Raw genomic sequence first — 144,179 nt, 5'->3', positions numbered from 1 at the left:
ATGCTTGCTCTTCCAGATAAATTTTAATTTTATTTTTTTCTAGTTATTTGAAAGAATTCTTTGGTAGATTTAGGAAAGGTCCCATTGATCACTATGCTTTCTAGAGTTTTTAATAGGAATGGGTGTTGCATATTGTCAAAAAGCTTTAGTGTAATCATATAATCTTTAATTTTTTTATTGATATTGTCAATTATGCTGAAATTTTTCCTAATATTGAACCAATTTTGCATTCCTAGTATAAATCCCATCTATTATAGCATATATTTATGATATATTTCTCTAATGTCCTTGCTAATATTTTATTAAAAATTTTGCATAGGAAATTACCCTATAGTTTTCTGTGTATTTGCTTTTTCTGCATTTATGTGTCAAATACATATTGAGTCATAAAAAGAATTTGGTATGACTCTTTCTTTACCTATTTTTAAAAAAAATTTATAAAGTATTAGGATTAATTGTTCCCTAAATGTTTTGTAGAATTTACTTGTAAATCCATCTGAAAGTGGTGATTTTTTTATTAGAGAACTTATTGATGACATTTTCAGTTTTATTCTATTTCTCTTTCTATTAATCTAAGCAATTTATATTTTTTGTAAATATTTATCCAGTTCAAATAGGCCATAAGATTTATTGATAGAGAACAGGGTAAAATGAGTTCTTAAAATTGCTTCAAACCTCATGGGTGGTGAATTCACCATTTTAATTTTTGACACATAACTTAATTTTCTTCTTTTTAAAATAAAATTAACTTATGTTTTTTTTTACTGTTTTATTCTTTTTTTTAAATTTAAGTTAATTTATTTAGTCAATTTAGAACATTATTCCTTGGTTAAGAGAATTATATTATTTCCCTCCCTCACCCCCCCCCCCAACCTTCCCACAGCCGACGTGCAATTTCATTGAATATTACATGTGTCCTTGATCAAAACCTATTTCCATGTTGTTGGTATTTGCATTAGGATGTTCATTTAGAGTCTACGTCCCTAACCATATCCCTTCAACCCATGTATTGAAGCAGGTTTTTTTCTTCTGTGTTCCTACTCCCACAGTTTTTCCTCTGAATGTGGATAATGATTTTTTCTCGTAGATCATTCCAAGTTCTTCAGATCACTGCATTGCCGCTAATGGAGAAATCCATGACATTCGATTGTACCACAGTGTATCTGTCTCTGTGTACAATGTTCTCCTGGTTCTGCTCCTTTCACTCTGCATCAATTCCTAGAGGTCATTCCAGTTCACATGGAATTCCTCCACATTATTAATCCTTTGAGCACAATAGTATTCCATCACCAACATATACTACAATTTCTTCAGCCATTCCCCAATTGAAGGGGATTCCCTCATTTTCCAATTTTTGCCACCACAAAGAGTGCAGCTATGATTATTCTTCTACATGACTTTTTCCTTATTATCTCTTTGGGGTACAGTTCTATGTCTGGATCAAAGGGTATGGAGTCTTTTAGTGCCCTTTGGGCATAGTTCCAAATTGCCCCCCAGAATGGTTGGATTAATTCACAACTCCACCAGCAATGCATTAATTTCCCAACTCTGAGGTATCATCTCACACCTAGCAGATTGGCTAATGTGACAGCAAAGAAAAGTAATGAATGCTGGAGGGGATGTGGCAAAGTTGGGAAATTAATGCAAAGGTAATGAATGCTGTCATGTTAGCCAATCTGCTAGGTGTGACATGATACCTCAGAGTTGTTTTGATTTGCATTTCTCTGATTATAAGAGATTTTGAACACTTTTTCATGTGCTTATTAATAGTTTTGATTTCTTTAACTGAAAATTGCCTATTCATGTTCCTTGTCCATTTATCAATTGGAGAATGGCTTGATTTTTTGTAGAATTGGTTTAGCCTTCCCAATAAACCTCTGACAAAGTTCTAATTACTCAAATTTATAAAGAACTAAATCGTACATGTCTTTTTCTTTCTTATCTCTTTGGGGTATAAACCCAGCAGTGCTATGGCTGGATCAAAGGAAAGACAGTCTTTTATCACCCTTTGGGCATAGTTCCAAATTGCCCTCCAGAATGGTTGGATCAATTCACAACTCTACCAGCAATGAATTAATGTCCCAACTTTGCCATATCCCTTCCACTATACATTACCTTCTTTATATTCAGGTCATTCACCAATTATGAGTTTATCTTGGTGTAGGGTGTGAGATATTGATCCAAACCTAATCTCTCCCATACTGTCTTCCAATTTTCCCAGCAGGTTTTATAAATTGTGGATTTTCATCTCCAAAACTGGGATCTTTGGACTTATAGACTGTCTTTGCTGAGGTCACTTACCCTAAGTCTATTCCACTGGTCCTCCTCTCTGTCTCTTAGCCAGTACCAAATTGTTTTAATGACCATTGCTTTATAGTAGAGTTTGAGATCTGGGACTGCAAGTCCTCCTTCCTTTGCTTTGCTACAGCTAGTGTTTCTAGTACATTGTTAAATAATAGAGGTGATAATGGGCATCATTGTTTCACTCCTGATCTTATTGGGAAGGCTTCTAGTTTATCCCCATTGCAGATGATGTTTGCTGATGGTTTTAGTTATATACTGTTTATAATTTTTAGGAAAGGCCCTTCTATTCCTATGCTTTCTAGTTGTTTTTAATAGGAATGGGTGTTGTATTTTGTTAAAGCCTTTTTCTGCCACTATTGATATAACCATGTGAATTTTTTTTGTTTTACTTGTTAATATGGTCAATTATGTGGATGGTTTTCCTAATATTGAATGATTATTGAATTCCTGGTATGAATCCTACATGGTCATAGTGAATAACCCTCGTGATAACTTGCTGGAACCTTTTTTGCTAATATTCTATTTAAGATTTTTGCATCTATATTCATTAAGGAGATTGGTCTATAGTTTTCTTTCTGTGTTTTTGACTTGCCTGACTTTGGAATCAGTACCATATTTGTGTCATAAAAGGAATTTGGTTTAACTCCTTCTTTGCTTATTATGTCAAATAGTTTGTATAATACTGGGATTAGTTGTTCTTTGAATGTTTGAAAAATTCATTTGTGCATCCATCTGGACCTGGGGATTTTTTCTTAGGGAGTTCTTTGATGGCTGTTCAATTTCTTTTTCTGATATGGGGTGGTTTATGTAATCTATTTCTTCCTCTGTTAGTCTAGGCAATTTATATTTATTCATCCATGTCACCTAGATTGTCATATTTGTTGCTATATAATTGGGCAAAATAATTTTTAAATATTGCCTTAATTTCCTCTTCTTTAGAGGTGAGGTCTCCCTTTTTAATCTGGCTACTATCAATTTGGTTTTCTTCTTTCCTTTTTTTAAATTAGATTGACCAGTACTTTGTCTATTTTATTTGTTTTTTTTTTCAGAGTACCAGCTTCTAGTCTTATTTATTAAATCAATAGTTTTTTGATTTTCAATTTTATTAATTTCTCCTTTGATTTTTAGGATTTCTAATTTAATCTTCATCTGAGGATTTTTAATTTGTTCACTTTCTAGAGTTTGAGTGCCCAATTCATTGGACCTCTACCCTCTCTAGTTTGTTAATATATGAACTCAAGCATATAAATTTCCCCCTGAGTACTGCTTTGGCTACATCCCATAGGTTTTGAAAGGATGTCTCATCATTGTCATTTTCTTCAATGAAATTACCATTTCTATGATTTGTTCTTTAACTAATCGATTTTGGAGAATCGTATAGTTTAATTTCCAATTAACTTTTGATTTGCCTCTCCATGTACCCTTACTAATTATAATTTTTCATTTCATTGTGATCTGAGAATGTTGCACATATTATTTCTGCTCTTTTGTGCTTGTTTGCAATTTTTTTTGCCCTAATACATGGTCAATTTTTGTGAATGTACCATGTTCTGCTGAGAAGGTGTGTTCCTTTTTGTCCCTATTTTTCTCCACATATCTACTAACTCTAATTTTTCTAAGATTTCATTAACTTCTCTTACTTCTTTCATATTTATTTTTTGGTTTGATTCATCTAGTTCTGATAGAGGAAGGTTCAGGTCTACCACTATATATTTTTTCTATTTCATCCTTGAGCTCCACTAGTTTCTCCTTTAGAAATTTGGATGCTATGCCATTTGGTGCATACATATTGAGTACGGATATTTCCTCATTGCCTGTACTGCCTATTATCAGGATGTAAATACCTTCCCTATCCCTTTTAATCAAATCTATTTTTGCTTTGTCTTTGTCAGATATGATTGCGACTCTTGCCTTCTTTTTATCAGTTGATGCCCAATAGATTTGGCTCCATCCTCTTACTTTCACCCTATGCGTATCTAACTTCCTCATGTGTGTTTCTTGTAGACAGCATATGGTAGGGTTTTGGATTCTAACCAACTCTGCTATCTGCTTGGGTTTTATGGGTGAGTTCATTCCATTTACATTCAGAATTATGATTGCCAGCTGTGCATTTCCCAGCATTTTGATTTCTATTCCAAGTTCTGCCTTCTCTTCTTTCACTATTTCCTTCTACACAAATGTTTTCTTTTTTTAATCATTTCCCCTAATTCCCATCCTTATTTTACTTCCCTTTCTACACCCTTCCCTTCTTATTACCCCCTTATTTTCTTTATAGTCCTTTTAAATTACACCCCAACCCTCTCCCTCCCTTGTACTGCTTCCCTCCCCACCAGTCACCAGTCAATTTGTTACCCTTCTTCTTCCCTATAGAGTGCACATCAATTCTCTTCCCTAATGGATTGGATTGATCTTCTCTCTTTGGGTCAATTTCAATGCATTTAAGAGTTGAGTATTTCCTATCTCCAAACTCTTTACTCTTCCAATGTATTGACATTCTCCCCCCTCCCGCCATGTGCTTCTTTGTGACATAAATTTATGCTCTTCAGTTTCGTTTCCCATTTCTTTTAGTATTTACCACTTTTTTAGCTCTATTTTTAATATATACACATATATGCATTTATGCATACATATATCTATATACATATTTATGTCTTGTCATTTCATCCTATACAGTTTGTCACTGTTCCCTCTAAGTGTACTTCTTCTAACTGCCCAGGTAATAATAACAATTTTTTAAGAGTTACTAATGACCTCTTTTCTTATAGGGATACATATCATTTTAAGTTATTGGGTCTCTTAAAAAAAAGGTTTTTTTGTTTTGTTTTTCTTTTTCCCCTCTTTTTAAATGACCTTTTGATGATTCTCTTGAATTCTGTGCTTAGGCATCAAATTTTCTGTTCAGGTCTGGTATTTTACAATTTACAAATTAAAATTTACAAAATTTACAATTTTACAAATGCTTGGAATTGTACTATTTTGTTAAATGACCATACTTTCCCCAGAAGAATATAGTCAGTTTTTCTGGGTAGTTGATTCTTGGTTGTAGACCTAGTTCCCTTGCTTTCTGGAATATCCTATCCCATGCCTTTCAGTCCTTCAGTGTAGATGCAGCCAGATCCTGTGTTATTCTCAATATAGTTCCATGGTATCTGAATGACTTCTTTTTAGCAGCTTGTAATATTTTTTCCTTGGTCTGATAGTTCTTGAATTTGGCCATAACATTCCTGGGTGTTGTCAGTTGAGGATTAAGTACAGGAAGTGATCAATGGATTCTTTCACTCTCCACTTTTCCCTCTTGTTCTAGAATATCAGGGAAGTTTTCTTGGATAATTTCCTGTAGTATTATGTCCAGGCATTTTCTTTTGTCATGGTCTTCTGGTAGACCAATGATTCTTAAGTTGTCTCTCTTGGAAAGATTTTCTGAATCTTATGTTTTGTGAATGAGATGCTTCATATTATCCACAATTTCTTCATTCTTTATATTTTGTTTTATAGTGTCCTGCTGCCTTGTGAAGTCACTTGATTCTAGTTGTTGTATTCTGGTTCTTAAAGACTAGATTTCATCCCTGGCTTTTTGGTCATCTTTCTCCTTCTGGTCTGATTTTCTTTGGAGGTCATCTTTCATCCTCTTTACCTCATCTTTCATCTCCTTTGCCTCATCTTTCATCTTCTCTGCCTCATCTTTCATCTCCTTTGCCTCATTTTCAAGTTGGTTGATTTTAGCTTTCAAGACACTATTTTCTCATTTTATTTTAAGTTCATTGTTTCCAGATGACTCATTTCAGTTTTTAAGTTCTTGTCTAAATTGTCTTCAGCCTCTCTTAATTGTGTTTTGAATTGTATTTTGAGTTCTTCCAAAGCCAGTGTCAAATTTGCTGGGTTTTCTGTTTTATTGCCTGGTCTTCCCTCCTCAGTACCATTTGCTCTTCATTCATTGCCTGTACAGAAGTTTGTTGATTGTTTCTTTTTTCTTTTTCTTTTTTCTGTTGTTTGCTCATATTTATCCCTTCTTTACTCCCTGCAGTTGTCTGTGCTCTTGCTTCTCTCATTTTTGCTTTTGTTTTTGTTTGCTTTTCTGTCAGTCTTCCCTCTTGGAGTTTTGTCATCAAGTCTCTCAGTGCAGTCTATAGTGGAAGGGTATTTATTGGAGCTTTTGCTTCCCTGCCCTTTGAAGGCTTTGATTGGATTAACATCCAGCAGCCTATGGGAGATGGTGTTGGAGCTTGAGCTTCCCTGCCCTCTGAAGACTGTTGATGGGATTAAGTCCAGCTGGGTTGGGCTGCTTGTGCCCTGAGGCCAAAACCTCCTGGAAGAGGGGGAGCAATATGGAGGGTCTCTGCTGCTGCAACTAGAATGCCTGCTCTGCGCTCCTTCTCTAACTCCTTCCCCACTGCATGTGTTCAACACTGTGAGCCTGGGACAGCTTTGTCCACAAGGTATTCCCTCCAGACCAGTGTCTTTGCCTGCCCAGAGCATCCAGTTGCCACTGGGGGGTCTTGGAACCTTCCTTCCCCCTTCCCATTAAACCTGAGTGTTCTCGAATTCTGGCTTTTGGAGGGGGTGTATCTTTTAAATTGAGTCCAGCAGGAGGGTTTCTTTGCTCTGTCTTGTTGTTAGATTTGATTTTCAGTCCTCTTACAAGCATTTAGTTTGTAATTGGTAAGGAAGGGTTTTCAGAGGTCTGAACTTTCGCTGCCTCTACACTGCCATCTTAACTCCGCCTCCCCAAAATCCTTACTGTTTTATTCTAGAAGTCTACTCTTGGTTTTATTTAGTAGTTCAGTTTTTTAAACTTTAAATTTAATTTTTCTTTCCTTTAATTTTTGAGATTTAATTTTGATGTTTAATTGGGGTTTTAAATTTGTTCTTTTATTAGTTGTATGCCCAGTTCGGTGCCCCCCCCCTTTTTTTTTATTATGGATGTATTTGTCTAGAGATATCAATTTTCCTCTAAGTACTGCTTTTGCTGTATCCCATTTTCACATGTTGTATTATTGTCATTTCCTTAAATTTAATCATTGTTTTCATGATCTGTCCTTTGACCCATTAATTCTTTAAGGATTAGACTATTTAGTTTCCAAATAATTTTTGTTTAAGCCTCCATAGCCACTTATGCAATGTATTATGCTCTGATGCTTTTCAGCATTTGTTTGTGGTTTATGGGATGTGAAGGAAGGACTAGCACCTTTGGTGTGAAGCCTTATTAACCCCTCTTCATGGCTACTCATTTATATTTGGTGTCTCCCAACTCAAACCTTTGACTCCAAGTCATAGTATGAGCAGTGTTCATTCCCCAGTATAACCTTCTTTGTGGATGGACTGAATAAGGATGAGGGTAACTGAGAGCCTTCAAACTTTTTTGTGATGCAGGTGGGTGTCTATCTCAAACATATTAAGACTTGCTCTAGTAACATGAGCAGATGAGACAATTTTGTTCTAAGTATTATGAAGGCAGTTGAAGCAGTCACTTTGGAGATCATAGATCTTGGTCAGACCTCAAAGCTGCCAAGGTCATCTACTGTATCCAAGTCTATCACCAGTCTATCTGACTTTTGTCTTATCAATGGTCTTTGATGACTCTGGAAGAGAATGAAGCTGACAACTTTATGTAACCCTGCCTCAGTTAAATATAATTCATGTTCAACTCAATATATCAGTTTCATGATTTCATTGCTCCCCTTTTAAATGAAAGATGATCAATAACAATATATTTATCCCCTAATACATCATTTTTTTTGGAAAAGGTCACATACAGCTATGAAAAAGGTATACTCTTTTCTATTCCCATTTAGTTTTCTTCAGAGATGTTAAATATTTAACTTTTCTAAAGATCTGTTCTCCTTAATTTCTTTCTTCTTTATTGTATGGTTAGATTTACCCTGTTCTGAAAGGAAAAAGTTGAGGTTCTCCACTAGTATAGTTTTACTGTGTATTTCTGCCTATACGTTATTTAATCTTTTAATTTAATTCCATTTAGAATTTGGATGACATGTTGTTTGATTCATATATGATTAGTATTGATATAATTTCATTGCCTATTGTGCCTTTTAGCAAAATGCACTTTCTCTGCTTATCTCTCTCTTTTTTTAATCAACAAGCATTCATTATGTACTATTTCCTGACCACTGCGGTATGCCATGATAATACAACAGATCTCACAGTCAGTGGGAATGGAGCTGAGTCTTGAAGGAAGTATGGAAAACCAGAATATGGGGGTAAGGAGTAAGGGCACTCCAGGATAGGTATTCTAAGCATGAGATTTAGTCTTTTTATGCTTATTTCAAGGGTCAAATTTTCTCATCGAGTTTTCTTTTTAACTCTGATCATCTCTTGAGGAATTCCTGAAATTCCTCTATTTCATTAAATATCCATTTCTTCCCTTAGAGTGTTATGATCATTTTGGGGAGCGGTAGGTCATTTTGGGTTGTAGCAGGCCAAGAGCATTTGCCTTATGGAATTCAATGATTTCTAATTCTATAATGTAAAAGCTTCTACATTCTGTGTAATATTGACTGTAATTCCACAATATGTGAGTTGCTGCTATTTTTCTGGCTTCTTATAGTAGTTTTTTTTGTTTGGGATTTCTGGGATTTGGCTATAATAGGTGTGGCATTTAAATTTTGTGATTTGTTTTAGGAGTTGATTGGTAGGTTCTTTCAATTTTTACATTCTCCTCTTGTTCAAGAACATCAAGGCAGTTTTCCTGTTAATTTCTTGCAATATGGTATCCAGTTTCTTTTATTGATCATGCCTTTCAGGCAATCAAATTATTCTTATTTTATCTCTCCTTGATCTATTATCCAGGTCAGTTGTTTCTCTAGTGAGAGGGATCAGATTTTATTCTACTATTTTTTCATTCTTTTGAAGAGGTTTCCTGCTTTCTTATGAAATCATTAGCTTCTATTCATCCAGCTCTAATTTTTAGGGAGCCATTTTATTCTGTGATGCTTTGTCCTTTCTTGGGGAATTATTTTCTTTTTCATTGTATTACATTTTATTCAGTAGGGGATTTTTTCATCAGTAAATTATTTTTCCAAGCTATTTATTTTTAAATCTTTTATATCTCTCCCCCTTGTTGTTTCTTCTACATATCTATTGTTATCCTTTTTTTTTCTTTTTTTCTTTTTTAGCTATTCCAGTAGTTCATTTTGGGCTTGACATACTTTCATACATTCCTTTTTTTTTTTTAACCCTTACCTTCCATCTTGGAGTCAATACTGTGTATTGGCTCCAAGGTAGAAGAGTGGTAAGGGCTAGGCAATGGGGGCCAAGTGACTTGCCCAGGGTCACACAGCTGGGAAGTGTCTGAGGCCAGATTTGAACCTAGGACCTCCCATCTCTAGGCCTGACTGTCAATCCACTGAGCTACCCAGCTGACCCCCATACATTCTTTTGAGTTGTCATATATTTTCATTTTTGTACTTCTGTCCTCTTCTGGGCTCTCATTTTGATCATGTCACTTGAAATATATTTCTAACATCAGGCTTTTTCTCTGTCTTTTGCTCATTTTGGGGTTATTTTCTACCTTGATTTTTTTTATATGCTGAAGCTTAGCTCAACTCCTGAGATGTACAGAATACTGTCCCACACTTATACTATGCCTGGGGTGAGCTTAGCTATCTCAGTCCAAAACTGAACACTCTGTAGAGGAGCCTGGTTGGCTAGCTGTGGAGGTTTGAAGTTTTTTTTCCAGTTTAACCTCATCAAGTGGAATTCTATATACTTATGCTGAGGCTGAACCTTGTTGGGCTACATACTTCTACTACTTACCACTCTATATTGTGCCTAGTCTCAGACCTAGATGGACTATGGGAGATCACTTTCCTCCTTCTGCTGCCTGTTCTGTATTGCTTCTTCTTTTTCCTTGTTGAGTCTGGACTAAGTAATCTTTGCCCTTTTCCCTACTGCTTGGGCATGATCATATCTCAGTTCAACTGAGGCTTATTCAGTGTTCTCTCCTTGTTCTTCAGTGAGATTAGTCCTCTTAATGTCTTTCCATGTTCATCTGGGCCTGGAACACTGTTTTATCACTTTTTCTGTTGGTTCTGCAGCTGCAATATTCATTTAAATATATTTTTGTACTTCTGTGGTTGTTTGAAGGGTTTCTTATTCTGCATCCGTGGCACCTAGAAGTCACCCAATTTTGTAAACCCTAACTTTTTTCATTGGGTCCACTTTTGCTTTTACTTTGTCTGAGATCATGATTGTTACCTCTGCCTTTCTTACTTTACTTGAAGCACAATATATTCTAATGCAGCCCTTTATTTTAATCCTATGTCAGTCTCTCTATTTAAATTTGTTTCTTTTAAACAACATATTTTTGGATTCTGGTTTCTAATCCATACTGATATCCACTTAATATTTTATGGGTGAATTCATCTCATTCACATTCACAATAATGACTACCAGTTGTGCCTTCCTCTCCATTTTATTTTCTTCTATTTATTCTTCCCTCACATTTATTTACCCTGTCTCTCCTCAAAAGTCTGTTTTGCTTTTTAACATTGCCTCCCTTAATCCACTCTTCCTTTAATCATCTGCCTCCTTTCTCTTATGCTGTTCCATCCTACTTCTGTGTTGAGAAAGATAGATTTCTATCCTCAAATTAATGTGACTGTGTGTGCCCATAGGTACATTCCTATAGCAACTGTTAGTATCAGTACCAATAGATGGACAGTCACAAGCCTCTAGGAATTGAGAGTGGACCCTTTCTTTACTCTTCCTTTATTCTATTCCAACTCTGAATAGCCCTTCTGAATGGAGCTAGAAAAAAAAAAAAAAACTCATATGTTTATTTGATAAAACTTTTGGTGTAGCTAAGTGCTAATGACAACCTTTCCCCCCAATCTCCCTATTGAAACTCAATTACTTTAAAGGAAGAGTACTAATTTTTTAAAAATATATTATGTTGTAGTTATGTATATATTTTATAGTCTTTAAGAGTGCAATATGATAATATGGCCTTACTAGGTATCTTTATACTTAATCCACATTGTAAATAAAAATGCTTACTAGCAAGTTAAAGCTATTATACAAAAAATTCAGAAGTTGAATTCTGTCCATTTAAAATTTGTGGAGAGAATTCCGATTTTAAAATGTGAAGTATTCAGATCTATGCATTGAAAATAGCATATTGTTATCTGTGGAATGCTGAGTGGAGGACACCAACTACTGTATGCATGCATGCATGTATGTATGTATGTATTTTGGGTGTTTTTTAAAAGTCCAACTCATTCTACTCAGGATATTTGAAACTTTGAAGAATTTACATTTTTCCATTTTTTCCTTTTTGAAACAGAAGATGTAAGAAACAAGTACCAGTTTTAGAGATATAGCTGAGCTATTTCTTTTCTTGCTCCTTTCATTAAATAATTTGATTTTGTATATATGCATGAATATGAAACCCTGTTTGCCTCATGTTTTTTAATCTATAAAATGATCTAGAGAAAGAAATGGCAAACCACTCCAATATTTTGTCAAGAAAACTCCAAAGCAGATCACAGAGTTGTATATGACTGAAAAAATGACTGAATGACACTCTCTCCATATATAGTTAAATATGTTTGTAACCATGTAAATATATTCAACATAAACAGATACACAGTATTTAGATACAAAGTAGTTTGGGAAAAAGTATATTAGAAGTTGGGAGACCAAGAATAGCTTTGAGTAGAAGGTGGTATTTAAGCTGTTTCTTAATGGAAGATAGGACTCTGAGGTAGAGATGAGGAGGGAATTCATTGCATGCATGTGAAAAAACAACAAAAAAGAATCAGTGGAAGACTTGGAGATTGGAGATAGAATGTCATGTGTGGAACAGAGAAGGCCAATTTGTCTGTATTCCAGGAAGAGAATAATACTCAATGAAAGCAAATTATGCAGGTATTTAAAAACTAAACAGAGGAATTTATATTTTTACAATAAAGTCAATAGGAAGACAGAGAGCTGATTGTGTCAAAAAGGTAGAGAGGAATGGACTAAATATACAAAATGTGATATATTTATTTTGGATATAACCAATGTGGAATTTTTCTTTGAGTCCCATTTTTTACAAGGGTGTTATTTTCCTTCTTCATTCCCCCAGTTCAATTAAGTATTGAGGAAAAAAAAAATTATGTTTGTTCTTAAAAAAAAATAAATGTAGAATTCAATTGTTTCCTTCAAATTTCAGAAATTTAAAATGACCAGGGAGGAAGCCTGTATCATATTGTTTGGACACTTTTTGATAGAGCTATAGAAGACTAAAATCAGACTCATATGTGATAATGGATCATGGAGAGGTTAAAATTTGTATTAACTGAAGGAACAATCCTTTTAGTGAGAGAATAAATCATTCAAATAATGAAGAACCCCATATTTAATTACATGATCATAGAGTTGGAATTTAAAATACCCATAGTAATCACCTGGTGCCATGGAATTAACTCATATGAGGTAGCTGAGCCTCAAGGATTAAGTGACATTTCCAAGCCTATATAGTTACTAGGTAGCAAAGGGGCAAATCAAATTAAAGCCCTGTCAATTCAGTATCCTTTTTTAAGGAATATTTTCTAAGATATAATATGCTTACTATTTATAGGACCTACTGGATAAAATTAATATGGTTAATAAAGACAGCATCTATGGGAGAGCTTAGTAAAATGCACGCTATTCTAGTAGCCTTGAAGCACCAAAATAGTTCCTATGATTATCCTATACTCTGATATTTCTTGCTTCAAAGAAAATTTAAATGTTAGAATGGTTTACTTATTCAAGCAAGACTTTGAATGGTAGGATATTTTTGACCACTGCATATTAGTTGAGACCATCAAGCATGCTTAATTATCCATATCATTATCCAAATTGTCATAGCTTCAAATATTAATAGTTATGGGATTATCCAAAGTTCATTTTCAAAGCTTCATTTTACTCTGCCTGAATCTTCTGGAGCAGAGAAACCTCAAGCCTGAAGTCATTTCTTTTATTGGTCATAAGAAATTAAAAAATCATTGCACTAATTTTTCAAGCATTTTCTCTATAGGATTTCCAAAAGAAAGAATTGTGCTTCCCTTCTTTGCACCTAAAATTCCACTGTTCTAACCTCTATTGTTGCAACTCCAGTTCCAAATCAGAGAAGACAGATTTAGGGATATATTATCTTCAGGGTTACTCTTCATTTATCTTTTACCTTAAATGATGGACAGGCTCTCTTTAGGTAGAAAAACAACAACAACAACAACAACAACAAAAACCCTCAATAATACATATAATACAATCCAGGCCTCCCTCTTCCAATTTCTTCAAAGCATCAGAAATCCCCAAAATATATTGGAACCTGTGCTTTCACTATAAAAAGTGTTTTAATTAGAGACAGCTTGGGTCTATCATGTTTCTTAAAAATGAAATTAGTATTTCCTAAATATAAGCTTCAAATTTAGGACTTCCTTAAAAGACAGAAAAGTGTGGGACATGTATGTCTTTCATTTATTAATCAAATAATGACACTGCTAAGGTTGGTATCTAGAAAATATGAATGAAAAACCTTGTGATCATGCCATATAATAACTGTTTGAAGGTATAGTAAAAAACCTTAGAGGGAGGAGAGGTGTGCTTTATAACTGTCTTTAAATATTGGAAGGGCTATCATACAGAAAATGGAATATGCTTATTCTGTTTTGTAGCAGGGTATAGATCTAGGAGGATTACTAAGCTTCATATGAGGAAAATTTTATCCAGTCTATAGAACTTTCCAGAAGTAGAATTGCCTTCTTTGGGAAGTAGCTGTTTTCCCTTCACTTCAGTCTTCAAACAAAGGCTTGATGATCACTTAACTGCATTTTTTTTCTTTTTTGTTGTTTTAAAACAAAGACGTATTCATTAACTAAGGAGAGGAAGAAAAATGTGAGTGAATGAGTGTGTGAGAGGGGAGACAGAGCCACAAACCCAGGCAGGGAAAGAACAGAAATGAGAAAGACAGAGAGAAGGAGAACATAATTATAGGGATAATTTGCCAGAAGAAATGGAATCAAGGATATATGAAGAGCAAAGTCCTTTAACATGGTTAGAAGAGTTACCTTTTTATCAGAGATATAGTTTCAAGGAAATCATATCCAAAGAATTTGAAATGTAGATAAGAACTTGCAGTTATTATCCTCTCTTTTTTTCAATAAAATATTGAGGGAACTTTTCAGTTGATGGATGATGGGGGGTGGAGGGTAGATGTTTCATTGAGAAAATAAAAATTAGAAGAGCTGCTATAAGAAATGCATTAGGTATGCATTGTGGAAAGGGAAAAATAATTGTCTTGCTTCAATGAGGAAAATAGTGAAGAGAATTGAATGGATCATTAATAGAGAATTTTTTTAAAAAACAAACTTTACATAGAGATGTAGTAAAAATAATGAAAGACAAGAGTCATTAGCTAACTTCTGTTATTCTGCAAAAAAAATCCATGTATTAGAGTATATATGACAAATATGGGGGCTTCATATTTTAAGTTGGGCAAGAATATATTTTAGAGTCGTGGTAAGACCAACAAAGATGGGGAAATAAGTTAAAGTTATACACTCTGAAGAACTTTAGACATAACAACCATTTAACTGTTTTCATGTATTTAAGAGAAAATATTACAAAATGTGGGATGACCAGGTGTTCTTAATAAATATAAATATAAAGTGGGATCTAGAGTTCAGTTTGAGATTTTTAGACCAGAAAAAAGGGAGACTTGCATATAGTAAAGGACATATTTTTATATGTACTAATGCCTCTTTTCCAGTCTAGAGGGCAGAATTATCTTTCATGGACAAATTATATCTTTCCCAGTGCTCTGTACACAGTAGACTTTAAAAGAAATTTAATTTGAATTATAATTATTTGGGGTTGAGTAAACAATTAGTTAGTAAGGACATATAGTAAAAACAAAATATTTCATACCATAGATGAAATGTAGTCTTGTATTAATGGTATTGAATTAGGAACGAGAAGAATTAAGTTCATATCTTAGTTCTACTATATTATCTATGTTACTTGGGGAAGTCAATCCTTCTCTCTACTCCCTCTCAGACACTAATCCTGAGATTTCTCTTGATCTGGAGATTCTGTTCTGTTCGGTAGCATTTATCCTGTTTCTCAGTGTAGGTATTAGTGGTGTTCTTGATCAGACTAGAAGTTTGAGCCATAGTCACCCTGAAGTCAGGATTCCAGGTGGGAATTTGCAATTAGCCAGCTCATCAAAGAGGAAAGTCCTAAGAAACCAAGATATCTGGGACAACAGGGGAGGGGAGAGGTCAAAGGTTAGGGGGTAGGGAGGAGTGTCAGTCTTTCACTGGAACCAAACTCTAAAGAAACTGAGTTAAATGATGAAACTAATCTCTTTCCCCTCCTCAGAAACTCAGTACAAGTCAGGGAGGGAGATTATGCCTCCTATATATTGGGAAAATAAGTAAGTATATTTGTGATTATATTTTTGAAGTAAATATTGCTTTTTACAAACCAATCCAACTATTAATGATTAAATGTTACTAGAATACAGATGACATCTCCTACACTTGAAAGAACCCATTGGTGGGGACTAGAGACATTGGAAGAAAGCCAAATCCTCTTACATGTACCTGAGAACCCTGGGGTAAGAGTGAAATACAATATATTTGACCTTGTCAGTAGGAACCAGGTAGTCAGTGTTTCTTTAGTAATAGAAAAATTGGAAAGAGAGAAAGATTTTGGGAAAAAGAAAATGAGTTTGTTTTTGACATGTTGAGTTTGAAGTACCTACAGAATATACCTTTTAAAAAGCATAAAAGGCAGTTGGTAAATTTGAGACAAGCTTAGAAGAAAGATTTGGGTTAGATAATAGATCAATTTGGGAATCTTTTACATAGAAATGATTACTAAACCCATCAAAATTAATAAGATCATTAAATATTAAATCCTACAATACACATATAGCTTTTAAATTATAGTAATGACATGCAGTCATTACTATATATACATAGTGAGCTGGTCTTAGAGTTAGGAGGACTGGATTCAAATCCTGCCTCTGGCTCATAACTGACTTTGTGAACTGATCTTGGGTGTATAATTTGAATCTGTTACTCTAAAAACTACAATTCCCAAGAACACTACGATTCCAGCACCCTACTAACTTCCTGTCATTATGTGCTGATGTAGACAGGACAAATACATGGATCAACTCAGGATACATTAATTTTAACTAAGAAAACAGCTTGATTTAAAAAAAAAAACAGTAGTATAGCAGCTAATTCAAGAAAACATTTTGGGTCTTAAATATCACCAAGTATATAGATCATTCTGGTGGAGGGGTAGAGTAAGCTGAAGAGTTACAAATAGAAAAAAAAAACCATCGAGAAGCCACTAGGCTACCTGGATAATGCTCCCTTCTCGAGAGCCATCCAGAGGTGCCATGCCCCCTAGTTTCCTACCACCTCCTGGATGAGACTTGAACAGCTATTTTTGGCATGTCTTTATATTTCTCATCCATTACATTTTTTAAATGGGGAGGTGGGGATTATAATAGTGCTCTAGCACTTTACTTCAGCTACTAAATGGATCCTTACCTCTTGTTACAAACATCTCAAAGATACTTGCACAATGGTATTTTTTCCAGTCCAGTCATATGGGGAGGTACAAATAAAGACAATGTAGCAGTACATATAGCTAATTATCAAAACACAATAACTTAAAGTGACATAGTGTAACAGAACTTAAAAAACAAAATAAAATCTTAAAGCAAGCAATCAGCAAATACAATATGTGACAGGATACAGGTACTGACTTCGAGTCGTTTTTAAAATTCTGCTACAGAGACATTCATAAAAAAAAAATGGAGTCTGAAAAGGCTTAAAAATTTTGCCTCAAGACTCTAAAGTTCCTTCCCCTCCCCAGTATGATGATATCCATCTAGATTCCTTTGGTCATATCTCTTGGATCTCTCATAGTGAGGGAGAATTCCACATTGAGCATACTATGTAGGGATTCCATATTTGATGTATTATAGAGACTGGGCAGGCCAGAATGGCAAGGGAATGTAGGGAGACTGATTATACAAAAACCCTATTTATTATAACTATAAGATGCAGAGAAAGGAAAGGAAAAGAAGGTACGAAATATATTGAATTTTATATATATTTCCCTAAAGTAAGAATAAAAAAACAACAACTAAAAACTCCATGAGGACTGCCTTCTGCTTGGAAATCATGCCCACTCTAAAACTCCTTAATCTATCTAAAATACATTTCTAACTAAGTAATCTCTGTATTATAAATATTCTTATATTATATCTTCAGATAATCAATTTAGCCTTCTCTGTCTTTCTCGTCTTCAAGCTCCAGCTTTTCAGACACTGCAGATTCCACAGAAATGATGTTCTCTTCTGCCCCCTCTGTAAGACGTAAATTAATGTGCAGTACTTTAAGTATAATTTTTATTGTTTATCATCTGACAAAATAGAATCTCCTCAGGGGAGATTGCATAATTGTCATAATATCTAGTTTTATAAAAGTTAAGAGACTTGCTACCTCCCAGAATCCAGGAAGTGAACTGCTTGGAGAAGATGTCATGGAGATGCCTGCAGAAACCTCACAATGCAGAGGAAGATCTAGAATGAACTCTGGGATGTAGTGAAATTGAACTGGGAGGGGTTGAACAGATTTATTTTGTATGTATACTCTTATATCAAAGGTGACTGCCCCCTAGTTGGTATTTTGTCAATGTGCCTAGCAATCATTGGTTTTATTCTCTTTCCCTTTTATCCCCAAATTATTGTAATTTATAAGTAGGTTATGTTTACATGATCCACTGGGGAGACTAGTCTCCCAAAGGATCCTGGGGAGTTGTGTAAGTTGAATCTAATACCCTAAAAACTACAATCCTCAGCAAAATTACCATCCCTAGCAAAACTACGATTCCCAACACCCCACTCACTTCCTGTTGTTATGTGCTGACATAGACAGGATATAAATTGGGGGAGTTCTGGCTTTTGCTCTCTTTCCTTCCTGTCATGGCTTTGGTGGAGTGGGCTTTTTGAGCAGGTAGAAAAACTTAGTCACATGATTCTATTTTTTTAAATAATAAACTTTATAACACTTGAAGTATTGGACATTGATTTAAATCCTACATGGGCAAGTCACTAAAGTCTTCAAGGTTCCTGGCAAATCTCTAAGAGTATTAGGTTTCATAATGAGTGATTTTTTCATTGATATAGAAAGGTCCTAGTATTAAATATCCTTATATTAATGACATTTTAGATTAAGTAAAGAAATGGTATTAGAGGACACAAGATTGTTATAGGATTATCTCACAGAAGAGTTAAAAAAAGAAGAGAATAGAAAATGAACCTGGAAAAAGTTTGATATGAGACAAAAAATCTGAACTGATAGTGAGGGTAACAAATCAACATTAATCTTATTGAGTTAATCTATCATTGCATGGATCTTCAACATGAAATACTGATAGACAATGAGTTTGGCCAAGAATGGAAGAAGTATTCAGATTAAATCAAAATGAGAAATTACAATTCAATGAAAAAAAAAGAATTAAGTGATTTCCCAGTAGCTCACTGGCAAGGAAGACCACTTTTTAAACATTAACATTCCTCAAGTGATTCTATACATACATTTGTGTGTATGTATATATGTATATTTCATGTATGTGTGTATATATGTATGTGTATATACTTATATTGCACATACATAAAAACAAGCAATTATTATGGTGCTTTATTTAATAGCCTGAAATATTTAATATTAGATTAATGACTAGAAAATGAGGTGGATAGGAAAGAGAAATAACAGATGAAACAACATTATCTACACAGTATTAAAGGAACCAGAGGAAGTCCTTCACTATTGTGACTAGATTTTCTATGAAGGATTTATAGAAAGATATATCTAACAATTATGTCAAATGAGAGGGCATGGTTGGGACTGTGATTTATGCAAGAAATTAAAATATTCTATGATGATGAAATTATAGGCTACTTGAAGTTTCAGAAAGTAAAAGTTTCAAAAACTACTATGTAATTCCCACTGTTTTAAGAGCAAACTAATCTCTAAATCACAATATTCTATCAAAAAGAACTACTGCTACTTTAGTTTAGCTTTGCATAATCACTATTCCTTTAGAAATTTAAAACAAGGATAAATTAAATACTTTTCATATTACTACTTGTTATTTTGATAAAGAAAAGGAGATCAACATCATCTTGAGGTCCAAATTACTTAGGATTATGGTCACCAGTCAAGAATGCCTAGAATTTAGTACTAATAAGCCCAAGTATAGAGGTTTACAAACCTTATGGCTCAGTAATTTTCACTCTGTTCAATGGTAACAGAACACATCTGTATTACCCAGGTGTTTTTTGGTTATAAGGGATAAAAGTCAAGTCAATGTGGGCAAAAAAAAATTATATATATATATATATATATATATATATATATATATATATATATATATATATATATATATATAAACAAACCCTTCAACTACACTGGGAAAATATGTATTTTCAGGGTCACAGTGTTATTTCCATATGAAACTGATGAAACTGATGCCTTTGAGAAAATATACTATGTTCCCCAAATAAACTTAAAATTTTTTTTAATTTTAGATTCATTAAATGTGGGACAAGGGGGATAAGTTAAAAGGATGTCTATTTACATGTACATGTGTATTCATCTTTCAATTGTCCTTGTTAATGTGGAAAGTCTCAGCTTATATAAATAACAAAAATGGACAATATATTTTTAAAAATTTCATGAGGCTATATTGGATTTTTCTTGTAGCAAATTTATCTTCTTAAGTATTTTCTTATCTTAGGTCAATGTTGAAATGTATTTACATTTTTTTGACCTGAGAGAGAGACCATATTGAGAGAGCAGAAAGTGAACTAGAAAATCTAGATGACAAAGAAAGATAGCCCATAGTCAATATGTTCTTTTGGTAGATTGCTACATGTTGATAACACGGTTGATCGTAGCCCCCTCTTTTTTTTAAGTCAATTTATTTTATCAATTTATTTTACTTCAGTCAACACTTTTAAGTATTTCTCTTTTTAACACTTCTAATTTCCTATTTGAAGAAAGGCTACTATATTTCATATATGTACTTACCTTCTGACAGCATGATCTCTTTTTATTCTAAAGGAAAGAATGCTAATACTGGGGAAAGATCTGGATTCACATTCTGTATTGGAGATTTATTGGTTGAATGATCACTAGCAAATCATTTACTTTTTTAGCTTCAGTTTTAGAACCACAGGGTTACTGTGTAGAAAAATGAGAATATTTTTTAAGGCTCTTTACAGATCTAATTATGTATGAACCAAAATTATGTCATGGTCTTAAAGATGGGCTGCTTTTGAAAATACAAATGATATATAAAGACCATGATATGAAAAAGAGAAAAGCCTTCAATATAGTATATTGATTTAATACTTTGTTTTGGCTTTCATTTAGGTTTTGTTTGCAGGCTTAATTTTAGGGCTAAGCTACTCTACCCATAAAATACACAAGATTATTATTATAATTATTTACTTATCAACAAAGCAGCAGGGGATTCATATAACATTCATTAAGGGATCAAGGAAAATATGAGGAACCAGTGAATTATATGCTCAGCTTGACTGAAACTCTACTAAACTTTTGAGGAACTCAATAATAGAAAACACCTAAATTTCAAAGAGGGATTATATGGCTCACCAGTTTTCTTTTCTCTTTTCTTTTCTTTTCTTTTCTTTTCTTTTCTTTTCTTTTCTTTTTTTCTTTTCTTTTCTTTTCTTTTCTTTTCTTTTTTTTTTCCCTTACCTTCAGTCTTGGAGTCAATACTGTGTATTGGCTTCAAGACAGAAGAGTGGTAAGGACTAGGCAATGGGGGTCAAGTGACTTGCCCAGAGCCACACAGCTGGGAAATGTCTGAGGCCAGATTTGAACCTAGGACCTCCCATCTCTAGGTCAGACACTCAATCCACTGAGCTCCCCAGATGCCCCCTCACCAGTTTTCTTAAAGAAAAATGAAACTGCAAATAAATACTCTATGTCTATTCTTTAAAACTTAATATGAGCATTGTGTTATAGCAATCCTATTTTACTTGATGTTGATTTATGATTCCATATATGTTAGGAATCTCTCTAAAAGTGAAGATCACAGCTCAATTTATCTCCATCCTCTTGTAATCTTACTGGGAGCAGGTCAGGAAGAGAAAGGCAAAGAGAGAATTCTATCTAATCTGTTGATTGTCTTTGTCTAGACAAGTGGTCTCCAAAGTGGCTTGTGAAGAAAATCTCACAAATTGGATTTATTTTTAAACCTCCCCCTTATAAGGATTGACAGAACATAATGTCTTTATTAAATAGCTCCATACTTTATGTAGCTAAATTACTAGTAGTACTAGTGAAAATCATTACTAATTTTCATATACTAATTATCTTGTTATGATTAAAATCCTCTGAAGACTGTATCTTAATAAAAAGCAGGCCAGGGAAAGAGAAAGTACCAGCTATATGTGGCCTGTCACCTCCCCTTCAGAGAGCTGGGCCAACATCATGCACATTCATTTTACATTTCAAGGGGAAATCCCCCACTTCTACCTGATATTCCAATTTATACTCTTGCTGACATCCCTTTCCAAAAGCCTTTCTTATTGCAGGACTCTGACCTCTCTCTGGACAAGAAGTGGGTCTTCCCGATGCCAGAAATCAGGAAATCTTGAGAATGGCTACACAATTGGCATGTCCACTTTTCTTTACCTCACTCTCTTAAGAGGCTTGTTCATAGATAAACAAAAAGCTGTGTCTCCTCCCTTATCCAACTAGAGAATGGGGGAAGAAACAAATTAAAGATTCATTTTTAAGATTAAACTTCATTTTTCTTTTAAAATCCATAGGTTGCCTTGTGGTAACAAAGAAAGACTAGAGTTAACTTTCTATAAATATTACCATTAATTATAAGTAGACTATATATATATATATATGAATATATATATGTGTGTGTGAGTGTGTGTGTGTGTATGTGTGCGTGTATGTAAACACTCTAAGATTTACAAAGTACTTTACAAATATTTCCTCATTTTCCCTCCCTGGAATAACCCTGTGATGTGGGGGTTATTATTATCTCCATTCTATAGGTAAGGAAACTGAGGGAAACCAAATGACTTTCTTAGGATCGTAGAGCTAAAAAGTGTATTCCTGAGTTCAATGCTTTATCTACAACACCACTTTCCTGCCTCAATTTTGTTTTATTAATTTTTAATATGATAAGCAAAGTATTCTGAGAGAACAGTTTGAGTCTCAGAACATGGGGGAATTTGACACTAATACCTCATGAAGTCATTCATTTTCAGTGTCCCTCAATATACTGCATTTTACCTGTGAGTGATTAAGAAGATTTACAGGTTACATTATTTAGTTTGAACTAAACTTACCTTCTTAAAATCAACAAATCCCTTAAAAGGATTACTGCAAAGGAATCATGGATTAAGGATAATAGGAATTATTCAATAAAGCAAACAGCAAAAAATGGCAGAAGTTATGATTGTTTTAGCAATAGAGATCTCCATTAGCCATGATAATCTAATGAGATAATGATAATCTAATTAGATGAATAAGAATAAAACATATAACAATTTCCATCTAATATTAATGATGAAATGTCCTTTAAGGGTATATTGGGCCTTGAGATATTAGTTAAGAAGAATACAAATCTTTTGCTATCAGTAAAGCAGTTAAAAACTAAGGTTTTGGTGCCTTTGTGTGTTGTCTTCTATAAAAATTGTCTGCATGTAAACTTAGAAATTGTATCTTCTCATCTATTCCAAAATCTTCCTAATGAATAGTTTCAATGGGATTTGAACACTTTATAAAATTTATCTGTAATATCTTCTGTTTAGTATTTTTTTTAACATTATTTTATTTGGTCATTTCCAAACATTATTCACTGGAAACAAAGATCATTTTCTTTTCCTCCACCCCCCTCCCACCCCCCTTCCCTCTCCCATAGCCGACGCACGATTCCACTGGTTATCACATGTGTTTCTAACCCATTTCCATGTTGTTGGTATTGGCATTAGAGTGTTCATTTAGAGTCTCTCCTCAGTCCTATCACCTCCACCCCTGTAGTCAGGCAGTTGCTTTTCCTTGTTGTTTTTACTCCCATGGTTTATCCTCTGCTTGTGGATAGTGTTTTTTAGATCCCTGCAGATTGTTCAGGGACATTGCATTGTCCCTAATGGAGAAGTCCATTACCTTCGATTGTACCACAGTGTATCAGTCTCTGTGTATAATGATTTCCTGGTTCTGCTCCTTTCGCTCTGCATCACTTCTTGGAGGTTATTCCAGTCTCCATGGAATTCCTCTACTTTATTATTCCTTTTAGCACAATAGTATTCCATCACCAACATATACCACAATTTGTTCAGCCATTCCCCAATTGATGAGCATCTCCTCGTTTTCCAATTTTTGGCCACCACAAAGAGTGCAGCTATGAATATTCTTGTACATGTCTTTTTCTCCATTATCTCTTTGGGGTACAAACCCAGCAGTGCTATGGCTAGATCAAAGGGCAGACATCTTTTATCACCCTTTGGGCATAGTTCCAAATTGCCCTCCAGAATGGTTGGATCAATTCACAACTCCACCAGCAATGAATTAGTGTCCCTACTTTGCCACATCCCCTCCAGCATTCATTACTTTCCATAGCTGTCATGTTAGCCAATCTGCTAGGTGTGAGGTGATACCTCAGAGTTGTTTTGATTTGCATCTCTCTGATTATAAGAGATGTAGAGGACTTTTTCATGTGCTTATTAATAGTTTCGATTTCTTTGACTGAGAACTGCCTGTTCATGTCCCTTGCCCATTTATCAATTGGAGAATGGCTTGATTTTTTGTACAATTGATTTAGTTCCTTGTAAATTTGAGTAATTAAACCTTTGTCAGAGGTTTTTATGAAGATTGTTTCCCAATTTGTTGCTTCCCTTCTGATTTTAGTTACATTGGTTTTGTTTGTACAAAAACTTTTTAATTTGATGTATTCCAGATTATTTATTTTGCATTTTGTAACTCTTTCTAAGTCTTGCTTGGTTTTGAAGTCTTTCCCTTCCTAAAGGTCTGACGTGTACTATTCTGTGTTTGCCTAATTTTCTTATAGTTTCCTTCTTTATGTTCAAGTCATTCACCCATTTTGAATTTATCTTGGTGTAGGGTGTGAGGTATTGATCTAAACCTAATCTTTCCCACACTGTCCTCTAATTTTCCCAGCAGTTTTTATGAAATAGTGGATTTTTGTCCCAAAAGCTGGGATTTTGGGGTTTGTCATATACTGTCTTGCTGAGGTCACTTATCCCAAGTCTATTCCACTGATCCTCCTTTCTGTCTCTTAGCCAGTACCAGATTGTTTTGGTGACCCCTGCTTTATAATAAAGTCTGAGATCGGGGACTGCAAGGCCCCCTTCCTTTGTATTTTTTTTTCATTATTTCCCTGGATATCCTTGATTCTTTGTTCTTCCAAATGAACTTTGTTATGTTTTTTTTTCTAAATCAGTAAAAAAAAAATTTTGGAAGTTCCATGGGTATGGCACTAAATAGATAGATGAGTTTGGGTATGATGGTCATTTTAATTATATTGGCTCGTCCTACCCATGAGCAGTTAATATTTTTCCAATTGTTCAAGTCTAGTTTTAGTTGTGTGGAGAGTGTTTTGTAGTTGTGTTCATATAGTTCCTGTGTTTGACTCAGGAGATAGATTCCTAAGTATTTTATTTTGTCTAAGGTAATTTTAAATGGGATTTCTCTTTCTAGTTCTTGCTGCTGAACTCTTTTGGAATTATATAGAAATGCTGATGACTTATGTGGGTTTATTTTGTATCTGCAACTTTGCTAAAGTTGTTGATTATTTTGATTAGCTTTTTGGTTGAATCTCTAGCATTCTTTAGGTAGACCATTATATCATCTACAAAGAGTGATAATTTGGTCTCCTCCTTGCCTATTTTAATGCCTTCAATTTCTTTTTATTCTCTAATTGCTACTGCTAGTGTTTCTAATATAATGTCAAATAATAAAGGTGATAATGGGCATCCTTATTTCACTCCTGATCTTAATGGGAATGAATTTAGTTCATCCCCATTGCAGATGATATTAGTTGATGGTTTTAGATATATACGGTTTATTATTTTTAGGAACGGCCCTTCTATTCCTATGCTTTCCAGTGTTTTTAATAGGAATGGGTGTTGTATTTTATCAAAGACTTTTTCTGCATCTATTGAAATAATTATGTGATTTTTGTTGGTTTGCTTGTTGATGTGGTCAATTATGTGGATGGTTTTCCTAATATTGAACCAGCCCTGCATCCCTGGTATGAATCCTACTTGATCATGGTGAATGATTCTTATGATCACTTGCTGGAGTCTTTTTGCTAGTATCCTATTTAAGATTTTTGCATCAATATTCATTAGGGAGATTGGTCTATAATTTTCTTTCTCTGTTTTTGGCCTGCCTGGCTTTGGAATTAGTACCATGTTTGTGTCATAAAAGGAATTTGGTAGAACTCCCTCTTTGCTTATCATGTCAAATAGTTTGTATAGTATTGGAGTTAGCTGTTCTTTGAATGTTTGATAGAATTCACTGGTGAATCCATCAGGCCCTGGGGATTTTTTCTTAGGAAGTTCTTTGATGGCCTGTTGGATTTCTTTTTCTGCTATGGGATTATTTAAGAAATCTATTTCTTCTTCTGTTAGTCTAGGCAATTTATATTTTTGTAAATATTCATCCATATCACCTATGTTGGTATATTTATTGCCATATAGTTGGGCAAAGTAGTTTTTAATGATTGCCTTAATTTCCTCTTGATTCTCCAATCCCCTTTTCATCCTTGATGCTATTAATTTGCCTTTCTTCTTTCCTTTTTTAAATTAGATTGACCAGTATTTTGTCTATTTTGTCTGTTTTTTCAAGGTACCAGCTTCTAGTCTTGTTTATTAGCTCAATAGTTCTATCACTTTCAATTTTATTAATTTCTCTCTTAATTTTTAGGATCTCTAGTTTGCTTTCCTTCTGGGGGTTTTTAATTTGTTCGTTCTCAAGTTTTTTGATTGCATTTCCAATTCCTTAATCTTTGTCCTCCCTAATTTGTTAATATATGCACTCAGAGATATGAATTTTCCTCTAAGTACTGCCTTGGCTGCATCCCATATAGTTTGAAAGGATGTCTCACCATTGTCATTTTCCTCAATGAAATTATTGTTTCTATGACTTCTTCTCTAACTAACAGATTTTGGAGTATCATATTATTTAATTTTCAATTAATTTTTGATTTGGCTCTCCATGTACCCTTACCGATCAATATTTTTATTGCCTTGTGATCTGAAAAGGCTGCATTTATTATTTCTGCTTTTCTGCATTTGAGTGCCATGTTTCTGTGACCTAGTGTATGATCTATTTTTGTGAATGTGCCATGTGGTGCTGAAAAGGTGTATTCCTTTTTGTTCGTATTTATTTTTAATAAATTTTTCTCCATATGTCTATTAACTCTAATTTTTCTAAAATTTCATTCTCCTCTTTTACTTCTTTCTTGTTTATTTTTTGGTTTGATTTATCTAAATTTGATAGTTGTTTGTTCAAGTATCCCACTAATATGGTTTTACTGTCTATTTCCTCCTTCAATTCTCCTAGTTTCTCTATTAAAAATTTTTATACTATACTATTTGGTGCATACATGTTGATTAATGATATTTCCTCATTGTCTATACTCCCTTTTAACAGAATATATTTACCTTCCCTGTCCCTTTTGATCAGGTCTATTTGTGCTTTGGCTTTGTCAGATATCATGATTGCAACTCCTGCCTTCTTTCTATCAGTTAAGGCCCAAAAGGTCTTACTCCAACCTTTAATTCTAACCTTGTGAGTATCGACCCGCCTCATAGTGTTTTTTGAAGACAACAGATGGTAGGGTTTTGGGTTCTAATCCAATTTGCTATTTGTCTACATTTTATGGGTGAGTTCATCCCATTCACGTTCAAAGTTATGATTGTCATTTGTGGATTTGCTGGCATTCAATTTTTCAATAGTCACCTTTTTCCCTTTCTTCCTGGAGGCTTGATTTTGGGCCATGTGAGCCATCCCTTTGGTGGTTTTATTCCCCTTTCCTTTTTGGTCTGGGGTCTGGGTGATATGGGCGGGTTTTCTGTGAATTTAGGTTGCCTCAGATTAGTTCTTCCCAGCTTCCAAGGTTTCTTACAGTGCTGGGGACCTGATCATAGCCAAACTGCCCAGGTGTTCAGCTCCACCCAGGTAATCAGCACGTGGTCCGCCCCTGGTGTTTAGCTATGCTCAGAGACTCAGCGCAACCACTCCGAGTACAGCTCTGCGGCCCATGTGCTCAGCGCAGGATTCTCCTGTGAAACTGCCCTGAGATGTTGTTTCCTGGCAGCCCCCAGATCCCAAGGTCCCTGGAGTGCCTCCCCAGACAGAGACGTTCCCCACTCACTCGCTGTCCCAGTGAGCGTTCCGGTAGCTCACTCTGGTTTGGTGGGGGAGGTGTGTGTGGGGGGAAGGGCGGCTCAGTTCATGTTTCTGTGCAAGCTTTACCTCCTTCTTATTATAGTGTGGAAATGTTCAAGCCCCACGTACCTTTGCCTCTGTGGAGTACTGGGAGTACTGGGGAGTCCTTCTGTTTCTCCAAAGGTGATTTTTATGCTTCTTTGATGTAGTCTATTTCGTTCGGTGCCGGGGAGAGGAAGTGTGTGGTGTCTAGATTGAAGCCATGTTTACCCAGAAGTCCTCTCTTTAGTATTTTTTAAAAACTATGAAAAAATATTGCATAATTGTTGCTAAGATTGAAAAATGTGTGACACAATTTGCTTCAAGGTGAATAAAACTCAAGCTTAGAGTTTTAACTTAGTGATCCTGAAAATCTTTTCACTATGATCCTCAAGATATTCCCCTTGGATATCTTAAAGAGATTTTTCTTTATCTCCCCCTCTGTCTCCTTAAGAGTCTAGAGAACAGGATTTCTAAGTAGATCAGAACTGACAGGTTCAGCAAGTGAGTGAGTCAGAAATGAAGAATCTGTTACCAGGGAGAACAGGTCTGAGGAGAGGAAGTAGCAGACCCTCCGACAAGAAGTTAGGGGGGACAGTTGGTGAGTCAGGGGAAAGGAAGCAGCCACTGACAGTTGGGGTCTCTTGCCTCTGGAATCTCTAAGGAGCAGGTCTGTCTCAGAGGCAAGAATATGCTGACAGTTGGCTACTGATAGTTGGGCTGCTATAGAAAACTGATTGAAGGAGTGTGTGGGTGGGAGCTGTCTATTATTTTAGGGAGTTAGGTAGTTAGGGAATAATTTCTAGATAGAGTAGATTAGGCCTAGTGTGCCAGGCAGAAGAACCTGTCCTGAGAAGACAGAGTTAGTTTTAGGAAATTTTAGGTAGTTATTAGGAATTTTAGGTATATTTATAGAGTATAAGATTAATAATTTCTCTTTCCTCTTTTCTGTATTTATATCTGTATTTCCTTCTTAGATTAAACAAAGTTTCTGTTAAACTGCTCTCCTCACTTTGTCAAATTCCTTAATTTAACCCTTATAGATATGGTATAATTTTTCTGCCTGCTTTCCTTGAATCTGCTATTCATCAATACAAATGTATTCTCTGCTCCTGGTGCAGTCACTGCCATCAGTGCCTGCTGTACTGGCTACATTGTTAGGATACCAATGGAAAAAATCCAAAACTTCTAATCCTTTGAATTTCATTGCCAAAGGTGGGGAGGGACAGAGAGGCCATATCTGATCTGGGATTCTTCTCTAACCCCTAAGTGACTCCTTAGCACAGAACTGACTTGAACCTTCTACCACTAACATTTCAGATATTCTAAATGCTCAATTCCAAATTACCTTTTTTGGTTTCACTATCCCTGCAGAGGATAGCCAAGTCCCTCAATGAATCCAAAGAGAATTAATTACACATCTTGCTGAAATACCATAATTAAATAGACATCCCTTCCCTTATTCATAATAATCATTGATTCAAATGGAATTAGTTTTCACCTGACAAATATATAAGGGTAGCATTTTGTCAGTTAAAGTGGAATAGGGGTGATTTGATTAACTCAACTAACACTCGTTCTTATCCATTGATAGACTAACCATATCTAATGTTTTCCATCTAAATTCATTGCCTGGAAAAGGCATTCTTCAACCATTCATTTTCCTGTATGGGCAATTTGTAAAAATTCTTTTTCATTTCATTGCAGAATCTTTGAAGGGTTCTTATAGTTTGTAAATCACTAAAAGAAAAAAAATTGGAACTTATCACTTGTAGGAGAGACCTCTTCCATTTGGACTTCATGTTAGACACTCTCTAAGATAGTAGCAAACACTTTTGGCAAGCATACATCTTCCTATTTTATGCAATGCCTTGATAGTTCTTATGAAAGATTCATTAAGCAAAGGAATCTTTATTTTTGCATCCTTTAAATACTTGTATGATTTTTACATTCACATGGACAACACTTTATAGACAGAGAGCTTTTAAGATAGCATTTTTCTTTAATGAACCAAATATTTTTGCTTCTTACTCTAGAACAATATATTACAACATATATGTACATGAAAATAAGTGCACATAAGGGCATGATACAAATATGTATATATTTATCTTTAATCAGTATATGTATTAACACAACTTTATCTCATTATTTCTGTGCCTATTAGTGTATATTGATTGAAACTAGAAAGCAAAACTCATTTGTTAAATTTCTTTATCTGAAACAGATGTCATGTATACCACAATTTTATTTAATATGACATTTTTCCCAGTACTTATCATAAACACTGCAATACCAAATGACTAAATATTACATGGAACATTGCTTTGAACACAAAATAAAATTCCATTGATACCTGTATTTGCTTTTCCTATAAGAGGAGCCATCCTTCCATAACTTCCTTTCATCTTCTTGTTTCATTCATAGCTGTTACTCAGTTCTTCTAGTACTATTTGTAAAAATTGGTCATTGGACAAAATATTAATTATCAATATTAAAATTGCATCAATTATTTAGGAAATATTTAGAGATAATCTAAAGACTAGGTGACTCTCAGAATGTTCTTGCTCCTTTCCTGCCACTCTGATACTGTCTTTGAAGAAGCAAGAAGTAATCACATTTGTTTGAGGACATGAGTCTTTAGTATTTAGTTTATCAGGTGCTGAGGCTAAAGAATTCATCACTTAGGGGAAAGCTAGGTATCACAGTGGATAGGGTCCCAGACTTAGAGGGAACACTTAGGTTCAAATATTGACTCAGATATTTCCTAGCTCTGTGATCCTGAGCAAGTCACTTAACACCAATGGCCTAGCCCTTAGTGCTCTTCTGACTTAAAATCAATATTTAGTATAGATTATAGGTTTCAAAAAAACATAAAAAGGATTAATGGGGAGGCGACTGGAATTAAATCAGTCCACACTTATTTAGGTCAGTTTTTAGAAATTGGATGCAGTCTTTTTTTTTAGAACATTTGTAAATAGAACTTTCCAGTTCCATTAGCATACACTTAAGGAAACCAGAAATTCCACGTCACAATGAAGTATTGGTGTTGAACATTGTATAAAGTAATGGTCATCTTAGAATAAAGAAAGTTAATGTAACCCTCCTCCTCCTCAGCCAGAGATATAATTTCTAAACTCATTTGGTTGCTTTGTAAATGTATATTATTTGTTCTGTGAAGCATATAGCTTGACTATAAACTATTTGTATTCTCTATCATAATTCAGAGTATATAATATATTGAGAGTAGATCAGTAGCATAATTTTCCATTTAAAACTCTACTTTCTATGTAGGTCATTGTTTTAATCTTTTACTTTCTTTGTCTCATTTTTGAGCTGCTCAATTCTGGCTTTAAAGACACTATTTTGTTGTTTTAGTTTATGTGCCTCTATTTCCAAATGATCTATTTTGATTTTTAAGCTCCTTTCCCAATTTTTTTAATCTCTCTTAATTGTTTTAAAAGTTATGTTTTGAGTTCTTCCAAAGCCTGAGTTCAATTCATGGGAGTTTCTGAGTTTTTGCCTGGTGTTGTCCTTCTCTTTCACTTGTTCTTTGTTCATTACCTAATTAGAAACTATCCATTGTAATTTCCTTTTTTCTTTTTCTCTTTTTTTCATATTTTTTTTCCTTCTTTCCCTCTTCTTTTTAACTACATTCTTGCTCCTCTGTTTATTTGAGATCAGTGAGTTTAGTTTTTTTCTGCCCTAAAAGGGGCTTCTTCTCTGTTCTGCTGATTAACTGGATTAGGCTGCAGAAAATGACCTGATGTATTAATGTGACCCAAGGCCAGATCTTTCCCAGCTGCCCTTGGTCCTCCTCTCTACTTCTGTCTGTCAGTCCTCTCCATGCCAGTTGCTCCCAGTCAGAGCCCTGAGCTTCCCATGGTGGGACCAAGGTACTCCATTGGGGTTGCAAACTTTGCCCTGGGATCCCAATCAACTGAATTCTTATTGAGGGTTTCAGAGCAGTAGATGGGGGAGGAGTATTGGAGCTTTCACTTACACCTGTGAATTAGACTTTATCTGTGTACCTTTCAGGTTGAATCAAGTAGGAGAGACCTATCTGGTTTTTGACTTTGGCGTTGTCTTTTTTGTACACTTGCTCTTCTGGTTATTAGCTTTATAGTATTGAGCTTTTCTGCTCTCTGGAGGCTTCTCTCTGCATTATTGATAAACTGGATTAAACCAGTTGAACTGATCTGCAGAGGCAAATGTGCCTTGAGGTCAAAACTTCCAAAGGCAGAGGACTAAAATGGAGGTATGGTAGGTAAAGGCTGAGATCAGCCTTCCATTTTCTCTGCTTCTCTCCTCCAGGTGCCTCCTTGCCAGCTGTGGTCAGAGCTCCGAGCTTCAGAAAGTTGTGGTAGCTAGGTAGTCTGTCTTAGTTGGAGTCCTTGCTGGGAGATTCCACCAACCACCCTAATCTCAGCATGGTAGGTGGAGGAGGGGCACTGGGACTTCCTTTTTTCTTTTCCTTAAACCTGAGAATTCAACCATCTCTGCATATCTTTAAGTTGAATCCAGCAGGAGAGTCCCCCAGTTCTGTCTTATTGTTGGATTTGATTTTCTGTCCCCCTTGAAGAGCTTTGTTTTTTGACTCTGGTGGAAGGGTTTTCACAGAGCAATCAACTTTTGCTGCTTCTAAGCCACCATCTTGACTCTGCCCCTCAAAACTCTATTTTCTAAACATCAGCTAACTGCTAAGGTGTCATTTAGAAGGGCACTGTTAGTTGAACAAACTATAGGCCTAGAGATCAAAGAAAAAGATAACATGCCAAAAGAAAATTCATTTAGTTTTTGGTTACTACTTATTTTGAATAGTAAATCAAAAAGCATTTAAGTAAAACTGCTTATTCATGAGTAAGGACTTGTAATCATTTTTAATATAACTTTTAATGGATATCAAGAGGAAAAGGCAACAAGATGCCATATATTTGTTACAAAATTTGGTTTTATAAAGGCTCCTGCAAAATACATATGGTTTTGGAGGAAGAGCCAAGCAGTATCTCAAGTTCTTCTCTATAAATTCCTCTTAACTGGTCTAAAAAAATGTACCAGACCAAATCCTGTAGGATAAATCCAGAGTCTTTTGTGTAGTCCAGGTCAGCATGGGGGAACAGATGGAGTCTGGGATGGACTAGGAGGAAGTCGCACAGAGGACTACAACACCAGGGGAAGGTTGTGCACCAAGAAAAGAGATTTCAGACTCATCCTGGAATATTTGCAGTTCATAGGGACTGATGCCAAATGGAAGGTTGTTTTTTTACACACTACCCTATCTAAAGTAGAAGAAAGCATTAATTCATGTGCTGAGGACTCCTAGTCAAGATCATATACAAATTCCTGTCACCACTATACAGGTACAAACAACTTGAAATATGATATTCCAGAAACCAAAGTACATGGGATTACAGCCAAGAATAATTTACTCAACAAAACTAAGTATAATGCTACTATGTGAAAAAAAAATTTAATCTATAATGAAACAGAGGACTTTCAATTGTTCTTGATGAAAAACCCAGGGCTATGAAGAAACTCTGAAGTACAAAAAAGTAAATAGGAATGAACAATGATAAAATGCCAAATGATGATAAACTTCTTATATATGATACATTTGTCACTTCTCATCCCTATCAATATCAATATACATAGGAGGAGTCCAAATAAATAAGGCCTGGGAGTGGTTGTGTTATCTTAATTTTGAGGATGGAGAAAGAGAAGGGAAGAGCATATCAAGGGGCCAAGAAAGGAATGTTAAGGAAAATTATCCCACATGGAGTGCATAAGTAGACATTTATACAAATAAGTAGGAAGGGGTGGGCAGAAATATCTGACACACTTGAACCTCATTGTCATCTGATCTGATAAAAAAAATAGAAAAGAAGACATAAACACACACATGGAGTTGATACTACAGAAATGAATTTCACTCAATAATGAAATTTCCTACTTAGCTATACTAATTTTGGACTTCCTTGAATTCTTCACCATGCCCCCAGTTAATTTATCATAGAAAAATCTCATCATCTTGCAAGATCTAACCTCTCTCATTATTCATATTTCATTGGTACCTTCTGCCCCTGGATTAGAGGATGAAGAAATAAACTCCAATATTTAAGGCGAAGGGACAGGAAAGACATTTTTTCACATATATTCTAATTTCTTACTCAGTTTCAATAATTTTGTAATTCTTTTTTTTTGTTTTATTTATTTTTTGTTTTTAATTCTTTAATTTCTCTATCATGTCTCCTATAACTGTAAGCCTCTCCCAGCTGTTTCACTTTCTTTTTTTTTTAATATGGTCTTCCTACATTAGACTGTAAACTCTTTGAGGGAAGGAACTTCTATATCTTCCATGCTTAGTGCAGTGCCTAGCAAATAGTGGATGCTTAGTAAATATTTACTGATTTTATTGAGGAAGGAGGAGAAATTAGAGAACGAATAGATTAAAAGAGGGGTTAATCCTAAACAAAACAAAAACATTTATAATTCTTTTTGAATTGGCAAAGAGTAAGAATCTCAGGGAGTACTCATATATTGTGGGAATTGATGAAAAAATTATGATATATAAATGTGATACGACAGCTCTCTCAACAGTATAATGACCAAACCGGATTTTGGAAAACTAATAATGAAACATATTACCTGCCTCCTGACAGTGAGGTAAAGGACTCAGAATTGAGAGAGGAAAAAAATTGAAGACACAGGCAATGTTGAAATTTGTTTTGATCAATTATACTTGTTTAATGGGTTTTTATTTTCCATGTATATTCAAAGAGAAAGAAGGGTTTTGGTGGAAGGATAAGAAGGCAAATATTGACTGATTAAAAGAAAATATTTTTGAAAAAAAAATAAAGAAAAAGAAAACTTGGAAACTCTCTTCAACAAAATGGCCAACCGTAATTCCTAAGGTCTCATGAAGAAACATGGTGTTTCCAGACAAAGAGGTGATGAACTCAGAGCACAGATTCACATTCACACTTGCACGTGTACACATACACATGCAAACATACACACAAGTTCATCCTCATCCTCAGGCTGAATATTTGTGAATTTGCCTATTCACTAAAATTTATTTTTAAACTCCAAATTGATATTTGGCTTGTCTTACTGGTCATTCTTTGATGTTTGTAGAGCAGCAAAATTTTTGAGGACAGATGAGACTGAAGAAGGTGAGGCTTGCCCTGATTATTTCAGTACTGTAGGTTTTGGAGATCCCACACTCTTTTTCCTCTTACTATGTGACTGACCTCTCCTTCTTTGCCACCTTTGAAGGATTCTCCTCCCATAATATCCCTCAGGGTTCTGTCCTGGATCCTCTTCTCTTCTCTTGCTATATTACTTCACTTAATGATCTCATCAGTTCCCATGGATTTAATTGTCATTTGTATGAAACTTGTTAAATGCAGGGATCACAAGAGGCTATTTTGTTTTCACTGACTTCATGACTGGAACAGATCATGTGACATCTCTGGAAACTTACCACTTGAGATGCATTGTAGGAAGATGGCAGAGTAGATTTTGAGGCTTCCTCATCCTCTTAGTACCTCCACAAACAACTCAAAATAACTTCACAAAATCAAATGCAAAAATAGAAAGGCACCTGGGAGTGAAATTGAACAGTCAGGAATAACTAGGAAGAAAGATTTCTGACTTTGATAGCCTCAGTCACATCACCATAGTGGGTAGGAACAAAGCCAAGAAGAATGAGATCAACAGCCAGCAAACACACCTTGTTTACTGAACCTTGGTGCTTCCATTCTGGAGGTGTATAAATGGACATTTTGAACCCTAGACTTCATTCCCCAGAAATCCTTGGTATTTCCCCGAATTCCCTATAATCTCTCCTGAGTCTCCACGTTGGCGAGATCACAATTGGTATGTAACTGGCAGTAATGGCTCCCAGGCTCTCTTCCTCTGCAAAGATGTAGCAAGTATAGTGGTAAGCTAAGTGCCAGGATTTTAAATGGGCTAATCAGCCATGGGCACGTGGTTTTTTATTTGTATCTTCTTTATTCCTTGATTTCTAATGATCCTTAATAGACCTCATAAAATATAATATTTTTATTATTAGAGATATAATTTAATTTTTACAGAGGATACAATTGGAATCCATGGCCACAGGACCAATGTGCCTGCTGTAGCCTTGACTCCAGAGACTCTGGCTGGCCCACAGCAGAAGACTGAAGGATGGGATTCTATAGTGGCTATAGGCACCAAGCCTTAGGGCAGGAACTCAAACCTTGGTGCTAACAAACAAGGAACGTTGGAAGCACAAGGAATTTGGACTAGATACCTGCTATATCCTGGGCTATAACAATAGAAGATTAGTGAGGGAGGTGCACACACTGGTGATTGTGGTTAATGAGGGTCAGGTGCAGTCACTCCCAGGTGAGTAGAGTTCCTGGTTTAGCCACAGGAATAGTATGCTTGAAGCTGCAGTAGCAGAACTAGGCTCTTGTTGGGGTTCCTGAGATCAGTCACAGAACTGGGGCTTTAGCAGGAGGTGGGAAGTGCATCTGACCCTGAACTATAAAAAAATAAAATAACTAAGGAAAAAAAAACATACAATCCTAAAACCTAAGATAACATACCTCCCTACATCAGAAACCATGGCCTCAAGTAAAAAGCCAATAATTAAGTCTACTGGCCTTGTGACCAAACTTAAAACAAATGAATAAAAATGGGTAAGTAAAGGAGAAAGAACCTGTGAAGATTAAATTTAACTCTCCCCTGATTGTGAAAATGAAATTAATGAACTCTCCCCTGATTGTGAAAATAAAATTAAATCTCTTGCCCAGTTTTAGATTTAATCACCAAAAGTATAAACACCCTACTTAAAAGTTGAGTGGGGAGATCTGTCTATTTTTAGATTTAATCACCAAAGATGTAAACACCCCATTCACACTTGAGTGGGGGAGGTCTGTGACCCATGTGTGCAATAGTGGGTGATGAACCAGAGTTAAACTGCCTCTGAGCAGTCCTAAAGCAAAGTTTCAACTGTGATTGGTAGACATAAAATTAGGGGAAGGCACAGGAAATGATGCAAAAGAAAGTGTCTTTAAAAGGGAGTTACAACTTCCTGTGGAGAGAGAATCATCTGAGAGTTGTGAGAGAATTGTCTGAGATCTTCAGCTGAAGAAGAATCTGCTGACTGGACCTGAGACCCTGTTCCTAATGAGACTGTTCTTAAATCTCTTCCTTTGGACTGACATGTGGTGAGTGAAAAGGCTGACTCCTTTCCTGGATTTACTGAAAAAACCTCAGGAGAGAGCTACCTCTTGAGAGAGTTTTCCTCAGGTCCTCGGCTTTGCTGAGGCTGGTTGAAAGTAACTCTCCCTGCCCAGGTTGAGCCAGGGGCCAGGAGTAAATTACTTAGTTCTTCAGCTAGATATCTTACCCTATCCTCTCTCTGATTTTCTTACTTCCCTCTTTCTATATATTGTAAATAAATTATAAATGTATATAAATGTATATGAATTATAAATAAATCTCTTTGAAATAAATTATATTCCTGGCAACCTATTTTAAATATAATCCAGTCCAATCTTTTTTTTTTAATAATTAACCTTTTTTCCCCCCTTACAAACCCAACTATTGATTAGATATTATGGTTGACAGAGGAGACTTTGGCTCAAGCTCAAAGGATAGTGACGTAAAAATACCTATTTTTAAAATAGCAAAGAAATAAAATAAATGTCCACAAGTTCAAAAAGAGCTTTTGGAAGAACCTAAAAAGACCTAAATCAAATTGGGAGAGAATGAGGAAAAAATAGGGAAGAAATAAGGATGATGCAAAAAATCAAGAAAATTAATGAAATATCACCCAAATGATAAAAAAAAGATCAGACATTCACAGAAGAAAATGGAGGGATATCATTGCTATGTTCCATAGCCCTCAGGTTAAGGAGAAAATACTATGAGCGATGACAACAATGAAAATTAAATGCTGTGAAGCTATAGTCAGTCTAACACAAAACTTAGCAGCTGAAATATTAAAGAATGCAGGACATAGAGCACAGCATTTTGTAGAGCAAAAGACTTGGGTTTACAACCAAGAGAAACATATCCAGCAAAGATGAACATAATCATGAAAGGCAAAAAATGGATATATAATAACTAAAGAGTTTCAACTATTTCTAGGGAAAAACCCAGAACTCAGCAGAAAATGTGATCTATAAGAAATATACCATGGTAATGAGAGACTAATCATAAACAACCCAAAATTTCAAATTGTTTGAGTTCTACAGGGGAAAATGCCATATATGGCCCCTAGGAATGGCATCATTGTGTTGTGAAAGGACATATAAGGATAGTAGACTTGAGTTTGAGGTGAATGTAATGGAATGAGTCAAAATGAGAGTGGAATAGAAAAGGAGGAAGTAGGGTGGCTATCTCATATGGAGGAGGAAAGAAAGGGGCAACTGCCATGAAGAAGGGAAGAGAGGATGAAGAACTATTAGTACCAGAACTCTACTCTTGTCAGACCTGAGATAAAGAGATAATGATATACAGAATTATAAGGGTACAGAGAAACATGAGGGAAGGGCTGGGGATGAGATGAGGGAGAGGATGGGAGTTCTCTTGGATGACTAAAAAAAGAAAAGAAGAAAGAGTAGATTAAGAGAAAGGAGCATTGAGGGATAAGAAAGGGGAAGGAAGAAAGGGTTACCTAGAGAGGAATACCTATTAAGAGTTAGGGGAGTAATGTGAGGGAATATGAAGGGACTGTAGGACAAGATAGAGGAGGGATTTTTAGATTAGAATAGAACTCCTGTCAAGAAATAGGAGGGCATGGTTAATGGGAGCAGGAAGTAATTTTTGGAAAGATGGATAGAATAAGAATTAAAAGGAAAGAGGAAAGGAACAAGTGAGGGACCTTTGGAAAGGTGGGATAATTTGGAACTAGGAGGGTAAGGAGAGAGATTAAGAGAGGATTTGGGGGATGGGATGTGAATTGGAGAGATATTCCTCAAAGGAAATTGGATCTAAGGAGGTATACAGCAGAAAGAAAGGAAGGGGGAGGATAAAAAGTGAAGTGGAAGTGAGTTGATGGAAATGCACAGCTAGTAACTATGATTTTGAGAGTAAATGGGATGAATTTACCTGTGGAAAGAAAATGGAAACTAGAAAGGATAAAAAACCAGGACCTCACAATGGGTTGCTTATAAGAAATACATTGAAAATGAGATGCACACATAGTGTGAAGGTGAGAGGCTGGAGCAGAATATACTATGCCTCAACAGACCCAGAGAAGGCAGGGATAGTAGTCATGATCTCTGTCAGAGATATAATCAGATAGAGATGAACAGGGTAACTATATTATATTGATGGGTATTATGGATAATGAAGCATTACCAACATTGGACTTGTATGCCCTAAGAGTTATAGTATGCATATTTTAAAGGAAAAAACTAAATGTACCCACAGAAATAGATAACAAAATAATAATAATAGGTGATTTTAATTTTTTCCTCTCAAAACTAAATAAATCTAAGCAAAAGATAAAGAAAGAAATTGAGATAAATAGAAACTTAGCTAATTTATATATGATAAATATCTGGAGAAACCCCACCCCCTCATACCTGCATGAAACTATTAGAAGATCTTAGATCTATTAGTCTTTGTACTGAAAAAAATGTTTGTCATGCCTCCTCATTGTGCTCCTTCCTAATTACTCCTCCTTGTTGAAATGAACACCTCCCTGCCTCAGAGTGGACTCTCCTGCATTTCCATGTTGTCTAATGATCCAGAACTGCAATTCCTCTGCACTGGTCAAAGACCCTAGTTGTTGCTACTTTGTTAGTTCTCTTCACTTCAAGTTGACAAGCTGATTCCCAAATCCCCAATCTTTCTGCTGACCTTCAATCTCACATCTCCGACTTTTCAGACATCTCAAACTGGATGTCCAACAGACAGCTTAAACTAAAAGTTCAAAATAGAACTTTTATCTTTTCATTTAAATCCCTCCCCCACACACACATACACACATGCCTCTACTTTCCCTATTACTATAGAAAGCAACACTTTTCCTCCCAGTACCTCAGGCTAACAATTTAGTAGTCGTCCTTGATTACTCATTATTTATCACCCCCTCCCATCCAAACTGATGTCAAGGGTTGCCACTTTAGCCTTTACATCATCTCCCAAATATGTCCTCTTTTCTCCTTTGACACTATCTCCACTCTAGTACAGGCTCTCATCATCTCTCACTTTGATTCTACAATAACCTAAAATAGTGTCTGGCTGTCTTAAGTCTCTACCCACTCCAAATTACTATAACCAGCCAATAAAGAGACTTTCCTAAAATACAAATCTGATCATATCAACCTTCTCCACTGGCTTCCAATATTCTCCAGATACAAATACAAAAATAAACAGTTTGGCATTCAAAGGCCTTTATAATATAATTCCATCCTACCTTTCCAGTCTTCTTGCATCTTATTCCCCAATACAAATCCAGTGACACTGGGCTCCTGGCTGTTGCATAAACAATATATTCTATCTCTTAGCTCCTAGCATTTTCTCTGGCTCTGCCCTTTATCTGGAATTTTTCTCTCCTCTTCTCTGAATACTGACCTACCTGGATTCCTTTAAGAGCCAGCTAAAAAATTCTACTTTCTAAAACCCTTCCCCAATCCCTTCTAATTCCAGTGTTTTCTCTCTGTTAATTATTTCCTATTTATCCTGTATATAGCATACTTTGTACATATTTGTTTGCATATTGTGCTTCTCATTAGATTGTAAGCTCCTCAAAGGCAGGGACTATCTTTTGCCTCTTTTTGAAAATCAATTGTTAGTCCATTGCCTTGAACATAGTAAGGTAAGTACTTAATAAATATTTCTTAAATGAATAAATGAATGAATAAACATATGTCTTTTTCATGTTTTATTTCATTACCTTTGGGAGCATTTGTATGCTTTTTGTAGGTGATTTCACTGTTTAAAATATTCCCAAAGGATATGCTGATGTGCTGCTAAGAGCAAGGAGGCTGTGATGGACCTTAGAAAGAAACTAGTGAGTTAGATAAGCTTCATTCAACATGAGTTATAGAGCTGTTGGCTGTGAGTTCAATGTTAATGAATCATGTAGATATGGCACATCTAGAAAAAGGACAAGGAAATTTGATAATCTGTAGGTAAAGCCACTTTGAAAAGTGCTGAAGTAAATGTGAGCAGGGCTTCATAGGAAGCTTACTCTGTATTTCTCCTTCAAGCAATGGTTTATAATCTGTTAATTCAGTGTTCCTTGGAGACTTTATACAACATAATTACAGTAAATCAGAAGATCAACTCTCCCTCTCTCTGTGTCTCTGTGTGTCTCTCTGTGTGTCTCTCTCTGTCTCTGTCTCTCTGTCTCTGTCTCTCTCTCTCTCTCTCTCTCTCTCTCTCTCTCTCTCTCTCTCTCTCTCTGCCCATGTCTGATAAATTTTGTTTTGCTTGACTATAAATTCTTCTAACATATGTTTTGATTTTTAAAATTTCTCAATGAGAGGAAGAAAGAAACAGAGAGTGAGCTGATATATTAAATTAAAAAACAAACTATATGTGCTTTTTCACATTTGCAAGCTAATTCCAGTTTTATTATTTAGCAATATTGACCAAATTTCTAACAGAAAAAAAGATGTTGTAAGTGGTTCACCATCAACTGTTTACCACTCAAGATTTGAGGAAGGTACTTGAAAAAAACTGAAATATTAAGAAAATTGCTACATATTTTATTAGGAAAGTATGTACTGTATATTTTCTCCATCCCAGTCCCTAAATAATACTGCAGTCTATGCTGCCTATGTATAGATGGAGTGGGGAGGGGGGGAAGCTTTAAATAATATATGTACCTTAACATAAATAAATGAATACATTTATATTAAGGATATAGCCTAAAATTCATTCCTACTAGTATCACAGCTGGGAAAGTCATTAGGAGGCAGCTGGTGGCTGAAAAGAAAGCCAACATGAATATTTCACTCTTAGTTTTTGCTACATTCATAGGGAATACTAGTTTTAGACATATAGATTTTCAAATAACACCTAAGCACGGAAAACTTCTTGACCTTTTATAAATTGGCAACCTCTTGTCATATTTAGCTTCTAATGATCTGAGTCAACTATAGTTTTAAAGCTTATTATGTGTAAATGTCTCATAAGATTGACACCAATAAAATGGGTTGATTGGATTACAATTAACTTGCTAATTAGGCTAGAAAAGTATAAATCCCAAAATAAAAATGGACTTTTAAAACTTTTTAAATTATTCAAACTATTATGTGAATTATTTTTTAAATTGATAAGCTTTTAGGAGAATATAGAATAACTGAAATCTAAAAGAAAATAATATTTCATTTATTAAAATGTATTTTAAAAATAAAATATTATTTTGATATGGCTTAACTGTAAAGTGAGAAATTCATGTATATAGAGAAGATAATGTTGCTGCACAAGAAACATATTTATTTCTGATTCTATAAAAGAGTGAACCATTTATACTTAACAATGTATTATTATCATATTATATTCACAATAATATGCACATATTGATTTAAAACTGTATAATCAAGATGATGATAATTAAAACTACATAAACTATTAATAATGTCTTTGACTTTTTTTTTAAGTCATATCTGACTCTTATTCCCCCATTTGGGATTTTCTTGGCAGGAATAACTAGAATGATTTGCAATTTAATTCTCTAGTTCATTGTATGGATGATGAACTGAGGCAATTAAAGGTAAGTGACTTGTCCAGAGTCACACAGTTAGTACACGATTAAGGCAAGATTTAAACCAGGGAAGATGAGTCTTCCTATGTCCAGACCTTGAATTCTATCAACTGGGCCACCTAGGTGGTCCATTAATAAGGCAGCATCACAAAATTCATCTTGGTATTTTAACTAAGTATAAAGATTCAAGTTATTTCCAACTCTTACTTAACATGTCAAACAACAACAAAGGTAGTCATGTCTACATAGGACCAGATAAACAATTTATCGACTTGACTTTCCACAAAACAGCTTAGGTCAAGATTCTTTTTGTGTGTGTGATGGACCCATTTAAGAGTCTGGAGGATACTACAGCACACTTCCCACATTGTTTCCTATATTCTTTTTTTTTTTACACCCTTACCTTCTGACTTGGAATTAATACTGTGTATTGGCTCCAAGGCAGAAGAGTGGTAAGGGCTAGGCAATGGGTGTCAAGTGACTTGCCCAGGGTCACATAGCTAGGAAGTGTCTGAGGCCAGATTTGAACCTGGAACCTCCCATCTCTAGGCCTGGCTTTCAATCCACTGAACTACCCCAGATGCCCCCGTTTCCTATATTCTTAATTAAAAGAGATACCAAATTTCAGTTAGAGGGGATTTGTTCATTAACCTCTAACTGAAATTTGGTATCTCTTTTAATTAAGAATACATATATATATGCTTTCTCCATCCCTCGACCAGCCAAGTTTACCTTATAATCTCTCCTAGATTTCTTAAGAAGTCCATGCATTCACAGGGTAATATCCCTTTGCCTACATAAAATTTCAATGAGAGTATAATCTTCTTGACAAAAATTTATGACAGCATGATATGGAAGTCTTGATTTCATTTTTTATTTTTACAGTAAGATCTTAAAGAGGGATCATATTGCAGAAAATAGTAAAAATGAATAAACCAATAAGGGTTTCATTAACTAAGGAAACTTGCTCATTCAGTGGTATTCCATCCCTTCTCTGCAACCATAGCCTTAGAGGATTACCTGCAGATCCTAAGAAATTAAATTCTTTTTCAAAAATCACTCATCCAGTATTTGTTATAAGCAGATTTTGAACTCATGTCTTTTTGATTCTCCATCTACTAAGGTTCCATTCTAAGTATATATCATCAGAAAATATAAACATTGATTAATTAACTAGTTCCTTATCAGTTCCCATTCAACTGCACACACCCAGAAGAATAATATCTCTCTCTATTCATTGTTCTTTCTCAGATTATTGGTGAACACTTAAAAAGAGACTAGTTTAAATATCAAAGTCATCCTCTAAGGCTATGGTTGCAGAGAAGGGATGGAATACCACTGAATGAGCAAGTTTCCTAAGTGGCAGTTCTTTAAACCAATGAAATCAGAGGTTTACACCAAAAAAAAAAATATATATATATATATATATATCCTTTGTGATTTTAGGGATGCTGTGATATATGGCTAATGAATATTTGAGTAATGTAGAATTCTTCTGCTGAATATATGTACTGCATTCAGTCTTTACATTCTTTCTCATAAATTTTAGTATTTTTAATGAGTTAGACATTCAAGTCTATGGACAAATATCCATGGCTCATAGATTAGGATCATTGATCTAGGAAAAAAAAATCTTTCTGCATATGATATTTACAAAAGGATTCACTGCAAATTCATTTAATGTAAACAAATACATCATAATTTTATCTGTTTTGTAAGCTTAGAACTTCATACATGTGGTTTTCTTAAAGCACTGCATTCTTTTATGGAACTATTTCTTTCTATGTGTATGTGTGTTTTAGCTGTGATAAGCTTAACTGCTTCTGTCATCTTAATGAGCTGCTTCTGTTATCTTAATGAGGCTCACTTCAAGATTGCAATATTTTTTCATTTTTTGTTTCAGTCTATGAGCATAAGACTTGGCACACAATGAATATTTATTCCCACTTTCTAGTTGTAAATATGGGCCAAATGAGGATTTAGAGCTATGCTAACAAATAGTTTGTTTTGGATCTCTAAAGAAGCACAGGCTGAATTTTATAATCCTTCTTTCATTCAACAACTATTAAGTATCTACATTAGGTAAAAATGTTGTGCTAACTAGTAGGGGAGACACAAAGTAGTAATAAAATATATTCATGAACCATATGATAGTACAGAAACAAGATACAAAGACACAAAGGAAAATGATTATAATAAACAATAATATATGGTAAGTGAACTTGGGAGCTGAAGTACCATTTGCTAAATTAAAAAGTAAACTATGAGTAAAGAAGGAAGAGACACTGAAGGAAGATATTAGGCAAGTGAGATGCATTCTCTGTGAAGTATTTCAATAGTCAAGATATACTCATTCTCTTTGACTGTGAGTAATTTGGGTTCATGACTTCAGATGAGGTTGTAGAATGAAAAGAATAACCAAGATGAAAAAAAGCAATAATATCCTGTCTGACATTTCAGGAAAATGGTCCATTGCTGGTCTGGGCCAATTACTCCTTTTTTTTTGAGGGGTGGAGGACATACATATGCATTATTACACCTAGCGCTGCTACTGCTACCAATACACCTTAAAATGTTCTTCTCTTCTCAACCTACATATATGCTTAATGGTTATGCTTGCAGTTTTGTTCCTGGTTCAAATTTTCAATTAAAAAACAAAAGTAAGCACCAAGTACTGCCTTAGTGGATTTGGAGACAGAGTTTGAATTAATTAATTTAATTAATATTTATTATTATGTATATACAATATGTAATAATTAATAAACATCTAGAAATTAATTTATCATTTCCAACAGTTACCAAAAGTGTGACCTTGGAAAAGTCACTTAAATCTTCTAGGCCTCAGTTATTCAACTGAAAATTATCAAGTTTAGAATAGATAATCTCTAAGGTCTCTCTGAATTCTATATCAATGTTCCTGTATGCTTATGGAAATAATATATAACCAAAAAATGTGACTGAAATTTCAGAAATGTCAAAAGCTAAAAGCCTGTAGAGAATTCAGAATCTCCTTGATTATTGCTACAGATAGACTTTTAAAGAGTTGGCAAGTTCTTAAAAAGTTGAGAACCAAGCTATATAAAAAAGAAAGGAAAACAGAAAGAGAAATCAGTTGTATCTGGAGACAGAACCTACCAAGGTCCTGATGGGGAAGTCATATCCAAATCAGCATTCTGTGCAATCAGATCATTGAGTACTTAAAGCAAAAATGAAAGCCAACATGAGATTTAAAAAGGGTTAAATATATAGACACTTCCTACAATTGAAGAAGTTGAGATATCTATAACAAATGAGACATGAATGCTGAAGGATGGGTAATAGAAAAAAAAAAGCAAGTACAACAGCATAGTATATTACTATGCTCTGAAAATTTATAACTGACATGAAGCAACAGACACAACAGGGAGTTCAAAGAGTCACAAAACCACCTCAGTCAATATCTTGATCTTCTTGTCAAGTGGAGAGACAGTATCCAAGGACCAAGCCAGTTAGAATATAGCTTTCATTTGTAAAACACTGCAGGAGAGATTGGCAAATGATTAGGAACAGTGCTACCTTGCAAAACTTGAAGAAGAAGGAAATGAAAAGAAAACCTATACAAACTCTACACGAGATATTTTTAGATCTCAGAGACTTGTATATCATCCAAAGTCCATTTATAGATGAAACTGGCAGGTTGATTGGCAATAGGAAAAAGGAACATCTTTGTCAGAATTTTCTTTGGTGTCTTATTTTTGTCATCGAGAGGGAACTACCATATTTGGATGCTAACTTCTTTATTTCTGTGTTATGTTTAAGAACACAAAGTCAGAAGAATAAAAAAGCTGGAGCAGACCAAATAAGACAGGAGAATATGCTTTGTAATCTTCAAACCATTGAGTGATTAATTTGCAAGATATTGTGCTATGGAGAAGATATCAAAATTAATTTGAGGAAAAGTAAACACCATCATTGCCTCTCAAAAGAAATCTATATAAAATCTATCACATTTACTCCATATCTACAAAAATAACAAGATGAAGCATGAATTTTTTCTAATGTAAGCAATATGTGTCTTGTTTCATAACATAATAGACATGGAAATATGTACTATTTGATTATATGTATATATATAAAACCTATATGATATTACTTGCCTTACTAGGGAGGACAGAGGGTGAGAGGGAGGGAAAAACATGGATTGCAAAATATCAGAAATGAATATTAAAATTGTATTGACATACAATTTGGAAAAAATTAAAATTTGTTATAAAATTTAAAAATGTGATCAAAGAAGAGGTAGGTAGGCATTTAAAAACATTTTCATATCAAGTTATTTTTTTTAGTCATCTAATTTAAAAGACATACAAAATAAAAGATTCTTCTGCACTATTTATGGACTAGCAGAAATTAGTCAACTCAACAGAAAGCTAGAGATCTTTAAAGGATCTTCTCCATCAATTATTCTGTCATGCATATGTTGTGATTATAAAAATTTCCTAAGAAAGGTAATTACAGAGGAAAGTGTTCAATGACTAACATTAACAACAAAGAAGGCATAAAATAGGACAGATATATTCTTGCCAAAGGTGTCCACCTCTGTCATAGAGGACGTTTTGTCTAAGACCCAAATAGAGTAGGTGAATTTTTTTAGCAAGTGAGATTATTCAGATGCTATTTTTGAATATTATACTGATTTCATCAAGCTCTGAAATGTAATAGAGCGTCCTTATGGAGATATATAGTTATTTAAAGGAAAAATGGCCAATAATTGATACAAAAACAACTGAAAAGATGAAAAACTCCCGTTATTAGAATATTGTAGGAAGTGAGATGATCATTCCATTATGTGAGCATATTAGTACATGTACCTTGCACAAATAGTACTAAAGGGCAATGAATAGGGACCAGAAGTAAATAGCAAACTGGGTGGTATTTAGGAAAATCGCTCTGTTCTTTTAATGATCCTAAAATGCTCTTCTATTCATCTACTCATTAAAAAAAAAAAAAACATGTTCTTCTGTCAGAGTGCTTTGGTGTAAATATGGGAACACAATGATATCTAAGAAATTAGAATTATGGATGGAAAAAAAGTGAAAAGAAGAAACGCTTGGTAGGCATAAGTAGTATATAACTTGCATCTGCTAAAATATGCACACACACAGTTGTAATAATTTGTGAATATGCAAAAGATCAGCAATTTTACTATCACACAAAACTGTACCGATTCTTATTTTGAGAATCCCTAATTTTCAATCTCAAAAAAAGTCTAATGCTATGCTGTATTTGCATCATTTAACTCTCTTCACCATAATTTTATCACCTAGAAAATATGGGCTCAAATGCCAAAGTTACATTTCTTTTGGGAAAATGACACAAAAAAACAGGAGAAAACTTTTCCCAAACTTAATACAATATGCACTACAAAGTGTAACATGTAGGACAATCTACTATTACTCTAGTTTCAGAAGTCCAATGTTGTCAGCCATGACTATACATTATAGAATATATACATAATCTTTTAAATGGTTAGTATTGTCATTAGAGGGGATAGCAGTTGTCATTAGGGGTAGCTAGGTGGCTCAGAGGATAGAGTTCTGGGCCTGGAATCATGAATAATCAAATCTGGCTTCTGATGCCTACTAGCTGTGTAATGCAGAACAAGATTTTTATGAACTTGTTTGCCTCAGTTTCCTCATCTATAAAATGAGCTGAAGAACATAGCAAACCACTCCAGTATCTGTGCCAATAAAACACCAAATGAGATCATTAAGAGCTGGACATGACTGAAAACAACTGAAAAACAACATTGTCTTTAGAGAATCCCTTACAAGGCAGAATATTTTAAACATGAAATTAGCATACATCGTTCATATTTGCAAATGAAGTATATTCTATAATGTAGACCCCATTAGTTTTACTCAATTAGCCACTTAACCTATTTGCAAATAAAGAATTCCTCTTTGCACCACCTCTTATCACTAAATGAGATTTTACTACTTATTTCACTTTTCTTCTTTTTAGAACTGACCAGGATATTAAACACATACACACACACACACACTTAAATAGAAAGCCTCAATAAAAACATGATTAACAAGAAAGCAATCCAATGTTTCTATACTTATTTTCCCCTGCCTGTAGCTAAGTACCTTTTCTTATTAAGAAGCTAGTAGCATTACAAGAATCTCATTCCCCTTTCAAATGAAGAACATTTATCTCAGGGTAAGTTGTAGAGTATTACCATTACAATTTCACAGGAAAGAATGAAAAGAAAGCACAGCTTATCAAAATGATCAAATGGGGCCAATGCTCACCATAAATTCCATTTTCCAGTTAAAATGATCTAAAGAATAAAGGAATGAAAACTGAAAAATATACAGCAGAGAGCAAGGAAGTTCCTGCCTCATTTAAGGGTTGTTTAAAATATGGTTTTATTGAATACATTTTAACTGAACAAAAGTCCCTGTCTTCAGTCATAACAGTCAAGTGTTTGCATGGATTACTCTCTAATTAGACAATGAGGATTCCTACAAATCCTAGTTATTTCAATCACTCAGTTGATCAGTAAATATTTAATAAGCACCTACTATGTGCTAGACAAATTTCTCCACAATTGATTTGCTGGGCAAACTTGTGCAAATAACCAGTTTCTATTACCCCCTTCCATGCCTCAACTCAATTAGAATTTTGCCTTCTCCAACTGGGAACTATTCCTCTCCATGTAGACTCCTTTCAATGCCTACAGAGAGTATCTTTTTCTGTGTTCACTTTCTGTGGTAAAATATAAACTTTTCAAACCAGGATCAGTTGTATTATATGTATATATATATAATACTTTAAATATATATAAACATATACTATAAATATATATATATGCATATATATATAATACTTTAAAAATTAACTGCCCATCTAACTACCCATTTCTCAATACTTACTAACTTGGCTGAAGAACTTTTAAGGTAAATAGCTCTTTTTAGAAGCCTTGGACCATGAAAAGCTTGGGGGGAAAGAGTGGCTCCAACTTAAATGGAGGTAATTAGAAAAACAATAAAATTGATGTAGCTCATTTATTTAAAAACAAACTAATATAAATTTGATTTTCAATATGTCAAACTTCAAAAATTCCATGAAGTAAGAGTTATGGCTTGTAAATATTTATAGCATTTGGCATACTATATTCTAGTAACTATTTCAGGAAAAGTTCACAAATAAATCAGAAGATGGCCTAGGGCTAAACTTTAAGGAGTTTCCAGAGGTTTCCTGAATGATTTACAAAAATAACTCCATCTAATTTCCAATATTGTGGTCCAAAATCTTCCAAATCTCTTCTACTCCAATTCCATGGGATTAATATACCAAAGATAATTAATTGTACAATAGTTTAAAAATAATCTGTTTTAACTGGATTTGGTAAACTAAAATTTTTTTCCTGAAATAACTGTAAAATAAAGCTTTAAAACAACATGATTAAAACTTCACGTAAGCTAAAGTATTTTTACATGCATTCCTTTTAGCATCAAAAATGTAAATATCTATTTCAATGTAATATAGAATAGATGTTATTCTCCATTAAATTGATTAGTCTTATTATCAATGATTTTTGATAGAAATAATGGAATGAGAAATGGCAGTGTTATAGGGTCAGGGACACATTGCAAGAGAGATGCCTGGTATGGTCAGATTCTATCAGAGCACCATTCTCTTTACAATCCTCCATTTGGATTATATATTTGGGTGTGAGCTCAGTTATGCCCATTATTTCAGTAGTCTCTTAATTCTTACCACATTCCACATCTGTTGCCTTTCTATGACTCATAAGATGATTCTTCACATGGTCTAATAAGATGATGGCTCTTTAATGCATTTGGGAATCTACATTATTAAGTGTTTACATGGAGTGGCTCTTATAGAAATCTAAGTCAAGTATAGAATAATGAGGCCTATAGAGGAAAAAGAAAACAAAAAAGATATGGGCTAATTTTTAGAATGACATGATAGGGAATGCCTAAAAAGCAACATTATAGTCATGCCCATCTATACATGGTTAAAGAGAAGGGTTTAAAAAATGTTTTTTTTTTTGTTTTTTGTATTTTTTTTGGAAGGAAGAATTTGTATTTGTAATTTTACTGATTTTAGGGACCTCTCTACCAATGCAGAATGCTAACTGTTCTTTAAATTAGAGTCTTAAAGGTTAAGTGGCACTGAAAAATAAACACCTTATCAAGAATCAGATCATGAGTAGGTAAGGAAAACAAATTTAGAACCTGGGTCTTCCTGAAATCAACACAGGTTCTCAACTCTAACTCTATTACAAAGTGAATTTGAAATTTTACTATAAAGAAGTTAAATTTCATCTCAGTGAAATCCAATAGGACAATGGGATCATAAATTTAGAGAAAGAAGAGATTCAGAGCACCTCTGATCTATGAACTGTAATTGAAAGAGAAGGAAATTGAGAAAAGCGACTTGTCCAAGGTCTCAGAAGTATTGAGGGGAGAGGTAGCATTTGAGTCCAGATCCTCAGATGTCGTTAATGGAAGACAAGGGAAGAATAATCCTTCAAAATAAGAAGCCTAAGATATTATGCAGACTTAAGTAAAATTAAAGAAGAGTAAATCTTAAGTCCTTAATAAATACAATCCATTAATAAATACATAATTTTTAAATAACAATTTTTAACATATTTTTAATCTAGGTAATGTGAGAGAAGTGTGGTTAATCAATAGTTCACATAAAAATGGTGAAATTTTAGTAGATTTATAAGTTTAATATGTGTATAGTGACAGCCACAAAAAGTAATTTGATAAAAGGTTCTTTATGAAAGAGGCACAGTGTCAAAATTTAGAGTAGATTAGGGATCTTTGTTCCCAACTAGATTACAATCTAAATTTCTGGGCATAACATTTTTAGAAATATCTTGATAAACAGCACATATCTAGAAGAGTAGTTCTAGGAACATAAATGGAATAGATTCTATCCATTTGAGAATAAGTTAAGGTGGAAAAGACAAAAGTTACAGAAGGCAGATTTCTGCTCAATGTAAGGGGAAAAAAACACTTCTAAAGAATTAGAGTAACCCCAAAATAGAATGTGTTTCATTAGGATGTAGTGTTTTCTGTCACTGAGAAACTATAAGAGTGAGTCAGATGACTGTCAGATGCACACACACACACATGCACACACACACACACAGAGGGACAGAGGGACATACACACATGTGCACAGAGTGATATATATATAGACACAAAGAGATACAACTCTACAGAAAGAACTCATTTTATGAGAATTCAACACCTGTGAATTCATGATTGGCAATAGGAGAAAGTAAAGGCAGAAAAATACACAAAATAAAAAAATCTAATTATCCACTAAATCCTCACCATTTCTCAAGCAGGGCAGTCTCCCAGCAGCATACACCAATCATGCTCCTTATCACTTTGAGGAGTGTTAATATAAGTCATTACCTTGTTCTGCGCCAAACATTAGCCCTGCATTAGTCTTTGTCTGGAGTTCTCACTTGTAACAAATCTTCTCTGGGTCAGAGCAGTGCTTCTCTTGTTTCATTAATGCTATTTAGTTATTAATAATGACCTCAAAGTACAAAAGTAGTGATGCTGGTAGCTCTGATAAGTCTAAAAATAATTGTATAGTTCCCGGGCATGTTCCCATAAGACATACTTATTAAATATACTCAATTATTATATATATTATCTAAAATAAAATATATTAAATATTAAAATATTAAATAATGGGATTTGCTATTATACATAGTTTTCAATTTATGCAAAAGATTTTGGAATGTCACATAAACTGAGGTCCTACTATATAAAAAGACAGACAGACACACTAAGGGCAGCTTGGTGCTGCAGCATTTAGAGTATCAGACCCAGAGCCAAGAAGACCTGAGTTAAAATACAACCTCAGATACTAATTATGTGACACTAGGAAAGTCAATTAATGTCTCAGTTTTCTAATCTGGAAAATGAAAATAACAATAACACCTATCTCAAAGTTATTTTGTCGATCAAATGAAATAAAATGTTACTTCACTTAGCATGGTGCCTGGCACATAGTAAGCATTAAATATGACAATAGATATGGTAATATTATATTAATATGCAAATATTTTAATTATTATCCATAGAATTAATGTTATAATGTTCTATTTATATGATATGTTTAAAATATATTATTAACATGATAATAAATATAATGAATAAATTCAGTCAAGCAATGAATGAAAAAAGCATTTATTTAGAGTCTACTATATTACAAGCTAGACTCTGTCCTAGATAAAAATATTGCAATGTATGAAACAATAGCTACTTTAAAAAACCTTGGGTTAGATTACCTTAAATTAGATCACTTCAAAGACTTCCTCCAACCTGATGATTCTGTGAATCAGTCACCTTTTCAAAAACAAATTTAGACTTAACCTCTGGTTTTATTGGCATTCAAAATTCCTAGAGGAGGCATTTCTTTAATGTCTGTCAGCACCCTCTCTGCAAACTATAGTCTTAAAGTTGTCAAGTGCACTAGAAAGGTTAAGTGACTTTCTGATTGTTATATAAGCAGTATGTGCCAGAAGCAAGACTCAAAAATGTCTTTTTGACTTCAAGGTTGGTTCACCATCCTCTACCTCATCCTGTGGGGTGTAGGGGGTGCTCAGGGAGGGGTAATATCTCTGGTATGGAGGGCTTGTCGTGCCCTTCTAGGGCAGCTCGCCAGCCTCTGACCCTCACCTGACACCCAGCTCTCACTTGTGGCTCCCAGTAGCTGCTAGCATGCGGCAGCGGCCACACCCCGGGCAACGGCTTCGACAGGCCGGCTAAACCTTGTGAGGGTAGCCATCGGGTCGACATCAACCCCTGGTGAACCAGGGCTTTGCTCACCCAGCATGTGAAGACTTTCAGCGGAGCAGGCGGAAGAAACCAATAAGAAGGTTCAACGGCTGAGATGGCGATGCAGCAAGGCACTGTGGAGTGCTTAGGGCGTGATGGAGCACAAAAGACAACACGGCCATCCAATGCAGCTGTGGAAGTCTCCAGATATAACGACTTCATGCCACTGGACTCAGGCTTCCAACGCCGAGAGAGTGGGACTGTCTGTGTGCATCGGCTTTTCCACTTAAATCTTCACGCACAGGTATTCACGCACATATTCACGCACAAAAATGCACAAAGACAATCGTCATCCTCGGTTACCAAGAGACTACTACTACTACTTCATCCTATCTCTTACACACACACACACACACACACACACACACACACACACACACACACACATGCATAAATATATAGGTATATGTGTGTTTGAAGTATATGCCTGCAAAAATAGTGTAAGAAATATGTGTATTATATCTGAAAAAATTCTGTTCATCTAATCCAATCTATGCCTAACCTTCAAACTGTAAAATTTGGTCACTTTTATTTTTTGGTCAATCAGAAGTTTTTGTAGCTATAAATCCAGCATGGAGACAAGGAAACTACAAAGCAATTAATTCTGTGGGAGTTTTTTTTTTTGGACAAAGATATAAATTTAAAACAACCCTGATACAAGACAGATGACTAGATACATAACTGGGGTTGAATAAAATGAGAAGAAAGTGCCTTCAAAAAGAGTCAGAATATTAGTATCTAATATAAACTAAGACTACTAATGCTAACAACAACAAAAAGGTTCTTTAAAAGTAACATATAATTATATATGTGAGTAAAGGTGACAAAAACATTGATAACTCTCTAAAACACTACAAAATATATTTTGCAAAAATTTTTGCTACATAGTATAGGTATATCTTAATTTTATTTCTGGGGAAACAAAGGCACAGAATGGTTAAGTGACTTATTTACCTGCAGTTATATAAGCAATTTCTCAACTGGAACTTCAATCCTAGTTTCCTAATTCCAAATCTCATACTTGTTCCATAGGGAATAGGATAAATTATTAAGTATATGAATGGTGAATAAGTAGAAAAGAAAAAAAATGTGAGTAGGAACTGGGTTATGTTTCTTTGAAACCATTGATTCTAATGTAAACTCCTAGAAATGAATCTCTAATATTAGAATTTCAGTAATCACAGATGGGTAATATAGATTAATATTTTGGGGGTTTGTAGACCTTCAAAAGTATCTCAAAATTATATGTACACCTAAAGCGGACACTGTTTTGGAGTTGTCAAGAGAAACAACTTGGCATCTACTATATAACAAGACAATCATTTTAGAATAACTAGTGTAATGCCACATTATTCCCAGTATTATCAGCATATTTGATATTTTAATTTTGAAATCTAATTATGGTATGCCACAGACAATTTACATCTTAAATTAAATAAATTATATTATTAAACCTTTCAGGATTACCCCATGTAAAAGATGGACATATATAGGCTATCAGATGATTTTGTGATGAATTCATAACAGCATCATCAGTAAGAAATTTCACTTTAACTAATATAACAACAGAGTCAGCTATGGAACACAGTAGATAAAGCATAGGGACTGAAGTTAGGAAGATGCAGCTTCCTGAGTTCAAATCTGGACTCAGATATTTACTAGCTGTCTGGTCCTGTGCAGGTCACTTTTCCACAGTTTTCTCATCTGTAAAATGCACAGGAGAAGGAAATGGCAAACCATTACAGTATCTCTGCCAAGAACACTGTATATGGAGTCATGAAGACTCAGACTCAACTTAAAAATAACTGAACACTAAAGGCTTCTTTGAGGCACAATGTATCGGGATGTTTTGAGGTGCTATCCTACTCCTTATCTCAGTAAATATCTTCAGCTTTTGGTAGGTTTATCAGATCTGCTAGTGATCCAACACTGAGAATAATAATTCACACAATGAAAGAATAAGGATCAAAAAGTGATTTTAAAAGCTTGGAGTAGTCCTAACTTCAGGTTTTATATTGATACATTTTTATTTTACTACTCTTATTAAAACTTGTATTTTACTTCCAAAAGACATAGGCTGATTTTTTTTTTTATACATGTAAAGAAGTAGGAAAAAAAGAGGGAATGAAGATGGATTTCAGAATATAGCTTCACATATTCTGAGGCAGCTAGGCAGGAGAAGGAATTAAGCATTAAACCTGGAGTTTACTCAGATACTGACTAGCTATGTGATCCTGGGCAAGTCATTTAGCCTCTATTTCAGTTTTCTCATCTATAAAATGGGGATAGTAATGACACATCCTTCCCAGAATTGTTTGAACATAAAATGAACTAATTATTTGAGGATTCTCTGAAACTTTAAAGTATTACATAAATGAAGCTGCTATTAACTATCACAGAAAAATGTCTTCTAGTTCAAGACATAAAAATAAGAACTCCCTTTGATTTTCTTTTTTCTTTTCATTATATTTTTATTTTAATTAAAAATTTCCCACAGAACTCTTCTGAAGTTATATAATCCATATTATATCCCTCTTTTTTTCTCTCCCCATTCCAGGAGCTGACAAGCAATTCAATTTTGATTATGCATGAATTATCACACAAAAATATTTCCATATTATTCATTTTTGTTAGTAAATAATCTTATAAAACCACCCCCCAAAAACATATACCCAAACAAGTGATCACATGTTTTCATCTGCATTCCTACTCCAACAGTTCTTTCTCTGGTGATAGATAGCATTCTTTTTCATAAGTCCCTCACAATTGTCCTGGATCATAGTATTGCTGTTAGTAGCAAAGTCTATCATATTTGATCGTCAAACAATACTGCAGTTACTGTGTACAATGTTCTCCTGGTTCTTCTTATTCCACTCTGCAGTAGTTCATGTAGGTCTTTCCAGGTTTATCTAAAATCATCCTGTAACTGTTACCATCACACACCACAATTTGTTCATCCATTTCCCAATTGAGGGCCATCACTTTAGTTTCCAATTCTTTGCTACCACAAAAAAAGAAGATATATATATATATATATATATATATATATATATATATATATATATATATATATATTTTTTTTTTTTTTTTTTTTTACAAACAGGTCCTTTCCAATTTTTAAAATCTTTTGGATATAGAGCTAGTAGTGATATTACTGGATCAAATAGTATGTAATCTTTTATAGTCCTTTGGGAATAATTTTAACTTTCTCTTCAGAATAATTGGATCAGTTCACATCTTTAATAGCAATGCACAAATGTCCCAATTTTGCCATCTTCCCTTCAAAATTAATCACGTTCATTTATAGTCATATTGGTCAATCTGATAGGTTTGAGATGGTATCTAAGAGTAGTTTCAATTTGTATTCTCTAATCAATTGGAATTAAGAACATTTTCCCATATGATTATTAATAGTTTTCTTCATCAAAAAGTGATTATTCATAGACTTTGACCATTTATCATTTGGGGAATGGCTTGAATTCCTATAAATTTGATTTAATTCTTTTTATATTTGGAGAAATTTATCAGAGAAATTTATTATAAATTTTTTCCCAGCTAATTGTTTCCACTCTAATCTTGGTTGCATTGTTTTTTAAAAATACTTTTTAAATTTAATATAATAAAATTATTAATTTGTATCTTGTAATGTTTTTGTTTGATCATAAATATTTCCTTTCTTTGTAGACCTGATAGGTAAACTATTCTATGTTCCCCTAATTACTTAAAATATCACTTTTATGTTTAAATCATATACCATTTGCCCTTATCTTGGAATATGGTGAGAGATATTGATCTAAACCCAATTTTTGCCATACTGTTTTCTCAATTTCCCCAGCAACTTTTGCCAAATAATGAGTTCTTATTTCAAAAGCTGTCATCTTGGCTTTCTCAAACAGTAGATTGCTGAGGTCATTTACCCCCAGTATATTTCATTGATCCACCCTTTTATTTCTTAGCTATTAACAGATTGTTTTGATGATTACTAGTTTATTGTACCGTTTAAGATCTGGTACTTCTAGGCCTCCATCCTCTACTTTTTTTTTCATTAATTCCCTTGATATTTTTGACCTTTTGTTCTTCCAGATGAATTTTGTCATTATTTTTTCTAGTTCTTTAAAATAGTTTTTTGTAGATTAATTGGTATAGCACTGAATACATAAATTATGTTGGATTGTCATTTTTATCATATTATTTTGGTTTACCCATGAGTAATTAATGTTTTTCCAATTATGTAGATCTAACTTTGTGTGGAAAGGGTTGTGTAATTGTCTCCATATAATTTCTGCATTCATTCTAGAAAAAAGATTCTGAAGTATTTTCCATTTTCTAGAGTGATTTTTAAAGGAGTTTTTTGTTTTCTACATCTTGCTGCTGAGTTTTGTTGGAAATATATAGAAATGCTGATGATTTTTGTGGGCTTATTTTGTATCCTGCAACTTTTCTAAAGTTACTAAATATTTCAACTAGTTTTTTAGCTGATACTCTAAAATTCTCTAAGTATACCATCATATCATCCACAAAGAGTAATAGTTTAGTTGCCTTATTACTTATTTTAATTACTTCAATTTCTTTTTCTTCCTGTACTGCTAAAGCTAGCATTTCTAGTACAATGTTAAATAATAGTGGTGATAATGGTATCCTTGTTTCACTCCTGATCTTATTGGAGGCTTCTAACATCCCCATTGGAGATACTTGCTAATGATTTTAAATACATACTACTTATTATTTTAAGGAATGGTCCTTTTATTCCTATGCTTTTTAGTGCTTTTTTTTAAACAGGAAAGTTTATTGTATTTTGTCAAAGGCTTTTCCTGCCTCTATTGAAATAATCATGTGATATCTGATAATTCAATTATTGCTATGGCCAATTATGCTGATGGTTTTCCTAATATTAAACTAGCCTTATATTCCTGGTATACATTCCATCTGGTCATGGTGAATAATCCTTGTGATATATTGCTCTAGTCTTTGCTTATATTTTATTTAAATTTTTTGCATCAATGTTCATTAAGGAAAATATTCTATAATTTTCTTTCTTATTTTTTTATCTTCCTGGCATAGACATCAGCACCATATTTGTGTCATAAAAAGAATTTGGCTTCTCTTAGTTTGGCAAATAGTTTGTATAGTATTGTGATTAAATGTTCTTTAAATATTTGATAGAATTCACTTGTGAATCCATCTAGCATTATGTATTTTTTCTTGGGGAGTTCATTGATGGCTTGTTCAAATTTTTTTTTTCTAAGATGGAATTATATAAGTATTCTATATACTCTTTTGTTAATCTAGGTAATTTATAATTTTGAAAATATTCATCCATTTCACCTATACTATCAGGTTTATTGTCATATAACTGGGTAAATGCCTCCTAACAATTTCTTTAATTTTCTCTTCAGTAGCAGTGAAATCATCCTTTTCATTTTTACTGCTTGTAATTTTTTTCTATTTATATTTAAATCAAATTAACCAATGTTCTATTTGTTTTTGTTTCATAGAACTAGGTCCTAGTTTTATTTTGTTGTCCTAGTTGTTTACCTAATTCTTTTATTTTGAATTTTATTATTCCCTCCTTTTATTTTTTAGTATTCACAATTTAGTCTTTAATTGGGGATATTTAATTTGTTCTTCTTGTTGGTTTTGTTTCTTTTTTTGTTTCTTTTTTTTTAATTGCATGCCCAGGTCATTGAGCTGCTTTTTCTCTCTTTTATTGATATAAGCATTAAGAGATATAAATTTTCCCCCTGAGTACTGTTTTGCTTGTATCTCATAAATTTTGATATGTTGTCTCCTCAATGTCATTTTCTTCAATGAAATCAGTGACTGTTTCTGTGATTTGTTCTTTGGCCCACTTATGTTGTGAATTAGATGAATTAATTTCAAATTAAATTTTAATTTCCCTTTCTATGAATCTTTACTCATTATAATTTTTATTGAATTATGATCTGAAAAAGTTGCATTTATTATTTCTGCTTTTCTTTATTTGGTTGTGAAGTTTTTATGCCTTAGTATATGGTCAATTTTTGTATATGTACCATGTGCTGCTAAAAAGACAGTATATTCCTTTTTAATCCTTATTCAATTTTATCTGGATATCTATTAACTCTAATTTTTCTAAATTTCATTCACTTTCTTTACTTGATTCTAAGTTATTTTTTTGGTTAAATTCATCTAATTCTGATAGGAAAGGTTGAGATCTCTGAGTAGTATAGTTTTACTGTCTATTTCTTCTTTAAGACCCTTTAGTTTCTCCTTTAAAAATCTGGAGGTGATATCATTTGGTGCAGATCTCTTAAGTACTGACATTACTTCATTGTCTATACTACCTTTTATCAAGATGTAATTATCTTCCTTATCTCTTTTAATCAGATCTATTTTTGCTTTAGCTTTGTCTGAGATCATGGTTGCTAAGGCTGCTTTTTTTTTGTCTCAGTTGAAGTCCAATAGATTCTACTCCAGCTTCTTACCTTTACTCTGTATGTGACTACATGAAACATGTGTTTCTTCTAAACAATATATAGTAAGATTCTGATTCTTAATCCACTCTGCTATCAGCTTCCATTTTATAGGTGAGTTTATCCAATTTACCTTCATATCTTTGATTACCATCCATATTCCCTTCCATTTTGATTTCCTCTTCCATTTCTCCTTTCCATTTCTCCTTTCAATCTTTCCCTCCACATCAGTGTTTTGCTTTTAATCATTCCTCCCTTTCTCTCTCCCTTATATTACATCCCTCCCCCACCTCATTTCTTATTTCCCTTCTATATCCTAATGAATCTGACTGTTCCTCCATGAGCCAATTCCAATGTGAGTAAGGTTTAAGTATTACCCATCATTATCCTCATTCTCTTCTCCACTGTAATATTTCCCACCCATGCCTCTTTATCTGATATAACTTACCCCATTTAACTTATCTATTCCCATTTCTCTTAAAGAAATCCTCCTTTTCACCCCTATTTTTTACATATTCTAAACAGCTTACTACCAAAACCTCCCTCTATGAATACTTCTTCTAACTACTATAATAATGATAACAATTTTAAGAGTTGCAGATGTCATATTTCCATAAAGGAGTATGAACAATATGATCTAATTGAAGCCCTTAAATTTGTTCTTTCTTATTTACTTTATATGCTTCTATTGAATTTTGCTATTTGAATATCACGTTTTCTGTTTAAATCTCATCTTTTTTTCAGGAATAGTTAGAAATCTTCTATTTTATTAAATGTCCATACTTTCCCCTGAAAGAAAATAGTTGATTTTGTTGAGTAGGTGATTCTTGGTTGTAAACCCAGGTCCCTTGCCTTTTGAAATATCATATTCCAAGCCCTCTAGTTCTTCAGTATGGAAGCTGCCAAATCCTATTTAATCTAGATTGGGGCTCCATGATATTTAATTTATTTCTTTTTGGCTACTTGCAGTCTTTTCACTTGGCTTGGGAGGTCTTAAACTTGGCTATAACATTTTTGAGAGTTTTCTTTTGGGGATTTATTACAGGAGGTAATCTAAGGATTCATTCAATTTATATTTTACCCTCTTGATCAAGAATATTAGAGCAGTTTTCTTTGATAATTTCTTATAATATGATACCTAGGATTTTTTTATGATGACTTTCAGATAGTCCAATACTTCTTAAATTGCTTCTCCTGGATCTAGTTTCCAGTTCAGTGACTTTTTCAATGAAATATTTCTCATTTTCTTCTATTTTTAAATTATTTTGATTTTTAAAAATTCTCTCTTAATGTCATGTGAAGTCATTAGCTTCTATTTCCCCAACTCTAATTTTTAAAGAATTAATTCCTTCCATGATTTTTTGATTGTCCTTTTCCATTTTGTCCACCACTTAAAAAACAAACAAACAAACAAAATGTTTTATGGTCTTTATTTACAACTTTGTTGGCAAAAAGGCAGAGGGAGAATTTAGAATGACTTGCAGAGGGTATTCTAGATGATGCTGCCAGTTCAAAAACTTGCATCTTTAATGTCCATCTGACTAATTATTCAAAAAATGCAACATGGAATCTGTTTAAGTTGTCTATTATTTTTTAACTATATAAAGACAAGTTAAGTCAAACTACTCATTAAAATGATGCAGCTTAAATGAGGCATATTTTCAAAATGTATGTTGTTCTTGGTAGTAACACATACTCAATAAACTCATGTTAGAAAAAAAAACTTTTATACTTCCTACTTCAATTATTTATAAAATATTTTCTGTAATGACCATTATATTTCAGATTACTTATGATCTCCTCTGAACTTACTATCGAGGTGTAGTCAAGGTCGGAATAGAGGTGATAAAGGTGAATATTCCTTTTTGGGGGAGAGAGGGATTGAAAGAAGTGGTGCCCTCCTGAAATCTGTATGAAAAACCATAAACATCTTGTTTAAGAATTCTAGACAGGAGAAAAAAATAATAATGTAGTCAATTTCAATTTATGCTGACCTGACAATTTTTATTCTTCTTCAAGTTCTTCCAAATCCTCTCCAGTAAAAAAGGTTTTTGTCAATAGAAACAGCACAAATTACTCCATTTTCCTGTTCTTCATTATTTTCTTCCAAATCATTTTTGTTCCCCACTTTCTGCCCCATGTTCTGAAGCTTCACTCAATTTATTATCATCTTTCTCTACTGAAGTATATGTAATGAATCTTTCAAGTCTAGTCACAGTAATACCAATATCATCCATGTCCTTTGGGATATACTGCCTCAAATCTTTATCATTTATTCTTAATAGATTTTCAACATCATCATCACCTGATTCTAGAATATACGGAGTATCATCTGCTTCTTCTTCATCATCAACCAGCTCAGGGCAAAATTAAAAAAAAAACAACAACAACTTTGAGGCTACTGATCACTAGTGCTTTTCCTGCCTTAAAGTTTGCTTTTCTTTTTTCCATATTTTGCTCAAGTTTATCAATCTTTTCTTGTCTTTCCCTTTTTTCCATTAAAGAAGATTCTAAAGTGATTTTGGTAACATTTGGTCCTAAAGCAGAACTCTCTCTTTTATCAAATTAATTTTTAGTTTAAAATATTTTCCATGTTTACATGATTAATTTTCTTTCCTTCCCCTCTCCCCCCCATCCCAGAGCCAACAAGCAATTCCAATAGGTATTCCTTGATACCTATTTCCATATTATTCATTTTTGCTATAGAGCAATATTTTAAAGCCTAACCCCCAAATCATATACCCACATATACATGTGATGTGATATAATGTTTTTCTTTTGAATTTCTACTTTTGCATTTCTACTCTCATAGTTCTTTCTCTCAATGTGGAGAGCATTGTTTTACATAAGTCCTTCAGGAATGTCCTAGCTGGTTTGCTACTAGTAGCAAAGTCCATTACATTGGATTATTCCATTATGTTTTACTTTCTGTGTACAATGTTCTCTTGGTTCTGCTCATTCACCCTGCATCAGTTCATTGAGATTCTCCCAGTTCATATAGAATTCCTCCAGATCATCAATCCTTATAGCCCAATAGTATTCCATTGCCATCAGATACCACAATTTGTTCAGCCATTTCCCAATCGAGGGACAACCCTTCATTTTCCAGGGTTTTTTTTGCCACCACAAAGAATGCATAGGCCATTGGTCTTTAAGGGGATTTCAATCAGGTAAAATTCCTAGGCCACAGAAATATGTTTATTTTCATCTTTTGTATGATTTTCTTAGACTTTAATGACATGGTGCAAGGTTGTGTTGTAGTATTTCATTTTTGAGTTCTTCCAGCACTTGAGAGCAATTTCTTTTTTCTTTTTAAGTTTTGCATGTGGTTGCTTAGAACTCAAGACCCCTTACTGACTCTGTACTTTGCTCTTTGTCTCCACAAATTTTTCTAGGGTTAGGTGTTTCTTTTGCAGTTTGCTCATTTTCCCAGTCGTCGCCGTCGTCGCCTTCTCCTTCTCCCTTCTCCCTTCTCCCTTCTCCCTTCTCCCCTCTTCCTCTTCCTCTTCCTCTTCCTCTTCCTCTTCCTCTTCCTCTTCCTCTTCCTCTTCTTCTTCTTCTTCTTCTTCTTCTTCTTCTTCTTCTTCTTCTTCTTCTTCTTCTTCTTCTTCTTCTTCTTCTTCTTCTTCTTCTTCTTCTTCTTCTTCTTTCTTCTTCTTCGCCTGTGGACTGAGAATTCTGAAAGGCTGATTCTCTCTCCTCTGCTGATGGTTTGAAGGACTGGGTACTGTGAGATATTTTGCCCTGGACCTAGGTCTTCACCACAGTGCAGGATTTGAAAAGCCACCTATTATGAACTTCTGGGCCACAGTGGGGGTAATGTCAGGGTCTGGGACTTTGAGGGGTAGATCTGGAGTGTGGCATTCTTTGTTGTTGGTGTAGCCAGGGTTCCAGGATCCTGAAGATAGCCTATGCCCAGGTGGATGGGTGGATGACTAGCACCCCACTATGTCCAGTGTTGCCTTTGGTTCCCCCATATCCAGTGAAAATTGACACTCTCTGACTCCTTTCAAGTTGTATTCAGTGGGAGAGCCCCCTCACCATTTAATGCTATTGGTTTTAGACTTATCATATATTTAGACTTATGGGGACACTTTTTAAAAAATGGTATGGAAGAATTGTCAGAGCAATTTCAACTTTTGCTTCTACTAAGCTGCCATTTTGGCTCTGCCCCACTCCTCTCAATTTTAAAGTGAAAAGAGTCCTCACCTTGAAATCAATAGAGTTTATTTTCATTCTCTATCTTCAGTGGCTGTTTAATCCCTCAAAAATCAAGGAACTTTCTCATTGGGATAACTGAGACAAACATTATCTATAGTTAACTATACTTTTCATGTTTATTTTCTCAAATGAGAAATTATATAAGGCATTTTGTTAACTAAAAAGTGCTATTCAATAATGAGTTATTATTAATGATGTGCAGTTGATTTTGTAAAGAGTAGGACTTAATGTTAATTACTAATTGACATTAATCTAATTTGATTTAATCTACTATATAGTGTATAGAGATTTTTACTTTATAATTTTTTCTTACTTATTAGCTATCTCTTCCTAAAATTTTATAATTTGAAATAGACATTATTTATGCCTTTCTACAAAACACTTATAAGAAGAAGCCAAAAAGACATGGCATATTACTTGAACAAAATTAATATCTTAAAATTTTAAATCTTTATAGGTATTAACAGGGTACCTAGGTTGTGCAGTGGACAGTGTGTCGGCCTAAAGTAAAAAAAAAATACAAACAAACAAACTCAACTTCCTGAGTTCAAATCTGACAATAGCTTTGTGACACTGGACAAATCACTTATCCCTGTTTTCTTCAGTTTCCTCATTTGTAAAATAAGGTGGGAGAAGGAGATGGCAAATCATTCCAGTATCTTTGCCAAGAAAACTCCAAATGGAGTCATGAAGAGATGTACACAACTGAAAAAAACTGAAGAACAACACATAAATATTGAGAATGCAATAGGGAACAATGCCTCACCATAATAAGAATTAATTTTTAAGTGAGCTCCAGACATAAAAAAGGCATAGATTAGAATTGAAGACACACCATTACCCACTTATTATCTCACACAGACAATGATATACACTCTGGCATTTTAAAACAACCAAAGCAAGTAGATACAATTATTCCAGAGACCCTCAATGATCAACCAGCTTCAATTACCTGCTACTTTCCAAGCTCTGTGCATAGCACTAGAGCTTACAAGAGTGTGAGAGTCTGCATACCCTTTGACCACTACTATATTTATAGCCTAAAGAGATTAAAGATAGGTTGAAAGAATCTACCCATACAAAAATATTTATAGCAGCTCTTTTTCATGGTGGCAAAGAACTGAAGGGATATCCATCAATTGTGGAATGGCTGAATGAGTTGTGAAATATTTTTCTAATGGAATTCTATTGTTCCATAAGAAATGACAAACAAGATGATGACAAAAATACCTGGAAAGACTTATATGAAGTTATACAAAGTGAAGTGAGCAGAACCAGGAAAAAGTTGTACAGAGTAACTACACTAATGTATGATGATCAACTGTGAATGACTTAACTATTATCAAGAAGGCAAGGATCTAGGACAACTCCAAGGGGACTCATACTGAAAAAAAGCTATCCTCTCCCATAGGAGCTAAGAAGTATTACGATGATAATACTGGCATATATATTCTATTTACTTGTGTACAAACAAATGCTAAATTATTTTAATGACAGAGGGTGCTGAGGGAGTCAAGAAACAGGTCTTGAAGGGACTGAAACTTGAGCTGAATCTAGATGGGACCTAGGACCCTCTAAGATGAAACTACAGAGGGAGAACATTTAAGGCATAACCTGGGTAAAGGTGTTATTTTTGATAAAATAATGTTTTTTTCTAAAGAATAACAAGGAAACCAACTTGATGGTATTAAGTCAGAGTCAAACTTTATTAAGTGCTTACTATCTATTGATTATTAGGGATACATATAAGAAGGAAATAGCAATCTCTGAAGCCAAATAATTTATTTTATAAGGTAGGAAGACAATGTATGAAAGGGAATGAAAATATGTGTGTCTGTGTGGATGTGCTGGGGAGGGGATAACCTGTATATGTACATGGTGGTGAAGTCTACAAAATTAAGCATGGCTGAGGTGTGCCTTTCTCAAAATGGGTGTTCTTGGAGGAATTCATTAATAAGAGAACGTCTAATAAGATTTGGCAACTTGCTGAACAGGCAGAATGGCATAATGAAAGGTCAGAGATGATGTCTAGATTGTGAATATGTGAAGTTATAGGGAAGGTTGGATTTAGGCAGAAATAAAATGAGCTAAATTTTGAATGTACTGAATTTGAGATTCCTATGGGATGGCCATATAAGGATATCCAGTAGATAAAAAACAGGAACTCAAAATAAATAAACAAAAAAGATGTGTGCTGGATATACAGATGGTGTTCCTCTAAACAAAGATAATGGTTGAACCCATGGGATTTGATGGAATCACCAAAAGACAATAGTGAAAGAAGTTTTTAAAAAGGCAGCTAAAGACAATAATCTTGAGTCACAAGAAGGTAAGACATAGATGCTAAACCTACAAAGAAGACTGAGGACCCTTCAAAAAAGCTTGAAAGCTTCAACAAAAAGGAAAAATGCTTCAGTCTGAGAGTGTTGGTGAACTTGGAAAGAATAGTCTGATTTAAGCAATAAAAAGGAAACCAGATAATGAGGAATAAATCAATAAGTAAGAGTTAAAAAAGAGGAAGCAAGAAATATAGATAGCTTTTTTTTTTCTAGTTTAGTTTATGTAAAGCATTAGTGGTATAGGTTGAAAGGCTAATAGATTTAGAGCTGAATGTAAGTAGTCAATTCCATCATTTCACAGATAAGGAAACTAAAGTCTGTAGTGGTGATTTAACTGGCCCAGAGTTATACAAGCAATGAGAAGCAGAGCCAGTGTTTGAACTTCAATCCTTTGACTCTAAACCTTGAAGCTTTTACCAAAGTTTAAGAGAACAGTAAGGTCAAGTGAAGTCTAAGATTTGTCAAGAACTCAGGATGTTTGTAGGAAGGTGGTAGTGAATAAAAAAAGATTGTAAATTCAGAAAAGATATCTTCAGACCCTGTTAGAAACAGATTCAGATTTATAGGAATAAACATTCACTAACTGACAAATAGGCTTAAGCTATATGTAGCCACGTGAAATAATTTCCAAATTTCTAACAGTAATGAGTATGAAACAGAGCAGTTATGAGATTTTACTTCATCAACCATCAAAAGCTTTGAAAACTCAAAGTTAACAAAAATAGAAAATGATAAATGTTAGAGGGACTGAAGTAAAAAAGGAGCATTAATGTAGTATTGTAGTAATGTACAATTGATGGGGCTCTGAATTCATAATGCATTTCTGAGAAGCAAATTGTAATTAAGCCTCCAAAATTACCAAACAGTGTATATACCCTTTGACCCAGAGAAAACAATCCAACCCACCCTCATGCCCTAAAGAGATCAAAGAAAGAAAGGTTCTTGTATTTACAGAAATATTTATAGGAATATATATATATATATATATATTTATGAAGGTTATATAGGTGAGGGAGTGTGGCATGGTTGGCAGAAAAGTAGAAACTAAAAGAGTGCTTATCATATGGGGAATGACTAAACAAATTATGGTATATTTGTAAAAGATTACTTTTGTGCCTGTTTATCTGCTCTTTAGACTTTTAATCTGTTCTTTATTCTTTTGTGGTCTAGGAAGGTGCTTTCTTTGTCAAATTTTGAGACTAATTGGTGTGATATTGGTACAAAGAGTTCTTTATAATTTTGCTAGGACTCTCTTGTGAGTCACTAGAGCTAGTAGTTTTGTTTTGTTTTTGTATTTCCTTTACAAGTAGTTCTTTCAAAAATTGGGGAAAAATGAATTTTTAAAGATCTTTAGTCTTCTGTTAAATTGGATATTTATTGTTTTTGTAGTATTCCTCTATGTCTTTTATATAATGCTTATGTGCTTCAATGTACTTATGAATTTATAAATTTACATTTGTTTTAAATAGCTCTGGCTTTTAATACAAAAAAATTTTTTTAAGTCTTGTATAGGACATGTATATTCTTTAGCAATCCTTTTCAGAAGACTCCATAACCCATAACTCCATAATCTAGTTTCTCCAGCAATTTTCTCATTTCTACAGTTTTCCATCTCATTATTCTTTTGTAGAATTGTCCACAACCAAGAAACAATGAAATTTTTGGACATTTTGCATGTTAATTATTTTTGCAGTTTTATTTTTTCTTTTATAAATTTAGTTGCTAAGGCAATTAAGCATATATAAGTTCAATATTTATAATTAGTTTTTTTAGTATTCCCTTCAGTATAACGCAGTTTTCTTTTATACCCCTTTTTTATGTTGTGAATGTTTATTTTAGCTTTGTCAAATAGCATGATTACAACTCCAGTTTGGATCCACTTGATAAATAGTAATTTTTTTCCAGTCTCATTTTTATTCTCTGTGTGTATGATTTTGTTTTTCAGGTATATTTTGTAAGCAAAAGGTTGTGGAGTTGTATTTTTATCTAATTTGTCACATTAAAAAAAATTTTATCATTTTAACTCACAAAAGCTAGGTTTATATTTTTCTCTACTTTTTTCATATTAGGACCTTACCCTTTCTTCTATAAGTAGAGTACTTTGTTTCTTCAGTTACTTTACATTATTCTGTGTGAAGGAAGCAATAATTTGACTGGCTCTCTTCTCCTCACTTTCAAGTCACTTCTCCCATTTATTACAGCTTTCCCTAGTTTGGGGATTTTGCTTAACTTAATATTTCTTCTCTGCTTTTTTTGAGTTTCTTAATTCTTTGCCTCTTTTTCAAGCTGCCATTAAAGAGTTCAGTAAAATTCCTTTCTTTTCCACTTCAAACTGTTTTTGTTAGTTTTTAAAATTCCATTTTCTGCACTTTTCCTCCTAAAAATGCATTTTCTTTCTATTATTTATCTCCTTTTTATATTATAGATTTCTAATTTTTGATTCACAGCTTAGATACTTGTTCAATCCTTCTTTGTTCTCTGCATTCCTCAAGAATTAAAGGTTCTAAAGTACTACCTATTTTGGGTTTACTCTTCTAAAACTATTTCCATTCTTCTGCATGTAGATCTTGCTCTCTTCAGGGAGGGTTCATTTTTCTTTTGTGCTTCATCATTGAAATACCAGTTTCTGTTACTGAGAGGATATTGTACAATGGTAGAGATATTTCTATGTTCCTCATTGTGCCTTATCCTATGCTCTCCCTGTGGCCATCCCCCCTTCCTCTCTGCCTCCACTCACTCCATCAATTTGGCAAAATCTCTTTCCTGGAACATATCTGGGGTTCTAGTTGGCAGGAGCTCTGCTCTCTTCCTTCTCCTGAGTCTGGATGAGTGGTCTCCCTTCTCAATTCCTAAAGATATATTCCATTATAAAGTATCTTTTCCCATAGAATAGATGGCCACTTCTCCTTTTGAGAGTATTCATCGATGGTAACTCCACCAACCAATAAAACAAAATTTCCTTTTTTTTGTCTACCGCTTCCTCCATCCCTGTCAATCCCTTTGCCTCCTTACCCATTTGGTCAGCACTCCTTCCTGAGAGATTACTAGAGTTAATAGTTTCTCTTTATTATTAATCTTTGATTAGATTTGGCAGAGCACATCCTCTTTTTTCTTCTTCCTATTATCTACGTTATTATTCTTCCTCCCATTCTATAATTTAGTATCACAGACTATATTGAATAACTTATAGGTAATTTGTGATGAGGTTTAGTCAGTGATGTTTCAAGCCTGCTCCTCCAGATATCTGAAAAAAAAAAAAAAACAAATCATTTGTTCAGGTTTGGTTTTCTCCCTAGGAAGCTCCATGAATCAATGAAATTATAGGGCTACTCCCTATTCCCTGATAAATAGTAATTTATTTTTATTAAATTAGGGGAAATCTATTTATTTGTTGTTCAGTAATTTTCAGTTATGTCTGACTCTTCATGACCTCATTTGGAGTTTTTTTGTTCGTTTGTTTGTTTTGTTTTGTTTTGTTTTGTTTTGGCAAATACGCTACTATGGTTTGATATTTCCTTCTGTAACTCATTTTACAGATGAGGAAACTAAGGTAAATAGGATGAAAGGACTTGCCCCTGGGTTACACAGTGAGTAAGTATTTCAGGCCATACTTAAGCTGAAAAAGCCGAGTCTTCCTGACTCTAGGCCAACCCAGCACTCTATGCACTGCACTAACTAGCTGTCTTTTAATTTTAATTGTATAGATTAAATAATGTCTTTAACTTTTCATTATAATATTTAGAATTTTCAATGTAACATTTAGAATTAAAAATATTTTGTATACTTATAATCATTAGGTGGGACTCAAGAACCTAAAACATTTTGGGGCACTTAATACATTTTTAGTGAAAGTGAATATATTATTTAACACCATATATTTGGTTATATTTAAATGAAAATAATTCCAAGTCATAGAGTAAGTGAATAAGATCAGTTGAGTTAATTTGTAACATATTGAGCAACTTGTTTTATGTATGAGAGAACCCAAAACTTTTCCAAGTAAAGTGGCTTGTTCAAGGCCAAACGGGTACTATCAGATGTGAGAAATAAACCAAGTTCCTCTGACTTTAAGAGCCAGTGATACTGCTTCCACCATACTATACTATTTCATATAAATAACTTTAAAATTTCAGAATTAATCACTTTATATACATTCCCCTTATAACATGTTAAAGTTAGCATTTTTTTGGCATTGTGGTCATATTTCACTGTTGACTGAATTAGTGCTGATCCTTAATGAAACTATATTTCTCTTCTTTAAAAAAGTTCCTATTTGTTTTTCATTAAAAATTTAAAACAATAGTTATGAGAAACACTTAATATGAAATCCTGCATACCAGGGAAATTTATCCTTTCCCTTTTATCACTTGCTTTGACCTTGTCTCTAACAATTGCTAATTATTTATCTATCATTTTGAGAAAAGTTAGGAAGGCCTGCATACATTAGATTTACACTATTTGTCTTTACATCAACTTATTTACTAGTAAGAGCTATGTTTTAACAACCCACACATGTATAGGCATTAATGGCTCTAAATCACTATAAATAATCCAAATTATATTCACAAAATCTCTGTGGGAAAGGCAGTGAAACAATACTTGTTTCCATTTCACAGATGACAAAACTGAGTCTCAGAGAATTTGAATGGCCTGCTCAAAATTACTTAGAGATTCAAGATACAATCTTTAATTTTGCCACAAAATTTAGTGATATTTCTGCCGAACCATAACTTTCTACTGATGTAAATGAAGACATGGTCTATCAGATTGCCATAAATAAGAAATATTTCAAACCAGAAGATGTCAGTTTTGATACATTCCTTGGGGTTTCAAAGATTTAGATATAAATTTAAACTCCAAATAACTAAGCAAAACTTCAAGAAGTTTCTCTCTTCTCTTGCCAATGTTGTTACCATGGACAGAGACTGACCTTCTTAATGGAGGTCAACCTTTGGTGGGTATCAAATCACATTTATTTATTATAGGGAAGAAGAGGAAAAGAGTATACCTATGATTTTACTGGCAAAGGGAACTCCTGATTGCACTATGACTCAAATTGTTCAGGGGGCAGGAATGGTCCACAGGCAGGACCATCCAAGAAGCTCTTTTTGTGCCATGGTCCTTTATACTCTTTTGATGCATGGAATGTAAGCTCAATCTCAGAAGAGAATTTTTACAATTTCAATGTCAAATGAATGCCAAAAAAGAAGGAATGAAAGAAATAAAAAGGAATGATAGAGGGAAATTTCAAGGTAAATTTTTGGGAAATCAGAGAAAATTTTAGAATAAGTGATAGTGTGAAAGACAAGATCAATAATATGACAGGAGAAGAAAATAAAGATTATATGAAACTGGGATCTAATATGTAGCATGTAATTGCCTTTATGAATTATAAAGTCATGACTAAATATAGCAGAGAGAATTATATATTTTTTAATTTAAGAAATCATATTGAATGTAACAAACTCAATTCTGTTAAGGTAGCTTCATATTACAGAGAGTATATTCAGGGTATCATTTTTTTTTTAATTATCTGTTGTATAGCACACCAATAGTTAATGTTCTTAGTTAATACAAAAGTAGCAAAAACATAATCACCCTATTCTACTTGACAGTGACAGCATAGAGCCTAGGTGGAATTAAAAAGTGAGGTTATTACAGACCCCTCATGCAGCATTTAATTGCACTTTTTCTAGTTCTTCAAATAAGGAATACATTACACAGTTAAATCTAATTTTGAGCTACATGATATTCGGGTAAATATGCTGAATAATTTATAAAGATATGTTTAAAGAAAATGCTGAATGACCTCATCACTTTAATGGTTCACAACACAAGATCAGCACCAAAGTAAAAGCTGAATTCTACCCATGAAATAAAAGAGTATAAAACTGCAATTGATACTCCACTTCTGAGTGGATTCTCTTTGTAAAATATCTGTGCATCCCTATATAAGGTCCCCTCCTTCTATTGACGAGTTTCTACTGGAACATCCCAGGAGGAAAAAGGATTGAGGCAGGCCATTTTCATTCCTTTCCTTGCCCTCCTAAGTACATCTTCCTCTTTTTTAGTTCCTTTTTATTTGCTGAATTCCCCTGTTAAGAGTATAAGGTCCTTTAGGGAAGAGAATGTCCTTTTTGTTTTTGTATTCTCAGCACTTAATACTGTACTTGACACATTTAATAAATGCTTGCAGGCCTGTAGATTTCTCCCCTCCCCAATTCAGTTGATGTAGTTACAAATCATGAGGTTTTACTGTGGGATCAAGACATTAAACTATCTAAAATTGAGGTCATATCTTATTGAGGTAGAACGAGTCTTTTAAGCAAGTCAGAAGTGAATAACAAAGTTGGCTGAGCACACATATTGATCACTCCACTGGGAGTTTTAAATAGATAAGAAATGGGGAGTTTATGGAACTCAAGGCTCAAAGAGTGCTTTGTGGAGCATGGGGGGGAGTTCTCTTCTTTCTTTCATTCCTGACAATGTTATCTGTAATCCCCTTGCACAGGAAGAGATATTCTATCCTTCAATTTGAGAGTTCATCAATTCAGAGGCTTTGAATCATATTTGAAGAAACAGAAAACTGTATTCTAGATTTGATACATAAAGGCAGTCATCTCTTAGAGGAATTAGTTTTATGAAATATGACTTCTAGTAGCAGCCTGTCATGGAGAAGACCCAAAGAACTCAGCTGAGCAACCTGCCCCACAAAATTGGTGCACTCAAAAGGAGCTGAGTACTCTAGAAAGAGATTAGAGAATTCTAGGTACTACATTACAGGAATTATGAATTACCCTTGACACTTTTATTGGACATGTGTATACTCACTCCCATAGTGCTCTAAATTTGAGCCTCCTCTTCCCTTGCATATTGGGTAGAAGGATTTTTTTCTGGAGCCAAGATGGCAGAGTAGAAGCTGGGAAGCTTGAAACCACCATGAAAATCCTTTCCAACCAATCTTAAAATAATACCACAAAATGAATACAGGAGTGAAAAAAACAACAAAGATACAGAGAGAAGCAACTTTCATGAAGAGAACTACTTAAAAGGTAGGCATAGAACAATCTGGGCACTGGGGAGAGAGAGGAGCATCAGGAAACTGTTATCAGGAAACTACAGCAAGGAGTAAGGAGCAAGCCAACAGCAAACCCCACCAAACCCTCTCAGATTCCTCCCATCTACTGTTCCAGGTTCTGAACCTGGGCTCAAGCCAGCATCCAAACCCAGAAATCTTTTCTGAGCTAATAATGTTCCAACTCAAAGCATAGCCCTTAGAGTTCTAAGCAAACCTGTAATGAGGTCCAGAATTCTAGCCCAGGACAGTTGGTGCTGCATAGCCTGATCTGTGTGGGCCCAAAGCAAGGTCAGGAGTTAAAGCCTGGGTTTGTGGTGAGGACATAGATACAATTTTTGAGCAGTTGTTAACCTGGAGCTGGGTCACCACACTGTACAGCTGGCAGGGAGAGTGCCCAGGGTTCTGATTTGAGGGAGTTTGACTGACCTTTGCCAAAGCTCAAGGTGGAGCCCCAGGGCAGGGCACTCTGCTGTGTGCTTTATGCCTGACCTGATCAAGCCCAAAGTAAGAACAAAAGTCTGAGACACTAAGCCTGAGTATAGAATTTGAGTTATCAGCAATCTTGGGGGATAACTGAATTGGAGGTGGCTCTCAAGAGTTTCCAGTCCAGAGGCCATCATACCATCTTGAAATAACTGAAAATTGTGGAAACCCAGAAATAAGGCTAAGGGTAGCATCAAGAAAGGACTGAAATTTAAGAAGGTACCCTAAATTCCTGGAGAACAGATCCTACCTTTAAAAAGGCTGAAGAAAATGAACAAACATCAAAATAAACACCTAACCGTAGAAAAAAAATTATGGAGACAAAGAGCAAAGGACAGACACAGAGGAGAGAGTGAAGGGGAGCAAGCACAAAACCCAAAAGAAAAATATGAATTTGACTCAGATTCTAGAAGAGCTCAAAAAGGATTTAAAACTCAATTAAGCGATGCAGAGGAAAAATAGGGAAGAGAAATGAAAGCAATGCACAAAGAAATGGGTCAAATGCAAAAAGAGGCTCAAAAGCTGATAGAAGAAAATAATTCCATAAGAATTAGTGTAATAATTAAAATTAAATTATGAGGTTGCTCATAACTTTACAACTTTATTAAATCAAAGTAGTAGAAGTAAAGAGAAGGAAAGGTAGGAAAGAGGTGAGAGTTACTTAGCTTCCTACTCTATTGGCTGACATGATGAATTGAAGCTCACCACCATACAAGAGTTCATTCAGGTTCCTTGTTCCAGTCAAAAGACCCTTACTTCCTGCTGGGTGTCCCCTTATAAGCAGTTTTCTCCACCCACTATCTCTCCCATGTGACATCTCAGGAAACAATCATATTTTCTCAATTTGCCTGGAGTGCCTAGTGGGCACAGTGCCTGGGGAATCAGCTTCCTGTCTCATTGGTTCTTTGGTTCTCTAACTCTCTTTTAACTGAGGGCCTGTCTATACCTGCATATCTCAGTGGTCTTTCCAACATTAGAATTGGGCAACTTGAAACTAATGACTTCATGAGATCAAGAAACAATGAACAAAATCAAAGGAATGGAAAAAAAAACAGTAGTAAAGGTAAAAATCTCATTTAAAAAAGCAACCACTGATCTGGAATATTTTCTTACTCTCTCTCTCCTTCTTTGATTACTCATTGTATTGTTAATTAAAAATCTCTATAAAACCCAACTGACTTGGGTATTTGAATAATTGGGAATATTTCCCTGGCAACCACCTTATATTTGATTTTAAAACCCAAGACACTGTAGTGAAACATATTTCTGCAGTCAAATTTGCTCACCTTCTCTTATATCTATCACAATTTATATCTTCCACTATTTTAATCACTACAGTTTAAGACCTCAACAATTTTAAATCTCACAATAAGACTTCTGAGGGTAGAGCCAAGATGCCTGAGTAATCTAGAGCAACTCTGTGCTACTACAACAATCTTGTCTGGAAAAAAAAAAATTGAAATATTGCCACAAAACAAATACAGGAGTAAAAGAGTCAGCAAGGAGAGAGAGTGAAATAACTTTCAAGAAAAGAAAAACATAAAAGGTAGGCAGAGAACACCTGGGGCACTGGTGTGAGAGGACAGCAGAGTCAGCAAGATGCTGTAGCAAAGAGGGAAGAACAAACCAAGAGTAAGCCACAACCTCTCCAACCAACATCTGCTGTCCCAGGTTCAGAACCTAAGCCAACCTCCAGATCTTGAAATCTTGTCTGGGCAAATGGTGGTATTTGCCCACACACAACTACAAGAATTTACAAAAAATTAAAACTGGATCCAAATAATTAGAAAAACATCAATTGCTCATGAGTAGGGCAAGCTAATATAACAAAAATGACCCAAATTACTTATTCAGTGCCATACCAATCAAACTACCGAAAAATGTTTTTATAGAATTAGAAAAAAAATTATGAAGTTTATCTGGAAGAAAAAAATTAAAAATATGCAAAATGGGGGCCTATCAGTCTCAGATCATAAACTGTACTATAAAGCAGTGGTCAATATGGTACTGTCTTAGATATAGAAGGGTAGATCAATGGAATAGATTTGAAGTAAATGACAGTAGTAAGATAGTGTTTGATAAACCTAAAGATCCCAGCTTTTGGGATAAGAACTCACTATTTGACAAAACCTTCTGGGAGAATTAGAAAATAGTATGGGATAAATTAGGTTCAGATCAACATCTTACAACCTATACTTACAACAACTTACAACAACAACTTACAACCTATATAAATTCAGAATGGGTAAATGACTTAAATATAAAGAGGGAAATCATAAACAAATTAGGTGAACATAGAATAGTATAACTTGTCAGATCTATGGGAAAGGAAGAAATTTAAGAATAATCAGGAGATAGAGAAGACTACAAAATGTAAAATGAATAATTTTTATTATATTAAATTTAAAATCTTCTGTACAAACAAAAACAATGCAACCAACATGAGAAGGGAAGCAACAAATTGGGGGAGGGGGAATTTTATAACAAAAATTTCTGACAAAGATCTTATTTCTCAGACTTGTAAGGAGCTAAGTCAATTATACAAAAAAATCAAGCCATTCCCCAATTGGCAAATGGGCAAGGTACATGAATAGGCATTTTTCAGGTAAAGAAATCAAAACTATCAAAAAATTGTTCTAAATCTCTCATAATTAGAGAAATGCAAATGAAAGCAACACTAAAGTACCACCTCACTCCTGGTTGATTGGCCAATATGACAGTAAAGGAAAATAATAAATATTGGAGGGGATGTGGCAAAATCAGGACACTAATGCATTGCTGGTGAAGTTGAAAATTAATCCAACCATTCTGGAGGGCAATTTGGAATTATGAGCAAAGGGCTATAGAAGAATGACTGCCCTTTGATTCAGTCATAACCACAGCTGGGTTTTTACCCCAAAGAGATAATACAGGAAAATACTGGTACAAAAAATATTTATAATCGTACTCTTTGTGGTGGCAAAAAAACTGGAAAATGAGAGGGTATTCACCAATTGGGGAATAGCTAAACAAATTGTGCTATATGATGGTGATGTAAAAATATTGTGCTGAAAGGAATGATGACCTGAAGGATTCTTATGTAAACTGGAAAGACATCCAGGAATTGAGGCAGAGCAAAATGAGGAGAACCAGAGAAACTGCACACAGACATTGCTACATTGTGACACAATTGAATGTAATAGACTTTTCTACCAATAGCAATGCAATGATCCAGGACAATTCAGAGGGTCTTATTAGAAAGAATGCTATCTGCATCCAGGAAAAGAACTGTGGGAGTAGAAATGCAGGAGAAAAATATATGATCAACCCCATGGTTCAATGGGGATTTGATTGGGATTTATTATAAATATGAATAACAAGGAAATAGGTTTGAACAATGATACATGTATAACTCGGTGGAATTGCTTGTCAGCTCCAGGAGATGGGATGGAAGAGGGGTGGGAAAAATCATGAAACATTTAACCGTGGAAAAATATTTTAAATAAATAACTTTTTTTTCAAATGAACTCCCACTATATATAGTGGGAGTTCATTTGAAAAAAAAAATATATATACATGTATATAATTACCTGGAAGCCATAATTTTTTAAAAATCCTAGAAATAATAACACAAAAAATTATCTAAGAAAACTGCCCAGATATTCTTGAACAAGAGTAAAATAGAAATTGAAGGGATCTTCAAATCAAACTTCCAGAAAGAAATCCTCAAATGACAAGTCCCAGGAATATTATATCTAAATTCAAGAGACTCCAAGTAAAGGAGAAAATATTGCAAGCAACCATAAAGGAACATTTCAAATACAATGGAGCTGCAATCAGGATCTCCCAGCACTTAGCAGTTTTCACATAAAAGGATTTGAAGTCATGGAATATGATATTCTAGAAGGTGAAAGATTTAGGATTATAACCAGAGTCACCTATCCAGCAAGACTGAGCATCTTATTTGGGAAGGGGGGATGGTATGGTCATTGAGTATAACAGATTCCCAATAATTCCTGAGGAAAAGACTAAAGAGAAAATTTGAAATCCAAACACAAGACCCAAGAGAAGCCTAAAAAGCTGAATGAGAAAGAGAAAATTTGAGGGACTGAATAAGGTAAAATTGTGTATATTATTATATGAAAAAGGATATGTGTAATTTTTAAAAATTCTTATTAGTAATGAAACATTTAGAAGAATATACTTAGAGGGTGAGTAAGTAAGCTGATTAGAATGATGTGAGATACAAAACAATAAATCAAGGGGTTAAAAAGAGTATGCATTGAGAGAAAATGGAAGGGAGAGATAAAATGTGGTAAATTATCTAACCTAAAGAGGTATAAAAAAATTACTACGGTGGAGGGGATTATAAGGGTGGTGGTGGGCAGTGTTTAAATTTTACTCTCATAACTGGCTCAGAGAGGAAATAATAACCATAGTCATTGGGATATAGAATCCTATTTTGCCCTATAGATAAGTAGGAAGGGAATAAGACAAGGAAGGGGGATAGTAATAGGAGGGAGGGAAAAGGGAAGGAGAGATAAAAAGAAAAACTCTGGTGAGGAGGCATGGAAGGAAAGAAAAAAAGCAGGATCAAAATAGGAAAATAAGATGGAGGGGAATACACAGTTGGTAATCATAACTGTGAATGTGAATAAGACAAACATCCATTAAAATGGAATTGGATAGGAGAGTGGATTAAAAAAAAACGAATCCTACTGTATATTGTTTACAAGAAATACATTTAAGGCAGAGTGACACAGAGTAAAGATAGGGGGCTGGAGCATAATTTATTGTGTATCATCTAAAGTAAAAAATGCAGGAGTAGCAATCAAGATCTCAAACAAAGCTAAAGCAAAAATTGATCTGATTAAAAGAGATAAGGAAGGAAATTACATCTTGCTAAAAGGTACTATAAAGAAATATCACTACTAAAAACATATGTACTAAATGGTACAGTATTTAAATTTTTAAAGGAGAAATTAAATGAAAACTTTAGGAAGAAATAAACAGTAAAACTATACTAGTGGGAGATCTGAACTGCCTCTTTTCACATCTAGATAAAACAAAAAACAAACAAGAAAGAGGTAAAGGATATGAGTGACATCTTAGAAAATTTAGAACTAATAGTTCTCTAGAGAAAATTGAATGGCAATAGAAAGGAATATACAATATAGTACATGACTCCTACACAAAAACCGACCATGTATTATGGCATAAAAACTTCACAACCACATGCAGAAAATTGTAGTAGTAGTCTCTCGGTAACCGAGGATGATGATTATCTTTGTGTGTTTTCATCTATGATAGATGAGTGATAGATGATAGATGAGATAGATGAGCACAAAGACACTTGTGCGTGAAGGAGATTTAAGTGGAAAAGTCGATGCACAGAGACAGTCCCACTCTCTTGGCGTTGGAAGCCTAGGTCCAGTGGCATGAGAAGTCGTTACACCTAGAGACTTCCTCAGCTGCAGTGGATGGCCTTGTTATCTTTTGTGCTCCAACACGCCCTAGGCACTCCACAGTGCTTTGCTGCATCGCCATCTCAGCAGTTGAACCTTCTTATTGGTTTCTTCCATGTGTTTGGCCGAACCAGTCTTCACATGCTGGGTGAGCAAAGCCTTAGTTCACCAGGGGTCCACGACGACCCGATGGCTACCCTTACAAGGTTTAGCTGGCCTGTCGAAGCCGTTGCCCGGGGTGTGGCTGCATGCTAGCAGCTACTGGGAGCCACAAGTGAGAGCTGGGTGTCAGGTGAGGGTCAGAGGCTGGAGAGCTGCCCTAGGAGGGCACGACAAGCCCTCCATAGCAGAGGTACTACCCCTCCCTGAACACTCCATACTCTGTACAAACAAGATATATGCAGGATAAGTTGGAAATAGAGAGGGAAGGCTCTAGGATTAAGGAGAATGGGAAAGGTTTCCTGAAGAGAGTGAAATTTTAGCTGGGACCAGAAGGAAGCCTAGAGTGGAGATGAAGAGGGAAAGAACATGCCAGGCATGGGAACAGCCAGCAAAAATGAATAGTCAGGAGATGGAATGTCTTGTTCAGAAATAGGAAAGAGGCTAGTGCTACCAGATCATGAGAGAAAGGTGTTAAGAATATTTGGAAAAAGGGGTGGGGTAGGGTGAGAAGGTAGGTTCTAAAGGGCTTAGAAAGCCAAAGAGGTTATTTGATCCTGGAGGCAATAAGGAGCCATTGGAGTTTATTGAGTAGATGGGTGACATGGTCAGATCTGTACTTAGGAAGATCACACTTATTAAGGCAGAGAGTCAACAAAACTAGCAAGGTATTGCAAATAGTCAGCTATATGGTAGTGAAGGTTCACACCAGGGTGGTGGCAGTGTCACGGGAAGAGGAGAGTGGATATGTAAGTAATATTTTGAAGATAAACTAGACAGACTGGGACAAAAGACTGTTGGAGGATATTGGGGAGCTGAACAGTGAAAAGCTGAAAATGACATTTGGAGGTTGTGAACTTGAGTGACTGGGAGGATGGTGGTACTCTTGACAGTAAAAGAGAAGGTCGGAAGGGGAGCTTTTAGAACTTTTTGAGTTTTGAGTATTGTGTTTAAGATTCCTATAGGACATTCATTTCAAGATATTAAAAAAGTAGATGAAGATGTGATCCTGGAGGAACAGCTCAATGACAGAAAATTACAAATAATGAATACATAATTTTCAGATAACACAATAAAAATTATAATCAGTATTGAAAGATAAATAAAAATTTAATTAGAGACTAAATCTAATGCTAATAAGAGAGTAGATCAAAGAACAAAATATACAAATAATTTTATCAATGATAATGACAATGAAGAAATAACATATCAAATTTTATGGAATCTAGGCAAAGCAGTACTTAGGGGAAAATTCATATCTCTAAATACTGACATCAATAAGATGTAGAAAAAATTCAGATCAATGAATTGTGTAACAGAGGTTGGCACTAAAGAAAAAGTGCCAGGCTGAAGAGTGAGTGAAACTGATTCACCTCGATGGGGGAGGGGCCCTAAGGGATTGGAATTTGGAGGAGGAGAAGACTCTGGCTGGTAGAAGAGTTGCTCTCTCAGTCTCTCAGTCTTGAGAAGTCAAAGTGAGAGGGTAAAAAAAGACTTTCTACTGAGAGTTACCCACTTTTCCTGCTGGTGACTGGAAATCTTCCCCCCAGCACTTCCCGATTGAAGGGACTTCCTGAAGAGAAACCTGAGCAGACTTTACCTCAGCTCCTGTTTCCAGGGGTGAGTCAACCTGACTTTCTCTCTGGGGTCTTAGGCTGCCAAGGCCTGAGTTTCCCCAAAATCAAGGAGGGAGGTAAAAGGGGTCTAGATAGAGACAGGGACCCCTTTTCCCCGCTTCCCTTTCCCATTCTTCCCTGCCCATTATTCCTTTTGTATTACCTGATTGAGTTGACATTAAAAGTTATCTGTTCCCCAAGCTGAGTGTGAATGAACAGATAAAGGGTCCCTTTGGTCTCAAGTAGTGGAGAGGGGACCAGAGGGAAAAGAGCAAATTGGGGAGAGCAGCTTTAGCTAAGGAGGGAAGACAGAAGGGGGAAAATTTTCAAACCCTTTCCCCTCTCTCTGAGCCAATTCTAAACATCAGCTATCTCCTCCTGAACCCTGCTTTGAGAAGGGGGGGTCTTCACTCTTCTCCTCCCTCTCAGTACTGAAAGTCTTAATCCCTTCAGTTACAAATTAACCTTCCCTTTATAATAATTGAGCATTTAACAAAAAAATATATTAGAAAAAAACAACTAAAAATCCTCATTTAAAAACTAATTTGGAAAACCTAATAAATAAAGGAAAAATCAATAAAATTGAAAGTAAAAACACTAAACTAACAAATAAAACTAGAAGTTGGTTTTATGAAAAATAGTGTTTGTCAATTTGTTTAAAAAAAAGAAGAGAATAAAATAATCTGTATCAAAAATGAAAAGGGTGAACTCCTCACCAATAAAGAGGAAATTAAAGCAATAATTAGAAGCTATTTTGCCCAATTATATACCAATAAATTTGACAATCTCAGTAAAATGGATGGATATTTACAAAAATACAAATTGCTTATATTAGCAAAAGAGAAAATAGAATCCTTAAATAATCCTTGCTCAGGAAAATAAATTGAACAAATCATCAATGAACTCCCAAAGAAAAAATCACCAAGGCTGGAAGGATTCACACATGAATTAAATCAAACATTTAAAGAACAATTAATCCCAAAATTATTTACAATATTTGAGAAAATAGGAGGAGAAGGAATCCCACAAAATTCTTTTTATGGAGTAGATTATATACACAATACACAGGAGTAAATGATCTTTTTTTTTATAAATAAGCAACTATTATTTGATAAAGCCAAAGATCCCGGTTTTTGGAATAAGAATTCATCTTTAACAAAAACTGCTGGGAAAATTAGAGAGCAGTATAGCAGAAGCTAGGTATAGACTAATATCTTGCACCCTGGGTCAAAATGGATATATAATTTAGATATAGTGATACCATAACCAAATTAGGGGAACACAGAATAGTTTACCTGGTAGATCTTTGGAGAAGGGAAGGAACTCTAGCTGAAGACACCACTGGACATGGGGAAGTCCCTAAAGGGCTAAGCCTCACTTCACCTGAGAAGGGCTAGTAAGCTTGTTAAAACCTGATTCTTTAGCTACCTATTTCATTTTTACTCTTTCTACCTCTGTAAATAAAGCTATTAAAAGTCATTTTTGACTTAAGTTATGATATCTTTAAATTGGTGATCATAATATTATTATAGAATTCTCATATTTAACATAAAACCTAAATTTAATTTTGTGGAGTATGAAAACTAATCTAGTCAAAATTAGAAGAGAAACAACAAATGGGAAATTTTTATAACAAATATCTCTGATAAAGATCTAATTTCTCAAATTTATAAAGAAGTCAAATTTTATAAAAATATAAGCCCCAATTGACAAATAGTCAAAGGATACAAACAAGCAATTTTTAGAAAAAGAAATCAAAGCCATCAATAATCATATGCAAACATCTTCTAAATCACTCTTGATTAGAAAAATGCAAATTATAACAATACTGAGGTACCTCTCACCTCTCACCTATCAGATTGACCAATATGTCAGTAAAGGAAAGTGGTAAATGTTGGAGGGGATGTGGCAAAATTGGGACACTAATGTATTGTTGGCAGAGTTGTGAACTGATCCAATTATTCTTGAGAATAAATTGGAACTCTACTCAAACAGCTATAAAACTGTGCATACCCTCTGATCTGGTAATAACACTACTGCTTCTATATCCCAAAGAGAAATTGAAAAAGGGGGAAATGACTCACTTCTGCAAAAATATTTATAGCTGCTCTTTTTGTAATGGCAAAAAATTGGAAATTGAGAGGAAGTCTATCAATCGGGAAATGGCTGAACAAAATTGTGGTACATGTTGGTAATGGAATACTATTGTGCTATAAGAAATGATCTGAAATATGATTTCACAAAAAACTTGAAAGGTCTGCATGAACTGATGCACAGTGAAATAAGCAAAATTGGGAGAACAATAACAGCAATATTGGATGATTATTATCTGTGAAAACTTGGCTACTCTCAGCAATGCAATGATCTCAGACAATCCTGAAGGACATATGACAGGGGAATGCTATCCACCTTCAGAGAAAAACTTAGCTCTCTTCCAAAAAAAAAAAAGGTCAGCAAAGAAGAAGCAAACAAATATTTGAGTCATGTGATTTCTGGAAATGCTTTGTAATGGCAAATGAGGACCAATAAAAATACAAAATGATTATTTTTGTGATTTCCAAACTAAAAGTTGTAAAATGAATGAATAAATGAATGAGTGCATAAACAAAATTAATTAATTAATTAATTAATGCAGAGCCATCAAATGACTAGAACAATTAATATAATTTTACATCATATGTCTGCTATCATTCGTAGAGTAACTGAGAATAAGCCCCTATGCTAAAAAGACAATCTTCAAAATATCCAGGAGAATTTAATCAATGAACTATACTGTAACCAAATCATTCTTATAGGTAGAATTGTTGGCCACAATTTCCTCATCATACATAAATAAAAGAGAATGATTTTTATTAGATATTTCTACAATAAATACTCAAAATCTACAACCTCTTTGGGCAGAAAGCTTTATAAATAGGGAACCTACCAGAAGAGTCCATAATCATGTGTAAATAAAATGAGGTACTGTGGAAAGGAAAACTAAACAAAGTTCTGGACGTCCTGCCCCTGAGTTGGAACAAACAACTGTGGGAATATTAGAGAGAGAAGATATTGACAAGAAAGAGAGTTGGTGGGGGAAGGGAAACTGGGAGAGGCAGTTGGTATTGTGACTATCACTTCCTTCTTGGCCCTGGAAGTGGAATGAGCTCTCTCTCAGTGTCTGGATAGAAGTGCCTCTATTTTACTGATTTTCCCAACTGTGTGCTCTCCCTGGATTCCTGTGATTGTGTGATTGTGTGATCAACAAAGAACTTAAGGCAAGCAGTTTGAACTGTAAGGCCAGTCTTTAGGCATCAGCCTGAAGAGAAAGGCTCAACCAGCTCTGAAAGTCAGAACTTTTCTCTATCTTGCTGTCTACTGCTAAGACTTTGAACTTAAGAAAACTAGTACAGATATAGCATAGACAGGAATATCAGAAACCCTCCACCAGCCTGTGAGGCCTGGTCTCAGCTCAAAAGCTGAGAGAGACTCAAACCTCATCTAGGGAATACCCTCCCAATCCAACTTGTTATTAAAATTTATCTTTATTTGAATCTCTCAGTCAGATAAAAGGACTAACATTTCAGGGGATATAGAGGGAGCTGAACCTCAGGACAGCCAGTCAACTATAAACAGTCCTTATTGGACTCCTGCTGGGCAACCTTGGTCTGGGGGAGGGTTGTCCCTCAGGAGGGTCCATGCTTTCTTGCTCTGGGGTATCTGCAACATCAATCTATAGAGAAGACATCCCCGTAGGCTATCATAAGTGGCCCATTTCTCAGGAACCTCATTTTCCAAAAATAGCCTCTCATCAGGTGGCATATCTCTCTCCTTTTACCTCATTGGCAGCCATGTTCCCTCTCTCCCTTCAACTCCTCCATTCCCTGCAATAAAACCTTCAGTATCCACTGTTCCTTGATCCTACCCCATTTCCCCAATAAATATTACAGTTTTTGGCAGAGCCAGCTAGCAGACATTTTGAGAGCAATGTTTTTTTTGAGAGCAACTAATCTACCTAGTAACACCACAGCCAAAAGAAACCACACCTTCTGAAGGGAGGAGGCAACTCTTAAAGGCCCAGACTTACAAAACATTTTTTTAATTGCAAAAGGCTTTTCAAGGTACAAGATGGCAAAGAAACTATTACTTGCCATGGGTTATCTAGCTTTGACTGGACATTTCTTTTATATGTTTTACAATTTATTTTTTTGTCAAGATTCCAGATTATATTTATTTTCTGCTTAACATCTACAAAAGCTTTCAATGGCTAAAGATAAGTGTAGATCACTCAATTTCATTCATTCCCACATAAGGTGGAGCATTATTCTTCTTAATCCAATTATACTATGCTCCCAAGAAAGGTGTTCATATAATTTATGGGAAAAAAGCAAAAGACAATGAAATGGCTGTGATGATTTTAGCCATGAGGAAGGAGATGATGCAACTAAAGAAAATGATTAAGCAACTGAAGAGAAACAAAGTGGCAAATATATTAACACACAACAAGACATACCTAAAAACAACAATATAGCTAAGCAAGGAAAAACAGATAGGGCTGAAGGTAGAATATCAATATTGCCACTAAGAGATCAAACAAGCCTACAACCAGACAGTGGCATAATTCATATTAAAACACATAAGCCATTTAGAGCAGCAGACCTTGAAAGTCTGAAAAAACAGATTCTTTCCTGGATTCCAGAACCTGTGGGATGTTTGAAAGAATTTAAAAGAGCAATTAGGCTTTATGATCCAAATTTCCAGGACACTGAAATTCTTCTCTCAGAATTATTTTCAAAAAGGGAAAAACAATAATTCATTGATGAAACTAGAAACAATCCAAATTTAACATCAAATCAACCTTGTTCTGTATGTCACTGGAGTTGTAGTAAGGATTCTTTCAATAAATCTATAGAGGATAACCTTATAATGTATGACCAGTTATATATATGTATATATATATATATATATATATACATATATATATATAATGTATAACCAGTAAAAGCAATAACCAATATTGACCAGTATTCTTTTGTTTTAGTATTTTCTAATTTCTACAAAAATTCAAATTTGATATTAATCCTCTGCCAAACACACACAAATATATCTTGATTTTTCTTCTTAATAGACTCTAATGAATGGACAAAGTTATTTTCTAAATGAAGACTTTGCTACACTAATTTCATTTATAAGGTTTCAATGCTGTTTCCATATTCTGACAACTTATTAAATGACAAAACAATTCTTTTATCTATCTGTGAATACATACAATACAGAGAATATTAAATTAAATATAAAAGAATGGGGCTAGTTTGGTGCTCAGTGGATAGAGAGTCAAGCCTGGAGATGGGAGGTCCTGGCTTCAAATATGGTCCCATACACTTCTTAGTTAGTGTTCCTGGGAAGTCACTTAACTCCAATTCTCTAGCCCTTATCACTCTTCTTCCTTGGAACTGATACTTAGTTTTGATTCTAAGACAGGAAGTAAGATATGTGTGTGTGTGTGTGTGTGTATATATATATATATATATATATATATATATATATATATATATATATATATATATATATATATATATATATATGAATGATACCAAGATGGCAACTTGTCCCTGGGAAAAGATTTTTGATATAAAGGCAAGGGTATTCAAATAACACATATCTATTCTACATTTAATAGAAATCACATATGGGAATAAAAATATTTTATGAAAAGCAAAGATTTTCAAAATACATTCCAAAATGGCATAGCATGCAAACTTGAACATCATTATCAATAAAAGATAGAAATTCAGTAAAAAGCAGCATTTGAAGCATTCATATATATAGAAAAACAGACATTAGCTGATTATTCAACTTACAAATACTCCTCCAAACAGAAGTATCTTATAAGCAGTGTAAATAAATACAGCTATTAAGGAGATGTAAGAACAAAATAATTTACCCTATATATTGAGACTATTAAAAAGTTTAAAAGAACAAACAAAAAAAGTCACCCATGGCATTAAAAACTATCAACAAAGAGACCATTAAAGGATTTTTCCCCCTAAAAGAACACAAGAGAATAAACTTGAAAGCAGTACTTAAAGAAATAAAAGGGGCATGTTGAATTGAATTTACAGAGCAGTGAAAACAATGAGGAAACAGCTGTTCATTTCCTCTGGGTCTATCTAAAGGTTTTATTATTTTGCGCAAAACAAAGCGTGGCAAATTTACACATTTGAAAGGCAAATATGAATTACATTCTTATTACCAACTATTTGGGTTTATCTTTATCAGAGTCCCCCATCCATTACTATAGATAAGAATTACACAGTTTAGTGACAACTGATAAAAATAATTACAATAATGTTATCTTTGAAAGTGCTTATAAAAATTCATCTGATAATATTCTAATTATACTGCTATATATCTAGCTTATTCCACTCAAGAAATAGTAAAATGAAACACACACACACACACATATCTAAGTACCTCTTGTGAAGTCCTACTATTCCAATACTTCATTGAAACTTGTAATTTACTTAATATCAGAGTCCTATAGCCTGTACCCTACTTACAAAATTTAGGACCCAGAGAAAGCTCTCTCTGTCTTTATGGTGTAACACCAGCTTTGACCTATATCCTAACAGATTCATCATTTTGCAGGACAGCCTACTCTGCGATTCAGTCTAATAGAAGAATACAACAGACATCCAAGGACTAAAACAAGAGAGTGAGACAAATAAACCAACAAATGTAGCTAGATTCTCAGTTTGTTAAGTTCAAACACACACAAGACTTACTATCTCTTTTGCTCTGTATCATGAATATCTATTTAGAAACATTCATCCAGAACCTTGAACAAGTTTTATTTTGATTGTCTGGGCCTATGGAGAACTTTGGAGTATTGGAAGAGGCTGGTACACTTTTTAGAATTACTTTTAATAGCATTATTATTATTATTATTATTATTATTATTATAACTGCTATTTTTCCACTTCACAAATCAAATACTCCCCATTCCTGACTGTTAATACCAGATAAATACAAACATATAATGCTCAAAATCAGGAGAGTAACAGCACTACGGACATTAAATTCTATTAGCAAAGCTATTAGTGAGTTTGAACAAAAGCTTTATTACAGTGATCTGCCATAACAGAGATTAGGAAAATAGACACTAAGCCACATTGTGATTTCATTTCATGATTCTTCAGCCATTAAGGTTAGCAGGAGCTGTGGTTTGAATAAAAAAGACAGAGGTTCAAAAGGGACTATGGGAGACTCATCATTTTTCTCTTAAAAATTCAAAAAGGTAAACTAACACCACAGTAAGGTCAGGGAAGCAAGAATCAAAGCATAAACAGAAAATTAACAAGTAGGTTTTAGAGTGAATATTCATCTGATACAACTATCATATTTGTAATGAAGGTTTGCATGTTTTATTAATTTCCACATGAGAGAGCTTCATTCAGGAGGGCATATACTATATTGAAATAAAACATTCCTAGTGATGCTGAATCTGCTTCAAAGAGCTTGTTTAAATGAAAAATAAACACGTGGTTAAATTTACTTGAATTCCTAGTCATGTGCCAAGAGAGAACTAAAAGTATCTTTTCCATTCATACACAATAGTCTATGTGCCCAATTGGCAATCTTCAAATCAAGATTTGGGGTTCCTTCATTAGTTCCAATATAATAATCAAATATATTATATCAGTCGTTCAAGGATCCATGGTTTAATCCCTCCACAGAAGCAAATTTTACAAACATCCTGTATCTTAAAAGGCTTTATGAGTTGCTGAAGCAAAACTATCAATCATCAATAATTGAATGATTGAATGAAGACATCACTAAGCCAAGATTTCAATTGCTATGAGTCTTTGCAATCCAGGGGTTTAGATTTGAGGAACTCTGGGTCTGGAATTTAATGATATACATGGATCATTTTTAAAAACTGATAATTAACCAGTTAAAAGTTGGATGTATTTAGAGATGTTTCTAACACACTACTTGGAGATCTTTTTGTTATCATATGAGATTCAAACTTAAAAATATGGGAACAAACCATCAAAACACATTTTCCTTTTACATTATGCTGTACATTACATTAGTTCAACTTCATCCCCTCTAATAGTATAAAACAATAAACACAAATTTTAAAGTGTTTTCTTCATAATCAAATGATTGCAAAACCTTAAGATAAATATAATGTCTTCTAAGAAAACAGCACTATAAAATACTGGTAACATTTCCTCATTAAAAACAACAATGGAAACTGCTCTATTCTTCAGACTCACAAGGGAATCATAAAGCTCATTCCTAAAATAAAATGGCTAAAGATTCATGATGACCATGGTAAGATTTCTCAAATTTTCCCCAGCTTTATATTCTGGCACATGCTGTTGCCAAATACAGCTCAAACATACTCCTCTGTAATATCTGGTTTTGTCTTTTAATTCAAGTTATCTCATCCAGTGATAGGTACATGATAGGAGACTACTTAACTATATATATATATATATATATATATATATATATATATATATACTCTATTTTTCCTTATGTAGGTATTAAAAATATTCAAAGTAAACTGTAGAGTAAATGTTATTCATTTAATAAAGACTTTTCAGTCCTTCTACCTTCCCATGAATTACTGCATATAACTGAAATAGCAGATAAAGGGGATTACTGGATAGATAGATAGATAGATAGATAGATAGATAGATAGATAGATATAGATAGATAGATAGATAGATAGATAGATAGATAGATAGATATAGATATATACACTCATGTGTAGATGTGTGTTATAACATTCCTTACTCTTCATTGCCACTTCCAGGCTCATCCTGTACTCCTGCCACTCTGTAACACCATCTGCTTTGGAATAAATTTAATCCTTATTTGCCATCCAAATCAATCTTCTGATAACTTATCTATAGATTTCTAGAAACAATCCTTCTTTTCTCAATGAGTTCACTGTCTGGCTCACAGTCTCTCTCTCCCCTAAATCCTGTACTCATACTAATAAATTTCAATGTACATATTAATACTCCCTTAAACACTGTAGTCCCCCTTTTAATCAACTTAGTCATGGCCCCTGACTTAATGCATCCTCCTCTTTCTGTCCAAACTGGTTAAACTTTATTCCATTCCATATCTTGATTCATTGATAAATTAGTTCTAAACTCTTCTCTGATGGCCTTACTGCTTTATCTTATCAATACTGTCCCTCCATACCCAGCATAAGACTACTCCCTTCATCAGTAACTTTTGCTTTTTTATCTCATTTATTTTACAATTTTCTTCCATATTGTGGTTAATCTCCTTTAGAAGTATTTTATAGTGGTCTCTATTTCCTCTTCTCTCACTGCTATAATCTAGCTTCTAATCTCATCATTCAACTGGAACTTCTCTTTTCAAAATTACCAACAATTTCATAATTATAAAATCCATTAGTCTTTTGTCAATCATCTTCCTTTCTTGGTCTTTCCACAACCCTTGACAGCATCATTGGCTCTCTTTTCTCTATAGATTTTTGTAACAAATTCTTTCCTGGTTTTATATTTCTTTGCATAACTGATCCTTATCATTATCATCCAATGGATTTTCATTCACATCATAACCTTTAACTGTGGCTGTCCCAAAAAATCCTGTCCTGGAACCCTCTTCTTCCTCAGTATCTAACTTGATAATCTCTCATTTCAGCAGTTGGATGGCATAGTGAATAAAGTGTCAGTTTTGGAGCCAGGAAGACCTATCTTCATGAGTTTGGATTTGGCCTTATGTTTACCAGCTGTATGACCCTAAGAAGTTATTTTACTCAGTTTGCCTCAGTTTCCTCATCTGTAAAATAAGCTGGAGAAAGAAATGGCATATAGTATCATTGCCAAGAAAACCCCGAAATGGAGTCATGAAAAGTCAGACACAAAAGAAATAGCTCAATCATAACAAATCTGTCAACTTCCATGGATTCCATCATCACCTCCAACCTGATGATTTTTATATCTACTAATTTAGCTCTAATTTCTCTGCTGTCTTCCAATTTCCCATTTCCAATGACCAATTTAATATTTTAACATATTTTTAACTGGTTGTATCTTGGATATTTTAAATTCAACATTTCCAAAATGGAACCCATAATCTCTTCAATCAAGCTCTCCTGTCTTCCTAATTTTCCTGTTACTGTCTTGGATACTACAATTTTTTCCATTGCCTAAGCTATCACATTGTTATGTATATCTATTTACTAAGTCCACTGTCTAGAAAATAATACACTCTTACTAAATGTCTGCTGACTGATGAAACCCCCACAATTTTAGTATCATAGGTATGAAGACTACTGATGTCTTATAGAGTTCTGCATTGAAGTCAATACCTATCACAGAATTTGTTCCAAGATAATACAGTTGTAGAAATCTGTCAGCAAACATTATTGAATGAACATTCCCTAAGTTGAAAAAAAATACTATTGGGTACTATAAGTTCATATTCAGGATAGAGACAGGATATGTGATTTCATTAGTAGAGACAACTCCCAGGTGAGGACTTCTCTTTCTGCCAATACAGGTTGTTGTTTTTATTTTTTTCCCTGAAATTTATTGTCTTAAGCAAGTTGCCTAAGGCAGTACTGCCAAACTCAAATAGAAAAGATCTTTGCAGGCCATGTATTGACTTTAAAAAATCACAAATGAATATTACATTACATTATATTTTTATGTATTTTTAGCATTTCTAAATTATATTGTAATCTGGGTTTTGTACCCTTTGGAGTTAGGCAGGCCTTGTATTTGACATCTCTAAATTAAGCTCTGAGATTTTCTGATTTGGCATGCATCACACAGCCAGTATGTAGCAGAGATCCAACTTGGACTCTTCTTCCTCTGCTTCAGGGCTTTCTCTCTGATCACTACACTATGCTGCTTCTCAAATAGACAGGTAGGAAAAATATTTTCTCTCTTTGCATATTCAAGTCAAACACAAATATATGTATATACAAAGAAACAAACTTGTATGCAACTATAACAAGTATTCCTAAAGACTTGATGAAGTTTTAAGTTATGTTAAAAACCTGAGACTTTGGAGACATCCTGCAAGTTGAACAGCTGAAGAGTTCAATGTCTTAAATCAACTTTGTACTTATTTACAAGATATTATATGAATCTAGAAATAACAGAAAGAATGAAAATCTCACAGGCAGAATTCCTTTAGTACAACAATTTTAAAAAATGCAAAAGTACACAGAAATAAAGATATGCAAGACTCCCAAGTTCAGTTAGCTGGCTTATTATAAACCTAATTAGCTTCTTCTAATGTCACGGAACTTGCTCTAGATATTTTATCCATGCCGTCAAAATTTGCATTTTTAGACAAGGAGGAGAAACCAGTTACATGGAAAGTATTAGTGTAATGGTTACCTGAATACACATATAAAATAGAAACACTTCAAATGGAATATTACTGTATTTTTTAAAGTTAAAGTCAAGGAGTCCAGTTTTACTGGACTACTATAATAACAGATTTAATCTTGAAAAAATTGGGAACCCTCGAAATGAAAACTTGGTTTAAATCATATAAGAGAGATGACTGTATACAAGGTACACAGTAAAATTGAAAGATCATATGCATAATTCCAAATAAGCTAAAACCACGGAGAGGCATGAAAGGATAAAAGCTTAATTTTACAAATTAAATTAATCAAATCCAGATCATTGCTCAAACTGAGATGAGACAACTTCAGTAGCCCACAGAATGTTTGAGATGAATTAATTACATTCCATTTATTTTATAGATTTATGATCAGAAACCCAGGGAGGTAATGGGAAGGCAAGATCTATAACCTCTATCTACTGATTCTTCATCTAGAATCATTCCCATTATGCCACACTTTCCCCCTTTTCAAGAAATGGTGAGCACTCTTTATATATATGTTGGGACATTTATAAGAGATATGGAACACAATTCCTATCCTTAAGAAGTAATAATAACAAATCAGTCATAAGAAGAGTTTTATGACTCTGGACCACTTCTCATTCATTGTATCACTTAATCTTTACCAAACAAATGTAAAGCGTGTAATACAAATACTATTTCCCTTTCACAGATTAAGGAACATGTTCAGTAAGGTTAGGTTATTTTTCCCAAAGAGCTATATAATATTTAATTCAGCAAACATTTATTATCTGCCTACTAAATAAAAGTCATTTTAATGAGACTACAAACCTCAAAGGGATAAAGACCTGACGCTCAGGAAGTATTATGAATGGTGGATATTTATTTACACAAAGAGTTGTGCTACCACTCCTCTGCTTAAATACTGTCTACCAACGACAGTGTTATACACTTATTATTATTATGATGATGATGATAATATAAATAAATTTATTTGTATCATCCCTTCCTACTAGCTAATATAATCCATGAAGTTAAGGGTCATATGTCATCAAACTGGCTCCACACTTTTAACCTCAACACCTAATATGAGATATGAACAAAAACAATGTTTAAAAATTAATCTTGAATTAAATGATATTTTATCATTAACACATGCCTAGAATAGGAATAATAAATTAACATTTTACAATGTTAAAAATATTAGATACTACCTTATAGTTCTAGTACAATATGACCTCCATAGAAATAGAGATCTACACTTAAGTGATTTATGAGAGAAATATTAAGCTATATAAAGATACATATATCCTGTGATAGAGGCTGGCACTAAAGAAAAAGTGCCAGTCTGAAAAGTATATGAAATTGATCACCTTGATGGGGGAGGGGCCCCAGGAGTGAATTTCCTGAGGAGAGAAGACTCTGGCTGGAGAGCAGTTAGGGTATCTCCATATGGAGACATCAAAGAGAGAAGGTAGAAAAAGACTTTCTCCTGAGGGTTACCCATTTTTCCTGCTGGTGACTGGAAATCTTTCCCCCCAACACTTCCCAATTGAAGGGACTTTCTGAGGAGAAACCTGAACAGACTTTACCTCAGCTCCTGTTGCCCAGGGGTGAGTCAACCTGACTAACTCTGGGGGGCTCAGGCTGTCAAGGCCTTAGTTCCCCCCAAACTTGATGAGGGAGGAAAAGGGTTTAGATGGAAACAGGGACTCCTTTTCCCCACTTTCCTTTTCCCATTCTTCCCTGCCTGTTATTTCCTTTTGTATCACCTGATTGAGTTATCATTAAAAGTTATCTGTTCCCCAAGCTGAGTGTGAGCAAACAGATCAAGGGGAGACCTTTTTGATCTCGAGTAGTGGAGGGGGAACAAGAGGGAAAAGAGTGAATTGAGGAGAGTAGCTTTAGCTAAGGAGGGAAGGCAGAAAGGGGAAAATCTTCAAACCCCCTCTCTTCTCTCTGAGCCAACCCATTACATATACACACATACATATACAAACAATGCACACACATAGATGTATGTGTGTTTATGTGTTATCCCCTAGCTACTATCCTAGTGAAACGAATTCATTATGTTGTGATATTTAACTGGTAAAATGTTTTAGTATCTGGGGAATGGGCAGCATATACAGAGTGTATATTGAAGGTGGTATGTGTACCCATTTCCCTTGAAATGTATATTCTTTGCCATTGATATGTACTTTCCTTTAATGCTGTGAGATGTTCCAATGCTTGCTCTATATATAAAGCAAGTGACTGGCAGATATAACCATTTTCCCTAGAGGGAGGCCCACAAAAATTGATGATTAATGTCCTTTTCTTCAAATGAATCAAAATCTGATCAGCTCAATTCCCCATATCATGTCAGTCAAGAATGAATATAAAAATTTTGGGCAGCATGCCACTTCTTAAAGTTTTCTGAGTTCTATAAATGTCAGGGATTGAAAAACAAACATTTAAACAAATTAAGTCATCTTTGAAATTCACAATCATCAAATTTTTAAATTTCTACCTAATTATTATTTTTTAGTAAAATTAGTTTATATTGCTTTAAATTTGATTTATATAACATATAGAGATAGTTTAAAGATAAATATTATTAATCATTTATAGTCTGGACCATTTCTCTCCTTAAAGGATGTCACTGAATCTGTTTTAAAGTATATGTCACTGTTTATTGTATGATCTTACCAAATATGTTGTAGTTTCCAAGACTGGAACTCTTCTCTGTCACCTTCACTCACCTTGAGTCTAAAATTCATTATTACAAATGTAAGTCATGGAAGGATAATTTTACTTTTACTTGGGAGACAAATTTAGAATGTCACATTTATAGAAAACAACACAAACCATAAATTACCATATTTATTTGGGCAAGAAGGTCCAATGAAAATTATAACTATAGATTAATCACTAATATATCTTTAAGATGTTTGAATATATGCTTACTATTATAAGAATATACTGTTATGAAACTCTTTTATTGCCCATAAGCAATGCTAGTAGTTTTCCAGTATATAAATTTTTGCTTCCTGGAGACTAGAATACATTATGCACATGTCTTAATAGTACTTCATTTTCTGACTATGTAATAATGCAGATGCGCACTACCACTTTTTCTGCCCCAAGCCAGACACCTTTAGAAATTACAGCTGTTTCATCCTAGATAGGCTTTCAACTGACTCAAAAAAAATTATTCACTATTTTAATTCAGGTCTCTTTTTATTCTAGATTTTTTAATAGTGGTAATTACATGCTGCATGAAGTAAGGTGAGAAAGGGGAGGGGAAAGAGAGTCATTAGTAAAAATATATTTTAAGAGGCTTCTGCATAGAAAGACATGAGTCTTTGGAAGGGTAGTTGATCAATTCAAGAAATTTTTATTAACTACTTAATATAACTAAAATTTATATTGTGACTTAAGGATTGCAAAGCATTTTATATATCACCTCATTTGAACCTCACAATTCCATGAGAGGAATTATTATGCTCATTTTACAGATGAGAAAATGAATTTTCAAGAAAGGTCAAATTACTTATCTAGAGTCATGCAAGTAGAAATGATCTGAGGCATCATTTATGTTTTCCTAATTCCAAGTCTTATCTTTTATCTACTCCTCCACCTACCTGACTATGTATAAAATATAGGGGATACAAGATGCAATATTTATACATATGTATATATATCCTAATCATTTATTTTGATATCCTAATTATTTCAGATAATGAATCTCTTGAAGTGTTCCCATGTATTCAAATTCTCATTATTTGAAATTATAAATTTTAAAATACAATAAATGGTTCCTACTTAATTAGAAATACATAGTTTGAATCTGAATAATGCAACCATATCAGGAATTTATTAATCATAATAATTAGGAACTAGACTCACCCTCATCCAAGAGATCAGCTACAAATGTACATTATACACATGCATATGCATATATGATATGTGTTCATATATTTGATATTATGAATATACATATATGGTATGTATACATATTTATACATATGCATATCACGTGTGTTATTGTTCATTCTTCATTTTCAAAGGGTACCAATGGCATCACAGGATGATGTCTTAACTCAGTGATGGGCAACCTTTTGAGCTTGCTGTGCCAAATTTCACCAAAAAAATGAGCATAGCTCAGGTGGTGTGTCACTTTAAGAAAAACATAATTTTATGATATTTATAGTCTAAATAACAAAAATGTATAACTGTAACATATAACTGTATTTAATAAATCAAAAACTAATTATTTAATTTACCTGCTTAGTGACTTCTTTGTTCATCTATCAGTCAGTTTCTTTTGTTGGTCTTGATATTATTTAACTTGTGTGGGGTGCCATGAGCTAAGGTAAGTGAGAGGGAGGGGGAATTCTTTAACTAACCTGTCTATTAGTGACTTCTTTGTTGCTGAGTTTCATTGGCTTAATCTTCAATTGAAGGATGATATTTTGTACACTTCAAGCCCAAACAAGCACTACTAACTTCATCTGTCAATCTGTTTCTTTTGCTGGTTTTGATTAATGCTGAGAATAGGGTCTCACAAATGTACATAGAGGGAAAAATTGTGAGTAAAGTTATTGCTATATTTTTCAGGGTGCTTAAAGTGTCTGCTAATTGGTTCCAGTCACTCCAAATTTCTTGTTCATAGTGGCACCCCTCTTGATTCTCCAAGCAGTACCTTTACAGATTCTCAAGCTTTGACCTGAGCCCAGATATTGTCTTGAAATTCTTCAAGTTGCATCTACAAATCATCAATTTGCATCCATTGGAAACCATTTAATTTCAAACTACTGTAGACTTCTACATCAGGATACTTAATTATTTTCATGGTCTGTTCTAGGCTTCTAAATTGATTAAATCTATAACTGAACTGGTCAAGTAACAAGTCTAAAATATGCTGGTACTTTATATGCAAGGATTCCATTTCATTTTGTACAGTTGCACTGGCCTTCTCAAAATACTTTGTTACTTGAGGAAAATACGTATAAGTTTTAGCTTCTACATCTTGCTTGAAAATATTAAGTTTCCTCTCAAAAGCTTTTATGTATCTAAAACATAGCATCAATACTTTTGCCAAAACCTTGTAACTTTAAGTTCAAAACAGAGAGATCTGTAAAAAATATGAGGGTGTTGACCCACTTATCATCATTGAGCTGAGGAAAGTTTCCCAAATCCTTATCCTCATTAAATGCCTTAATGTCTTCAAAGCACTCCACAAAGTGCTCAAGAACTCTGCCTCATCAGCAGTCCACTATAGGTGGCATCAACCTCCAGTAAAAGTGCAGAAAATTCTCACTTGTGAGCAGCTATTAAATTAACTATTTTTTTAAACCACTGACATTAAGATGTTTAAGTTGGTGAATCCTACCTTGGCACATGAAGCCTCCTAATGGTTAACACAATGAAAAGGCACAATCAGATGTCCAATAGCTTCCATAAACAATTTGACAAATCTGACTTTTTTCCCCACCATGTTTGGTGCACCATCTGTTGTCACTGACACAACTTTAGAGATATCAATGCTTACGTCACAGAATGTTTGTATAACAACCTTATATATTTTGCTTCCTGGTATACTTGTTGGCACTGACACTAACTTTATCAACTCTTCTCTCATTATGAGACCATCAGAATATTGACCAATAATGGCCTATTGAACATGTGATGTGACATCAGTAGTTTCATCAAGAGAGATCGAAAAATATTTACAATTACTTATCTCTCTTTAATTGATGATGTACGTTTGTGTTCAGTCTCATTATTTGGTCTTTTATAATATTTCTACTGATTGGTATCTCATATATTCTTTTAATAATTTCATCTTCATTCTGCATATTGTGAAATAGAACTGGTGCACATCTTAGGAGAGTTTCTTTAATAAATTCTCCCTCACTGAGTACTTTTCCATGCTGAGCTATGTAGTGAGCAATGCTCAAACTTGCAGATGTTAAATGTGTAGAACCTTTTACAAATTTAAGGATGGAATTAGATTGACTCTTATAAAGGTGGAGCTGCTTGGAAATGTATTCCTTCCTTTCGTCCTCACTTTTTTTTCAAGATCTGGGAATGATTAGTTTCAAAATGTCTATTTATATTCCACATTCTGCTTACTACCATTTCAGTACAAGGAAGGCAAAATGATCTGCAATTTTTTTTCTATAATGCCTTACATCTCAGTCCATGTCTCTTGAAAGGGTTGGCTACTGCTACTACCACTTCTTTTATTTAACTTTTTTTTTATTTTGGGGGTTCTCCATGGGGGGGGCAATGACAGAAGATAGAATTATAGATAGCCTGTTAACCCTGAAGGTAATGAGGGGTTAAGTAGCCTAGCTGACCACAAGATGGCATATTCAATTGTCTTTTAGGAAAGGGCAGGGTTAATAAATAGAAATAAGGGTTAATAAGGATACACAGCAGTAATAGTGGTGAAATGGAGTCTGCACTATGCTTTAAGATGGTGTACCTTATGTAAAATAAGATGGCTGCCACTATTTCTAATGGTGGGAAATGACACCCATAGCACAGACCCTTGCCTCTGCCAGCCCCCCCCCACTTATCTCAGTAATGATGGTCAATTAGAAATCAACATCACCCCAGAATAGTAGATTGAATGATGGTTGCTATGGTTATGTGATTGCCATTACAGGGCCCCCAGAGATGCATCCTCTGTGGCATTCTGCTGCCCCCTGCTCAGCTGACTGGAAGTGAGGTCAACGATCAGATCAGCCTAACTGGAAGTCCCAGAAGTAGAAGTTCTGTGCTTGAGTTCTGTTGTTTTGGTTGACAGACCTCCGGCACAGAGTGTCTACACTATACTACAGCAAATGTTTTATCCTTGGCTACTGCATCTGGCCATTCACGAGCCAAGGATGAAACATCCTATTCGAGATAAGGCTCCATAATTCTCTGTATGCAGCCTCATGTGGCCATGTGTCATCGAAAATGGCTACACATGTCAGTGCTGATACATTTGTCATAAGTTCGCCATCACGATCTTAACTCATGTATAAATCAGATATAAATGTGGTAGAGTTGCACACAATCTAATTCTCTCTTCCAGAATCACTGAAGTCCTGGGGCAAGATAAAAGTCAAGATGATCGGTGATGCCCCACAATGCATTAGATAATCTTGGTATCTTCCAATTCTTTCCAAACTCTAAGCACTTCTCAGAACCTGTTTCATTTATATTCAGGCCAACAGAATAAATGGTTCTCATTCACCTATTCTTAGAAGGGAAACTATCACATTCTTGAAGAAGATGATATGTGCATATACATGTTGAGAAAACATATTTCTAATATACTGAATTATTTTTATTTGTAGGTTTGTGAATTCACATTCAGATCACTTCTGAGAACCTCCCAACTCTTTCTTTTGTTCGTTAGAACTTTAATAAATGCTCCACCAACATTTCTTCTATTGCAGAGTGATATATAGGAAACATACCATGATTTCTGTTTTGCTTGGTAAATAAGAAACAGTCTAAAAGAGGTATGCTTGGGATCAGCAGAACCAAGTTCTCAAATTTCCCATTGAGAAACGTTGTATAATCAGGCAGAACTTTATTTCTCCTTCTAGAGATTGGGGGCATGGTACTAGGCATGTGATTGTCAACTATCACTCAAGGAATTGGGAGGGATTAAGAGTTTGATGGAACACTTCCTTTTTGGCTATTCACCACTCAGGTGAATAAAGAAGTTTAAAAATTGCATAAGTGGATGCCCATGGTAGGATTTGGAGGTCTTTGATCACCAAGAGAGATCAATATTCAATTCATTTTTTGCTTATTTCTAATCTAATCAATAAATTTCTTTTCTTACCCAGAATCAATATCTGGGAATTTTTAATTGGCACAGAATATACTTTAATTTCTCTCAACATATCTTAGACATCAATGAGTTCTTCATTGTTTACCCCTCATAATCTCTATAATTTTTTCTGATAAATTTCCTTGATGACATCCTTTACATAAACTTCTCAACAATTCCTTATTTGTAATGTGTTTTCTATTTATCCCTGAGACATGCACTGCTTCCCTGCCTTTTGAGTATTCATCAATTCTTATAAATAAGTGTAGATAACAGATATCATCAAGGAAATGAATAAGCAGAAAAATACAGATTAGTGATGTGGGAAGAAAGATAAAAAAATATTTAGAATCCATTAATATCTGAAAGATGTTAAGAGAAAGTGAAGCAGGTCTCTTCTAGCAAAGTTGAAAGGACATAGACAAGAGGGGTACAGAACTGGTCAAGAATAAATGGGGTATGATCTCTATCATTTGGACAGAATACTTACACTGATGAGATCATGGATTCACTTAAATATACATGTGTTCTCAAAGTTACAAAATTATTGAGGAAGACATGAGATAAACAAAAATGAAAAAGGATAAGGTAGGGTTTTACAAATGATTTTTTCATTGTATGCACCATTTTATAGTCATACAATTACCTAAAAGTTTTAGGATCACATGATCCTATTATTATTATTATTATTATATTATTTTTATTAAAGGTGTTTGGTTCAATGAAGTAATATATATCTTTAATGACTCTCCTCCAATAAGATATATACAACAACCATGGAAAGACTGACCAGATTCCTTGAAAAAAAATAGAAATATTTTTGTTCAGGTATCCTCTGATTACTAATACAAAAGATGATTTTACTCATTAATGATTTTTGCCACTGTCACAGAAGGTATCTTGGTCAAAGTTGAAATGGAAGAAATCCCTAGAGATGATAATCTTCCAGATGTTGTTTGTGAATGAAAAAAATTATAGTTCATAATATTACAGAGTCTTCTAGATGATATCCATGATTTTTTAAGAGACCAAATTAGGAAAACATTTGACTTACTGGCACACACAAAAACAACAACAAACCTCAAAACATCACCCCCCCCAAAAAAAAACAAGCCCTAAAAAATGAAAAGTTCTTAATGGATTACCAATCCATATATTTGAGGCAAGCAATTCAGATAGGTAATGAGAAAAGCTTAGAACTGAATTGAAAGAAAAGAGTGTGAAAGACTACACTCATAAAACTATGTTATGCTTTTTAGAAACCAGCATACTTCTATATACAAAAGTTCATTATTTCCTTAATATACCTTTTATCTTGGTGATATGGTATGGTCATTAATTTTGGAAAACAGCAACATCCAAAGAAACAAAGCTAAGTCGGGTAAAGGGCAATAGAGAAATGCATTAGCTTCTAATTATGACATCTAAGCAATAGGTGATGAAATTAATATAATTGAAGACATTGTATATGATCAGAAAGGAAGGTAGGCTGGTCATGTAATGAGGGGGAAGAGTAGCAAGCAAAGAGTCAGCCAAATAATTTTAGGGATACACTCTTCCTAGAGTAAGGCCTTCTCTATACCCATTGTTATTTTTGTGGAAGATTTACCTAAACCTTCAAGAAGAATTACACAAGATCAAAAGTTAACACCGCATTGGAATATGAACAGACAGAAAGAACATAACCTGCTTCTAACTAGAATGAATAATGAATTATTTGAAGTTGTCCCATGTATTTGAATTCATATTATTTGAAATCATTATGTGTAATTTGATAATTGGATCCAGTGTTATGGAAATAAGAAGTGTGAATTTGAATAAGAATAATGCCTGACATTTATATGAAAGTCACTATGTGCCAGACACTGTCCTAAGTAAGTGCTTTACAATTATTCCTTCATTTGATACTCAAAACAACCCTGTGAAAATAGTAGTTCAGTTGATCTTATTCTTTTAAAATTCTGTAATTGTCATCTTTTCTCTTTGTCTTAAAATAACTAGTTAACTTGCTATCAGCCCCAAAAGAAATACTGTCCATCCTTGACTGTCCTTTGGGTTGATCTCCCTATCCAACCCTTCTAAGCACCAAGGGATCCACTAACTTAGGTCTACAAGATATTAAAGGGTTCTATAAAATAATCAAAATTCCTTAGTTGTCAGAGAGCAGGTCATTAGGCTTATATTGATGTGCTTAAAATAACTAATTATCAAGGAGAAAAACAAAAATGTTGGAGCAGAATGTATTATACTTCAGCATAATCTCAGACAAATCAAAAGTGAAAACTTATCTAATTAGAAGTAAGATCAGAGGGACTTCCGGTCAAGATGGCGGCTTAGAAGCAGCAAAAGTTCAGACCTTGGAAACCCTTCCTTACCGATCGCAAACTGAGTTCTCCTAGGACACCAAAATTCAAGCTGAACAACAGGATAGACCTGGGGAAACCTCCTCCTGGACCTGGATCAAAAGGTACAGCCCCCAAAAGCCAGAACCCTAGATCACTGGGATCTAAGGGGTAGGCAGAAGGAAGGTCCCAGGACTCATCCCACCCAACACAGAGTGCTGAGCCCATGGCAGCAGCAGGAACCTCAGGGCTCTAAGGACTCAATTTGAAAGCAACCTGAGCCAGTATCCAGGGAGCCCAACACAGAAGGCAGGGAAACATAGTGAGAAGGGGGAAGCCTGTAGCCCACTGGCTGGGTCCTTCCATCTGAGTCTCAAGGGAGGTCCCAGCTTTAGGGCACCAGCTCAACCCAATCCCATCAGGAGCCCTCAGAGCTACTGAAAGGACAGAAACCTCAGGGCTGGCAAGGGGTTGCTCCAAAGAGCTTACCTTGAAAGTAACCTGGGCCAGTCTCCAGGCATTCAACACAGATTGTGGAGGAGGAGGTTTTTTGCTTGAGGGCTCATTCAGTCCAAAACCAGGTGAACCTAATCCAATCAGGAGCCCTCAAAGCCCAGGGAGGCCACGACCCCTACCCCCTTAGAGAGCAGGGTCTTCTGAAAAAACAGAAACCTAGAGGTGAAGTCAAGATGGCAACCTAGAAGGAGCATAGACCTGGCAGCCTGGCCAGAGCTTTGGAGATCCTCCATATTTGCCCCAGCCACCCAGGAAGTTTAAAACTCAGAGTAAACCAAGCCCAACCAAGCTGAACTTAATCCCATCAAAAGTCTCCAGAAAGCAGGGAAGCCCAGGCTCCCCACCCATCCTCATTGACTGCTGGACTTTAAGCCAATCAAAAGCCTCCAGAGGACAGGGAAGCTCAAACCCCCAACAACCCTCCCCCAGAGACTACATCAAGAGATCTTCTGTTAAAGCTCCAAAAGGGGAGACTGACAGAAGTCCCCAAAAACAAAAAAAAATGAGAGGAACAACAGTACAGACAAATACGGGGAGTAAAGAAGGGGTGAATTTGAGCAAACAACAGAAAAAGAAGAAAGAAACTACAATAGACAGCTACTACTCAGCAAATGGAACAGAGGGGGAGAGACCAGCAAACAATAAACCAGAAATCCCAGCAAATTGGTTACAGGCTGTGGAAGAACTCAAAACACAACTAAGAGAGGCTGAAGACAATTGGGAAAAGAACTTAAAAATTAAGATAAGTCATCTGGAAACAGAGGCACTTGAACTAAAACGAGAAAATAGTGTCCTGAAAGCCAAAACCAACCAGCTGGAAAATGAGGCAAAGTAGATAAAGGATGAGGCAAAGGAGATGAAAGACAAGGTAAAGAGGATGAAAGAAGATCTTCAAAGAAAATCAGACCAGAAAGAAAAAGATGACCAAAAAGCCAGAGATGAAACCCAGTCTTTAAGAACCAGAATAAAACAACTAGAATCAAGTGACCTCACAAGGCAGCAGGACACTATAAAACAAAAAGAATGAAAAAATTGAGGAAAATGTGAAGCATCTCATTCACAAAACAGACGATTTAGAAAATCATTCAAGAAGAGACAATTTAAGAATAATTGGACTACCAGAAGACCACAACAAAAGAAGAAGCCTGGACATAATACTAGAGGAAATTATCCAGGAAAACTGTCCCGAGACCCTAGAACAGAGGGGAAAGTGGAGATTGAAAGAATACACAGATCACCCCCTGTATTTAATCCCCAACTGACAACACCAAGAAATGTTATAGCCAAATTCAAAAACAATCATATAAAAGAACAGGTATTATATGCTGCCAAGAAGAAGCTATTCAGATACCATGCAAACACAGTGAGGTTAACACAGGATCTGGATGCATCCACAATGAAGGACCAAAAGGCATGGAATACGATATTCAGGAAAGCAAGGGAACTAGGTCTACAACCAAGAATAAAATACCCATAAAAACTGACTATATTATTACAGGGGAAAGTATGGTCATTTAACACAACAGAAGAGTTCAAAGGATTCATAAATAAAAGACCAGACCTAAACAGAAAATTTGATGTCCAACCACAGAACTCAAGAGAATCATCAAAAGGTAATTAAAACAGAGGGGGAAAAAACCAAACAACAACAACAAAAAATTTTTAAGAGACTCAATAAGTTAAAATGATATGTATCCCTATAAGAAAAGAGGTCATTGGTAACTCTTAAAAACTGTTGCTATCACCTGAGCAGCTAGAAGATTTACACTCAGAGGGAACAGTGACAAACTGATTAGATGAAAGGACAAGACATAAATAGGTATATAGATATATGCATGCATAAATACATAAACATGTGTATGTATATATATACATGACTAGAGCTAAAAAAGAAAAGAGGTTATGACTAAAAGAAATGGGAAAAGGAACAAATGGGGTAAATTTATATGTCACAAAGAAGCTCATGGTGGTAGAGGGGAGAACATCGATACACTGGAAGGGTAAAGAGGTTGGAGATAGGAAATACTCAATGATTACATACTTTGAAACTGACCCAAAGAGGGAAGAACACTCCAATCCATTGGGGAAGAGAATAGATTTGCACTCTATAGGGGAGTAGAAGGGTAAAAAACAGACTGGTAGGGAGGGAAGCAGAATAAGGGAGGGAGAGGGTGGGGGGAAATTATAAAAAGACTACAGAGGAAAATAAGGGAGGGAAAAAGAAGGGAGGGGGTAGAAAGGGAAGTAAAATAAGGGGGGGAACGGAAGGGGACTGACTATAAACAAACTGAATATAAAGAAACATTGGTATAGAAGGAAATAGTGAAAGAAGAAAAGGCAGGACCAGGAGTAGAAATCAAAATGCTGGGAAATACACAGCTAGTAATCATAACTCTGAATGTGAATGGAATGAACTCACCCATAAAACGCAAGCGAATAGCAGAGTGGATTAGAATCCAAAACCCTTCCATATGCTGTCTGCAAGAAACACACATGAGGAAGGTAGATACACATAGGGTGAAAGTAAGAGGATGGAGCCAAACCTATTGGGCATCAAATGATAAAAAGAAGGCAGGAGTAGCAATCATGATATAAGACAAAGCCAAAGTAAAATAAATCTAGTTAAAAGAGATAGGGAAGATAATTACATCCTGATAAAAGGCAGTAGAGACAATGAGGAAATATCTGTACTCAACATGTATGCACCAAATGCGATAGCATCTACATTTCTAAAGGAGAAACTAGTGGAGCTCAAGGATGAACCTTCCCCTATCTGAACTAGAAAAATCAAATCAAAAAATAAATAAGAAAGGGGTGAGAGAAGCAAATGGAATCTTAGGAAAACTAGAGTTAGTAGACATATGGAGAAAAATAAATAGGGACAAAAAGGAATACACCTTTTCAGCAGTACATGGTACATTCACAAAAATTGACCATTTACTAGGGCACAAAATCATTGCAAACAAGTGCAAAAGGGCAGAAATAATAAATGCAACCTTCTCAGATCACAATGCAATGAAAATAATAATTAGTAAGGGTACATGGATAGATAAGTCAAAAATTAATCAGAAATTAAACAATATGATTCTCCAAAACCAGCTAGTTAAAGAACAAATCGTAGAAACAATTAATAACTTCATTGAAGAAAATGACAATGGTGAGGCATCCTTTCAAAACCTATGGGATTCAGCCAAAGCAGTACTTGGGGGGAAATTTATATCCTTGAGTTCATATATAAACAAATTAAGAAGGGCAGAGGTCAATGGATTGGGCATGCAAATTAAAAAACTAGAAAGTGAACAAATTAAAAACCCTCAGATGAAGACTAAATTAGAGATCCTAAAAATCAAAGGAGAAATTAACAAAATTGAAAGTCAGAGAACTATTGATTTAATAAATAAGACTAGAAGCTGGTACTTTGAAAAAACAAATAAAATTGACAAACTACTAGTCAATCTAATTAAAAAAAGGGAAAGAAAAAAACCAAATTGATAGTATCCAAGATGAAAAGTGAGACCTCACCTCTAATGAAGAGGAACTCAAGGCAATCATTAAAAACTACTATGCCCAATTATATGGCAAAAAATATGGCAATCTAAGTGGTGTGGATGAATACTTACAAAAATATAAATTGCCTAGGCTATAAGAAGAAGAAATAAATTACCTAAACAACCCCATATCTGAAAAAGAAATTGAACAAGCCATCAAAGAACTCCCTAAGAAAAAATCCCCAGATCCAGACGGATTGACAAATGAATTCTATCAAACATTCATAGAACAGCTAACCCCAATACTATACAAACTCTTTGACAGAATAAGCCAAGAAGGGGTTCTACAAAATTCATTTTACGACACAAACATGGTACTGATCCCAAAGCCAGGCAGGTTAAAAACAGAGAAAGAAAACTATAGGCCAATCTCCCTAATGAATATAGATGCAAAAATCTTAAATAGGATACTAGCAAAAACACTCCACAAAGTCATCACAAGGGTTATACACTATGATCAGGTAGGATTCATACGAGGAATGCAAGGATGGTTCAATATTAGGAAAACCATCCACATAATTGACCATATTAACAAGCAAACTGACAAAAATCACGATTATCTCAATAGATGCAGAAAAAGCCTTTGACAAAATACAACACCCATTCCTAGTGAAAACATTAGAAAGTATAGGAATAGAAGGGCCTTTCCTAAACATAATAAACAGTATATACTTAAAACCATCAGCAAACATAATCTGCAATGGGGAAAAACTCAAAGTCTTCCCAATAAGATCAGGAGTCAAACAAGGATTCCCATTATCACCTTTATTATTTAATATTGTACTAGAAACACTAGCAGTAGCAATTAGAGAAGAAAAAGAAATTGATGGTATTAAAATTGGCAACCCTGTCACTCTTTGCAGATGATATGATGATTTACTTAAAGAATCCTAGGGAATCAACCAAAAAGCTAATCAAAATAATCAACAACTTTAGCAAAGTTGCAAGATACAAAATAAACCCACATAAGTCATCAGCATTTCTATATATATCCAACCCAGTTCACCAGCAAGAATTAGAAAGAGAAATTCCATTTAAAGTCACCTGAGACAATATAAAATACTTAGGAATCTATCTGCCAAGACAAACACAGGAACTATATGAACACAACTACAAAACACTCTCCACACAATTAAAACTAGATCTAAACAATTAGAAAAACATTGATTGCTCATGGGTGTGATGAGCTAATATAATAAAAATGACCATCCTACCCAAACTTATATATCTATTTAGTGCCGTACCCATTAAACTACCAAAAAACTATTTTACTGAATTAGAGAAAATGATAACTAAGTTCATTTGGTAGCATAAAGGATCAAGGATATCCAGGGAAATAATGGAAAAAAATAGAAAGGAAGGTGGCCTTGCAGTACCAGATCTCAAACTATATTACAAAGCAGAGGTCATCAAAGCAATTTGGTACTGGCTAAGAGACAGAAAGGTGGATCAGTGGAATAGACTTGGGGTAAATGACCTTAGCAAGACAGATTTTGACAAACCCAAAGACCCTAGCTTTTGGGACAAAAATCCAGTATTTGATAAAAACTGTTGGGAAAATTGGAAGACAGTGTGGGAGAGATTAGGTTTGGATCAACACCTCACACCCTACACCAAGATAAACTCAGGATGGGCGAATGACTTGAATATAAAGAAGGAAACTATAAGTAAATTAGGTGAACACAGAATAGTATACATGTCAGACCTTTGGGAAGGGAAAAATTTTAAAACCAAGCAAGACTTAGAAAGAGTCACAAAATGCAAAATAAATAATTTTGACTATATCAAATTAAAAAGTTTTTGTACAAACAAATCCAATGTAACTAAAATCAGAAGGAAAACAACAAATTGGGAAATGATCTTCATAACAAAAACCTCTGACAAAGGTCTAATTACTTAAATTTATAAAGAGGTAAACCAGTTGTACAAAAAATCAAGCCATTCTCCAATTGAAAAATGGGCAAGGGACATGAATAGGCAATTTTCAGTTAAAGAAATCAAGACTATTAATAAGCTCATGAAAAAGTGTTCTAGATCTCTTATAATCAGAGAGATGCAAATCAAAACAACTCTGAGGTATCACCTCACACCTAGCAGATTAGCTAACATGACAGCAAAGGAAAGTAATGAATGCTGGAGGGGATGTGGTAAAGTAGGGACATTAATTCATTGTTGGTGGAGTTGTGAATTGATCCAACCATTCTGTAGGATAATTTGGAATTATGCCCAAAGGGCGATAAAAGACTGTCTGCCCTTTGATCCAGCCATAGCACTGCTGGGTTTGTACCCCAAAGAGATAATAAGGAAAAAGACTTGTACAAGAATATTCATAACTGCGCTCTTTGTGGTGGCCAAAAATTGGAAAATGAGGGGATGCCCTTCAATTGGATAATGGCTGAACAAATTGTGGTATATGTTGGTGATGGAATACTATTGCTAAAAGGAATAATAAAGTGGAGGAATTCCATGGAGACTGGAACAACCTCCAGGAATTGATGCAGAGTGAGAGGAGCAGAACCAGGAAAACATTGTACACAGAGACTAACACATTGTGGTACAATAGAACGTAATGGACTTCTCCCGTAATGGCTTTACAATGTCCCTGAACAACCTGAAGTGATCCACGAGAAAAAAAAAAAAAGAAACTATCCTCAAGCAGAGGACAAACTGAGGGAGTAAAAACACCAAGGAAAAGCAACTGCCTCACTACAGATATTGAGGGGACATGATGGAGGAGAGACGCCAAATGAGTGTCCTAATGCAAATACCAACAACAAGGAAATGGGTTCAGAGCAAGGACACATGTGATACCCAGATGAATCGCGCCTCAGCTAGGGAAGGGTTGGCGGTGGGTTAGGGGGTAAGAAAAGAAAATGATCTGTTTCCAATGAACAATGTATGAAAATGACCAAATAAAATAATGTTTTAAAAACTAAAATAAACAAACAAATAAATAAATAAATGTGATCACCTTAATTGTAAAAAAAAAAGTAAGATCAGTATTAAACATATGTGCAACAAATGGCATTGCATCTAAATTTCCAAAGAAGTTACATGAGTTATAAGAGGAAATAGATAATAAAACTATAGTAGTATGGTACATTAAACTTGCCTTTTCAGAATTAGTTAAATCACACCAAAAAAGTAAGAAATTAAAGAAGTGCATAGAACTTTAGAAAAATTTGATACATCTTTGAGGAAAACTGAATAGGAATGGAAAATTAGATGTTTTTTTCTTAGGAGTACAAGCCATCTTCACAAAAACTGTTCATATAATAGGACATAAAAGCCTCACAACCAAAAGCAGAAAACTAGAAATATTAAATGCTTCTTTTCCAGACCATAATTCTAATCATTTACATTCGACAATGGGCCAGAAGTCTGAGTGAAGCAAGGATAACCATTATCACCACTACTTTTAAATATTGTTCTAGAAATACTATAGCCATAAGAGAAGAAAATGAAAGAATTATAAGTACTGAAATTTAGCTGTCACTTTACAGGTGATATGATGGTACTCTTAGATAATTGTAGAAAATCCACCAAAAATTTATCAAAACAATAAACAACTTTAGCAAAGTTGCAAGATATATAATAAGTTCACATATATTACCAGCATTTTTGTAAACTACCAATAGAGTTCAACAGCAAGAGGTAGAAAGAGAAATGTCATTTTAAATAACCATGGACAGTTTAAAGTACCTGGAAGTCTACTTGCCAAGATAAAATAACGAAGCATGTTGTCCCCACTTTCACAATGCTGTCAATTTTTAATCAATCAGATTGTCTTCCCTTCCTATCAAACTCTGTAATCCTCAAGACCATATTAAGGTGAATGAGCCCTTCCTTGGAATCTTTCATCACTGAGAGGGGCCATTGACCCAAATTATTGATCAATTCTAGTGTAACTAATAAATTGATCATGCTAAGACCTCAATTTAACAATTTTCAAATACAGCACCTGGTTGGTATGTAGTGGTGTTATTTTCATTTTAAAGATGAGGTAATTGAGGCAAAGAGATTTTAAGTGAATTACTCAGGGTCATACACCTAAGAAATGTGTGAATCTGAATTTGAAATCGGGTCTTGCTAATTCTAGGTTCAGTGTTCTATTTCTTAGGCCACATAGATGGTCTCAGAGAGTCATTATTTTTACTACTTGAGAATTCATATCTGCGAGATCATGGAAACATTAAAGTGTATTACAGATGAGAAAAGAAAAAAATCTATTAAATGAAAAGCTAGTGTTCCTGGAAATAGATAACAGGGTTCCTGACTCAGTATACATCACTCCGTCCACTGTGGACCTTCTGAGTACAATGCACTGGAAACTGACTATAATTTTGTCCTTACATATATTGTAATGGTAATTACCTTAGAGTTGTGTCTAGAGTTTTCTTTAATCACTCAAAGACCAAAAATTGCTTCAAAAAGAAAAATCTAATCAGGCCACAATTAAAATACTTCCATGTACATTGATGGAAAGATTTCATCCCAATTCAAGAGTATATATTTTGATATATAGTAATATATGTAAGTATATTAAAATATCAGAATATCAATGAAAACAATAAAATTCATTCTTGAGTGTTATAAAAGAACTTTAAGTTTCCTATTCAGGTTTTAGACTATTTTTGGAGTAGCTGTTGCCATGTCTCTAAAGTTGAGGTGATAGACATGTGACCCACAAAATTCTTAAGTACATCCTAAGCAGATTACAAATATGATCTGATCTGATTTTAATGGATTAATTTATTAATAACAATGAAATAGAGTTTTCTAAGTCAACATGTAGCCCTCACGAATCTTTTAGGCATGGTTTTGTTAGTGTTCCTTCTTTCTATTTGTTTTTGATATGACTGCTTAATGAAGTTACTACTCACTTCAGCCACTAAGAAATTATTTCCATATTAACTCAAGTGCTGCCTTCTATATGGAATCTGTGAAGATTGGATTTAGCTATCTCCTGTTTGTAAGAATGAAGATACTTAGCTCTTTCTTTATTGTGAAGATAAAATTGTAATCTCATGATTGTAACAATGAAGGAACTTAGCTCTTCCTTTATAGTAAAGCTAGAATTGTAAGCTACAATCTATTTTTAGATTTTAACTAAAAAAATGTGTTAAGTAACTTAAAGATATAATCTAACCAGAGAAAATGAGAACTAAAGAATGGGCAGTCCTGGAAAAAAGCATCTGCTGTGATTGGTAGATGTGAAATTTAGGGGAGGTGACACAAGAAAAAAAGATCTTTAAAAAGAGGACCAAAAGGCAGAAGAAGATCATTCATTTGGATTCAGACATTCAGTCGTTCGGAGATTTTGGCACTGACTCAGAGGAGCGCCTGGAAGACAGACCTTGAGGAGTGACTGAAAGGCAGACTCCCAGACTTCTTTTAGACTGTCACTGTTGGTGAGTGAAAAGCTGACTTAGTGATGCCACCTTTCTGGAGGCATGAAGCCTCCAGGCAAGGCCCATCTTCCTAAGACTCTCTACCCCTGGCCAGGGCTTAGAGATTCTAACTGGTTTCAAAAGAAACAAGAGATTTCTCTCTCTCTCTCTCTCTCTCTCTCTCTCTCTCTCTCTCTCTCTCTCTCTCTCTCTCTCTCTCTCTCTCTCTCTCTTTCTCTCTCTCTCTCTCTCTCTCTCTCTCTCTCTCTTTCTCTCTCACATTCCTTAATATCTTCCTTCTATTGGAAATATTGTAAAGAAACTACCATAAATTCCATTTACTTTAGTAATTCATTTTGGGATTTAGAAATTAAATCCCTGGCAACAACCTATATAAATATTCAGAGTCCAGCCACAATTAATTTTAACAAATCTTTCCAAATATTTCCTACGTGCTAGTACATTTTCACTAAAAATTACTTTATATTTATTTTGATTATAACCATATATGTAAATATTGTCTCCCCCATAAAATGTAAGCTTCTTAAGATGAAAAATTATTAAAATTTTTGTGGATTGGTAGCATACTATCTAACACAAATTAGGTGCTTAAAATTTTTCAATTCATTAATATTAATTCTGCTCTATACCAAAAAGTGTTAAACCAATAATTTTCCCACCATACCAAATGAGTTCCCAATAAGATTCCTTTAGTATATTTTATATCCCTAAATTTAGGATGTGATATTCAGGGAAAGGGGAAAAAAAGAGGGAAGAAGATAATGATGCCAAGATGATTGGAGATATACCAAGATATACAAAAAATATTCTTTCAAAGAGTATTATCATGTTGGATAGATAAGATGGAGATGTGTTGTATTATATGTATATATATATATACACATATTTTTGTTTTCTACATTCATTTACATTTTTTTCTAAGAATGAATTTAGAAAGTTTGAAAAACGAGTAGTTTTGTTACCCTTGGAAACACTTTCTAGTTGACATATTAAAATTTCCCCAGCCTGCTTTATGAAGATAGTCTTACTAGTGAGTGGGCATGTTCTAATTTGTTCATGTGACTTTAGCATTAAAGGAAATTATGTATTATAACTTTTCTTCTACTTAAGAGAGGAAATAAAACTAGAAAACAACCTTCATCTGATATACACTGTGTTTCCAAAGTATTTATGTAGTTTTTAGACGTGAAACTTAAACTACAATATTACATTGAGGACATCAAATAATAATGATTTTTTCAATAAATTCCCAAGGATTAAAATTAACTTAAAGGAAAATATTTTCAAAAGTCTTAGCATATTCTAATTTAATCAAAGAACCCATTACCATAAAGTTGTCAAAATTTTCACTATAATTCTTTGAGATAAGGATGGGAGCCAAGGGAAGATTGTAGTATTAATTTATATATCAACATCAAATATGTATTTTCATTACCTTGACTTGTGTTGTAAAATGTCTATCCTAATGCTGTCCACACCACATTTATTAATCACTAGTTCCTATTAACAGTAAGGGCTGGAGTAGTTAGGCAGCTCAGTGGATTGAGAGCCAGGCCTAGAGATAGGGAGTTATGGGTTCAAATATGACCTAAGCTACTTCCTAGCTGTGTGACTTTGGACAAGCTACTTAATACCCATTGCCTAATTCTTACCATTCTTCTGCCTTTGAACCAATATACAATATTGATTCTAAGATGGAAATAAAAGTTTAAAAAAGAGTATAACCATAAAACAGTATGACTGAAAAAAAGGATAATCATAAAAGAAATGAGTTTAGAATTGAGGGAACATAGAAATCAAAGTCGCTTATATTAAAGGTAAGGGAATCATCACTCCTAGCTGAGTAATGCTATATTTCTTAATTCTAAATTTCACATTACTATTTTACCCATTCAGAACTCAAAGAAAATAACCACTTTAAAAATGAGTATTCTGCAAATATTTTTGTTTATTTAATTAATTAATTTAGAATTTTTTTTCATGGTTACATGATTCATGTTCTTTCCCTCCCCTCCCTCCATTCCCTTCCTGTAGCCAATGAGCAATTCCACTGGTTTTTACATGTGTTATTGATCAAGACCTATTTCCATATTAATATTTCTGAAAATAATTTTAAATGAATATTTTTGTGTGGTTTTGAAACTTATCCCCCAATACTAATATATGATCTGATCCAAGCATTCTTAAGAGCAATTTGGAACTATGCTCAAAGGTATCTAAAACCGTCACCTTTGAAACCATCAAAAACACACTGGGTTCTTATCCTAAAGAGTTAAAAAAGGACCTATTTGTACAAAAATATTTATTGCAGCTAATTTTTGTGATAATAGGAAATTATGTGGTATTCAATCAATTAGGGAATGGCTTAACAAGTTGGGGTATATGAGAGTTATGGAATACTATTATGATATAAGAAATGACAAGCTGGATGATTTCAGAAAAACCTAGAAAATTGTACATGAACTGATGCAGTGAAGTGAGTAGAATCAGGAGAACATTGTACACAGTAACAATAATGTAAGATGATCAATTATAAATGACTTAACTATTATTAGCAATACAAGTTTCTAAGACAGCTCCAAGGGTATCATGACAGAAAAAGGCTATCCAGCACCACAGAAAGAATGGATGAGATTGAATGCAGACTGAAGCATACCAATTTTCCCTTGATTTCCTTCATAAATTTATTTTTCATAATGTTATTTTCTAGTATAAGCAATACAATATAAGTCAAAACAGGATGAACACGGAAACATGCTGCATGATAGCACATGTATGTCTTATATAATATTGGAGGTCTCAGGGAGCAGGTAGCCATAGGATGGAAGAAGAGAAGATGGACTACAAAGTATCAGAAAATAATTATTTAAAAGTTTATCTATGTGTATTCTGGGAAAACATAGTTAAAATGATATGAAAACTAATCTGGAGAAAAACAAAAGTCAAGAATGAAAAGAAAATCAATTATTTAAAAAAAAAAGTAATGTAGGGTTAGCTAGATGGCTCAGTGATTAAGAACCAGACCTAGAGATGAGAAGTCCTGGGTTCAAATATGAACTCAGACCCTTCCTAGATTTAGTACCCCAAAGACATTATTTAACCTCCATTATCTAGGCCATAACACTCTTCTGCCTTGGAACCAATTGACAGTATTCATTCTAAGACAGAAGATAAGAGTTAAAGAAAGGGAAGGCAGGCAGCCTAGTAGTGTCAGATTTTAAACTATATTACAAAGGATTAAGCATGGAAATAAGAAGTTACTGGCTAAGAAACAGAATGCTGGGTCAGTGGATTAGATTAGGTATACAAAATACAATAGGAAATGACAATAGTAATAATGTTTTTGAAGGAAAGACCCTAGCTTTTGGAGTATTTACCATCTGACAAAAATTACTGGGAAAATGGGAAGAAGTTTCAAAGAAACTTGGTATAGACCAACATCTCACATAGTAGACCAAATCAAGGTCAAAATGTATGAATTAGACACAAAGGGTAATGTTATGAGTAAATTCAGGGAGTACTTGTTAGATCTATGGATAAGAGAAAAATTTGTGAACAGTCAAGAAATAGAGAGGAACATGTAAAGTAAAAAGGATAATTTTGATTACCTTAAATTTAAAAAAAAAAAAAGCTTTTTAAAAACAAAATGAATGCAGCCAATAATAGAAAGAAAACAAGAAACTGGAGGGGGGGAGGGATATAGGCAGTTTGTTTGATGACAGCATCATTTCTCATATACATATAGATAATGAATGGTACCAAATTAATAAAGAATAAATGTGATTTCCCCATTTGATAAATGGTAAAAGGAAAAGAACAGGCAGTTTTCAGACAAAGATATCAAAGTTATCAATAGTCACATGAACGAGTGCTCTAAATCACTACTGACAAGAAAAATGCAAGTCAAAACAACTCTGAAGTAACACCTTACACCAATCAGATTGGTTTATATGGCAGAAAAGGAAAATGACAAATATTGGAGAGGTTGTAGAAAAATTAGAACACTAATGCAATTGCTGTGACCATAGTCCAACCATTCTAAAATCAATTTGAGACTACACCTAAAGGGTTATAAAACTGTGCACTTTGACCCAGCAACTCAACTACTAGGTGTGCTTATTCAAAGTGATCAAAGAAAGAACTACTTGTACAAACATATTATTAGTGGTCCTTCTTGTGGTGGCAAACAATTGGAAACTGAGATAACACTCAATTGGGGAATGACTGAAGAAGTTGTAATATATAATTGTGGTAGAATACTATTGTCCTATAAGAGATGGTTTCAGAAAAACCTGGGAAGACATATAAAGTGATGAAAAGTGAAGTGAACAAAACCAGAACATTGTATAAAGTAACAGCAATATTCTAAGAATGATCAACAATAACTTAGCTTCAATTATCGACAATGATCCAAAGAACCCATGATGAAAAATGCTACCCACACATAGGAAAGAGAACTGATGAACTCTGATTGCAAATTGAAGCGTACTTTTTTAGCTTTATTTTTGGTCTGTTTTCTTCTTGCCACATAGCTAATATGGAAATATGGTTTGTAGGAATTCACATGTATAATTAATTGATATTAAATTGTTTGCTTTCTCACGGAGAGAAGAAGAATAGGATGGAGAGAGAAAATGTGGAACTCAAAATTTTTTAAATGAGTGTTAATTTTTTGCATGTAATTGGGAAATGTTAAATGAAATAAAAACATTTAAATAAAAGAATAAAGAAAATGTTCTTTGTTTCATTTACTTCCTGCTCCTCCCCTCCATCAGAATCATGGTCAATCTGTTTTTAGGGGGCTAAGGTGAAGAGCACTGAATTTCAAAATAAATGAAAATTATGGGCAGATATGAATACTCAGTGATCTAACAATTTCATTACTGAATTTTTACATCTTTCCATGTACAGGCCAGAATTCTATGGGGAATCATATGTTTTCTCATCCAATTTACCTAAATGGGTCTTATTATAGAAGAGGGAAGATTACTGGGCAGTAAGCAAAGGAAAATGAAACACCACTTTACTTTTGGTCTAAACAAAAAATGCCTTCATAAATATTCCACAGTTTATATTTTAGCAGAAATTCAGTGTCATAAAAGAGGGGAGAAATGACAAAAAAAAGGTATTAGCAATAACAATACCAATAATAACAATATTTAGTATTTATATCTAACATGTCTCAGGCACTGTGCTAAATGCCTTCAAAATTTACCTCATTTGATTCTCACAATTATGGGAGTTAGTTGTGAGGGAGGTCTGAGCTGGAAATTACCCAGCCTTGGAAGTTCAGCTGGGAGCTGCCTGGCCTTGGAAGTTCAGAACTACAAATATGCCAAGGTCCCAGCTGCAGAGGGGAACAGATAAAAACTTTGAGGCTGGGAAAATCCCAATAACATAAAAATGCCAAGGTTCCAAGAATAGTATGTAACAGATAAGGGCTGAAGGGAGCCATACATGCCAGCAACAATGGTGTGTAACAGATGAAAGACTGAAAGGGGAGGGGGGGAAGCCTACATGCTGAAAGATACTTAAGGCCCAGCCTTAAAAAGGGAACTTGGAACTCTTTTGGCAGAGTTTTCACTGGTGCGCAACAGTACAATAAACGGCCCTTTTGCCTGATTGCATTGTCAACGCGTCTTCCTTGGTGGTGGGTGAATACCCGGACCCTAACATTTGGGGGCTCACCCATCCCCCCACCTTGGAACCCCTTGACAGAAGGGCCAATGACACTGCATTGGACCGGACCTTCAGGTGAGCCGAGTGGGGTGTGAGTGTGTGTGTGAGTGTAGTGGCTGGATGTGTATGGGGGAGAGGAGGACCCTCGATGAGCATAAGGCTAAGTGGAAGATTCGTCCTTGCGGTTTATACAAGGTCTCCTCACGCCAAGCTCCATGGCCCATCCCTTTCTGGGGTGAGGGGTTCACCCCGTGGAGTCAATCCGACCCTCCCACCTGTTTCTGAGTGCAGACTTTGGACTATCACAGTTTTCATCCTTCGAGAGAAGGATAGTCAGAAAACAGAGGAAGCGTTTGTGATCAGGGGTGGGGAAGGAATACAGTCCAGGGAACATACTGAAATTGAAACTTTCAGGTGTTTAGACTCCCTTGAGTATGGGGTTCAAGTCCCCATCAGGTTGAGAGAGCCCTGAGTATGGTGTTCCGCGTCTCCATCAGGTTGGAATTGCGCTCAACTAGCTTAAAGGGAAAGGGGTTTGAGTCCCCTTTTGAGAAGATATTGCACCCCTATGAGAAACTGGGGGACTCCCCACGATCCCTAGATGATTTTATGGCCCTAGGTGGCTTTTATATCCCTAGGTGATTTTTTTTTTGACACACTGAGGTTTTTTTGGCTGCAAGGGAAGGACTAGGCAGCCAGCTGCAGTCGCTGGTATTAGGTTTCTTCACTGATTAAAGCCAAGATGCTTTGAGATACATTCTTCAGCAGTTGTTAACTCTTTCCTTGCACACAGGGAAGGAGTACTTGTAATTGTAAAAAAATTAAAAAAATTGTAAAAAAAATTTTTTTAATTGTATAAAAAAAAGTAATTGTAAAAAAAAACAAAACAGATAAACAGCCTGCTTGTCAAACAGCTTGCTTTAAGGTTTTATGGTCCTTACACGTTTCATATCCACTCTGGCAGACATGCTGAGAAATGAGATCTTAAGATAAGCCCCTAGGTCAGGTCTCTGTTGTTTGTCTTCTGGCTTTTACTGTTTATCTCATATGTCTTTCTATATTTGGACACAGGTGTATGAATGTGTGAGAGAGGGTGTCCTATAGGGTTCTTTGAGTCTTTGTTGTGGCTAGATTAAACAAAGAAGAAAAAGGAGTTTAGGATGCAGTCTCACAAAGAGGAATTGATTTTGCAGTGGCTGTTCCCCTGCTCCCTCTGCCTGCATTCCAACCAGGCAGGCTATGAAGGAGTAACACTGTGCTTGCTCCTGCAGCAGGCTTCAGGGTGGGAGAAAGAGTCTGCATGGGAGGGGATTTAGAAGTTCCTTCCCTGAGAAATGCAGTCAGTTCATGAACAGCTCACCCCAACACCAGTTGGGAGCAGGTAATAGTTTTGTCCAGATACTACAAGATCATTTTGTTAGAAATCTCCATCAAGAAGAGGGACAGGTTAGATGGATTATCACATACAGTTCAGAGAGAGCTAGGGAACAAAAAAGCCAGCTCAGCCAATTAGAGGGCTAGTCTCAGCAGTTTAGCCTGGCCTCACTTAAAGGAGCAGTACACTGAAATTGTTTTAATGAATTTCTTCCCTGCAAATATTTCTTCTTAAGAATGGATCCTAAAACACTGATTTTTTTTCCTTCACAGCATGCTTGCCACAAGTTGTATGTTTCTGTCATAGTCTTGTCTCTATGTAAAAAGGGGGGAGTTGCAAGCTTGAACTTTCCATTGTCAAAACCTGTTCAATGATTTTTTCCCTCCTTCTCCCTTTGGATGGGCCCCCAAAGGAGAGGAAGAAAGAAAATTCTGAGCAGAAAAGGGAGATTCTTAATCCACAGTTAGCAATTTTCACTTAAAATTAATTCTCAACTTGGGTAGGATTGCTAATATTTTGATATGGTACAAATGTAATGTACTGTGGTAACTATTTGTCAGTTAAATGTGAAATGTTAACCAGATTTTATTGAGCACAACAAAACTCATGGTTAGAAGTTTGTTTTCTAAGATCTTGCTATGCATAATGGTTTCAGTGAATTTGAGAATTGTCTAAATGTGGCTGATAGCCAGTCTGACACAGAGAGGGAATGTTTTATTCTATAAGGACAGAAATTGCCCTGGCTACTTTATAGATGTAAAAGTCATCCAAAAAAAGTTGTTATGTTGTTGAGAAGAACTTATTCTAGAATTTGAATTTTGTGATTTTTTTTCAAATCAGATTCATTTTAATGTATGTACTGTCAGAACTAGCAGCAAGAAATTATATGACACACAAGAAGTTTTTAAAGTGGTTAATCTGTGCATGGGATTAATGAGATAAGTGCTAAGAATTGATATTTTACAAAAGAGGAAAATTTTAAACAATGTTGTCTTTGATCAAGGTTATATGAATTGTTTTTAAATGTGCAAAATGCATAGGAAGGAATTTGTAATCTAGAGATGAACATGTATGTATTCAGATGCCAAATGTTGGAAATTATTAATGCTGAATGAATGCTAAATATCTATGCATTTATATTATAAAGAGAATTAAGTTTTTCACCTAAATAGGTTAAGGGTATATGACATACAACCTGTATGCCCTTGACAAGACAAATTTAACCAGCCCTGAAATCGGGAGGGCTTTTCATGAAGATTAAATACAGTCTAGCTTCAGATATATCAAAGAGGTCAGGCTTGAATGCCAGGTAACATGTAGCTAACTAGGAAAAGTGATTAAGTACATGTTAAAGGAAATAACTTTATATCTTATAACCTATCTATATAAGTTAATAATTGAACTTGGGATGTCTGGATTTGTTCCACTTCCATAAGAGTAACAGAGATACTAACTAATATTATGAATTCTAGTGTGCAATATACAACAAATATAAATTGGAATAATGTTGATGGACTTAGATTAGGAATGTAGCAATGTTTTGAGCTAGAAAAAAACTAAACTGGAGGTTCTATTCTACTTTAGACAGGTTTGAGAGAAGTACAGGTAAATGCTTTGCACTTTGGTTTGGTTACACTGAAACATTGCTACCAGACTTAATCAGAGTTATTTGGAAGTTTGGAATTCAAACTGAGATCCACTAAGAGTACATTAATATGAAGGGGATTTGATACGTTCAAACTTTACATTATAGTATGCTCATTGGTTAAAGAAGGATGGGCCAAGGTTGCTAAGTAATAAAATCTAAGTCAAGGCCAGCAGCCTTAGGATAAAATTGCTCAGAAGCTATTAACCCCTTCCTGGCACGCAGGAAGGAGAAAGGAGTGCTTATAATTGTTCCACACTGATACTTAGGGACTGAAATAGGGATCTAAAAATTTTGACAATCACTGTGTGAAAGAACTTAAAGATGAGTATGTTTTAATTGTATTTTTTGGAGGTTTTAAGGTGCTCAAGCAAGCAAATATTGCCAGTTCTGTCTGACCAAAATGCTTGTTTGAAGCTGTGGAATCTTAATACAAACATTCCAGGTCCAGAATGATAAAATGAGTTGAGTGATATGTAATTGATAAGTTACCACATACAAATTCTGGGGATTTGTTGGTTGATATTCTGATTACATTTTTGATCTGTATAAATTTCCTTGTGGAAAACAATAGCCAAAGAGTGGGTAGGGTGTTAACAATGGCATATATGTGGAAAATGCTTGCTCAGAATTTTATGATTATTGTGTGAGTTGCTGCTAAAATATATATTTAAGTATTGTTTAAATGTGAAAAAAAGCTCATTGTAAACCTGTGCCATAAATTTTGTTCAATACTCAGTGGTTACCTCAGTTTACCAATTTGTACTATGAACTGATATTTATAATGGATGAGCACTATGCTACAGATAGTGTTTCAATGATGTAATCTTTTAAATCAGTATTCTTTTGGGTTACTGATTAGCAATTGAAGTGATACCAGGGGGATAGTTGTTTGACTTATGATGGTAAAAGCATGTTAGAGAAAGTGGGGAGGTATGTTGGGTTGAATTCAGAAGAAAGGGACTTTGATCTAAAGTCCATAAAGCTTTAGTATGTGGGTTTGTAAAGGAAGAATTGAAGTGGTGTTCTGCTTTTTAAACAGCAGGTTTTAAAGGAAGAAAGAGAAAGAGACAGAGAGGGAGAGAGAAGGTGAAAGAGAACAGATGAATGTTCTGCTCTCATAATTGGATCTTTAACTTAGGGATAATATATAAAAGTAATGTATGTGTTGTGGGAAAACCACACATGATTCTTTAATTTCTCTGGACAGTTACCCTGAAGTGATTCCTATAAACCTTAAAATTTCTTAGACTTATAAATGTTGGAAATTTCACCATTGGGAAATTTCATACTTGAAAAATTTCCTACTGATAGTCTATTGGAATGTGAACCCCCCTTGGCATGGGAGGGTCCTTCTCCTCCCTACTTAAGATTACTTTAGGACAGAAACCTTTTGCTGAACAATGGAAAGGGCTTTGACCTATACTTAAGCATAGAACAGGAAGTTCTTTGAGTCATGATTGATTTTAGAATTGATACAATAGAGATACTTGGAATGACAGAACCAGGTCTTGGAACTTACAATCTCCACCCTACTCAGTCCTAACAGGATTTAGGAAGGGCTGCAGCATAGATCAAAATTTAATTATTTGAGAACATGACCTTCAACAGACATGTGCAAAGGGGCAGACCTCTGGGAGGTCCTGGGTTAAGCTAGAGCCACCATTGGCACAGGGAAGACATGGACAGTGATTGGTAGATGTGAAAACTGAGGGGAGGGAACTTAGATGGTTTCCTTAAAGATAGCGGAGTCTGAGGACTGGAGGTGGTTGGAGAGGTTTTGCTTTGAGAGGTTGTGCTCTGAGAAGCTTGCTCTGAAGGAGGTTGGAGGTGGAGGCCCCTGAGACTGTTTCTCCATTTTAGTCACATGAGTGATAGGGACTGATCTCTTTTCTTTGTGTAATTAAACTCCATAAAAGGTTGACTGCTGACTTGAGTTTTCATTTAGGAATTACATAGCTGAATTCCTTGGTGACCTTAAATTAATATATATCAGTCTTTTAAAGTGATTTCCTTGTCACATTGTTGCATGACCTTGTCATAGTCTTTCAGATGGCCTAGGTCCAGGAGATGATACAGCTCTGATTTATATTACTATGGAACTACTTAATTCAGCACTCATGTTCTTTATTTCAGATTTTGTGTGTGTGTGTCTCTCTCTCTCTCTCTCTCTCTCTCTCTCTCTCTCTCTCTCTCTCTATATATATATATATATATATATATATATATATATATATATATATGATGTGTATATTATTGACAAAAATACATGAAAATAATTGAGTGATCAGCCTTGTAGGGATATCAAAGGTTTGTTTGGGGGGTATGGAGAGTTGTTTCTGGACTGCTGATAAGCAGAGTTTCTCTCAGCTGAAATGGGTGAGACTTGTCTTTTAAAGCAAAAGAAGGCTTCTGGGATTTAATAGTGACAAAGTACATCACAGACAGAGAATGTCCTGGAATGGTTACAGAGGCGTGTTCTGGTCTCAGCTGGAAATTGACCTCTTCTGAACATCTAGGCTGTTAATTACCTGCATGTGAAGCCACTTACTGGGTCCTTTGGGGCCTGAGGAAATATTTTCCTTGGTGACAATATCCCATGATCAGCACATAATGCAAATTGTGATATTAAAGTTTCCATTTCCTCAAACAACCCTAATAATTAGGAATTCTCAAATTGTTAGGAACATGCTTTGAGAAGCAGGTGAAGTTTATTCCTAGATGGCTTGAACTTGTAGCCTTAATTTACCATAGTTGAAGTTTGGTTCTTGAGCTTGGAAATATAGCTCAAAGTTTCTTGAATTTCCCCAGCCTCTGGGATAAGGAAATACATCTGTAAGATATTGTTACTCCAGTGTTTATTGATTTTCTAGTTAATGTGTACTTTGCAAAGGGATATTCTTTAACAGATACATCACATACCAGCTCTGCTAATAACTTGGGAATCCGATTTTCCTAAAGGGATCTGTTCCTGTCAGAAGATGATTTCTGAAGATGAAGTCTGTTGGTTAAGATACCCAAATGCAAATGTGTGATGCCAATTACTGTGTACTAATGTTCTGTTCCTATCTGCTGTTCTAGTATTTTCCCCAGTACACTTCTATCTTGGAGGCTAACTCTCCCCCTTGTGACCTGTCTGCCTGTTGGGGAAGTGGTAGCTGGACACCCTTCAGATCTCCAAGCAGTTCTCCACTGACCTGAGACCCTGGAATTCACTGGGGGCATTCCCCTAAAGACACTGTGTCTGCAGCCTTTCCCTCCCCCTCTTATTCCCCTCTCCCTCTCTCCTGACCATAGGTAGGGACAGCTATACACCCATTCTCAGCACTGAAGAAACTACAGAATATTTGGACCATTGCCCTTTTTCCCTTAGATACTTGGAGAGAGGAGGGGATAGGATGGCAGGGGGCACTGAACCAGGTGGGGCCTCAGATTCTGGCCCTCTGGGAGGCTGTGTGGTTCCCCTATGGATGGCTGGGCCTGCCAGATGGCAGGACTCACTTACCAGAAGCAGTGGGGAGACAGCTAGCAAAAAGAACACATGACACCACACATAGGAGAGAGAAGCTGCCAGCCCCTAGTACACCCACCCTTTCAATTCTTCTCCCTAGCTCACTACCCAATCACATCCCTTATAGGGCCCCTTTTCATCTTAATCCTACTTTTAACAATTGGCCCCTACATTTTCAACTGCCTTGTTTGGTTCATGAAAAACTGGCTGGATGCCATCCAGGTATTGGCCCTCCGACAACAGCACCAACCCCTAGCCATTAGTGAGCTCCGGGCTGGGAACTACAAGCTGCCTCAGTGGGCAGGCCTTCCCTCTGCCCCCTAAGAGAAAAAGAAGTCAGAAATGAAGGAAGTCTGAGCTGGAAATTACCCATCCTTGGAAGTTCAGCTAGGAGCTGCCTGGCCTTGGAAGTTCAGAACTACAAATATGCCAAGGCCCCAGCTGCAGAGGGGAACAGATAAAACCTTCGAGGCTGGGAAAACCCCAATAACATAAAAATGCCAAGGTTCCAAGAATAGTATGTAACAGATAAGGGCTGAAGGGAGCCATACATGCCAGCAGCAATGGTGTGTAACAGATGAAAGACTGAAGGGGGGAGGGAAGCCTACATGCTGAAAGATACTTAAGGCCCAGCCTTAAGGAGGGAACTCAGAACTCTTTTGGCAGAGTTTCCACTGGTGCGCACCAGTACAATAAACGGCCCTTTTGCCTGATTGCATTGTCAACGGGTCTTCCTTGGTGGTGGGCAAATACCTGGACACTAACAGTTGTTGTTATGATCTCTTTCATAACTGAGGAAACTGATGCAAACACAACTTAAGTAACTTCCCTGATATTGTAAAGCTATTAAAAAATGTGAGTATGAATTTGACCTCAATTTTTTCTGATTCCAGTTTTAGTCATCTATCCACTGCACAGTATACTTTGTACTAGATATAACCATCCTCATCAACTTTTTTTTTAAAGCAGTTCTTAGAACTGTAAATTCCAAGTCTGTTATTTTTCAAAAAATGCTCTTTCTGCTATAACTTATCAATGTTCATTTAATACATGTTTCAATATTAATTAATTGCTTGTTGTCCTTTCTCCTGAAAGAGATTCAAAATGACAACATTATGTTGGGACTGATATTCATTACGTATCAATGTGGCTGAGTAGATAAATGTGAGTTTGTCTGTAGCATCAGTCCTGTATAAATGGTTTGTGTGAACATTTGGGAGAGAGATGTCTCAAAATCTGCACATCTCCCATTTCTTTTGAGCTGTGGGAATTATGCATTGCTCATAGACCACAGTGCCTTCTTTGATGTAGTCATGTCATGATGGATATTCCTATGCCAGTCTCTCCCATGTCTCCTAATCTAAACCAAAGTTCCTCAGAGATACTCAAGAGAGTATGTGTATCATTTCTTCTGAAACCTGTGAGAGCACTTGTCCTGTGTGAGTTCTCTGCAAAATAGTCTTGGAAACAAATGTACATGTGGCATTTTAACAATGTGACCAGCCCATCAGATTTGTGCTCTCTGGAGCAGAATTTAAATGCTTGGCAGATTAGCTTGAGAAAAGACCTATCTTATCTTGTGAGGTCATCTTCAGAATCTTCCTAAGACAATTCAGATAGAAACATTCAATCACCTGGCATGCAGCTGATGTCTAATTTAAGTTTCACAGGCATACATCAATGAGATCAGCACCAAGGCTTTGTTAGCTTAGTACTCTAATTTGATACCTCTTCTCACCCTTATCATCTATGTAGACATCCCTGAAAAATATGCTGTTAAGGTAAGTGAATTTGTCCACAACATTCCAAATTTCTTCATTTGCTGTAACTGATGGTTCCATATTTGATTCTGTTGGCTGGTGAAGAACCTCTCTTCTTGGTATTGTCAGACCCAAATTATCAGAAGTAGCAGAGAATTGAACAATACTCTGCATCCCAGCCTCAGAGCTGTGTTAATTGCATGATCATCTGCAAACAAAAAGTCATCCACTACCTCTCCCTCCACTTTAATTGTGTCTCCTGTCCTTTTTAAATTAAATAATTTAATGTCAGTGCAGTAGCTGACCTTATTGTGTTTTAGTCCTGATTGAAGACTTTTGACATCATTGAGAACATCATGCTAAAAAGCATGGGGGCAAGCACATAACTCTGCTTTGCTTGTTTTCAATATAATCTACCTAGCAAGTATCCCTATTAAACAAGTTAACTTTCCTATCCAGAATTTTAATCTCAGCCAAATCATAGTCTTGAGCATAATTATAGTAGAAGTGTTTTCTGGGTACATTTCTTTTAGCCTCACATATTCTCAAGTACATGCAAAAAATAGCCTACACTAAAAGATAGCATGTCAGTGAATAAAACATAAAGCCAAACTTTCCATACATTTGGTATAAAAGATGTTGTGAGTAAACATCACATTCTTTGGGAGCTAATTTTAGTAATTATAAGAACTTTCCATTCTGGATTCAGAAGACGGGTGCTTCTATAAAGAAAAATGATGTGATAAAAATAATTAGCTAAGAAAAGAAGATACACTTCTAAAACACTTCATAAATAGGACTTGATATGTTATCCTAAAATGTGATGTTAGATACTTGATCTTACAGAATTTTTTTACTGGGGAAAGGCTGGTTCCGGATATGTGCTTTCATCAGATTAGGAAACTCCCTCCATTCAGACTGGAATTTTGTGTAAATTCATAATAATTTTGTGAGTTACTTATGGCAGTAAGAGATTGAGAGTAAATTATTGTCCACAGTCATGAAATTAACACAGAACATTTAGGATTTGAACTCACGTTTTTCCAGCTCCTAAGGTTTGCTGCTCTCTATTTGCTGTGCAACACTGTTTCTAGAGATTTGTTATGCTTAGCAACACAGCAGCTATGCTGCTTTTCAGCTCCAAAAAATCAAGTAAGGTCTCGTATTGTCCTATCATGATAGAACTACATTCACTTAAATAATTATGCCACTATGCAAAATGCTTTTTAGCTTTACATTTTAGGATAAAATAAATTCTCTTATGAGCACATTTGTCAAAATCCTAAAATCAGCTGGCTTCCACATCTGAAATAAAGGGTTGTGGGTTTGTTGGCTATTGTCTTATCCGTGACTGCCCCATTGGGCCTCATTTTTTGATCCATCCATTCTCTGGTACATCTGTTTTGACTTTTTTACAGGTTAACTACTTTTGTTTTGTCTTAGCTGTCATTTGTGCCTATCATAATATTTCTCTTCTCATGGACAAATTTCTATTTCATTGCTGTTTAAGTAAAACACAAAAATTTACTCCTGCAAGAATTCTTGATTAAATAGATATTAACATATTCTGGGCTAACATTGCCTACCTAATACTTTGCAGTGAGGGAAGTAAATATTTAGGGGACCTCCATCCCAGCTTTGATCCTGTGGACCCCAATGTGCACCTCAATATAGGAATCAGAGTCATGTGTCCGGTGGCCTGACACAGGGTTCCTGGGGCAGCAGAGACAAGGGAAGATGGCATGAGATTTGAAAACCATTGGTCAAGGGAAGGATCTGAAGGAGGAGCTTGGGTTTGAAAAGCCTACCCTGGAAGCACAGTCAGCCTCTTAGCTTTTGAATGGGTCTCTGAGGTAGTTCTCTCTGGGCAGGCTCTCTCTCCCAGAGCCCTCTTATCTGGCCATCTTTGGCAAGCTGCCCTGTGAAGGGAACCAAGGAGGCTGGAGCAGGGGATCTATTAGAAAGACTGAAACTCAATTTCTCTTTTTACTAACAAATGCTTATAAATCCAGTCATATGCCTCCAAAATTAATTTTTATTTATAACAGCAGCATCAAGCACATACATCAGAATATGTCCATCCTACTCCTCTTCACATTTACTTGTTTTCTCAATTCTTTTGCAAACTGAGGCAAGTACAATATCTAGAATGTAACTGTTATGAAATAGATCATTTCCTATGTATGTAAGGACTTTATTTTAAAAGTTAGAATGACTTTATTACAACTTTATAGCTCTGTTTTAAGAATTTAAGAAGAGATAATGCTATACTGAATTTCTTTCAATGGCTCTATTTGAAAATTTAAGCAGATTTCAAAAAAGCTAGAGATAAGTTTGATGCCCTGATGTGGTGGTAGATGACTCTACTACAGTTCCTGGGGGAGGCTGGGGCTGGTAGATCATTTTGGTTCAGAAGTTCAGATCTGCAGTAGAGCTAAATTTGTAAAAAGTCCAGCACAAATACTGTGAACCCCTAGGAGTAGAGGGTCACTAGATTACCTAACAAAGAGGAAACCAGCACAGGTGGGGAAAAAAGGAAGCAAGTTAAACTCACAGCTGCTTAAAACTGGAACTGGCTCAAGTGTGACTAATACATTTCTATCCTGGGCAAAATAGGAAGCCTCAGTCTAAATTAACAAAGAAATAAATAAAAGAAATCAAATAAACATATGGATAGTGGAGCTATGGTAATTAACAAAATTAAGTAAATTCTTTGGAAATGAACATCCTATAATAAAAAAGTTAGTATTTACTGGCATGGGATACTTGTGAAAGCCATGATGGCATCATAGTAGCAAACAATTACCTTCAATTAAACAAATCCTTTGGAAATGAATCTTCCAAATAATAAAGTTATCATTTGTTAACATGAGATAATCATGAAATCTAAGCTGAAATCATAATGATAGTTCTAACAGAACTTCCTTGAGGACCCATTTGCTTTTCCTCATTGGCTGAAACAACTACAATTTGGTTGTCCACAGGCAAACAAAAAAATTATCTACAATTAATTCAAGAAATACATAAAAGTGATCATAGGTTCAGCAAAACTTTGAAAAGTGAAATCATAATTTACTATTATCTGGAAGAATACAATTCAGTTTCTTTTTTTTTGCTATAATAAGTGTTTCTTGTCCTTGATGAAGCTAGCTAAATATGCTATGTAAATCTTTTAGTTATTATACCCATTTGGGAAAAAGAACACAAATCCAAAATAATTAAGATGGAACAAAAAACATTCCTGATATATAACCCTATGATGAGGAAGTGAAGGGGGCTAATGATATCTATATATTTTACAATCTGAAAAACATACAAAGAAATTTTGGAGGGAGAAAGACAATATATTTATTTTTGCCTTGATATAATACTAAATTATAAAATCTTTGTATTATTTTTAAACTTCAACACATTGTACACCTCACCTGAAGAATTCCTACCCATCTTCTTAAAGGTGCTTCATAATTGGAAAATTAAATGCCCTAAAAAACCAATACTAGAAAGATAATTTATCTTTGAATGAGAAAAGTTTAGAATTATTAATTTAGAAATTCCTTTTGTAAAAATTTCCCCCTTAAGCAAGGTAATTTTTTTAAAAAAACATTATCATTAAACTTCTAAAAATCCAGCTTGCTCTCATGTTGTTGTTACAGTCACTCTTTGCTTATTATGTCAAATAGTTTATATAGTATTGGAGTTAGCTCTTCTTTGAATATTTGATAGAATTCACTGGTGATTCCATCAGGCCCTGGGGATTTTTTCTTAGGAAGTTCTTTGATGGCCTGTTGGATTTCTTTTTATGATATGGGATTATTTAAGAAATCTATTTCTTCTTCTGTTAGTCTAGGCAATTTATATTTTTGTAAATATTCATCCATATCACCTAGGTTGGTATGTTTATTGCCATATAGTTGGGCAAAGTAGTTTTTAATGATTGCCTTAATTTCCTCTTCATTGGAGGTGAGGTCCCCCTTTTCATCCTTGATGCTGTTAATTTGCCTTGCTTCTTTCCTTTTTTTAATTAGACTGACCAGTAATTTGTCTATTTTGTCTGTTTTTTCAAAGTACCAGCTTCTAGTCTTGTTTATTAGCTCAATAGTTCTGTCACTTTCTATTTTATTAATTTCTCCCTTAATTTTTAGGATCTCTAGTATGGTTTTCTTCTGGGGGTTTTTAATTTGTTCATTCTCAAGTTTTTTTATTTGCATTTCCAATTCCTTGGTCTCTGTCCTCCCTAATTTGTTAATATATGCACTCAGGGATATGAATTTTCCTCTAAGTACTGCCTTGGCTGCATCCCATAAGGTTTGAAAGGATGTTTCGCCGTTGTCATTTTCTTCAACGAAATTGTTAATTGTTTCTATGATTTCTTCTCTAACTATCCGATTTTGGAGTATCATGTTATTTAATTTCCAATTAATTTTTGATTTGGGTCTCCATGTACCCTTGCCGATCAATATTTTAATTGCCTTGTGATCTGAAAAGGCTGCAGTTAATATTTCTGCTTTTCTGCATTTAAGTGCCATGTTTCTATGACCTAGTGTATGATCTATTTTTGTGAATGTGCCATGTGGTGCTGAAAAGAAGGTGTATTCTTTTTTGTCCCTATTTATTTTTCTCCATATGTCTATTAATTCTAATTTTTCTAAGATTTCATTCACCTCTTTTACCTCTTTCTTATTTATTTTTTGATTTGATTTATCTAAATTTGATAGTGGTTGGTTCAAGTCTCCCACTAATATGGTTTTACTGTCTATTTCCTCCTTCAATTCTCCTAGTTTCTCTATTAAAAATTTGGATGCTATACCATTTGGTGCATACATGTTGATTAGTGATATTTCCTCATTGTCTATACTTCCTTTTAGCAGAATATATTTACCTTCCCTGTCCCTTTTGATCAGGTCTATTTGTACTTTGGCTTTGTCAGATATCATGATTGCAACTCCTGCCTTCTTTCTATCGGTTGAGGACCAAAAGGTCTTACTCCAACCTTTAATTCTAACCTTGTGAGTGTCAACCCGTCTCATATGTGTTTCTTGAAGACAACATATGGTAGGGTTTTGGGTTCTAATCCAATCTGCTATTTGTCTGCGTTTTATGGGTGAGTTCATCCCATTCACGTTCAAAGTTATGATTGTTATTTGTGGATTCGCTGGCATTTTGATGTCTTCCCCTAGTTCTGACCTTTCTTCTTTAGCTTTCTCCTTTTGAACCAGTGATTTACTTTAGGTCAGTCCCCCTAGTCCCCTCCCTTGAGATGCTTCCCTTTCTAGCCCCTCCCTTTTTATGCTCCCTTCCCCTCCCCCCTCTCCTTCCCTCCCTTTTTGTACTCCCTCCCCCCTCCCCCTCCTTAATTTTCCTTTCTTTCTTGCCCTAATGGATAAGATAGAATTCAGGATCCCACTGGATCTAGATGTTCTTCCCTCTCAGATTTGATTTCACTGAGAGTAAGGTTTAAGTAATTCCACTTCACGCTCTCTTCCTCTCCTTCTCATATGAGAGTTCTTCCCCTCCCCTTCCCATGTGTATCTTTATATGGGAAAGTTTATTCTATTGATTCCCCCCCTATTTCTTGAAGTTAATCTTAGTATTATCATGGTTCCCCCCTCCCTTTTCCTTTTTTTGCCCCAACTTTCCCCAAATCTTCTTAATTCCCCAATCTTTCCCTATGCATGTTTCTTCTAACTACTCTTATGATGATACAATTTATGAGAGTTACACAAAACATTTTCCCCACATATTAATATATATAATTAGATGTAAATGTATTCCTTATAGAAGAGAGTTTGACTTAAAGAGAAAGATAAGATTTATCTCCTTTTCCCTTTCTTTCATATTTACCTTTTCATGTTTCTCTTGCTTTCTGTGCTTGGATATCGAACTTTCCACAGAGCTCTGGTCTTTTCTTAGCAAATGCTTGGAAATCTTCTATTTTGTTGAATGCCCATACTTTCCCCTGGAAGTATATAGTCAGTTTTGCTGGGTAGTTGATTCTTGGTTGGAGACCCAGCTCTCTTGACTTTCTAAATATCGTGTTCCATGCTTTGCGGTCTCTTAGTGTATTAGCCGCTAAGTCGTGTGTGATCCTTATGGGAGCCCCCTTATATCTGAAGCTCTTCTTCTTGGCTTCTTGTAGGATTTTCTCCTTTACTTGGAAGCTCTTGAATTTGGCAATTACATTCCTAGGCGTTGTCTTTTGGGGATTTAGTATAGAAGGTGTTCTATGAATCCTTTCTATTTCTATTTTGCCCCCTTGCTCCAGAACGTGGGGGCAATTTTCTTTTATAATCTCCTCTAGAATAAAATCCAATTTGTTGTTTACCTCTGGTTTTTCTGGGAGACCGATGATACGGAGATTTTCTCGTCTTCCTCTGTTCTCCAGGTCCGTGACCTTCTCAGTGAGATATTTTATGTTTTCTTCCAATTCATTAATTATTTGGGTTTGCTTTATTGATTCTTGCTGTTTTATCATCTCACTTTCTTCGAGGTGCTTAATTCTGGTCATTAGGGACTGGTTTTGCTTTTCAGCCTTGTCTGCCCTTCTATTGGATGCTTCGAGTTCTTTTTCCAATTGAGCAGTCTTATCTGTCAGACAGCTGATCTCTTTCTCCCATTTTTCTTTCCAGGTTTCCATCTTTTGGATAAGTTCCAGTTTGAGATCTTCCAGAGCTTGTTGATAGTTTCCATTTTGGGAGGCATGTTCTGATTTTTTTTGGATTTCATCCTCATTCTCTTCTTTTCCTTGGATACTCCCACCATAAAAGTTTTCAATAGTCACCTTTTTCCCTTTCTTCCTGGAGGCTTGATTTTGGGCCATGTGAGCCATCCCTTTGGTGGTTTTATTTCACTTTCTTTTTTTGGTCCAGGGTCTGGGTGATGTGGGCGGGTTTTCTGTGTATTTAGGTTGCTTCAGACTAGTTCTTCCCAGCCTCCGAGGTTTCTTAGAGCACGGGGCCCTTATCACTGCCAAACTGCCCAGGTGTTCAGCTCCGCCCAGATAATCAGCATGTGGTCTGCCCCTGGTGTTTAGCTCTGCCCAGATACTCAGCACAACCACCCCGATTACAGCTCCGTGGCTCACTGTGATCAGCACAGGATTCTCCAGTGAAACTGCCCTGAGATGTTGTTTCCTGGCAGCCCCCAGATCCCAAGGACCCTGGAGTGCCCCCCAGAGAGTGACCTTCCCCACTCACTCGCTGTCCCAGTGAGTGATCCGGTAGCTCACTCTGGTTTGGTGGGGGCGTTGGGGTGGGGGGAAGGGCAGCTCAGTTCACGTTTCTGTGCAAGCTTTTCCTTCTTCTTATTATAGTGTGGAAATGTTCAAACCCCACATACCTTCACCTCTTTGGGGTACTGGGGAGTCCTTCTGTTCCTCCAAAGGTGATTTTTATGCTCCTTTGATGTAGTCTATTTCGTTCGGTGCCGGGGAGAGAAAGCATGTGGCGTCCAGATTGCAGCCATGTTTACCCGGAAGTCCCACGTGCTTCTAATAGTGAATTTCTCTTCAAAAGCCTCTGTTCTGTAGTGAGGCTGAAGTTGGTCCGCCTTCATTCTTGCTCTGGCTGGTTCCTAACTTCCTCTGAATGTCCAGTTATATTTCTTATCCTGCTGGCTAATCCAGAACCTTCCCTCAGAACCCAGGATCTTCTCTTGCTGAGACAGCTTACCACTCCTGGGACAACATACCATTGAATATCCCTCCATAAGTTCTACTGCCTTATAACAATGGTGAGTTCCTCTTGGGATATCCCCCTTTTTTATTTTGAGAGACCAGGAATCACCTGCTTTCATTCCTTTTCCAGTACTCCTTCTGACATTCTGAATTTTTAATCTCTAGGTAATCTCATTTTCTCTCACCTCAGCCCCTAACACTTTTCAGTCCCCTTTACATTCCACTATTAGAAAATAAGCTCCTTGAGGGAATGGACTAAAGCTTTCTTTGTACTTGTATCTGCATACCTAATTGTTGGATACCCAACAGGCACAATGCCTGTCACACAACAATCACTCAATAATACCTTTTTGTCTTCCTTCTTTTCATCTTTCCTTCCTTCCTTCTTATCTTCCTTCCTTCCTTCCTTCCCACTTTCCTGTTCAGCCACAATGCCAAGAAGCAAATCTCTTGGAGTTATATACTGCTATGTGTTTCTGTGGGTGCCACAACCACAGCCACTAAAGATCCAAAAAATAGTTAAAGCCACCTAAGTTCTTGGATCTGTTGGACTGCTCAACATCAGAAACTGTTATGGTTCTGTCTGCAGAAATGACATTACAAAAGAGCAATTACCATCTCTTTTGCTGTTGAACCCTAAGGACCACAGGACCTTTCAGTTTCACTTACAGTTGGAATTTACGAGTTGTCTCCCTTCATTAGATTTTGAGATCCTGAGAGTAGGAACTGTCTTAATTTGCAATTTGTACTCCCAACACCTAGCACAATGCTTTGCACAGTCTAAGTAATTAATAAATGCTTTTTTCATTTACTCATTCCCCAATATAAACTACTAAAGTGTTTCTATATCACATATCAATTACTTTAGAAATTGTTTCCCCTGGAGTCATGCTATACACCAATTTTAAGCACTAAAACTAAGTACAATTGGTCATTCTAACATTCCTAGACTAAAATTTGGCCCCAAGTATTCCAGCATGATGCACATAATGTACTTGTCTGCTGGCATGCCTGTCTTTGTGACCATCTGTCACAATAAAATTATGCTCATTTAAAATGAAAGTTTTGGAAGACCAATTGGAAACATTTTTCACTCAATTGCCTAAGAAAATGCAGAAGGGAAATGGTACTAAGTGCCAAGACCTTTCTTGCTGGACTAGGGATACCTAGCCACCAAATTAATTCAGTTACCATCTCAAGGACATATATAAAACATACTTTAAAAACACACTAAAAGGGAACATATTGTAAATTGTCATAAGGTTTTATGAGGCCAACTTTCAAAAAAATTTTTTCTTGAAAATGACAAATCATAAACAAATTAGGAAATAGTCCTCATGTAGAGTGTACCAGGATTAACAGTATCTAAAAGTCCATATTGCAGGCCTAGAGTTCAGCAATACTATCATGTTAATGCAGCACAGCTTCAGTTATTATGGAATTCCCTCAATATGGATGGTCTGAGATCGACTATGTAAGTGAGCATCCAATAGGAAAGGGCGTATTACAGAACATGTGTTCTGTAAGGAAAGCAGATATTTGTCGCCTTCTCAGATCTGATAATAACTCTAGCTTGGAGTAGGCCAGTTTTCCCTGGGATCATCAAGCATGTCCTCAAAGAACAAAAGGAAGGCTTTTAGAAACTGACCTCACTATGTATTCTCCTGACATAGGTCCATATCTGCTCTCAGCAAATCAACTATTTACTGGAATACTGAAGCTCTGCACATTCTTGCATTCCAATGCACTAGTTCAAAGTCCTGGCTAGACTATTAATTGATGTGCATTTAAGTTACACTTCATGTCTCCTTATCTATTTTCTCCCTTTTTCCTTATCCATGAAATACTTCTATGACATACCTATTGATCTATCTATAATCATTAGTATTGCTATGAATGTAAACTCTTTACTTAATTACTTTTATAGAGGCCACAATATGGAACAGATTGAGGAGGAAATTAAAATCAAGAAAAATTGTTAAATTGAAAGGAAGCAGATACTAGAATATGTATAATCTCAAAGTTGAATTTTTATGGTTGTCCTCAACCTTACTCAAATATATGCATAATTTAAAGTTATCTACTCAATTTGTTATTTTTATATGGGAGGTTGTGTCAGATGATAATATTTTTAAGTCAATTACTAATGAACAACATTCAGTGAACAAATATCCTAATTATATATTTTGGCTCTTCCAAAGCTATATAATTATAACTGCAATCCAGGATTAAAGCAAAACATCTTATGTTCCAAGATTGTATTCTTCCTATACAGGTCAGTAGCTTCTATATCATATAAAGTGATGATTTCTCCTTTTAAAAAAGTTATTCTACATTTTCATAAATTATTCCATACAGTAATATAAAAATTTCTATTGAAAAACGAAAATATCATTCATTTTTAGTTATTTCAATTTTAAAAGTCATAGTTTTTAGAAACTAGATAGATACTTACAAAATTGAATAATGTTGAAAAAATGTTAACAGCCATTATATATAGTATTTGTAACTTTTCACAGCAGTTTAACTTCAAGTTTAGTTACTTTATATACAATTATATAAAGCAAGACAGTGGCGACTCTCCTGTGTCATGAACTGATCAGTAAACAGAATAGATAATGTCCAGGTTGGGTTTAAATATGTGCCCATTTATATGCTCTATTCACTGTCATTTGAAATTATTTCACAGTATTAGTCCAGGTTGGGTTTAAATATGTGCCCATTTATATGCTCTATTCACTGTCATTTGAAATTATTTCACAGTATTAGTCTTACTTTTTAAACTTTGTTGTACTGTTTTCAGTGAAAGCATCAGAGGCATTTTATGAGTATTTCACCAGAAAACAAAAATTCTTTCTCCCTCCCAAAGGTCTTGTGCTCTTCTGAAAAGAACGAGCTCAATATCTGAAAAATTCTGGGTCACAGTTTAACTTAGTCATTCCCAATTACTTGAAAAATAGTGAAGTAGTATGATTTTTTTTCAAAATTGCATGTAATTTAGCAGTCATAGTCACATGACAAATGCAAGATTTCTATAGTATAATTCTGTTAGTGTAAAGCAAGAATGCACAGAAGCAAACCATGTAGAGAAGGCATCAACCATCCCTGCCATCACTAACACTATCTGTTGATCACTTGTCGCTGATTGGCAGGTAAACTCAAGATTCCCAGTAATAGTATTATCCCTTGGTCTATGTGCTCTATTTCTAGAGTAGTCCCTGTAGCTGTCAGATAGAAAAATGATTTCTGTGGAGTCAAGTTCTACTATCCTTTTCACCATGAGCAATATCATATGCAAAACCTCTTGCCACTAATAGGACAGGTGAGCTAAACTAGCTGAGACAGCAAGGAATTCTGAGAATGAGACAAGGAAGGCCAAATTTCTGTCATCACCCTGACCACCACTTTAGATGTAAGTGGAGATAGACCAGAACTCTGAGCCTAAAAGCCCAGGGAACAGCAAAATCTTCATTACCGTTCATCACTGTCCATTACCGACTCTTTCCCCAGGACATTCTCACAGTCATCCTCCAAAAGAATGACTTGTGGAAAACAAAACTGGTACCAAGTGCCATAGCTCCTACCTTAGTACCAAAGCCCTAGGACATGAAATTCTCAGTACGCTTACCAAAGTCTATAGAAGCATCAAATGATTCAAATGAAAGAGTGGTGAATATGGCTTTATCAAAAGAAATGACATCAAACTAGATGGAGTACCATCTGCCTTGTCACCACCCTGTAAGGACTCCTAGGCCTTTCCATCTGACCTGAAGCTGAAATCTCCTATATGTGTTGTTTTTCCCTCTTAGAATAAACAATCCTTGGGAGCAGAAACTGCCTTGCTCATTTATTTGCATTCCCAGTTGTTATCACAATGCTTTATGCATCTTAAGTACCTAATAAACACTTTTTATTGTCTTTTATTAATTTATCTGATAGCAATATTTAGTAAAATCAAAGTAGGGGAAGGGAAATTTTCATTTAAGTGTAAGTCAAGACTAAAAGTAAAAAGGCCCCCTAAACTATTCTACACATATATTGAGAACTTAATTCCCTAAAGTTTTTCTGAGAAAATTATATTCTTATATAAGATCTACTGCAAGAGTGCATTAGATGTGATAAAACTTCTATGCTCTATTTCAAAAGCAATTGAAATAATTGGCAGTTTCCAAATGGACTGTCTCTTGAATTTTTCCTTTGTGAAATATACCTAATTGTCTACTAATATAATATTATGCCTGTTTTAGAAACTCCTACAAAATTTGAAATGTCCTTTAGGAAAAAGAGTCTACATTAAAAAGAAAACACTTTAACTTTTATGCTATTGTTTAATGGTGATAATTGAAAAAAATATGCCAAATATTTTAAATAAATATTTGATTAATTTTTCTTATAACAATTACACTGAATATTCCTTATTCCAGGGTTAAATAAACTATATCAAAATCTCATTATGCCAAGACTTGCTTAGTTATAACCTCTGATTAACACTGATCTCTCCAGTATATCCTTCAGGGGGACTAGGTAAAGAGTAATGCAGGAGGCTATTCTCCAACGTCAGATCTTAGGGAAGGTGTTCTAGGACATTAAAGATTATTCTTTGTTGGAGGGGGAGGGAAAAAGAATCCAATAATTACTTATAATTCTGTAAAACATATTTTAATACACACAAGCTTATAATACCAAGTACTGATTTTAGTCATATTTTCAACATTTTTGAACATTTTTATTGAATAATTTTATATAATCTCTAACCATATATTCATGTATGCTTTGTTGACAAAATATCTGACAATAAAAGTACTGAGGTTCACCTAATAAAATGTAGAGTACTTGACTAGCTAACGTTATTTCTGACTCAGATATAATAGAGTTTTTATGTTTTATTGGTGTGCAGTTCCATCTTCATTTATAATGAAATGTTACCAAAATAAAAACAAAACAAAACATTACTTACCTTATATTTGTATTATTTGAAGATTCAAAAACAATTAAAATAGTTCAATGGTTTATTTAATTTCATTTTTCTTAAGACATATGATATTATTTAGTATCACTTAACGAAAACATTTTTTTTTTGAAGGATACTTCAGGTGAGTAACAAATTCACTATAGCTAGCATTGCATTCCACTAAAATGATTCTTTGGTGATTTGCACAGGCCCCTAGATCATACATAAATCTTCTGAAACACAATTACAAGAGACTAATAAACTTTAGATTCTGAAACTTCAGCTAGAAAGAAATGTCAAAACAACATTCAGTACACTATATAATATAGAGGGATTAGAAACCCTATCATGCATTGGCCATCCAATTAAAAGCACTATATCATCAATGTTGATTGGTTCTTATGATATAAAAATATATTCGTATTTGGAGCATATTTTTATTTAAAATATCTGTACATTTTTGCATTTTCCAAAATCCTATTAAAATGACAAAAATAAATTACAAACAGTATCACTAAAATCTCATTACCTTAGGTATGGTTCATTTTCACACTCTAGGAGTGTTGCATGTTTGTTAGCAAAAGCTGACACTTTTGTGGTTTAACTGGCGTTAATGATAAGTTATAAAAGCAAAAGAGAGCCAAGAAACCGAAGGGGTATTGTATTTACCCAGATGTTTTTAAGTTCCCCCCCTTTGGTGTCAGTCATATATACTACATTTTAAAAAGTTATTTATGCCTATCAATCATTTACATAAGGTAGTGATTAATCACAAGCTCTATATGATCTTGAGAGTTCACTAATGGGGTTGTAAAGTCTCTTAAATGTATGTACATAATATGAAAAGTATTTTGATGCAAATTCTTATCCTTTAGTTTTTAACCTTAAGGCTTAAAAGTCATTAAATGAAAGTGAGTATCCCTAAAGGTAAATTCAATGCCCCCCAAATATTTATGAGATATCATTTAAACAGATTGTTCTGCTAGATAATAAACTTTTAGAAAATTGTTCAGAGTTATCAATTAAAAGACAGGCTTTTCTACAAATGAGATTACAGGTCCAGTGTGTATCCTATTTGACATTGTTTCTATTTTCAGGAAACAAATGAAAAGCATTAAATATTAGTGACTCAAACTTTATAAAAGTTGATAGATTTTTTTCTCTTTTTCTTTCTACAAAATCCAGTTTCTGACTCCTCTTGTACAGTATTTTCTTTTTTTATCAGGACTCTAATAATATATTATCTCAAACCACTCACTTTCGCAGTCCCTCCTCCACCCTACTACACATCCAAAATATTATTGGTCAGTGTAGATCTAAATATAATGTTAAATAACACATGCAATTATTCTGACAGATTCACTTACTAACATAACTAATTTCTAAGCATTTATCTTCCTGCACATTTTGTATAACCATAACAAACAACCATAACCAAAGCATTAGTTTTCATCTCTAAATTCCATGGTGAATGATTAAAATTCTGGTATCATATGAATCTTTACTGTCATCCTAGAAAATATTTTCCAGGTCTCGATTTTGTAGTTATTAGCGAGGACAACTGTATTTTTATGATTCCCTGGGCTCATAATTCATGATATTCCAAGGAGTTTTTCACTCATTTATATATATACTTTATGTTCTCTAGACACTAGGGTAAAGAAAATAACTAATAAAAATAATTATATTAATTTTTTCTCATACTATTTAGTGAAATTACAGTTTTTTGATTCTGACAATATTGTCCATTTACACAATGACTATAATCCCAGGCAAACAGTTGTGAAAGTCAGGTGTATATGTTTGTTTTCCTAGTTGTTGGTGTTTGTTTTTTTCTAGTGACTCGAACACAGTATCTGTTTTTGGACTTTAATTTTCCCAAATCATTAATTTCAGGGGAAAATTGAATGGAACATTTATTAATTTGGATCCATAATTGCAAAAGCAAATAAAGCAATTGTGAATGATTATGAATTTATTTGCTGTTTATACTTTGATGCAATTCCAATGGTAAGAATAGAAAATTCAGGCATCTGTGAAACTTTATCCTGTGGGGGAAACCTAACAGCTGCTTCCATTTACAACTTTAAAACGACCTGCCCTCTGGTATACAACAATTTGCATGTCTGCCAGATCACCAAACATAGATTTATGATATAAAACCTTCACATGCAAAATGGAGGAGGGGAAGGAGAGACAGTGGAAATAATTCAGAATCCCATGGCTTATTTTTAAAGACCCTCCAACTTGATCAATACTCCTTTTCGAATGGTACACTTCTGCCCGTTACTGTTACCCTAAATTCCCACTATCCCACTTCTGACATTTTTATTGCACCACTATGTTTAAAGCGTCAGGTATCCTAGCTTGCATCCTTTCTCTTCTACTCACTAACGTTAGCCTCCGCTAACCTTTAATCATCCCCACCTTGTTAAAGCTTTTTTTCCCCTCAGGATGATTTTACCTTTACTGCCAAAATGGGGAAAAAAAACAAATGCAGTAATATGAGCAAGTATGTGGGGGCTAAAACAATATCCTATAAACCAACCAAGCTCAAGAAGCTCCTCCAAGTTAGGCGGCCCTTGCCACCCAACTTTGCACACTGCTTGGGAGGCAGGAACACTTGCGTGCCTATTTCCGCAGGAGGGACCTCGCCTCCTCACAACCACACCCACACGAGGCTCAATGTCAACAACTCTGCCTGGACCGCGGCTGTGCTTAATCGAGCAACTTTCCCCAGTACGGTGTCAACTTCCAGGGAAAATCCAAAACAGGAGAGCCCCAAGGCGGACAGGGAATCAAGTCTCCCATCCCCTTCAGGACCCCTTGAATCCCTCGTCGCCCTCCACCCCCATAGAGGGAGACAGGATCCTACCAGAACGGATCTTGATTATATCGGTGAACTGGTCTCCAACAGCATCTTCCTGAGGCTCCTCTGACCATACCCGATGAGCCATAGCGATTCACGGACTCCAAGGAAACCTCCCCCGCTACTCTTGGCTCCCCACTGACGCCCCCCCAAACTTTGAGATGCTGCTTCTTGGGTTGGGTTTTGTTCAGTCCAGGCTCCCGCGAAAGGCAACAACTCCCCAGGGGGAAAGGGAGACGAACTGTCCAATGAGCGAATTTACCTCTGCCTGGGTGGGTCTATTGGTACGAGGGTGGGGGTAGGGGATTGAGAGGTGGAGGAGGGTACAAAATGGGAAAGGCCAAGGCTAGTTTCTTTTGGATGGGGAGAGTGGGTGGGGGTGACGGGTGTTGCTGTCAAAATGCCCAAACTCTCCCTTAAATGCGGAGAAACAGGTGCCGTGTACCCTGGTACTGGCCCCAAAATAGAGCTTGGAGTCCGAGAAGGTGAAAGCGGAGGAGGATCACTGCGCTCAATAAATCAACCAGCAAGTTGGAGACTCCGGAGACTGGCTGCTCCGCGGGCTCAGGATCAATGCAAAAACAGGAGCAATTAGGGAACAAATTGCCAAAAGCAGTGCACGAGATCATGAATGATTTAACATTGTAACTTAAGAGAATAATAGGATGGAGGTCATTGGCTTTAGCCCTGGAGAAGGCTTACTCAGGCTGAACCCACTGAATTCCTTTCTTTTGCCTGGACTCCTCCGGAAGGGACTGTGAGTGACCCTATAAGGAGAAATGCAAATTTCCTTAAGTGTTGAGATGATTAACTGTGGAGCCAATTGACCCTTCCCACCTGTTCTCTCTCTCTCTCTCTCTCTCTCTCTCTCTCTCTCTCTCTCTCTCTCTCTCTCTCTCTCTCTCTCTCTCTCTCCCTCTCTCTCTCAGAAACAGAGAGCCAGAGAAACAGAGAGAGAGAGAGGGAGAGAGAGAGAGAGAGAGAGAGAGAGAGGAGAGAGAGAGAGAGAGAGAGAGAGAGAGAGAGAGAGAGAGAGAGAGAGAGAGAGAGAGAGAGAGAGACTGGCTCTGGCTCTGGCTCTCTGTCTCTGTCTCTCTGTCTCTCTCTGTCTCTCTCTGTCTCTCTCTGTCTCTCTCTGTCTCTCTCTCTCTCTCTCTCTCTCTCTCTCTCTCTCTCTCTCTCTCTCTCTCTCTCTCTCTCCCCCTCTCCCCCCTCTCTCCCCCCTGAGGTAGTGGTTCTTAATTTGAGGTCTGTGAACTTTAGAAAATGTTTATGACTTTTAGTACAATTAATTTCCTTTGTAATATTATATATTTCATCCATTTAAAATTCTGAAGAATTCAAAGCTTTCACCAGGCTGTCAAAGGGGGCTCTGCCACAAAAAAAAAAAAAAAAAAAACTTGCCTACTTGCTTTAGAGCTATTGTTGGTCAACTATCTCTCTTCCAAGTGACAATCACTGACAGAACATGAGATGCCTAAGACTTCCACAAAATTTCTTGTCATTCACCAGGCCCAGTCAGTTATTTCTCTGCAATTCTTGATTGCATTGGAGCCTCAAAATGGACTTCCCATACTTCACTTGAGAACAGACTCCCCAAACACCCCAAACCAGTCAAATCTCCATATTGATTTGACAAATGATAAATGTAGCATCATGTTATATTAGTGGATAGTGAGCTGGCCTCCAGAGCTTAGAAGCCCTGGAAGAAAAACCCACCTCAAACATAAGCATTCTGTGTCATTTAACTTAGGGTTCTAAGGCAGAGACATTAAACAGCAGGCAAAAAACCATTTCAATAGTGCATCCAGAACTGAATTAAAATGGAATTGGGAAATACTTAGTGAAAGAATTTAAAATATAATAAAATATATCACATTTTAAAACTGTCTCTGTAGGAATCCTTGCGTAAAGATTTTACACCCCTTCTATTTGAACTTGACACCACTGCCTTACATCACTAAGTCTATAAATTGCTAGAGTCAATCTGTATTGGTTAAAGGACTTTTCTCACAAGTCCACAATCAAGGCCCTATTCTCCTATTCCTAATAGGACCCTGGAGATTACCTACAGAGTTATGAGGTATTTGTACTAAAATCTAACCCTTAAATTTTCCTACTAATCTCTTGCTTTCACAAAAGGATAGGCAGAGAGTTGATACTTATATTGGGGGGAAAAAAGGTACCTATTTTGGAAAAAAAAAGTAGTTTAGGGACCAGTCCCAAACTGGTGCAATAAGGTGCAAGAAACAAACCACATAACAAACCCTTGTCTGGAATCCCCTTTCCACATATAGATTTCTCCACTAATAGCTGACTTTTAAAGTTATTGGTCTAGGAAATAAGTCCATATCTAGCTCTACTTTTTGTTTAATGAAGATGGTAAATTATATTATAGACATTTCCTCTCTAATATGTTTTAAAAAATAAAACACACTTCCCTTCCATCTTAGAATAAAGACTGTGTTTTTGTTCCAAGGCAGAAGAGAAGTAAGGGCTTAA

The 144,179-nt window shown here is 35.0% G+C and overlaps 1 long non-coding RNA gene across 1 annotated transcript; it reads right to left on the bottom strand.

Annotated features, from left to right (window-relative positions):
* Positions 1-23,299: 23,299 nt before the first annotated feature.
* LOC103094713 (uncharacterized) lies at positions 23,300-142,220 on the bottom strand. Its single transcript, XR_008918329.1, has 3 exons — positions 141,684-142,220; positions 95,268-97,891; positions 23,300-53,661 (listed from the first exon to the last, which is right to left on the bottom strand). It is a non-coding gene; the product is annotated as an uncharacterized LOC103094713 (long non-coding RNA).
* Positions 142,221-144,179: the final 1,959 nt, after the last annotated feature.

This window comes from Monodelphis domestica, chromosome 4 (assembly GCF_027887165.1).
Source record: "Monodelphis domestica isolate mMonDom1 chromosome 4, mMonDom1.pri, whole genome shotgun sequence".
In the NCBI taxonomy this organism is placed as follows: Eukaryota; Metazoa; Chordata; class Mammalia; order Didelphimorphia; family Didelphidae; genus Monodelphis; species Monodelphis domestica.
Note: the sequence above shows the minus strand (reverse complement) of the source record. Positions and strands in the feature narration are given on the sequence as shown.